General features: G+C 49.2%; 4 protein-coding genes, 1 long non-coding RNA gene and 1 pseudogene across 9 annotated transcripts in view; 5 read left to right on the top strand and 1 right to left on the bottom strand.

Annotated features, from left to right (window-relative positions):
* LOC149334869 (A disintegrin and metalloproteinase with thrombospondin motifs like) overlaps positions 1 to 6,116 on the top strand; it is a 248,035-nt gene extending 241,919 nt beyond the window's left edge. For all 3 annotated transcript variants that reach the window (XM_089551502.1, XM_089551504.1, XM_089551503.1), the window contains exon 9: positions 2,679 to 6,116. In XM_089551502.1, the coding sequence (XP_089407628.1) occupies positions 2,679 to 2,818 (140 nt within the window). In that variant the 3' untranslated portion in view covers positions 2,819 to 6,116. The remainder of the gene's footprint in view (positions 1 to 2,678) is intronic.
* On the top strand, positions 6,050 to 7,383 carry LOC149334868 (uncharacterized; annotated as a pseudogene).
* Positions 7,384 to 35,235: 27,852 nt separating this feature from the next.
* Positions 35,236 to 104,136, top strand: snu (ABC-type transporter snustorr). 3 transcript variants are annotated; one of them, XM_089553703.1, is made up of 9 exons: positions 35,236 to 35,294; positions 88,316 to 88,569; positions 90,497 to 91,408; positions 95,820 to 95,985; positions 98,823 to 99,000; positions 99,988 to 100,103; positions 100,774 to 100,933; positions 102,149 to 102,412; positions 103,859 to 104,136. In XM_089553703.1, the coding sequence occupies exons 1-9, from the start codon at positions 35,289 to 35,291 to the stop codon at positions 104,068 to 104,070; spliced, it is 2,268 nt and encodes a 755-aa protein (XP_089409829.1). In that variant the 5' UTR covers positions 35,236 to 35,288; the 3' UTR covers positions 104,071 to 104,136. The 3 variants fall into 3 exon arrangements, with proteins under 3 accessions (XP_089409829.1, XP_089409828.1, XP_089409827.1); XM_089553702.1 differs by lacking the exon at positions 35,236 to 35,294 and adding an exon at positions 79,041 to 79,181; XM_089553701.1 differs by lacking the exon at positions 35,236 to 35,294 and having other exon boundaries at positions 88,092 to 88,569.
* A 3,903-nt stretch (positions 104,137 to 108,039) lies between these two features.
* On the top strand, positions 108,040 to 125,861 carry LOC149334866 (ABC transporter G family member 23-like). Its single transcript, XM_089553683.1, has 9 exons — positions 108,040 to 108,936; positions 109,631 to 110,038; positions 111,312 to 111,489; positions 112,134 to 112,237; positions 113,303 to 113,373; positions 116,379 to 116,467; positions 117,539 to 117,715; positions 122,882 to 122,968; positions 125,656 to 125,861. Exons 1-9 carry the CDS (start codon positions 108,040 to 108,042, stop codon positions 125,859 to 125,861), a joined length of 2,217 nt encoding a protein of 738 aa, XP_089409809.1.
* A 3,003-nt stretch (positions 125,862 to 128,864) lies between these two features.
* On the top strand, positions 128,865 to 138,494 carry LOC149334865 (ABC transporter G family member 23-like). Its single transcript, XM_089553682.1, has 7 exons — positions 128,865 to 130,235; positions 130,517 to 130,694; positions 131,783 to 131,886; positions 132,376 to 132,446; positions 134,403 to 134,491; positions 138,203 to 138,362; positions 138,422 to 138,494. Exons 1-7 carry the CDS (start codon positions 128,865 to 128,867, stop codon positions 138,492 to 138,494), a joined length of 2,046 nt encoding a protein of 681 aa, XP_089409808.1.
* A 1,688-nt stretch (positions 138,495 to 140,182) lies between these two features.
* LOC149334864 (uncharacterized) lies at positions 140,183 to 142,794 on the bottom strand. Its single transcript, XR_016284460.1, has 2 exons — positions 141,966 to 142,794; positions 140,183 to 141,904 (listed from the first exon to the last, which is right to left on the bottom strand). It is a non-coding gene; the product is annotated as an uncharacterized LOC149334864 (long non-coding RNA).
* Between the last annotated feature and the right edge of the window lie 538 nt (positions 142,795 to 143,332).

Raw genomic sequence — 143,332 nt, 5'->3', positions numbered from 1 at the left:
ACAGATATGGTTTCATTTGTTGAAAATGACGTCTGCATCGATAAATCAAACGCGAGGTCATCGTTTTGCTGACGTACGGGATATGAAAGCGAGAACGATACGGTGATGAGTTAACTAGCTGTTATACTAATTATGGTGACGATTGAGGATGCACTGTTTCTGAAGCTCGTCAGCGGTCCAGGATTTCTCTAGCGCACATTCCACTACATTGGCTCCCACGGGGTTCACAATCGGGATGAGCTGTGTGTACAATTGCATGGACTGAAATCTGTCAAAAGCCTCCTGGCCCTTCTCAGTACCCTACAATGACGCAAAAGTGAATATTGATTTTTTTTTTCACTAGATCCCTTTTGTGTGCCCAATGGTTCTAATCCACCAGGAAGTCACCAAAATAAAGCTCTGCACTTACAACTTATACATTGATGTTCCGCCTTAAACGTTCTACACGATACTGAGGACAAATTGAATTTGGCCTGCATCGATGGGGTATCACATTCTAACCACAAAGGGGCTACTCTCGTCGAAAACGGAGCTTTTATTAGCTTGAAAATACAAAAAGAAACGAAATGCAGGTGTCGCCATCAGCGGTCAACTCTGAGTTTTCCGCTGAACGGGAGCCTTAAAGCTACCGCTTTAAAAAGCGATAACGGCCTATATCACTAGCCCATGACAGACCGATGATTGCCTGCGCTGGTCGCGCCAATCCGGGCCTACACGCGTTGTCGAAGCATGTCAGTTGTTCTGAAAGCGGAAAAGAAGCTTCAGAGAGGCAAAATAATGCAGGGAAAGGATGCTGCAGAGCCAGTTTAGGAACACATTTTTTACTTGAATAAAATCAATAACCGTGTTCTAAGGCTTAAAGCAAAACCTTCAGGGTCGTGAAATTACGCGAAAACTTGTTTTAAGGCGAGTGTGATCAAAGTACGCTGTTTAAGGACAGACAGCACAACGCGCAACACAACCGCTACTGTAGAATAGAGCGCTGAACGTAGCACTTCAGGTAAATGAGTACTAAGGACTGAACACCCCGAGCTATGCAGCTGAAATCGCTGTAACAATATTCAACCAAAATCTAGATCCTATGAAGGGCAACAAGGCAGTGCTATGCAGCACACGGTATCACCGTGCGATACCGCCTAGTTTTCGACTAAAACATGCCACGATGATCACGCTGTTTATCACAGACAGAGTTGCTATGGTTCTATCGTTTTAAATACATTTTGAATAGATGCTATAGTCCTATCTCGCTTTGTCAGCTCCTCAAAGGACCTTTCACACTTCACACAATTGTGGCTCTGTCTGTACTCACAAAATATATGTTTTAGCACATAAAAAAAAAGACGGGCAGCTGACAAGGCGCACGTAGCAAAGGCAAGTAGCTTACTAACAACAGCGTTGATGTGTTGCAGCTTCTCTTCTTGTCAGCTCCTTTACTTTGCTACCACAAGTCCTGTACGTCCTCCTAGCGGCGCTACCTTATCAACGGCATGAGAGCCCGTCTTAGACGCCGGGCGGGCCTTATACCCGTGCACACGGACAGATTCAATGCCATTAAGTGCTTACTGCCTTAAGTTTTAATAGCACTCGTGCGGTGCCACACGCATAAATTTAATGGCATTAGCCTTATTGCCATTCGCGACCTACTGAGTTCGCCACAACTCATTCGCCCGTGCAATGCGTACTCTCGTTCCCAGTCCACAGGCACAAAAGCATGCAGCTTTGTTAGTAACAACTTCCTTACCAGTAGGAAATGGTTAATTCTTAACATGAGGCATCTATACCGTATTTTAGATGCGAAGAGCGCCTTTTTAACCAGCCTTATTGACAGGTACTCTCGACTTGTGTGCTGACATGCGAGTTTATGGCTACTTTTTCTACTTGTAAAGTAGGAACAGCCGTATTTTCTGGAAAATCGTTTTACATTACATTTTAACAACATTCCCGATATATTGTGCTCATTAGCAATGTTTACATTCACATGAAACTTTTGACTACCTTGTAAGCGTTATCGTTTAGTTTGGTTTGGTTTATTGGGGTTTAACGTCCCAAAGCGACTGAGGCTATGAGAGACGCCGTAGTGAAGGGCTCCGGAAATTTCGACCACCTGGGGTTCTTTAACGTGCACTGACATCGCACAGCACACGGGCCTCTAGAATTTCGCCTTCATCGAAATTCAGCCGCTGCGGCCGGGATCGAACCCGCGTCTTTCGGGTCAGCAGCCGAGCGCCGTAACCACTGAGCCACCGCGGTGGGGCGTAAGCGTTATCGTCATCGTCACTTTCGATAATGGCATTAAATGTGGACTCCGAAAATAATGGCATTAACGAACTTGAGGCCTTAAGCATTTACTGGCATTTCTTGTGCGCGTGTGGCACGGTTTGTGGTTTTATGGGGTTTAACGTCCCAAAGCGACTCAGGCTATGAGAGACGCCGTAGTGGAGGGCTCCGGAAATTTTGACCACCTGGGGTTCCTTAGCGTGCACTGACATCGCACAGCACACGGGCATCTAGAATTTCTCCTCCAAAGAAATCCAACCGCCGCGGCCGGGATCGAACCCGCGTCTTTCGGGTCAGCACCCGAACGCCGTAACCACTGAGCCACCGCGGCGGCGTGCGTATTAGTCTATTCTTTCTCTCGGGTGCATACATGTGTTCCTGTTTTTACCGCACTGGCGCAGGCTGCGGCGGGGACAGCACGGAGCTGATCGCCGGTCGGATGACATGCGCCGAGTTCCTGCAGCAGTTCGGCAACCGCTACTGCAACCACGGCTACATCCAAAGGCACTGTTGCTACTCGCAGAGCCTGTACTGCTCCTAGACCTGTGATGCGACCGTACCTCAGCCACCAAAAAACACGAGAGGAAGAAAGCCCCGGGTGCGCACCGGTGTGTTCTAGTGCACGCAAGGCCCACCACAGTCACAGAAGCTGGTAGTGTTTTGGAGGCTCCGACGGAGTCCTCCTGCTTGTTGGTTTATGTTTACCTTTTAAGAACGTTGTTGAACTGCCCCAGCGGCCTCAGAGAAAGTGCAGACAGCACGTCGAAAAGACTGACTCGAGGACGTCCGATGAAGAGTGGCAGGTTTGAGCCAATGCTTGGTTGGCAAGCGCATACGGCGGTGGAAGGATGCGTTGGCAGACGAGCTGATGGACTGTGTTCTAACCGATGTCGGCTGGCGCTTAGAAATGTTCACAACTTACGGGGCAGGGAAGAACGTGCAGGAAGCACCCATTGGAGCCACGGATTCGTGTGCCAATTATTGCGTGCCAGCCGTCCTGTCAGATGCTGTGAACATTTCTGACGCCTGGACCGGCTTAGGCATCCAGCTTGGCAGGTGTGAATTGTGTCGGTGGGAGCGATCCAACCGTGAGAGAAGGTGGGTACGGCACACTCGGTGATTATCTTTGGCCGTTCTCGCACGTAAGTTACTTCCCTCGAGGTAAACGCTACCAGTGTTATTCACTGTTGCCTCCGAGGGAAAAAAAAAATAAGCGCAGTGAAGCTCACTTTTTCCACTAGCCAGAGAAGCCGTGCTTTACAATCATCTTAGGGAATTCCTTAAGGAGCAGGAGACACGTATAATATTGTTATTTTGTTATCCAGTTGCGCTGAAATGTAGTGTTCGCTTAAGCAACGCTCGAGCTTTTGAATCAAGAGCTCGGCGTTCTATAAGACGCTGCATTTACTAAGCCTCGGCCCTGGAGCGGAGAGACAGCTGCCGAGAGAAGGCACTCACGTAAAAAGAAAAAAAAAATAGGTCACCTCTTGCATCACTTCATCACCCATGGCTGACCTGTCGCTTCCTGTGCTTGTGCGTACCAAACAAGGTCCATTGTTGAAAGCATCAGTTCATCTCACTGCTATCTTTATTTTACTTAAGACGCGCTGTTGAGGAAACGTAGAAGTGTAATCATGTTTATAGCTACTGTCCATTCACTACGAGTCAACATTTTTCTTTCTTGGCGGACGAAGCCCAACATGGGAGGAGAGCATTTAAAATATGTTTTAATGCTGCGAATTCGAACTATTCATGACATGTTTCGTTTTAACGAAGATTACTTCAGGCGGAGGTGAAGAAGGAAGACGGGTCAATGCTTTCAACATTTAGACAAAGGAAAGCGTAGTTATCGACGCGCGTCTCTCAACACTCCGTATTCAGATCCACGCGTCGAGCGAGAAAATAGAAGAAAAAGAATGTTATGTCGATTGAGCTGTTCCTGCATGCTGCACACTTCAAAGCGCTTCAGTGGTGAAGTGGTGAGTGTTGAAGTGCGCCATCGACCATGCTAAGTTGTGCAGCTGTTCACGATCGTTCACGTCGCCTTGTTGTTGAAGGTGGCCTTACGACGCCCGTGTACAAAAACAAAAAAAAACGAAAAGACTTGAGCAGCAGCAGCAACAGGCTTAAAACGATTCTCTTGAAGCAGCTAAGGCATAGCCTGACGCAATCGTAGGGACTCACTAAAGAAGTAGGTTGCGCAGCCGCCATATTTGTGCGTGGTACTTTGCTTCCTTTGTAGACACTGTGTCGCCGTTAGATGGTAAGAACGAAGCAGAACTGTGTAGGCAAGAGCAGAACTGAAGCCCGTGCGTTCCGGAAACGAGACTCTGCGGAGAAAGTGACGTCATTTACGGCACCTGACTCGACCAGAGCGGCGAGACGACGTCTTCAAGAAGCACGAGTGGATACGTCACAACTGGCCAACAGTGGTGGCCTGCGAACTGCGTCAAAGCAACGGCACAGTCACAGTGTTGCGCTCAGTGATACATGCCTGATACAGTGATACACGCTTTCTGTACACCTCCGCATGGTTAGCGGAACGCCTGATGTGTCTCTTCCTGTGACGTCTTATCCGTTGTCCAACAGCTCGCACTTCTCTTCAGGGGCACAAATGCACACTCTCTCTTGTTTTCTGGGACAAGAGGGACCAATGGAGAGGAATAATGTGATGCAGAGAAGTGCGCCGGCTTCTTCTTTCTGTTATCCGAGTGGTGTTGCCCTGCAAGGATCCTCGGTAGACGTCCAAAGGACGTTTAAGGGTGGTGCCACTCTTGCCTCAGCAGTGAACTCATTTCTCGTCTGTCAGTCGGCGATGTAGTTTCAGAACCAGGCAGTCAACCTCATCCATTTAAATGACTTCTATGCTGTGGGATACTAAACATGAAAGGCAGTTACCACGACAACTGACCACGCCAAATGCCAGTGTTGTTTTTTTCTTCTATATTTCCAGCATTAAACGCTCACATGTCACTCTGGTGATATTCTCTTTCCGTTACACGTGTAATATGTGTTCTGGAGAATCAAGTGACCTTTATGTTCTGCGTACAGGCCGCTTATGCGAGAGAATCAGTACACGGAAAACAACGCTTCTATCTGTGTTCCTTTTGTAACTGTTCCTTCACTTAAAAAAAAAATGGTGCAGCAAGAACAAGTTGAATGCACAGCACCCCGGGTACGAACTGCGTGCGGTTTACGAAGCTGCTGCTGGGAGACTTCTTCCATGATTTTCAACAAAGACAAAGCGCCACGTAGGCGATCGCAATAAGGCATAAACAAGAGCTACTATATGTCTTCCGTAGCGTTCACCTATGTCTTCCGTCTTTCGACTGCCCTAGCAGCGGTGTTGTTTGCAGACACTTCGTTCCGTTTCTTTATATTAAAGGAGTACGCAATCGTAATCGAGAAGCCTGCGTTTCTGTATGTGCCTGACTTATCCAACTCAACAAATCGAGGGACGATAGCTCTGCTTCGCTAGTAGAGGGCGCCACCTTAAAGCGCATATGCAACACGTCTACCGAGGACCCTTGTCCTATACCTGTGTGGTGTTTGTCCCAAGAGCGCCATGGGGGCCCAGCAGCGCGCACAGGGTGGCGGGGTGCGTCCCGAGGCTTGTTGGGGACGAACCCCGCGGCCCGTGTTTTCGAGGCAGCCGCGTGGTCGCGTGGCGGAGTCCCGTGCATGACGACCACGCGGCCACTGCGTCCAGCTGTCCTCGGGGTGCATCCGAGTTTCAGTGCCCCACGGAAGAGTATTTATGAAACATTACCAAATGCGCTGCAAGAGAAAAAAAAAATCGAAACAGACGAATAAAAACGCCCTTGTTTTTTTCTGTTTTACCCGCCTGTCTCGATCGTCATTCTGCACCTCACTTAATGATGCCAAACGCATCTTCACACGCCTCAAACCGCTCACAAGCTGCAGCAAGCTCAATGGCTTGTCAGAGCTCCTACACCTACACGCAGGAGACGACACTATGCGCTACAAATGCCGGGCGGCACACACTCTTGCTCTTCTGGCGCGATGTCCAGTGTCCATTTTGCCCCGTAAGACGCCGCCGTGTGAAATAATGCCACTTACTGAGGGGAAGCCATTACTTCATATGAATGCTCATTCGCCGCTGAGCACTCATATGAAGCATGCTAAAGCTTCGAGCTCACTCCTCATAACCGAAAATGTAGTGTACACGGACGCTGTACTTCCTGCAGACGGCAGCAGTCACACTTGCTATGCCACTGCGTGGTACGAGCAGACAGCTGAAAATCAGGGCCGATGCCGCCATATGTCAGCAGAAGCGGCATACAGCACCCAAGCCACGCTAATGGCCATCTTCGACTACTTGGAATGGGCTCTCGCATGCTCGTCTGAAACTGACCCCATTCATCATCGTGTGTTACAGCATGCGCCAACGTTCTTTTTACAGACCCTGTATTGAAGAAGATAAGGCAAAACGCAGGCCTGCTACGCGAACGCGGTCGCCATGTTACCATCAATTGGGTCCCCGCGCACTGTGGTATCCCTAGAAACGAGAAAGCTCATAAACTCTCTCTACCGTGCTGGCCCAAGCTTCCGATACTCCTTTCTTCGCTACCACACCTGAGGTGACAGATCCGATCGCAGACAGGCATTTGACCACGCCCCGCTTACCTCACGGCAGCGGGCAACCCGCTATCTATGCCTCCGCTTCCCGCAAAGGTATTCACGCGACGCGAATCGGTCCCGGTGAGTAGAATTCAACCCTCCTTACCCCTTTCTTCTTGCACCATTTTCATCGAGGCGACACAACGCCACGTGTACCTGGTTCCTGGCCCAGGTGCAACTGACGCGCGGATCTCAACCGCCTGCAGTCGGAGCGTCCCCTCTCCATACCGCCTCGGCTTCGATCGTGCCCTGGCCACCATTAAGCGGGGACCACAGGCGTCTTCTCTCTGGACATGGATCTGGCACGATCCCACGCCTCCAGATCGTGTCATCGAGCTCTGTCCTCGTGTTCAGTTAGGACTCGAGATGCAGCTGGATGGATGGAAAACTTTATCGAGCCACCGAGTTTGGACCCTTCAAGGGCTCAGAGCCACCGCATTACGCGCATGTGTCCAGGCCACGTAGGGTCATGGCCCTGTCACCCCGGTACACAGAGCGAACTCCGGGTACTGCGACGTAAGAAGCGCCTTCCATTCCTCCCATGTTCCGAAGGCGGCCTGTCCCTGCGGTGTAGGATCGGCAGGGCAGCCAAAGCGGATCTGCTCTAAGGTGGCGCGCGATTCCCCCCAGAGAGTGCACTCTGGGGAAACAGGGCGGAAGTGGGATAGAAGCTGAGGGGTGGGAAGAGTGGGGTCTGTAGTCGCCTCCAGAGCATTTGTGTGAATTGGGATAGGCGGGGGTGCGGAGGGGAAGGGGGTAGAGTCGACGGGCAAGGCGTTCTTGCTGGGTGAGTTCAGATAACGTGTGTGCCTGCTCCCTCGAGAAATCCTGGCTGGGGCTGGGGTAGGTCCTCGGGCTATGTTATCGGTGGCCTCATTTCCGGGATTTCCCGAGTGAGCAACACGAGATCAGTACGCCTATCGGAATTTAGGGTGCACATTCTCAATAATAGCTACGCGGGGGGATGGGCATGTCCGCAGGCACAGTTAAGAATGGCTTTTTCGGAGTCGCTAATTATGTAATCTACATTGATCGGGCGATGGCTAATGCCATAGCTGCTTCCTTTGCTTCTTTCGAGGTACAGGGGTGTCTGCTGACGGCGATCGGCTCCGCAACGCGCACGAGATGCACGCAGCCCTCACATAGCTGCCTCCAGGAAGTCCGTTCATAAAACGGATGCAGCCTTACCACTTTTTATTTACGACACCCCCCCGCCGATTTCTATCGCAGCGCCTCCGGGAAATTCTAATGTGGAGTAAACGTGGTTTCAATACCAAGAACATGGACCCTGTTGACCGCCCACAACGACGTCCACGCCGCCTGTCGCATAGAAGCTGCCATCAACACCTCCGCAGCCACGGGAGGCTGTCTTCGTGGAGGAACTTGTCCTTAACACGTGCGGCCGGACTTAAGGAACCTAGATATTGTGCCGCCGACTCTTCTCCCAGCGCCACCTCTCAGACGGGCCGCGAACCCCTGTTTCGCAAGGTTCGAGGGGCTCGACATGGTCGCAGCCGCGGCAGCGGAACCGCCAGCCCTCCCATGTCATTCACGCTGGAACCACCCCATTCCCCTAGTCTTCAAGGAGGAGCGGGATGGGGTTTCACTGCGCGTTGTGGCCCTCGAGCGGCGGTGGCGGCATCGACCAATGATGTCCCCGACTAAGGACGACACCCAATTTAGTGGAGCCCACCTGCTTCACCCTCTCTCATTGTTCAATAAAAGTTTTCATCACCACCACCGCCACAGGTAGTGGTATAGATCAGCTTTTGGGGTTTCGAGAGTGGTGCAGTAGGATGGATGTATGGTGGTACGTATTCGGTGAGCCACTACGGGTCACATGTACGAACTCATCTGAAGCTGTCTCCAGATGGCGCTTTTCTTCGCGTATACGGGAGCTGTGGGACGGCGGGTAGCGGCGTCTAATTTCTCTGTGGTGTGTGGTGATGGCGTGGTAATCGTGAAATCTGCCATCGCTCGTTGGGATGGAAGAGGATTCCGTGGATTTTGCGCATTTCGCCCCCCGACTGAAGCACAGTCCGCGCAGCCGGATTCTAACGCGGAAGCGTTAAAGGCCCCGTTGTCTAGAAAATCCAGTGTCGGCGATGTCCGCGTTGGCGTCGTGAAAGAAAAATCATGAGCATGATTCCCACAGGTGATGCCCAGAAAACAAACTAGGAGGCACGTGGGCCATCCAGGTCACGTGACCTTGCAGCGTCATCACTAGCTGCCCACCGGATAGTGAGCAAACTGCCCTCCGTAGCAGGTGGCAGTTAAATTAATGATTGATCGCTTGGAAAGCGCAACCGCCGCAGCACAAGGCCCACCGCTGGGAGCACCTGCCATTGCAAGGCAGTGGCGCATCTCTTAACCGCTGCACATCTGCTCTAGGAGGGGTGTGAAGACTCAGGGATCTATATATGAATGCGAAGAATGGCGTTCTGCATAAATGGGAATTAACGCAATACGCTATTGGATCACACCCTTAAAGGGTCAGTCTACTCACCAAGATGAGTGTATAAATAATAGCATATTCTGGTAGCTGGCACCCTATAACATCAATAGCGAGGGATCTGCTCCCGGTTTAGGCAGGAATTTATATTTTATTTCGGCGTTAAAAGTCGCGTAAAAATGCATGGTGGCGACCCCAAACGTTCATTTTGTTCAATCAGGTGGTAGTCTTTTTTTGTAGAAGCATAAGTGAATATACTACGTACCGTTAGTATGCACCAATGTCACAGAAACGTATGTTTTGTTCTAGTAAACTGTAGAAGTCATACCGCTCGCTTTTTCTGTAAATCACATGAATATTTATAGTTTTACGTACGCTCAATGAGGGCACATTCCCACTTTTAGTTCAGCGTATGCTAGCAGAGACTCAAAAATAAAAAACCTATAGTGGCGCCATCTAGTTGTCAGGACGGGAACCATTGCTGTAAACAGACTCTCCACTTAAGCCTAGAAGCGGCAGAATCGTCACTCTAATTATTAAAATAAGGCAAATTTATCACTTAAACGTTTTCTTATAGGCGAGATGAGCCGAAGCGAAAGACCCGCGCCCCATTTATGGCCAGTGAACGCACTGATGGGCGCCGCCATGTTTGTCGTCGCGCGGCGGAAATCCAGATGGTTGCCAGATGAGACTACCACCTCATACAGATGTGTCCCCACATCAATAAACTCTATTTTAAAATGTTCTACCGCATTTCTTGGCACCACAGCTGGCTAAACTGTAATTTGAGTAATGAGCTATCGGTTGCCGCAAAGAAAATATGGCCGATAAAATTGAGTAGACTGACCCTTTAAATCGCAGCTTAAGGGTATGACTTAAGTGTCCCCTGCAGTTCTTTTATCCTATATCTTCGTGCTCAGCAGCTGAATTCCGTAGCACTCAGGCACCGCACTCCAATTAGCAGGTCAGTAATCACCGCCAAGCAACATGGGGCGCAGTCAAAGTGACCACCTTATTGCGGCGCAGAGGAGAAGCACGCAGCAGGACTGCACCGGAACACACATTTTCAGCGGCACGACGTGGTCGAAGGCTTCGCGCTGTAGATAGCGGCCGATGAATCGCAGCACAGGCGGTAGTAATAGCAGTAGCAATAGCAGCAGCGGCGTTAGTAGTATAGTAGTAATAGCATTAGTATCCGTAGTGGTGGTAGTCGCAGTATTTAGTTCGATGCGTTTAGGGAATCGCTCAAGGTGGAACAAATTTGATACATGAGGTAGATGGTAACGAGTAATTACCCCCTTATTACAGTAGTAGTAGTAGTAGTACTTGTAGGTTACAGACGCAGAAGCTGTAGAGGAGATAACTGAAAAAATACAAGGCAAATAAGGCGGTTACACTTAGTAAGCGCCAAAGTTTAAGATATCAGCTTAAAAGAAGGGCTAAGCTGTGGGCAGTTCTCTGAAGTGTAGCGAAGTAAAGTCGTCGAAGCGCGTCAATGTTTGTAGGAACATTGAAAGTTTTCCAGCCGAGCCCACATCCAAGTGTTTTATATAGAGACCAGAAGCGTAGTGCGTGCCGCTGTTGAGCCTGTGTGGTGATGGAGCACTTCGGGAGTATATTTACGCCCTCGAAGTGGGTAAAAATACTACCCCTACAATCTTCAATTTGGCCTAACTTTCGACAGAAGCTTCTGCATTTAGTGACTTTGTGCTCAGTAGGGGTATATGTTCACTGCCCCCCCCCCCCCTTCCCCCCTCTTTAGCATTATGATTGGGCAGAAGAAAACCAAAAGCACCGCACAGGTCCCGCGTACAGCACGCGCATCGTTTGTGTTACGGCGTTGCACTGTGTTTTGGCGCGGAACTTTCCTCTTGCCGGAGCGAACTTCTAGCAGGCATGTAGCGCACAGCGAACTTTGTTCTTATGGCAAGCAATTTCATCTGTTTCAGGGAAAGTATTTTTCTTTCACAGGTCCCTAGGTAGATCCACCAGGCGTAGTGGGGGGTGAGGAGAGCGACTTATTAGGCTTCCTTCTCCTCGTGACATAACCCCGAACCACCACCTCCTCTCTCGGGTGACACCGCCACTAAGGCAAGGTGTGCCGTGCGAAGCGCAAGCAGCTCGACGCTGCTCTCTTCTTATTTGTTTATTTCCTTCTTAGCACGCGGAAGTTTGAACGTCGCCCGCTGCCGCCGGCGCCCCTGTTTTGAAAAGGAGGCACCCTCGGCGACTGCCCCCCAAATTCGCGTGTCGCAGTCGAGTCACGTGCACTGCAGCAGCTACGCGAAATCGCTGGCACGCGAGCGACGACTTCGGAGGTCAGGGCGCCGCAGAGCGACGACGAAGAGAAGAGCGACCTCGATGTATGTGGTGCGTGGTCCGAAGCGCGCCGCTTGTCTCAGTGATCGGCTCGAATCTTAGAGGGCTGGGTGCTCCCCCCCCCCCCCCCCCCCCCCGCGAGGGAAAGGGGCGCAGGGGCGCCCACATACACGCGACGCCTTAGCGTATGCACTACGCTCAAAAGAGCATGTGAACGAACCACGGCTTCCGCACGGGCATGGTCCATGTAAATTTTAGACCGGCTCACACAGGACACACATTGGTTGTTCGTGCAACACTTCTGCCGTTGCTTTACTTAGCGGACACTGAAAGCTCAGTAACACCCTGCCCGAAGAAAGCTCGCAATTGGGCCAAGCAAGGAGATTTCTGTACTCCAATCAACCTGTCCATTTCTTCTCTGAAGAGTACATCATCGTCATCAACAGTCTGACTACGCCCACTGCAGGGCAAAGGTCTCTCCCATGTCTTTCCAATTAACCCTGCGGCCACCATATCCCCGCAAACTTCTTAATCTCATCCACTCAACTAACTTTCTGCCGGCCCCTGCTACGTTTGCCTTCTCTTGGAATCCACTCCGTTTCCCTTAAGGACCAGCGGTTATCTTGCTTTCGCATTACATGCCCTGTCCAAGCCCACTTCTTCCTCTTGATTTCGACTAGGATGTCATTAACCCGCGTTTGTTCTCTCACCCACTCCGCCCGCTTCCGAACTCTTAACGTTACACCTATCATTTTCCTTTCCATAGCTCGCTGCGTTGTCCTTAACGTTAAGCTGAACCCTTTTAGAAAATCTCCACGTTTCTGCCCCGCAGTTGAGTACCGGTAAGATAAAGCTGTTGTATACTTCTCTCTTGAAGGATACTAGTAAACTGCCATTCATGATCTGAGATAACCTGCCATAGGCGCACCACCCCATTCTTATTCTTCTAGTTACTTCACTGTCATTATCCGGATCAGCTGCCACTACCTGCCTTAAGTAGACGTATTCCCTCACCACCTCCAGCACCTCGCTACCAATTGTGAACTGCTGTTGCACTGCGCGACTGTTGAACATTACTGTGGTTTTCTGCATGTTAACTTTTAGACCCACCGTTCTGCTCTGCCGGTATAACCCATTGTCATGCTTTGCAGTTCATCTCCAGAGTAACTTAGCAAGTCAATGTCATCAGCGAATCGCAAATTACTTAGATATTCTCCATTAGCTCTGATCCCCAACTGCTCTCAATCCATGCCCCGGAACACCTCCTGTAAACAGGCGGTGAATAGCATTGGCGAGATCATGTCTCCCTGCCTGACACCAAGACTACACACCTTTCTTTGCTGCAAAATGCCAGTTCGGCTTCCCCGCCCCATGCTGTAAGCCTGCGGATGTTAATTAAAATACACTCCGAGCTTTGTTTGCACACATTCGATTTAAACTGCACTGTCACCATTCCATTCCACTGTTCGCCCTGCCGCTAGCTTTCATTTAGTAGGTGGGAACCATCATCATGATGATGATGATGATGAATCTCTGAGAAAGGAGTGCCGCAGTGTTGCTGGCAAACGAGGTGCGTACGATTGGTTAGATTGCGGAGCGCGCAGAGCTCGCCATTAGTTAGGTATTAAATATCATAACGATAAAGGTGCTATCATAACGATGAAGGTGGTCACGGGTAAAATTTGTGAGCCAGCTTGACCAGAGCCTGTGACCCCCTCTACAAAACCACAAATGTGCACTCATCAAAATAAGTTTCGTTTTTTTTTTTTTTTTGCAATAGGGAACACAAAAATGTTTGTTTAAAGCAGTACAAGAGAGTGAGAGATAAAATGAAGACAATGAATGGCGTGCCAAATGATACAGCTCATGAACCGAAATGCGAATTAAATCAACTCCACATTCATTAACGTCATTAAGCAGAAGAGGAAAGATATAAGGTAATTTTTTCGTGCAATAATCGACACAGGGAGTGACTACCTTCCAGTGATCAGCGTGACGTGCAGTATATATAGTGTATAGCCTTTGATTCCAGCTGAGGTAAATTACGGAAAAGTCGCGGTTTTCACTGTTTTGTTTCAATTCGCGCTTAAACGCGACAGTTGGTCTGAAGCGCAATAATTTCCACACAGGTATTATATCTCCTTAAGGCAACAGATCATCAGTGGGAGATTTATAAGGAAAGTCAAAGGAGAATCCACCTTATTTTGCGTACTTTCCTACAGCAAAAAGGAGAAAAAAAAAACAGAAACGATTTTTTTATTTCTTTTATTTACGCAAAAAAATTAGTGCGCTTTGTTGTTGAAAACTAAATGGCGGACGATACAGATGCTATACCATTTTCCATTCTTTGAATGTTAACGTTTATGCGAGCAATATTAATTTCAATACCGGGGGTAACAAGCCGACTGCTGAGATGTCCTGCCACGGCTGTCGCCGTGGTTACCGCGCCGGCGCCATGGCAAGACAACGGTGGGGGCACGGCAGGAACACGATACCTCGACAATCACTACGAATTGTACTCGTATAACTAACGACGTGCAGAACGTGGAATTGTGTGAAATGAGATAGCCGCTAACGCGGTGAACGTATACAAAGTAGGGGACTACTTGACGCATCACAGGCGAAATAGCTTTCCAGTTCTACGTCAAAAATTACATCTCGCCCTATGAGAGCCCAAAAACGGACGTTCCGGAAGACGTGGAAAGGCTTTTTGGAAGAGGGGGGGGGGGGGGGTGGGCAACCGCCCCCCCCCCCTTTTCCTAGGACCACCACTGGGTCGAATTTCGATGGAGGCGAAATTCAAGGAGCCCGTGTACTGTGCGATGTTAGTGCACGTTAAAGAACCCCAGGCGGTCGAAATTTCCGGAGCCCTTTTCGATACGGCGCCCCTCATAGCACGAGTGGCTTTGGGACGTTAAACCCCTATAAACCGAACCAAACCTAAACGCACGTCAAATGCCAACCAACATGAAACATGGAACCCGAAACGACCGGCGGTCGCATGAAGGGCCATGCTTCATGCTCGGCCGCTGCCGTTGGCCGCTGCTGAGACCAGCGATCCAATTTCCTGGTGCGACGGTTATTAGTTTTATTGCTGTTTACTCTTAAGTGGTTCCCCGCAGGCTATTCCCGAGCTTTCGTAAGAGCGGAATGTGCTATGTCTCTGAATAAAAAAGATTATATGCCAGCATCATCAGCGTATAATACATATTTGGCTTCAGTGTAGAAATGAATAAGATCATTGACATAGATATTGAAATAAAGGTCCTAGAATGCTGCCTTGAGAAACGCACCTTAAATCCGCCGCCGCGGTGGCTCAGTGGCTATGGTGCTCGGCTGCTGGCCCAAAAGACGCGGGTTCGATCCCGGCCGCGGCGGCTAGAATTTCTTTGGAGGAGAAATTCTAGAGGCCCGTGTGCTGTGCGATGTCAGTGCACGTTAAAGAACCCCAGGCGGTCGAAATTTCCGGAGCCCTTCACTACGGTGTCTCTCATAGCCTTAGTCGCTTTGGGACGTTAAACCCCACAAAACCAAACCAAACCAAGCACCTTAAATCCGTTTTTGAGGAAAGGAAATGGCGCAGTATCTGTCTCACATATCTCGGTGGACACCTCCGCGCCGTAAGGGAAGGGAGGAAGGTGGGAGTGAAAGAAGAAAGAGAAAACGAGTTGCCGTAGTGGAGACCTCCGGGATAATTTCGACCAACTGGGGATCTGCAGTTTTCGTCTCAGACAGTGGCGAGTTTTTGGTGCGCCGAGAGAGAGAGAGAGTACACATTAACTGACTTGGAACAATCACGCGAGTTGTGAATTCACCCAGGTCCGGGAAACCATTGTCGAAGAAGACGGCCCTCCAGGCCCGGCCGATCAGCTGGCGCTGAAGGCGTAGCTGTGTACGGTGAGCCAACCTCGTCTCTCACTGCTCAGGACCAGAACTCTTACGTTATCGCATTAAATGTACGCAAATAAAACGACAGGACCGAATGATCGATGGCGCTCCAAGCGTCTCGTACTACCTATTCATATAGAATACGCACACGTACGCTGTTTATAAACAGCTCAATGCATTAAACGCCCATGTATTTCAAACTGGGACCAAAGGGGAAAGGAAAAAATGCATGACAGATCCGAGGTCTCAACTGTTCTGCTTTCCATAACGCAAGACGCCCGGGATGTAGGGCGCAAGATTTGTTCCAAGGGCCCTCCCGCTTTCTCTGGAGTACAGAAGAAAGAGAGAAAGGAGCAACGGAGACGATCCCCTACGCTCGATCGGGTACACTTTCTTCTGCAGATCCGTGGTCCCATTCACTCATTAGCCGCTGCCCGCGGTTTCAGCAGTGAAGACCCGCCTGTCAGAAAAAACAAGCAGACAAGAAATATTTCCTGCACTTCTCTTCGGTGTCTGTACACTGTCCGCCTTTCACATCAACTGCCTGCCGTGCGCACCTGCCTCCTCCGAAAGAGAACTAGGTTCGTCTATGCGGAGGGTGTCCGCATTCAGCGTTTGTAGCGTAAGCTGCATTGGCCACGAACTTGCGATTTCGCTGTGGCGGTGCTCCGAGGAGCCACAGAGACCGACCTTGAGCCGTTGCCTAGCAACCGCCGCAGCTGGCGTTCGCCGCGCCATCTGGCGTTACGTCACACCGCGCGCCTCGCCGCGGAGCCGCCGCCACCGTTTGGTATGACGTCACACCGCTTGCCTCGACGTTGCGCTCGCCTTCGCTCGCTTCTCCAGCTGTGTCGCATGCTTTCGCTACGTATATCCTGGCATAGCCGAGCTAAGCCACTGGCAATTTTTTTTATTATTATTGCTTGCATTATTCCAAGCTGTAAGAAGAGCCAGTCACTCTTCAATGCTTTCTGCAAATTGAAATAGCTAAGGACCGTACGTATCACCGCCTGGAGTTCTTTAACGCGCACTGCATCTCGGTACACCGCTGCTTAAATGCGATAGCTTCAGAGTAGTTACACCAAAACATCGTCGATGTCAGGTATCATGAAATTCACCGTTTGGTCGAGAGAGGTCACGTGCCCCTGTGACGTCACCACAACCTTCCCTGATTTGTCTAGAGAGGGTACTTTACCTTGTGACGTCTCCGTAATCTGCCACCTTGTTGTTGTGAGCAGCCTAGTTTCTATCCACAACAACCTAGATAGAGAATATAAATAAAAATTAAGAAAAAGATGTGATACATGTGATGTCGGGCCGTCACAGCATAGCGGACACCTGCTTCTGTAGCTTGCAGTCCGAATATGCGGGCTGACTGGCCGACAATTGCAAAGGAATTGACGCAGCAAACATACACAGAAGCTGCAACAGAAACTGCGACACTCTTCTGCACCGAAATGCGACCATCGCAGCCTTATCCAAACCATGGCTATCGTTCAACCGAACGGCACACTTAAGAACCGAACTACCGCGTCATACATGTGACTGCAGCTCGAAAGTCATGCCAGCCACTGGTTCGGACTGGCGTCGGAAAGGAGCAGCAAACTCAGACGCGAACACGTTCCCTTCACCGGGCCGCGAAGGCTGCGCGCAGTGGAGGGTGACTGGATAAAAGCTGCGTCCTCGAGACAGCAGCAGCGCCTACGTGTCGGCCCCAGCGAAAGCTGCGGCCCTCGAAAATCAAAATGGAGCGCGAAAGCCCCTTTTTGTTTTCACTCGCCTCCGAAGCGCGCGCGAGATATAGTGCGTGCGATGGCCGCCTCGAAAGCTGCCGAGCGGTCGCGAACGAGCGCCTCACTTTTCCTGATCGACCGACCGCCGCGCTGGCCCCATCCGACCTCTCCTGGTCACCGCTGGCGTCTCCCGCCAAGCCACGAATTCGTCCCTAGTGGAGGAGGACAGCTCTCTCTGTGGGAATCCCGTTCGCTCGCTCGAGCCGTTGCGTTGCGGCCGCGCGGACTTATCGACTACCGCCGACGGCCCGAAGCCTTTATCCTCTTCGCGCGTCGAGACACCGACCTATCTCTCGCTGCTCTTACGAGGAACTCTGGAAGGCAGGGGTGCGCACGTGCGCGAGAACTCGCCGTCAGGCTTCCGAGAAGTACGTGTCGGGCGCGTCTCGCTCTTTTCGTGTAAGATAGGACGTAACCGACCTACGAGAGGCCATTGCCCTGCGCACTAGAGAACACAGCCAAGAGGTAGAAGAGGGAACTAGTAGTGATGTACAGTCCATGCGATTGCGTTGTGTGAAGTAAGTACCGCGCGCCCTTGCCACGCGACCCCGAATCGTGAAGCCAGGGCCGCATTTCTTGATTTGCCTCAGAAAGGGTGCGTCACCGTCTGTTCAAGCGAGAAGATCAGTTTCTTTCGCCCCTTCGCTGCCCGAGCAAGTGGTCGAGGAAAGCTACCCAGCGGCAGGGTGCTACTGTTGTTTCCCCATGTATTATTCTTGGCTTTGTGGTTAGCGCGCTCGGAAGGAAGGTGCGGTACACTCGCGGGGAGGAAAAATGCAAGACGTCCGGTTATCATGCGAAAGTTGGTTTTGCGGAGAAAATGGCGCAGTATCTATCCCACATCTCTGTGGACACCTGAACCGCGATGCCAGTGCACGTTTGAAGGGCAGTGAGGACAATATTAAGTTGGCCTGCATCAATAGTTAACGCGTTATAAAGTAACCGAGAATTGAGCTGCTAGAAATGATCAGAAAGTAAATATAGGTGTTGCCATCATCGGACGGTTTCGTAAGTAAACTGTGTTCGCCGGCACCGATTTTTCGGCGAGAATCCCACAGGCTAGGGCACTATGCAATTCACTCTAAAAGGGTGACAGTCAGTCGCTTTCCCTGTGGCTACACAAAAAATTTAATCAGGTGGCGGTAAAATTTTTCAAATACAATATTCTCAAACATTGCTTTTTACTTGACGAAACCAAAGAAATATTAGTTCATACAAAACAAAAAAAAAAACTCGCTGGACAGTTGCCACTGTGTAGCACAAAAATAGATGACTCATCGGCGCAAAACACTGCCGCCCGAAATATGGCGGCGTCACAAAAACTCGGGATTGGTCGAAACGGTGTGACGTCATCAAAGGCAGGAAAGTATGAAACTTTAACCAGTAATAGCCAGTATACTAGCACTTACAACTGCACTAATTCCACAGAGATGGAATCGATTTATAATGAAACTGGAATAGAATTGCAATTACTCGCACCTATGTTCCTTGCATGTTCCGCACGTTTGTGCACTGTGCAGTCGCTGCATGCTGACCAATCAGCATTATAGCCTCGTTTACATGAACCCGACAGTGGTGGGTCGAGTCAGGGGATCGAGTTGAGCAAGGTCACTCCAACTCGACGACTGCGTGTTTACATGAACTCGATTTTAGGTAGTCGAGACCGGTTCAACTGCAGCGCCACCAAGCGTCAAGCAACGCAGCGGGAGAGGGCTGTGGTGGCCTCCAAGAATACGGAACGGTAAAGCGAGAAACAGGTTCCCATTTATTTTTATGCAAAGCATATTAATAGAGGTACTCTACAGCCCTTCGCCGTGGTTACGCGCCGTGCACACCACGTGGTACAGTGACGTCACACCACGTGACATACCACGTGACACATGACGTCACGACAGGAGAAGACTGAGGTACACTACAGCCCTTCGCCGTGGTTATGCGCCGTGCACACCACGTGGTACAGTGACGTCACACCACGTGACATACCACGTGACACATGACGTCACGACAGAGGAAGACGGAGGTACACTACAGCACTTCGCCGTGGTTATGCGCCGTGCACACCACGTGACATACCACGTGACACATGACGTCACGACAGAGGAAGATGAGGGTCCACCTCGCGCCGTCCCTGTGGTTGCACGCCATGCAGACCACGTGGTACAGTGACGACACACCATGTGACATACCACGTGACACATGACGTCACGACAGATCGCCGTCACGCGCTGGGAGAGGGAGAACGATGCCATCGCACAGACACCGGAATGTCCTCGAGCGGCATTCCCGCGCATTTCGAACGCGCGTTCACACTCGGTGTAGGTGAAACGCTCGCTCCACCGGGCAGGCGGACGCGGCTTCCGTGGCAATCCAGGCGCCCACTCAACGCGCGTCTCGGGGTTAGTCGGCGTTCCGCTGTAGCCATGCCGTTGTCTTCCCCCACGACGAAGGCTTCTAGTGGTTGTATTAAAATGACCAAGTATTCAACCAAGGATAGACATATATTACCAAGCCTAGCCATCAATATGCTTCGCATCTGACCAGGGTTAACCAAGTTAAGCCTCAGCCATTTTTTATTTTATTTATAGAATACTGCAGACCCTAAGATGGGTCCAAGCAGGAGGGGCAAAAGTACATAAAAAGAAGTGCGGCAAATCACATAGCACAATGGAACATAGTTGAGAACAAGGAAAAACAACTCAACAATTATCAATAAGCAATTTTGTTAATTCCATCGATGCTGTTTACAACCTAAGGCGGGAGTTCATTCCATTGAGTTATTGTGTGAGGAAAAAATGAGTATTTGAAAGCATTGATTCTAGCGCTGTACGGTGTCAGTGATTCCGTGTGACGATGTCGTGTTAGTCGCGTTGTGATCGGTTTAAGAAATAAATGAGGGCTCATGGAGAGTTTGTTAATTTTGAGTAGGAAAAGAAATTTCAATCATTGAATTTTTCTTCGTGTTTGCAATGTCTGTATGTTGTTTTGTACCATAAGAGTGGATGGACAGTCAGTAGAACGATATTGATTAAAGATGAATCTAACAGACTTTCGCTGGATCATTTCCAGTGCCTTAATGTTATGTTTTGTGTAAGGCTCCCAGACGGTGCATGCGTACTCAAGTTCCGGTCTGATGATGGATGTGTAGGCTAGAAGCTTTGCACTAGAAGGGGCACCTTTCAATCTATGTCTAAGAAAGCAAAGTTTCCGAAATGATGACGTACATATGTTGTTCATGTGTTTATTCCAGCTAAGTTTATTGGTTATAGTAACACTTAAGTATTTGTATTCGTTAACTTCTTCAAGCGGATGATTTGGAAGGGCATACGGAAATGATAGGCTGCTTTGTTTATTGGTCACTTTCATAAAGACTGTTGTGTCATTGTTAAGCTCCATTTCCCATCGACTGCACCATGAGTGCATGTTGCGAAGGTTAGAATTAAGGATCCAGAATACGGGGCGTACAAGTTGCACGGGGAGGAGGCTATTCAAAATGACCTCCTGACATCGGGGGATAGGGGTCCGTGTGTAGTGCATCATGGCAGGTGAAGGGGTGTACTGCCCGCCCAAGGTCAGATAACGATGAGGCAGCTGGGGTAGGAAGGTAAACGTGGATGTACCGCCTGCCGCAGGAGCCGCGTCGTATGCAAGATATGGCTCCCTTAGTGGCCTGATCAGAGCAGTATGAGGTGACTGATGACCGTGCAGTCATTGAAGACTGATTACCTCGTTACGCCCTCCCGCTGCCATGCGCCTTCCTTACGCAATCAAGGACTTTCAACTCAACTGCGCCAATTTAAGGTGCTCTCTGCAGTGGCGGTGGTCCGAATTACAAACTTTTATTTCCTTTTTTTTTTGTTTTGCTGGATGATATTCCGACGGACTTGCTCAGAGACTTTCAGATAAGTTCGGCTTCATGTTCGCACCTCAGGTTCGGCCTCAAGTTCGGCGTCAGGTTCTTCCTCATGCTTGGCTTTACGTTCGGACCATGTTCGCCTTAGCTGACAACGGGAGCTAAAAGAATTTCATGCTAAAAATGAACCTCCCACCAAAGCTTGCCTATCACCTCTCACCCAGCAGCTGTTGACCTCGTATGCAACAGGTGCTGGGAGGTAGACGCGCGGCTCGCAGTGGCATACTGGCATACAATATTCTACACTACAATATACAATGGCATACAGTATTCTAACATATTGTTACGTAATGGCTATATGTAGCAGAGGTAATCTGCTAGGCAGAGGTTCGATGGCTTGGGACAGCAGAACAGAACACAAGCACGCACCACATCATCGTCGTCGTTCTAGACACTTAGTCGTCCTAGCGTCTGTAGCAATATCAGCAGTAATGTGCCTCTATATTTTCGCAATCACACGCCTGGTAACGCTGAATGATTCGGCTTACAAACTTGTGACCGTCCTGCGATTTTTTTTTCGCCCGCTCAAACGTAGGTTTGCCTGTGCTCCTCCGCGACCAGCTGCGGTACAGGTTATTATTGTAAGGTGATTCCTTTTGTTCACAGTCAGCTACACCTATCTCTTTCTCTCTCTGTAATTCTAGAAGCTAATCCGCAAGTTCTTTCGATCTAGAGACCGGGAAATTAACTTTCTTGTTCGACTCTCTTGAAACTATCAAAAACTGCCTACGCATCAAAAGAAGGACATCTGAAAATGAAGTTCATTTAACAGACACGACTGAGGGAACGTGACAAATGTTCACCACACTGTTGCCAGGTGGATGGGGCTGTTTCGAGAAAGCAACAAAGTCGTAGTTGTTTTTGTTCTAAAACTGCATAATAATAAATTGTTGAGAACGCTATAGTTCTAAGTGGGTCTACTGTAATCAGAATTGACCGTCACATTTTCAGCTTTTTTTTAATCTCTGAGCCTCGCGTCAATCAAAAGCACGCTTGGAACTCCACGTAACTTCAGACTCGTGTTAAGGCGCTTTCAAGACATTTCAAAACTATGCGCGCGATGCGACCGCCCAGCGGCAGTCGCAGGATGCTGTGCCAGTTTGCTTTAGCCGCCACCAGATGACACCACAACACCCAAAAGCAGCCTGAAAGGCCATTTTTGCTGCCGAGGTAAAGCGTTCTGTGGAGAAGTTGCATTCTTGGGCAGCGGGTGAGACCAAAGCCACCTAGACTACTCAAGGCCTCTCCGCTTGCTCCGTGACGTCACGCTAGTTGTCCGACCTCCGCTCGGGACTGCGGGGGTTCGCCGGCAGTTTTAAGCGCACTTTTTTACTATCCGAGGTACAATGGCTTTAGAAGTGAGTCAATAAATATGGATTAGCGACTAAACAACAGCTTTTTAACCGCGAGCATAATTTTGCTAAATATCTTCCTTATTAATTTATAATTTATGCTATCTTTCGTGGCCCTTACAATATACTTCGTATTGGAGCTAAGTGCTTCGTTTTTATAGCTGCATGATAATACTTGTGACAGAGCATTGCATAGCTATAGTTCCTGCTCTTCAGTTCATCGTATTTAGTTCATATTAACTTCAAAATATTTTTTTCCTAGACAGAAAAGCAGTAGAATGAAGCAGAATGCATGACATGCAGTACCTGCTACATCTCATGCATTCGGTTGCTTTTTAAATAAATGTACGTTTTTTTTGTTATGTTCGAAAGCGGATGGCGTGTTAGACATTAAAATAAACAAAATGAATGAAGTCATGCAAAACAGTAACATGAATACTTTATGGACATTTTATTGGTCAGAGTGCTCTGCATTAAAATATTTCAATTCTTTAATTTTTTTTAGTTTCCTGGCAACTGCCTTCTTCTGACTGCTGTTCTGAATGGCGTCATCCTTCAATTTACAAAAATTTACATTTTCCCGACGTGCCCTCATGAAGGTGTAGAAGGAAGATATGATGGGCAATTGGGGAACACAGAAGGCACTGCACCCTTTTGAAGTTGAACACGATCGCGGTTGAGCTCTATGGTTCTTCCGGTTTGTTTATCATCATGTGAGAGCTTGGTGATGAAGTCTTGCTTATGGAAATGGAGCTCGCATACCTGCATGAGAAAGCTTAATTATTTACATCCGGTTCTCCCGAAACTATTCTTCAACAACTTTTAAAGTTACAGAAGGTTTTTACTTTCTACCTTGGAATGTACGGTTGGCGGAAAATCCTTGCGAGGAACTGCTCTCATCCAAGCTTTTCTGTGAGCTTCATCTTAGGAAAAACCAAACACTCTAACTTTTGGGCCACCAACATAATTTCCGCGGCACCCCGGCACACAGCAACGGCCCATGTTGCAGCGATTACAAATGTGCTTTTCTTTAGCACCACATCATGATTTCAACGTGCACAAGCCAGGAGAATACGGTATGACGCACTGCAGCTCGAAAACCTAGAAGCCGGAAAAGAGAAATGTCAGCACGTTCGCTGCCTAACCTAACCACAGGCCTGCGTTTCTATGAGCCTGTGCTGTGTTTCACCGAACTCTAACCGTCGTTCGCGGTCGGACCGGTCGGGCGGGTCGGGCAACTAGTGTGACGTAGGCCCCTGTGGAGAGGAGGAGCGAACAGGCCTTGTCTAGTCTAGGTGGCTTTGGTGAGACACGTTGAGATCATTGGAGAAGAGTACAGTGCGCTGGCAACCAACTACACAGCAAACACAATTTCGTTAATGCATGTGGAATGCTTGCCATTAGTTTCGCCTATGTACTGGATTTTTTCTTCAGGTCAGAGTATTAAGTGGCAAGGAAAATATTCATTCAGTGCTCAGTGGACCGCATCAGTCGGAGATTGGCGCCTGTATTAAGCTGTTTGTTCTGACCAGGGCGATAGAGCAGCTGACGTGACGGCCTCGGTGCCCAAGATTAAAATATGTTCAGATTTACTGATGATACATGCCTAGCTTCCCATGATTTCAATTGTCACTGGAACAAGAAAGTGCAGCAATCGTTTTGCCCATAGAGTTAGGTTTTGCCCGCCCCGACGCGCCTCTGATTCGCTCCGCTTGGTCACGTGGTCCCATGGCGTAATAACCGTTCCAGCGCACAACAGGGCGGCGGAGCTCCAGCTGAAGAACGGTTTGCGCGGCGTGCTGCACAACTTATTCCGTGAAAGTCCTTTCAGTGCGATATAATTTGCTTGCCCTCTTGTAAAAACCACTGTGTTTCTCCGTAACGAAGTTCCATGATTTGTCGAGGGGATCGCGATTTCACCACCACCGCCAAATTTGGAAGTCTGTGGTCTAGAATGTATTTAGCATTCTGTAAATAAATAAATAAAACTTCCAAATGATATCGCATTTTCTTTAAGAATGGTTAAGAAGGCCCAATTTTTCGCAATCCCGAGAGGCAAGCCCGACGAAAAGCGGCATGCTATTTGTCTACAATGAATAAATCGGGACATTTTGCATACAAACGGCCGACGCTACATATTGCATTTCCGTGTTGATGATAACAAAAAGGGTTAAACTTAAATTGAGGACAATGCAGCGAGCTAAGGAAACGAAAATTATAGCTGTAACGTTAAGACTCAGGAAGAGGGCAGAGTGGGTCAGGGAACAAATACGTGCTAATGATATCCGAGCACGAAATCAAGGAGAAGAAATGCGCTTGGGCAGGACATGTAATGCAAAGGCAAGATAACCGGTGTTCCTTATGGGTAACGGAGTGGATTCCAAGAGAAGGCAAGCGAAGGCAAGCCTGACAAAGAGGTGACGGACCAGACCTGTATCGTCCTGTGCCGCTCCTATCCTGTCGCGCTAAGCAGATGAAGAATACGGCAAGTGGTCGTTAAACGTGGTGGATCGAGAAAAGTAAGGTATTTCCATTGTGCATGACTGGATTCCGGCCAGCATTGAGTGCCCAAAATAGCGTCTTGGAACTGGTAAGCCTCACTGAACATCAGAGGGCGTTTAGCCCTTCGACACTGGCCATTTTCATTGATTGACGTTACAAAAGATTATGACAACAAGCTTCAAGGCTCAATACTAAACAGTTAAACAGTTTGCAAGGCATATGGGTACAGGGCCACCTACTACGATTCTTTCACCCCTTTACCTGTGATGATTCGATTCGACCACTTCAAGCATGGAAAGACCTGTATCGCGAGGTGTGCCTAGAGTAATTGGTCTTTTCCCCGTGCACTTTAACGTTGCAACGGCTGGTGCACCCGAGGCCTTGGAGAAAAATCGCAGGCGGGTCCGTATATCTATTTATGCGTGCGACATTTGTATTCGGTTTACGGGCTACCAACACAAGCGATTAGCGTTGATAGCTCGACAGACCCTGCATTCGGTACAGGGTTACCTTCAAGGTGTGCGATTCTCTGTATCAGTGGAAAAGTCAGGCTTTGTCCTATTTCCAGGTGTTGGAAGACGTGATGACTGGTTGAAGGCAAACTTTGGCGGCTAGCGCATTCGCCAATTTAGTCACACACGCCTCCTTGGCGTCTTTCTTGACTCCCGTCTACAGTGGCGACGAGCTGGGGACTCGATGGTCTCATCTCTGTCTTCGCGCCTCAAGCCCTGGAGGTTAGGCTCATAATGTAACAACTACCTTTAATATCCCCATCTATTCCACAGTTTTAACGCCTAAAAATTTTGCAGCGGAAGAGCCCAAGAGAACGCTTTGAGTTCCGCTGGCGGCCGCCAACAATCAAGATCTTTGTGTCGCTGTCTAAACTTCTTAGCATTGTGGCGTTACCGAGGTTATTAAAGCGGCTTGGTCGCTTCGGAGAGAGATTGTAACGAGCGAACAGACCGGATCACCAGAAGAATGAGCGCATAGGAACTTTCCGCTGTCCCGTGTGCTCCTTTTTCCGGTCCGCTCGCCGATCTCAATGTGTTTGCTACGTAGGCGTCTAGGCCAGCGAGGTGGCAGACAACCTCGCCTACGAATCCATAAAAAAAAGGACCCTCAAGATGTGATTAGATGCATCAGAGAAACTGTCCTGGTTTGTGAACATGGTTTGTTGCCACTGCATAGGCTTTCTTCCATTCTCTAGTCCTGTTGCTGCTTACTTTTGTTGAAGAGCGCGGCTCGCGCACGAGCAGTAGCGGTGGCACTGCTCCACCGTTCACCCCACCACACAGCAACCTTTGCCATCTCCGCATAAAGGTCTCCCATGAAATGTGCTATGGTGGCTTTCTGGGATGGTGGTGGTCAGTGAGGTGCGTGCTCTTTTCCCAGAGCGAAAGTTGACCTGTTGTCCGCGTGTTTTTATTGCGTTAGCAATACTACTCCAGGTTTCGCCTTGTCGCGTAGCCCCGGTCGGTAGGGACGGATGACCTTGAACAGCCGCTGCGCCGACCAGGTGGCGCGCTCCGCCAGATGGCAGCGCCATCGGCGCGCCGCGCAGCAGCGGCGCCCCTCCCCTGCCGCGCCGCGCGTATAAATGCGCGCTTGCTTTAGCGTGAATGCTTTGCTATGAAGTCCTCTAAGGAGAAGTGGCAGCGACAGGAAGAAGCGAGAAAGCGACAACGTGCACAAGAGACGCCAAACAGCGTGAGGAACGTCTTGCAAAGCGTCATGCTGAGGATGCAGCTCGGCGACAACGTTCTACCACGCAGAGTGGTTCCACGTCATCGGTCACCGGTGAAGCTCTACATCTGACTGCTCAGGAACGCTGCTAACGCAATTTCCCCGGTTTAAACCGAGCTAAACCACTGCCAATTTTTTTTTCTTTCATCGCTCCTCGGCGGCCTCAGCCGACGGACACTTCTTTCCGACACGGACCCTCTAATGCTCAGGCATTAAAAAAGAAATTGGATGCCAGCCGTACAAACTTCCACATGTCCCCGGGGCACCTGATTGGAAGCCGGTGAAAAATAAAAGGACCGGAGGGATGATAACTTTCGTTTTCTCACTTTTCTTGGTGATCAAATAGTGCCCTCAAAAAACATGTACATTGGGAATCTCCTTGCAGACAGATGACCCATTCATTGCATTTAGGCACAGTATTTACATCGCACGGCTATAGGAAGCTCCGGGCGGACAAGATGCTGGACTTGTCATTGGTTTCCGCAGTATGTATAGCCACCTATAGGAGCAAGTGCCGCGTCTGGTTACATTCTGCTTTGTAATAAAGGGTTCCGCCTTTCGGCATCGTTGATGGCACACTTTGTTGAGTCTCTTGAGCCCAAAATGAAACACATCCTCACATGCGACTCATTTAGCTAAAATTCAAACTTTAATTAAGAATGGGCCACTGCGGTTGCTCAGTTTTTATGATGCTGAGCTGCTGAGACAAAAGATGCGGGTTCTATCCCGCCTTTGGCAGATGTTAGGGTGGGCTTGTCTAAAAGGAAAGTAAAATAATAGAGCCCGGCCCGCACCGCGTCGCATTTCAGTGGAGGCGAAATATTGTCGGTGCACGTTAAAGAACTCGAGGCGATCGAAATTATCCGGAGCCCTCCACTGCGGCGTCTCTCATAGCCTCAATCGCCGTGGGACGTTATACCCCCTTAAACCATAAACCTAAATTGATAATATCTACCTAATCGCAAAATGCCTGCTTAGTTGCAAAGGTCATTGGACTGGCCACCGCTCTGAGACCTGCGTTTCCTACCACAGCTCCCCTCAGCATCCACTAGAAGCCACAGCTGCGGGCATTCTGTGAGGCACCTGTGACGAAGTGAAACTTGCGCTGGAATCGGTTTATTAAAGGGACACTGCGAACAACTCCATTTAATTTTTGTGCTCAGTAAAAATCTGCAACATGCCTCTTTCTCCTTTTGGCAGAAAAAGACGCATTTACTGCTTTACTGACGGCGCATACAGGCCGTCAATATCATAGCTTATATCGCCAACATCTTGCTACGACCAGCATCGTAGCCTTGCAACTTAGACCTTCAACGAATTAATAAGCACGTGTCGTCACGTGACAAGTGCCAAGCACGTGACGGTGCCCCCCTCCCCTTGAGATCGTTCTGGTAGCCTATGTTGCCACGTAGTCTGTATGTCTTCGACTTACCAGAGGCTTCTGGCCTTGGGCGTGGTGAACACATTTCGGGAGCTTCGAGAAGCCCACTTAGTCAACCAATACACGCGTCTTGCACAGACCACGTCCGGTCGCCGCCTCTTGGACCGGCTACACATCAAACATAACTACCACATTGAGGAAAGGGAGAGAGTGCCAGAACCCTGGAGACGCGCCCTCCGGGTCCGACCCCTTCCCCGCAACATGTCCAGAGAAGGCCATAGCGGTCGTCGCCAGGCGCGCGCGGAAGCGTTGGCGCGATACTATGGTAACCAAGAACACGTGTATTACGTAGACGTTGCCGGCCCACACCACGGGGGGTGGTACACGGCCGCAGTCGTACACAACACAAACACAGTTAACGGGCTCACTTTCAAAGCCTACAACGCAACACACGCGGAGGAGATTGCCATTGCTCTGGCTCTCACGAATCCCAAGTCAAAACACATCATCACCGACTCGCGAGGGGCCTGCCGGAACTACGAGTTGGGCTGGGCTCCCCCGCTTGCCTGGCGCATACTGGAATATAGCTGTCGATGCGAAGATCCAACTCCACGCAACCTGATTTGGGCCCCCGGTCACCAGGGACTCCAGGGAAATGAACAGGCCGATCAGGCCGCCCGCGCACTCACTCCCCGGGCTATCTCCCTGTCCTTGGAATGGTACTCCCAGTCAGACAATCTGACCCTTACATTCAAACAAATCACCGATTACTACAAGGAGGAGCACCGGCGCTACCCGGCCCCTTGTAAGGGTCTGGATCGCGCTGACGAGCGCCTCCTCATCAAAATTCTTACTAATACTGTGCTGTGCCCGGCGGTGCTTAAACATTTCAATACATCCTTTGATGGCACGTGCCAGTTCTGTGGGGAGGTGTCTGACACCTTCCACATGGTTTGGGCGTGTCAATCTAACCCATCTATCCCCCCCAACCCCAACCCCACCAGAGAGGACTGGGAGGCGGCCCTGCTCGGCTGTCAAGACCTAAAGAGCCAAAAGGCCTTGGTTCAACGGACGCGGGCGGCGTTGCTTGCCAATGGGGCCCCGGAATAGGGGCTCCACTCAGTATTGTAAGGGGAAAGGGCCAATAGGGGCCGACCCCAATCACCTTTCTATAAAGAACTTAATTTCCCATAAATGTTTTTCACCACCACCACCGACTTTACTCAGGTACTGGGTCTGAGGTATCACCAAAAGACAGGCAGTAGCATATCGACACCTTTCGCTAAGTTCAGCACGTTGCGCAGCAGAGCGTAACCACTTGGCAGTCTGTGACGAGGAAAATCGATTTAAATATAAATCATGTCTTTCCTCGATCTTGGTGCGAACGTTTACCTCGGGACCAAACAATACTCCCTCTGCAATTGCATGGCGCTGGGCCCAGCCTGAGGGATCTGCGCCTCAAGCACTCTTCGATGCCCCCGCAGGTTGCCTGCGAAAACAGTCGATGGCGGTGGCACCTTTATTAAGGCGGAAGCTTTTAATGCCTCATCGTTGTAAGCAGGAGTTGTCGACAGAAATGTCACGCTTTTCAATTGGTCGAAACGGTCGTGACGTCACAGTGCGCGAATTTCAAACGGGGCCAATTGTACTTTGGCTAGTAACCATGCAACCAATTAAAGGGATTGTATAGTGATGCTCCAAGTAAGTGGGACTGAGTTTAGTTAATTGCTTAATTACCCAATTAGCCTAATTAACCCTTCTAGTCAGGCCAGATAAATAAATAAAATCGAGTAGGAAATTGGTCGAGTTCGGGCATCGAAACCCGATCTCCAGAGTGCGAGACGAGCGCGCTAAGCGCTCCGCCATGCCAGCTTGATGGTTCGGAATGAACAACGGCGCGTCTAGTGAATACGGTGTCTTCGTTCACTCCCATCTTCCTCCCTTCCCTTACGCGAGGTTCAGGTGTCCACCGAGATATGCGAGACAGATAATTTCCTTTCCTCAAAAACCAATTTACCGACGAGCAAGGCTAGAACCGAACGGGCGATGGCGTTCTATGGACACCCTGGCAGCGTTGCAAGACGCTGTCACGTTTCACTCTTAGAGGAGAAGCCTAACATCTTAACAACGCATCAGTGACACAAGCAGCAACACCGCGCTTTCGCCTCAACGCACGTTAGGTCAACAAAGTGCCTCCCTGAATTTTTTCATGTTTGGGCCTTTTGTCATTTATAAAAGCTCCGTTTTCGGTAAAGGTAGCCTCTTTGGGATTACAACACGGTTATATAGCAAAAAAACAAGGCAAGAAAGCACAGCTTTCCGACCTCTGCGCCGCTTTTCAGGACCCCCACGATAGCACGGAGGAGCAACGACCTCTTCCGAACTCGCAGCCCTTGGCGACGCGGCACGCGCTCACGCCTGGAAGGGCATCGCCGACGTGGTTCACCTCCGCTCTTTTCGTATGCCACGGCCAGATCGAACGCGTGCCGCGCGCGCGTTTATCGCGCACAGGAAAAGTGCTCCCTGCGAGCTCTTCTTTGACCTGTTCGCTCTTCTTGGCGGCCTACACTTGGGGCGCGTGCGTTTTCTTGGTGCAACTTTGCATCGGCTGTAAGCAGCTCTGGTTCGCTTGGTCAGACTTGTTGGAGGGTGGGTGGTGGTGAAAACATTTATTAAGAATGAACAGGAGGTATGTTTGGATCAGCCCGTAAGGGACCGATCCTTACAAACACTAGGTGGAGGTCCCTAGTATGGGACCCCAGTGGCGGTGGCCGCCCGGGCTCGCCCGACTAAGGCTTGTTGGGCCTGTAAGTCGTGGCAGCCGAGCAGGGTCGCCTCCCAGTCCTACCGGGTTGGGTTGGGGATGGGGGGAATAGCGGGGTTGGAGGGGCAGGCCCACACCATGTGATAGGTGTCAGAAGACACCGCACTACAGTGCGGGCAGCTGCCGCCAAAGGAGGGGTCAAAATGTTTTAGCGCTGCCGGGCACAGCAATGTATTGGTGAGAAGGCGGAGAAGGAGCCGCTCATCCGCCTTCTTCAGGCCTTTGCATGGGCTGGGGTAAAGGCGATGGAAATTTTGATATTGTCGGAGAGCGATGGAAGATGCGAGAGCGGCTGTTATACATATCGCCAGGCGTAAAGCAAGGTGCTGCACCTGAAGTAGCCCCGAATAGTGTCGGTTCAAAGCGTGAAGGAGGGAGAAATACACCGGAACATGGATGTGTGACGAGGAAAGCAACGGCTGATTTATTTGCAGAAGTGCCAGGGGACGATACGCTGCCTTGAGTCAGACAGACTACAGCGAGGCACCAGACCGAGGCGGGAGCCCAACTAGAATGCTCCTCGGTGTCGCCGTCGGCGGCCGTTGCTGCTAAGACAGCAGGCCTCCCGCTATAAAGGAGGTCGGTGAGGCTAGATGCCGGAACGAGACATGTGGCTCCTGAAAAGTGGCAAGGGGTAGATGGGCGGCCGACTGGTAGTGGTAGAGAAACCCCGCAGGTACTGGGGAGAGCGTCCTCTTAAAAGCTGGCTTCAGGCGGTCGTTAAAAATGGACTCAGTGCGTCCATTAAAGTCGGCGAAGAACTTAAAACTGCGTTTGATTACACGGAACGGGTCGTTCTAGGGGCGCTGGGGCGGTTTGCGGAGGCAGTTTTGCCGAACAAGGACGTGAGTGCAAGTCGCAAGTTCAAGCGGCGCGTGCGAAGGTGCAGGAGACTGGCGTCGGGGACAGGAGCTCGGAGGCGGCGGCAAAATGCGAGGTGCTGTGTCACATAACCGGTAGGGCCGGGGCTTTGAGAAGAAACAGTGACGTCGAAGAGTCCACCGCGAAGACGCAGGGGCGAGCCAAAGAAATTCTGCCTGAGTGTAGCGGAGACCTCGTCTCAGTAGGGACTTTTAAAATAGGGTGACGCTATCGGTTAGGGGCATAAGCGAACAGCGTAGCGCCAGGAACAGGACAATAATCGAGAGAGGGGCGTTATTGCCCTGCGCCTGCGTGTTACCCCCCCCCCCCCCCCCCTATCCGCTATTCCCCCAATGTCCCTAACCTATAACTGATAGGATCACCCTATTCTAAAAGTCTCCAATGTAGCGCGGAGGCTGAGCAGAGTAAGTGGTAACGATGCAGACCAGTGAGTGGTATAATCTCAACATGTGGCGCCTTCTGGTGGGTGAGCGAAAATTCATCTGCTAACCAGAAAACAGATTTACAACAAACCAGAATTGCACGAAACACGTTTCAAGTAATCGATTTCCTATAATCACTACATTTTATTCTCATTTTTGATTAACCGATTACTTTTTTCAAATGGTTACATTCCGGAAAATTCAGCTACTTTTTCTGTAACTGATTATTGTTAATCAGTTACGTTTTCCCAAGAACCATTGGTAAAACATGGTGCAGCTTTGAGATCCTTAACTTGGTATAAAACACTAGAGCTAGTGAGGATACTTCCATCGTAACAGAGCGACAACGAACCGTCTGCGGAGAAGAATCGCGCGCCATCGTGTCCGGATCACAACCGGGTCACCGCCCTGTTCTACGGCAGTTCTCGTCCGGAAAAATACCACTTGACCGCTCTGTAGGCACTCCCCGTCCTGTCAGATGAAGTCACTGGAACTCTTTACCACCCCTACACCAAACTTGGCGGCTTCCACACAAAGCACGGAGCAACCGTGAAGCTCGGCGCTTCGTACAGGACTGGGACGCTATAGCATCGAATCATTGCGCAGTTACGACTTGGAGCGCAACGTGTTCATACGTTGTAACACCGCCCTTCCCTGCAGCGCATATATTGAGAGAGTGTTCAGTTTAGCTGCTGATATCAGAAATATGGGAAAATTAGCCCCGACAACTTCGCAAAAACAATTCCTCTTGAAAACCAACAACGAGGAGCAAAATATCAAGCAAGAGCAGTAGGTCATTCCGGTCCGAGGAAATTTGTGTTATGACAATAAACACTGCAAGGAAAATAACGCAATAGTAATCGATTACTTTTCTGTAATTGTGCATTTGATTTCTGGGGCTGTAATTGACCACCGTAATCAGTTACATTTCAGACAGATTAACTGCAGTTTTATTTTCTGTAAAGTGTATAAGACTTAAAAAAAATTACCGACGATTACGTTACTTCCTAATGCGAAATTTGAGCGCAGCAAATAAGCTGTTTCACCTTTTCGATAGTGAGTCAACCCCAGCTGCGGAGTTGGTTTCAGGGACAACGCCGCCGATGCCGACACAAACACTATGATACCCTCGCTTCCGCAGCGCTAAGAACCAGGTCTAGCCGTGGGAAGGTGGTCACGTATTCGTCGACGTGCCGGGGCCTACGTGAAATAACCGGCGCGTCGGCAACTGAAGAGCACCCTATCCGCCACACAAGAACAGGGGGGGGGGGGGGGGGGGGGGGGGACCCTTTCCTCCTCTTTCTGCATGGCGGCGACGGTGTTCTATGCAGTCACGTTATCTTGACTCTCTAGCGGCGTCAGCGGCATCCAGCGGTATCAGTCGGTCGCTGCTAGCGCTGGGGGAATGAAAGGGGGGCGGAGCTGGTTACCAGGCCGACGACAACGCCGACGACGACGCGAAACCCAGGAACGGACGCCAAAGAGCTGCGCTCTAAAACACGCACGGGAGGTACAGGTGCGCGCCGACTTAAGGCCGGTTCACATGCAAGCGACTGAGCGATTGAGCGGCGCGTCGCAGCGAAAATTTCCAACTTGTTGAAACCTCGCCGCTCGTCGCAGCGACGACTCAAAACTGGTTTTTCCGTCGCGGCGGCAGGATTCGCTAGCATATTCGCTTGCATGTGAAACAGGCTTTAACCTGAGAAGAAGTTAGAAACTGCTGCCATCTGTCGCTTCCGTTTGTACCTAACTTGATGCGCATGCGCGGTAGAAGCTGGCGGATTGTTTTAACCAGTGAAGCTAAAGGAGGAAAGCAGCGCATACGCGAACCAGCGTGTGAAAAAGGCGAATTGAGTGACTGAAAATTCTTTACTTAGAGCGGAAGGCACGAGGCTACTCTGGGGTAAGTGAGGAAAGAACGTCAGTTACATTCGAGGTCCGAGACAGTGTAGTATCCATTTTGCTATGGCTGGACCCGATCAGAAGGGCTTTTAGTCGGCACCCCTACAGCACCCTGATCAGGCCACTTTGGCTCCCATACTTTGCAAATAGGAGCTCTTTGTCGGTATTCGTGAGCAGCGCGGTACGGTAATCTATGTGCTGAAGGGACTGTATGGCGCGTCTTGCAGGAAAAGAGGTCCGGCGGGGTAAGATCGCCGTCGCGGGGACGAGTTGAAGTGCGGAGAGACGCACGGGCGTAGTGCATGGTAGCTGCTGAGGAGGTTGCGAGTAGTGGGACGTACGGGTTTGGCCTTAAGGGGGAGGGGGGGGGGGGGTGAAAAATCGATCGTCCCACCTGCGGTAGCAGCATCAGCATGTGCCGTCATACTGCCCCAGGGCACACCCATATTCCCCGGTGTTCAAATGATTTCGATGTCCGCGGAGGATGCGTTGTATGGCCGTGGCATCGTCCGAGGCAGGGCGAAGAATTTCTGAATAACCCGCGTGTGTATCAGTGAAGACTCTGGCTAGTTTGATACCAGCTTGTGGGAGGGCGGCAATGGCTCTCCAGATTGCGAGAGACGCCTCGTTTGAGCGCGGAGCCATCGGACGCGTGGCGCATCGGCTCCGTGGATTTGCAGCTTAGCGTGGAGGGGAGTACTGGAAATCCCGAGCATGTGCAGAGCCAACTACATGCTACTACGTGTGGTTGGTTCCCCCGTCTGTGTTAAGGCACCGCCACTGCGTCACCGAAGCATCAACAAGTTTCCTTCTCCGAAAAAGCGGCGGAATCCGTACTTTCAAGTGTGCATAGGCGGCTGCTCAAGCCCGCTGACGTCAGTGTTTACCACCGACCAACACAAGGCGCTGCCGACCGCTTCGCGGCAGGAAAAGAACCGACAGCGCGCTGTCTGTACGGGAAGCGCGCACAACGCCTTCGTCGCAAGCCCGACACGGCAGCATGGAGGTAAGCCCCGGTCTCTTCTCTCAATACCGTTATCCATGCACAGGCTATGCCGTGTTGTCAAAGCAGGGTAGATTACCAGGTTAACGAGGCCGACAAGTGATCTTAACGGTGCGTTCCTGATAATGAAGTTGCATTCATCGATGTTTGTCTGAAACTAAGTTAGCAGATAAGAGGTGCTTAGAAACGAATTAACACGAGTGGCTCGTAGTATGTGGGGAAGCTAACGCTGATGGTGAATGAAACACAGTTGTTAGCTCATGTGTTACCTTCCGCAAATCGTAATTTAGTGTGAGTATCTTCTAAGTTACACAGCGCTTCGGGCATATTATAAACTCGTGAAACTGTTTATAACCCTTTGTGGGAGATTGACAAGTGGTTTGAGAATAGTCGTGTAGTTGCCGCGTGTAGGACACTAGCCATAACGATGGCTTTTTCTCATTAAAGGGCTCTAGATTACGGGAACGGAGTGGATCCCAAGAGAAGGCAAGCGTAGCTCGGGCGGCAGAAAGTTATGTGGGCGGATGAGATTAAGGCGTTTGGGGGAATACAGTGGCCGCAACTCGCAAAGGACTGGTTTAATTGGAGAGACATAGAAGAGGCCTTTGCCCTGCAGTGGGCGTAGTCAGGCTGGTGATGATAAGAGCGGGACACTTGATACGATGCGTCAGTTGCAAATATACTATGTTCTATACACAACCCCTGTATACAACCAAACCTGATCAATGAGAACGTAATTATTCCTGGCTTTATTTGAATTACATCCGGTTCCTTTGTCTTGACTTGATATCATTTCAGTTTTGGCTGGATTGAATCGGCTTCCTATTGTTTTAGTCTAGACGTTCCTGCAGGTTGCACAGCAAATGACAACTACAAAACACTTCATGCTTACCGTAAAAAGCGCCAAAATTTTCAGTCCTTTGCCGTATCCAGCTGGTTGAAAATTTTCTCGAAAGTAACAATCTCGATCTGTTTTTATTGCGTTAGCAATAAACCCCTGATTCCCATAGGCTAAGAGAGATGTGTCGTCCCCGCACCAGGGAGAGGAAAGCACGAGGAACTTCCGCTTACCGTTATGAACGTAACAGAAGGAAAAAATGGCGCTAGCGTCTGTAGTATAGAAAAAGATCTAACCCCAAGAAGTTTCTGAAAAGAGAAAGGATCTCCCTCTCTCTCTTTCTCTCTTATGAATTTCGTACCTGCGCGGCCATTTCCACCGCTGCGCATTTGCGTGTTTCTCGAACTCCGTCAGCCGCGTTCTCTCTGGCGCTGTCGCCTGCTTTGCGGCGCCGCTCGCAAGACACTTTGGCGTCGTGTCCCTTCACGCGTTAGTGACGTCGGTGCTGCGACAACTACGGCGGTGTTTGGCTTTTGTGCTCGTGACCGTAGAAATTGCGATGAGTGCAGGGAGACGCGTAGATACGACGGGAACCGCTACTCACTTTCTCATCGGTTTCGCTCGCTTTCTCATCGGTTTCTCAATGAGCCATCGCTCATTTCGGGCTCCGTGGATCATGATTCATAAACTAGTCACTGCTCTTGACGAAGCAGCCATCGTGTTTGGTTCAAAGAAGAGTCAATTTATTTGTTTATTTATTCATTTACAAGTACTGCGGTCTCAAGGAGACCAAGCAGGTGGGCATGTGTTCAACATTTTCATTTCATTAACATCAAGTGAAAGGTTATTCTCTTGTGTTTGACATGGGGAGGAGCAGCAAAAAGTGAACAAAAATGAACAAGTTCGCATTTCAATTTAGACAATAACGACCTTCGCGTAATCAGAACCAAATGCACTTGCATGCGCTACTGCGCAGAAAAAACACAGAAAAGCACAACTGAATGAAAAGACGGGAAAATTACACAGAATATTACGTTAAAAAATACATAAGTATTTATTTAATGTAATGTAATGTAATGTAATGTAATGTAATGCCAAGTGTCTTGCGAGCGGCGCCGCAAAGCAGGCGACAGCGCCAGAGAGAACGCGGCTGACGGAGTTCGAGAAACAAACGCATAACTTGGTTTCTAGAAAGCCGAAATGAGTTCCCCCAAGAAATGAACGGGTTCCGTCAAAACAGGTCCGCGACTGACAATATCATCTCCCTCGTCTCATCAATTGAGGAGTACCTTCATGCTGGGTACATCCCGACAGCCGTTTTCCTAGACATCAAGGCCGCCTTTGACTCTGTCTTTCACCATGCAATTCTCGCCGCCTTTGCCAGTCTTGGCCTTGGAGGAAAGCTATACAAATGGATTGGGCATTATTTGAAAGAACGGCAAATTTTTATGACCACTCCAAACGGTCCAACACGCTTTCACGCAGTAGAAAGGGGCGTACCACAGGGAGCGGTGCTCAGCCCTCTCCTGTTCAATATTGCCCTTATACACCTAAGAAGAAACCTTCCGCGAGGGGTCCGTATAACAATTTATGCTGATGATATCTGCATCTGGACCGCATCACGCTCGCGCTATATTACCCAGCAACGTCTACAGAAAGCGCTATTGCACATTTCGATGTACCTGGCTTCCAGAGGTCTTCGTCTCTCGCCAGAAAAGAGTGTTGCAATGGCGTTTACAAGAAAAACGATGACCCGATATCCGCTGCTCCTAGGCGGACGATCGCTACCATATGTACGATCTCAGCGATTCCTGGGTGTTGTAATTGACTATAATCTGTCATGGACACCTCAGATCAAAAAACTCCGCGAGAGGATCACTGCAGCATCGCAAGTGTTTAGGTTCATGGCGGGAACAAGGTGGGGTAGCAACTGCCGATCAATGCTTCTCCTTGAAAAAGCCTACGTTGAAGGAACCTTGCGCTACTGTCTACCAGTGTTTCAAAGATTATCTACATCAAGCAATAAGTCTCTCGTTGCCGCACGGAACAACTGCCTGCGAATATGCCTTGGCCTCCCAAAGGGTTCCTCTGCATCAGGAACAGTAGCGGAGGCAGGATGTCTCCCACTAGAGGTGATTGCCGCCCAGGAAACTATGCGTACACATCTCCGCCATGTCCTGCAAGGGAAGAAGCACTTCCTGCACCGTGTCCACCTAACTCACAGCAACTCTAGCTTTGGCCAGGCAGTGCAGCTCCTGCCCATCCCTACTATTAATCAGCCACAGAAACTACTACCTCCGGCCTTTCCTCCATGGACACTTTCTCCTCTAAAGGTGAAGAAGTTTGTTCCAGGTGTGAATGCAAAGAGCCGCATGCCACAGGCAGCGCTTCTGCAAACTACTCTCGCCTACTTAACGGAGGAATATAGGCAGCACACCCATATCTTCACCGATGGTTCAACTACTAAAGAAACCTCTTCATGTGGCCTTTATGTGCCCTCAACAGGCCATGCCCTTTCTTACCGGCTTCAGCGGAGGACATCCTCTACGACAGCTGAGCTTCACGGCATTAAGGAAGCTGTTTCTTACATCCTGCGCCGAACCACCGACCGTTGGGTTATCTTCACCGATTCGAAAGCATCTCTCCAGATCCTGGCCAACCTGCTGAAGAAAACGAATCGCCAGCCAGTTTCCCTGGACATCGGATATCTACATCATTTAGCTATTGCCGCAGGCCACTGCATAACATTTCAGTGGGTACCTGCTCACTGTGGCATTCAGGCTAATGAAAAAGCAGATGAAGCGGCCCGTAAGTGCCATCAACATCGGAGATACATTAGAACTTTTTTTTACGAAATCTGATGCGTCCCAGGTGGCCAAAAGTTTTGCTTCCGAAGAAATGTATCGGCTTTGGAGTTTGCCGCAATATCAGTACCAATTTCTTCACTCAATCGACCCACATCATAGATCAAGACTCTCACCCAGAATTCCTCGACATCTGGAAACACTTTATCATCGACTTCGTCTTAATGCTGCATATACAAACGGCTTACGATACCGTTTCAGACAAATGGACAGTCCGCACTGTGACAACTGTGCCGCGATAGAAACTGTGGAGCATATCTTGCTTGAGTGCCCTGCATATGCTAACGAGCGTGCGTACTATGAACATTGCATGTAGAAGCTCTGCTCAGTGCCCCTTACAATGGACAAAGTTTTAGGTCCCTTAGCCTGCCTTATGCAACAGAGACTTGCAATGACTTTTCTATTCACATATTTAAAAGACATTGGACATCTCGATAAGCTTTAAATTCACTTGCACGTCACCTTCATGCATTCTTCATGCAGTGAACTTCGTCAGCCCATTTGACGGACTATGCACTCCATCACTCCATAGGTTACATCAATACTCGCCATTGCATCCTTAGTACCCATTTCATGGCCGCATTTTATCTTCGTTTTTTTTTTACCTCTTCCACTCTGCTCTCCTGTCTTTATCTCCCAAATTCCCCTCCCTACGCAGAGTAGCATGTCAGCGATCTTTAAACGCCGGCTAAATTCTCTGCTCTTCATTAAAGAGTCTCTCTCTCTCTCTCTCCTATGTAATATCCAGCCGGGCCCTTAGGGTATTTAAATAAATAAAATAAGTAGCGCCTGGTCAAAATTGTCTGTGGAAGAAATTTCAGCCGGCAGATCGAACTACTGACTAACTGTACGAGGAAAATAAGAATTTTTAAACAAATTAGTGCGTGCGTGGAAAGGCAGTAAATTGTGAGCGTGACGGTGTCTTGATGCGCGTGGCAGGTATGGTTGAATTTACGGCCGTCCGTTGAATTTCAGTGACTTATGATACATCGTGAAAAGAAATTTAAGTCGTGCTATAGATCTCTAGGGTAGGTATGTGGTTGTCAGCCATGAGTTGTGACGGGGAATCTGTGGACCTGAACTTGTTGAAGATGAACTTGACTGTTCGTCTCTGAACCATTTCAAGTTTACGTTTATCTTTTAGGTGAAAGGGATCCCATACTATTGCTGCATATTGTAATTTTGGCAATATGTAAGTTCTGTAGGCTAGAAGTTTTAAATCAGGAGGTGCTGTTTTCATTTTGCGACGCAGAAAGCAGAGTTTTCGAGTGGCGGCTGCGCAAATGTTCTCAATGTGTTTTGACCATGAAAGAGTGTTTGTAAACGTTACACCTAGGTATTAGGTGTACACCTAGGTAGGCACATCGTGGGAATCTATCACGCTACTGTATGTTAAATTAGCATAGACAATGAAGGCCATTGCGTGATGGTGTTTTGCTTTCACGCGTCTACATTAGCTTACTAAACTAGTTAGTGTTGCAATTCTCTATGACTGTAAGGTAAATTGTGCATGCATTAAATTTCGCGCCCTCACTGTGCACAGAATGATCCTTCTATGTTGCGCCAGTAGTATGCGTGGAATGATCGCACACTTACCACGTGAATGGTGCACGGAATTATGTGCAGAAAATGACAGCTACGACGTTGGAGATAAACTTAACACCTTAGATGAATCGACACATATTATCTATCTTATACGGAATGCTGTAACATAGACATTAGAATATTTTCAGAAATATCTTTTTCATACTGAAAGTAACGGGAAGGATATATATGGCAATAAAACCATGGCAAATATGATCTCTGTTCTCCGTACATTGTCCCAGTGCTGCGGTTACCATTGTTGACCAGCAGCACAACCAATTTTAACATGCCACAGCAGCAAAGAAATGGTGCACGAAAGCCCAAGTGAAGCGCGGCGCGCGGAGAATGATTCATCCGCCCACCTCCCCTAGCAGGCCTGATTTTGGGCCAGTCCGCGCGTGAAGCAGACGCCATGCGAACACCCCCCACACCCGCGTGTTTCGGTCGTCCGTTGGCATGGCGATTCATACTCCGTAACTGCACCGCCAACCGCCAACTGATGGAGAAATTGGCAGTAGCGTCTGTAATTCGTTTCACCCACCTCACGTCACGCAACATGCGATCAGCCGAGATCGACTCAGCGCCTGGCGAAGCAGCAGTCAGCAGCTGCGCTCGGCCATGCTCAGACTTGTCACGCTTTCTGTTGGCACGGAGCCAAAAGCAGGGCCGTTGCGCGCTTTGGAAGGTCCCACATGCGGAGAGGGCACCCATTGGTGGGAACTGCATCTATGTATCGTGCGGTAAATTAGCAGAATAGTAACAGTCGATGGTAATGATAATTAGGAGTCCCCCTTTTATTACGGGCAGGTTTTATTGCGAAAGCAATACTACTTGCACTTTCACGCCTTTGCCGTGCAGCGGCGGTGACCACCATTGTGCCGCGGCGGTGGCCACCGAAGCAATACTACTTGCACTTTCACGCCTTTGCCGTTTTCCGCGGCGGTGACCACCATCGTGCCGCGGCGGTGACCACCATTGACCTTCATTTGACCTTGATTGCATTAGATTGGATTAGATTAGATTGGATTAGATTGGACTGGCTTAGACTGGATTGGACTGGATTGGTTTGGATTGGAGTGGACTGGACTAGATTGGATTTTTGACGTGTGCAGCTGCACGGCACACTGGTCTGTCAGTGAATCAAAAGTCCTCATTTGTGTGGGCTTTCGGCGTTTTCCGTGCCAACGTATTTTCTTCTCCTTTCCATTCTTTGTTTTCTTTCGAGCTTTATTCACTTGCCTTCCTTCTCTGCGGCGTCGCCACTTCCGCTGCGATGTCCCTGGCGTGCATTTCACCGACGTCCACACAGGCCGGCATTCAGCGATCGCTTTTTGACGCGCGCATTTGGCGAACTGTGCTGCGACAAAGCGCCGTGCCATTTTCAGGAAGCGGCGAAAGCGCGAGCACGCCGGAAATGCACGGAAGCGGATGCGTGAGGCCCACATCGATTCATGAAGCCTGTCTCAACACAAAAATCCCTGCAATGCGGTTGAAGGTAAAACTGTCACCCTCCCAGGCATGCGAGGCGAGAAAGCGATTTGAGTGCCTACACGTGAGCTTCTTTAAACGGTCACGTACCAAGGTTGACAGGAAACTGAAAAAGAAATTAAAGGATAGCGTTCATTTCGGAATTGCGGACGGTCGACCGCATACCTCTGTAGCAGTGCACGGGCCAGAGAATAGTCAGTAAAGTAAGCTGTGTTCACGTTGTAAACTTCGAGACTGTTAATAAACATAATCGTCTGGCTACAAAGATAGTTAAACAGATGCAGTAACGAAAATTCATAGATATAACAGTCTGAGAGATAAATTAAGAGGGAAAACACGCAAAAAACTTTTCATAAGACAATGGCGTTATAAGGCAACAGCTTTTAGTGGCCACTACTAGATGGCACCGCCATCTGTAAGCACCCAGGAAGTGGCTACTGGGACTAGCTCTGCATGCCCTTGCCACTATGTAGGCACAGTTAGCGCCTTGTAGAAGCTGATCACATCTGCTCGCATCGTTTTATCGCAGCGGTGCATAGAAAAATGTGGACACGAAATCTCTCGCTGTTATTCTTTTTAACTTCCTGCTCAGAGGCGAAACCAGTGTCTTCCAAGTAGAAACACTGTTTTCAGAGGCACCAGAACGGAATGCTACGACTGGGGTTAATTGTTTGTGCATCATTCTTACTGCACGCTAATAAAGCGCGACACTGGAACAGAAAGGACTAACGCAAAGGGAGCGCACGAATGTGCAAGTTCGCGCAGTCCCCTTGTGTTCGCCTTTACTGTCTCAAGTGTCAAGTTCCATTAGTGTGCAGTAAGAATGTTGCCAGCCACAGGATGAAGCTGATCCCACTACGTATGTGGCTTGGATTTCAATTTTGCCAGCACGAGGCTCGGCATCTGCGTCTCAGTCTTGAACGCTGTTGAGCAGGCTTACCTTCGTGACCGCAAAAAGTACAAAACCTGAACCACCTGAAAGTGTAGCATCAAAAGCGAATTCGAAGATAATACGAAGTCATGTGAAGAAACGTGTTTTTGAGCGCATACGGGACAAAGATGTGTGCCGACGCAACGACAAGCAGCGCCCACAAAGCTGGTTAGATTGACCCCCTTTGGTCTAGCAACGGCACACAAAATGAAAGATGGGACAGTACAAAAAACTATATATCGGGACGCTTAACGCATGTGCTACACTGTTATGTTCGAATGGCACTCCAGACTTGGGATGGCCTTAAGACTCGACGCAATCCCGCCATGCAACACTTCCGAAGCGCATTCGAAAACTACTGTTCGTTTTCGGCGTACAACGATGACGGCGGCAGTCACATCAGTCACACTAGCCCGGCAGCAGCACCATCACGATCAACAGTAGCATGTCCCTGTAGTTTTTTAGGCCAACGACACCGAGATCAGCGCCTTGGTATCCTCGGCAGGTCGGCGGCTGCGTGCGATGAGCCGACGGTGAGGATATGTCCGCGCTTGTTTCTACCTTTTCCGTATTGGAAACAGGCGAAACATTTCACATGTACTTCAGTGAAACTTCGGTTGGGCCTAGTTGGTACATGATGTTGTGAAGGTGTAGGTTGTGTGTGTCTCTGTGTCTTTTCTTCGTGGTTCGGCCCGTGGTTACGCAACCTACACCTTCACAACATTTCACATGTGCACACTCGCTAAGCGGTCTCCAAATTCTTAATTTTTAATCGACGACCAGCCCCTTCGTCGACGACGAGGCCTATAGCGAGTCCGGAAGGTTCGGTCTGCGATTTTGGCGGTCGTGGAGAGCGAATTCACAAGTTTTAGCGAATGCAAACGACCATCGAGTGTAGTTTTGACAACAGTGGCCTCAAACCGACTATTGCTTACATCGCAAGACACGCGCATACGACGAACGGGAAGCGCCGCTGTGAGCACACTGCTCAGCAATGCTTCAGGCGGCCAGCAGTAGTCGTCGACGTCGTTTGTAGCAAATCAGGCCGCTTTAATTAATGCGAATGGTCACCTAACATACTTTTCAATAAAGTGATTTAACATTCCAAAAACTTGAAGCGCGCAAACAACCACTTTGCTGATTTGACATCAACTATTGGCAACCTCGGAGAAAGCAGGTTCAATTAGCGAGAACCGCCGGTCCTATGCGATGTCATCAATTCGGCTGTCAAGTGTTTCCCTGGCGGGAGATCGTATCGGCTTCCCACAGATTGTCGCACTGCGTAAACATACACTGGTACAACCGGTACAAAAGAGAAGAAATTATTTAATAGAACCAAACCACTCATTGCGTTTTACGTCATGCAAACGAGCACTAGCTGTTCGTACGCAGCGATGTAAACAAAGAGTATCAGTTCAGTCGTCCTCATCGGCGCACTCGTGGGGAAATTCACGCTCTCACGGTAAATGTTCAGTAGCATACTACTATCTTCAAGCACTCAGCGAGTACACGAGCTATCTGCTAAACAAACGGCAGAAAAAAGCGAACAGCTGATGATCGAAATCAACAGCCACAGAGCCGAAGCAGTAGCGCAGCGCGGCTGCGGGCGGGCGAAGCAACGGCCATTGGTCGGTGCGGGCTGCGTTTCGAAGGCATTCCAAAATATCTGATGTCTCCGCGCAGCACCGTCGACTCGAATGTCATCTGAGCCGAATGCCTTTGAAAAACTTCGTGTAGAAGCGTAAATTCGGCAGTCGAGTCGAATGGCATTCGGTTGGAAGGCATTCGAAACGCCCGTGTAGCAGGGGTGTCACTCACATTAGGAGTGGAATGCGGTAACATTAGAGTTCACATTTGTCGCAGCTTCTGATGCAACATCTCACTGTGTGTGCATCAGCTTCTTTGCAAGTGTCGGTCCATCAACCAGCACATTCGGACTGCTAGCTGCAGTAGCAGGCATCCGCTATGCTGTGACGACGCCAGCGTTTGCGTACATCCCATTCTTTTCTGAGTTTTTATTTGTTTTCCATCTACGTTGCCGTCTAGACACTAGGTTGCTCACAACACGGTGGCCCGGCTGTGGTGACGTCACGTAACATACCTCAACTGCCCAGGGTTGCCCGACAAGGCAGGTTGTGATGACGTCACAAAGTCACATGATCTCTCTTAACCAATCGGCGAATTTCTTAACAGCGGACATCGGTGGGTTTTGGTCTGCCGACAACTCTAATTATATTGTGTTAAACAAGACAATAAGAGTTAAGAAATATGATGATAGATTTGTGTAGTTAGGCCGATGCGAATTAGGCGCTGTTTTCCCTTTGGTTCCGGTGTTCAGATCCAGTGTTCGCGGGTGGCAGTTGTTCGGATAGCGATAATAGATTAATGTCCATATATGCGGTATCAGAATACAGCCAAAACGTGCTAACTAACAGGCTGGTTAACTGACATTGAATAGTTTAACTAATGCTGTTAGCCTCCTTAATTATTGATAGGCGTGTAGTACACCGTAAGCAACGTCCTTATCATTTTTTAGAATTTCGAAAACGCGGTTACCTTCGGCGCTGTGGCCCAATAAATTTTGCTTATTTCGACGAGTTACGTGCACTGGAGAGGTCGCTTTGCCTGCAAGCTTATCTAAATTGCGCGTATTTTGGCTCGGTTTAGCCAAAAGTTGTTGGGCCACAGCGTCAAGGGTAACTGCGTTTTCGAAATTCTAAAAACTTATATGGGTGTTACTTAGTGACCTGCACGTCTCTAAGTAATTGGGGAACCTAAGAGTGGGAGATGGACGCGACACAAGGGCTGTCCGATTTGCGTTTGTATGCCTCAATCAAATAAGCAGAGGGCAAACAAGAAACAGCTTAAATAAAAAGCGGTAGGGGTTTAACGTAGTTAAATCGAGTAAACATGCCAAAGCCGGTGTTCATTATTCAGTTGGGACACTTAAGCTCCGTTCTAAGGGTATGAGGCGTAGATTTGATGGGTTAATGGCCATATGTGCAGAGACGGTAATCGTCTACTTAACATTCATAGGCCGCGGCGAGTCCTCATACCACTACCAGCGCGATGCGCCACTGCACTAGCTATATCTATCACAGCCACCGGTAGTGATTGTGCGACCGATGTTGTTCTTCCCGTAAAGTTTCTTACTATTACCTAGAGGGAAAGCTGGCGGCGCTGCACTTCAGCCAACATGGACGCCCAAGGCATCATGGGGCGGTGAGCTACTTGTTGCGGCAGAGTCGTAGTTTTTCGGGAACACGGAGTGTCATTACTAAGACGTTTCATTCCAAAAACGCTGTTCTCCGTGAGTGCGCGCATACGTGCTGCTTCTTCAGAGAATGGCCGTCAAACGGCGCGCCCCGCACGCAGGCGGCTTTGGCGCGAATGTAGTGCGCAAAAGCCATAGTTGCGAAGACGCAACAGCACACGACGCCAATAAAAGGTTTTTCTTTTCCGAAATGCCATTAAAAAACCTCTTAAATTGTTTAAGCACCAAGCTTTTTTTTCTAAACATACTTCTTTTTAGAAGTGCGCCTGTTAAGCGCGAAATATTAGTTTCTGTAGTGTGTAATACTATGCCGATAGGAGAGCAAGCCATCTCTTACTTTGGGTAAGTTTTGCATTTACATGCTTTTCCGCTCGTTTGTTTCAATTTATAGACAGGGCATTGAATGTTAGGGCATTCTTAATTATCAAACGACGTCTATTTTTTCCTTATTTTTTGCCAAAAGTTGTGGTTCTGCAGTCGGTAGCTCCCCGGCCCATGACGCTTAGAGCGCCCATGGTGGCTGAAGTGGTCTTGAGGAAGCTCCACGAAAACTCCTATAGACGGCGCCAGCTTTCCCTCTAGGTAACAGTAAGAAACTCTGTGGCTCTTCCCGAGCAACCTCATGCGTTGCTCCTCCGAACTTACACGAGCTTACCCGGGTAACTGAGTTCACCTCGGGTTAGCTGGGAGCAGAAGGCAAGATGACAAGATTCTTGCTCGGCGTTGTTAGGCCTTGGAATGGTGCTGCAGCACTAAAAACAGAACGGGTGTAAACATGGCTTCAAGACGGAACAAAGGCCCCTACACAGCCTTCATTTTGTAAGTTCCCATCGGCTGTTCGCTGCGAACGGCACGCTGCATTTGGCGTTGTCTGCGGACGAGCACGAGTTTTCTGCCGGGTTAGTTGTGAAGGAGGTTACCTGAACCCCGAAGCCGTATACGTATACTCGTTCCCTTGCTTTTGTGCGATCTTTTGCCGTCCCTCTTCTCATAGTATACTGAGGGATGAACCGTATACATGTCAGCCTCTGCTGACGTCCTGTCTCTGTGCTGTTCTCACAGCTTGATGTCGCTGGCCACATTAGTACGCGGACGAAGAAATCATTTCCCTGTTGGAAAGGACCACCTTTCGCTTTACATCTGAGGCGGCATAGCGCTCAGGTGCTTGTGCAAGTGCGAGTTGACTTATAAGGCTGTAGTGTAAGTATGAGACCGGTCCCTTTAAAGGAAGCTGTAATTTGAGCATCTCAACTAGCCACCAAAGCATTTTTAACACACTCTAAAACCTTTGGGAGGAACGTTTTCGCGTTTTAGCTGGAACCCAGCGCAGTCACTCCAGTTAGCTATCGAACCTGCTCACCCTCAGCAACGACGCTGTGGTGAGGAGCAATCTGTCAACGCCCAGCGCTAGCAATTCAACACCGCTGCAGAGTGAAAAAAGACGAAAGGAAGGAAGGCTTAGAGATGCATACTATTTGCTTGGTTCCCTTCTTCTTCAATGCAGCCTCCATTCTTCCTTTCATCGCACCAAACAGAGCGCCGCCGTATACGCCGGGCCTCAGTGCGTTGTGCTTCGCGTATCTGTCTTCGGCCTGAAAGGCGTACAAATGCCGTTTTCCTTCATCTCCTCGACCTTAGGTCATATAAAGACGTGAAAGAATGGACATCCCCCCCTCATTTCGCACTCATCCGCCCGCTTTTCCTCAGCCGTCGCGGACGGCATCGGCGTACACACACGCCCGCTTTTTCCTATATCAGGGAGAAGGCCTGCGAGAAAATCTCCGGCCGCGACAACAATAGGAGACGCCAGCGACCCGGCTGCCATCGCACATACCGCATCCATTCCGCTGTATGTGTCGGGCTGACGTCCCCGAAGCAGTCAGGAATATGCCAGAGCTGTGGGACCATGGATTTAGCCAAGAAAGCGATGCGGAGTGGAGAAGAGGTGGCCTTAACGCTCGACGCCTGCTTAACGATTCCTCCCCCGCCCTCCAAGCCCTGAGCACCGTACGACCCTGCCTGTGGTGTGACACCACCACAGGTGCCTCATAAGTAGGGCCCGGAAATTTAGGCGCTGAAGAACGCCGAAATAGGCAGGCATCTGGGCTATAAAAAGTATTGAAATAGGCGCTATAAAGCAAAAATAGGCGCTATAAAGCAAAAATAGGCATTTTGAATAATACTCTTTATTCATAAGTGCAATATTTTATAAGTCATGCACGGAGCGTACGCAGTCCTCAACTGAAGCAATAAAGCGCATTCTCAGGTGTTCGAACTTGTAGCGCCTTCGGTTTACGCTAAGCATAGCTTTGTAGTTTAAAAGTCTTCTTTGACATCGCATGAACTTAGTGGCGCGAACCTAAAACATGAGAGTTTATAAAGGCTTCGGCCTTCAGGTGGACCGTATCGTCTCCGCGTAGAAAGTCTCTGATTTGGGAAATTTTTTCTAGGCATCTATTTTTTTTCTACCAATTGTTGCATCTTCGTAGAAGCAGTAGCGCCCTTTTCTTCCAGTCGCCCAAGTGCTGCTGGTACTTCTGCCACTACCTTCAACGATTCATCTATTGAGAGTCCAGCTTTTTCCAACCTTGTCATCCTTCCCGTCAATGTTGAGAAGTTTGCACTAATGTATGTCAGGCTCTTTCCAAACTCGCCTCTTGCTACACTTCGAGATAAACACTTCGTCACACTGCGTTCAAGTTACAATTCGAGAAAAACGTCCGGCGAGACCCGCGCCTTTTATGCGTGCATCGGCGCGCGCCTTTCACCATACATAGACAGATGTCTCAAAATTGAAAAACGGCACCGGGGACCGAAGCGCCGGATTTAGGCATTTATGGGCAAAAAGTGCGGTTAAATAGGTAGTATTTCCTAAAAGATGACAAAAAGGCAGGCAAGTGCAAAAGTCCCCCCCCCCCCCCCCCCCCCGCGCTTTAGGCATTTATAGGCATGTTTAGGCAAATGCCTAAATTTCCGGGCCCTACTCATAAGACACGCGCCTCACTATCTTTGTCATGAAATAAGCGCTCCAAACGTACAAGCAGCCAGGAATTAGTTTACGTTTTATTTCATAGGGAGCACGTCCACCACCGCAAGCGCGAACGCGAGCGCTCCGCTTGATGTGTATTCTGCCGCGTCTACATTGACAGCTCCTTCGTCCGTTCGCCCTTCCCCGGGTGTCGCGATTGGACAGACGTCGCTTTGCGCTCCCAGCGGGTGCGCGGATTTCGAACGGTGCGAAACCCAGTCGGTTGAGTCACAGCGGCGAGGATAGTCACGTTTTCGAAATTATGAAAACTTATACGACTATTACTAATGGTTGGCTGCAGATCCCTACCCGCAATCAGGCGCCTATTGCTAATACTTAAAAAGTTGACTACTAGAATTTAGTTCGTCACTTTATTAGACAACATGATTCGGCTCTTCTTTGACACCCGGCAACACTAATATTACTATGCCGCAAAAAGCTTTTGTTTACCTCAAAAACTCTGTTTCAAAAATTAATGATGGCCTATCTCTACACCACCTGGTTTATCGTGCTGTGCACCTTTATCGCCGCGAAATTAAAAAATTTACCCTCCTCAACCGTTGGCTCGTTTGCGGTGAAACTGTCCACGGAGCTTGCATACTGCAGTCATTTCTCTCGAACAGCGGTATTTACCTGTTTTGGGCCTGCATGATGCAAGCTTTGAATTGTGTACGCCGAGATCGAGGGGCCGAAACCCGTCAACACCGGGTTTCCACCGTAGGGCGGCAGCAACGCCATGTGTCGTCTGCACAGCCGCTGGCGAATACGGGAAGGCCGGATAATCATCATCGTCGGCCGAGTTGATTCCAGTGCTGGACGAACTATCCGGTCTCACGCCGCACGGACACATTGTCCCAGCAATTGTTCTGAACCCTTCACTCGTTCCCATTTGCCCGAATTGCGTTTCCCTTTCCATGGCCTATAGTTTAAGCTATTTAATGAGATAGTGAATAATATAGACAGAAGCGCCGAAGCATAATGTGCTGCTCACAAATGCCGCGAAAGGTTACAAAAATAACAGCGAAAACGGTGTTTCTTGGGGAAACATAATGAATTAAAACAGCACAAAATCTTCCCACTAAAAATTTTCTTACTGCGCGATCAAAAAACACAATGTAAATGCATTATCTTCAAAACTTTTTCGAGTGCGTAAGCAAATTATTTGTTTTTCTATAAATTTTTTAGTGAGACCAACTTTTGCACTCCTCTGAGAAATTCAAAGCGCTGTAGTATGACGAGGGAATTTTTTCCTCCCAAGTTGCTGAGGGTAATTACTTCAGACTGTTCAATAAAAAGCCACAAATTTTATGGACAATCTCGGGCGGGGTCGAGCGCAAACTCTGGTACGTTTGGCCCGGAATGACCCTCCAGCCAACTTGAGCAACATTGGTAAATGCCATCCACTGTGTCTCACAAGCTTGTGAAAGGTAAAAAGGTAAAAAGTTCAGACGTGGTCGTTCCGACAGCACTGTGGCAGCTTTGATCGATCACTCCGAATTTTATAGTGTGAACAAGGCAGCACTATGGGAGAGAGAACATCAGCGATTTAAACTTGCTCTTCTCTTTCATTAAAGCATTTTACAGCAAAATCTATTACATAACATAGATTTAGGTTTATAACATCAAATTATGATTCTTGGTCGAGTGTTACTAACATCAAATCCTCCGTTGGTTTACCTTCTTTGGCATCCCGTCGTAAGATAGCAAGGCTCTGTCTATTTCATAAACTTTATTATAATTTTCCCCAACTGCGTGAGAGCCTAATTTTGCCCCCTTTAAGATCATCGCGACGTTTGTTTAATTGCCGTAGTATTCAACGCATTCATGGTTCAACCAATGCGTTCAATTCCTCGTTCTTGCCAGCTGCCATAGCCGAGTGCAATGTCCTTCCAGACAGTGTTGTGAATGAAGTTAATTCCCTAAAATTTAAACAGATGTTAATTGATTTATTCCCCAAATAATTCCTGTTGAAGGCCCGTTTTCTATCTCTTTCTTTCTTTTCTTTTTTTTCTTTTTCTTTCGTTTACCTACTTACTCGCTTGTTTTTCTTTTGAAGTGTTCACAGCTTTATCTACATGTGTCTAAGTTAATGTTCCAACTTTGTTCTTTGTGACTTGATTACTGTTCGCCCCCCCCCCCCCCCCCCTTATTTAACGCCCCCTGGGGCCCTTAAGGGTAAATAAATGATGATGATGATGATAGAACTGTTCCTGCCGGATTCAGAGCATGGTCTATCAACGTCTGGTCACATGACAGCGTTGACAGGCCGTATCCTGTGACGTGGCCAAGCATGTGACAGTTACAATCGCTGTGGAAGCCCAGGTTGCCACGAAGTCCTCGGGTGCTTGGCAGAAAGACAGGCGACAACTTTCGATCAGTTCAGCGAGTTACGCAACAGAGCCTTAACAACTGACAATTTTTATTGTCCTTCCTTTTGTAAGTTGCGATGCACCTCTTTTGTGTCGTAGATTATTAGGCGACAGTGTTGATATTCCGAGCGCTTCGCTCATTCGGGCCAACAAAGTAGACAGCGTCGTGCTTCCGCATGTCCAGCTCTTTTTTTTCCCTCTCGCTCGCGTTGCGGCTGCTCTCCGGACTCTGCTAACGATCATCGTAGATTCTGAAGCTCGCCTTCGGCCACCCCCCCAATGCTTCGTTTTGTCTCCTTCGGCACAGCACAAACGAAACCAGCGCACGGGGACGTCGCCTGTATATGCAGGAGGCCGCTGCTCTTGATAAACGAAGTCACGCGCCTTTCCGACTGCTCAATTATAAGTGGGCAGAGAGAAAAAAAAAGGTCGGTCCAACTACGATTTGATCAGTATAAACAGCGATAAGGACGCCATCTACGCACCGCCGCCGCAGACAGATGACTCAGAATGCCTACGCCTTATTCCCTTGCATTTTGATGTGTTGTGATATTAACGGTTGCAGTTAGTATATCACCTGCTTTCTTTTTTTTTCACTTACTCAGCTGCTGGGTTGTTGCTATCGTTCTGACCTCCTTCGCCCCTTTAATGTACAACTGTATCCATTTCACTGCCTCCAAAGCATCGTCGTGTGTTGTGTAGTGAAGGGCCCATGACTTGTGTACACGGTAGTAGGAAAGTTATGGGTAAAGCTTCTTACAAAAATGAGCTCACCAATCTTCACCCAACGTATCTGTCTTATATTGACGGGCCCAGGATCCGCATTTATGCTGGTCGGCAGATATTTCAGTGTACTCGGGATGATCATTGAGATCTCTAAATTTTTTTAATGTCGACGTGCACCATATTTCTATAGCTCGCGCGTCTTCCGCAGTGGTAATGCGGTACTCAACAGTCCTCCATCTGCACAAGATGAAGAAAACAGTACGAGAAACGCAAGGAAGAGCGTCGAGAAAAAAAAGTGGAGAAAGAGAAAAGAAGGCGCTGCTCGCATATTGTCCTGCGCCTAAGCGGCAAACCGCAGCGAGCCAGGGCGGCAAAGCGGGACGCACCCCGAATGGGGTCAGCGCTCGCCTCACTCGCCCCCCCCCCCCCCCCCCCCCCCCCCCCCCCCCGCCGCCATGCATCGCCAGCAGCGGCGGTCGCCACGGACGACGTACGCAGTCCGCCCTGCCATCACCACCACCTGCGCACCGGTGGTGACGCTCCAGATCTGGGCCTCCGAGGAGTCCACCGAGCGAGACACCGCAGGGTCTCGCAAGGCCCACGGACACCGAGTGCAGCGCTGGCGTTCTTCGAGGAAGACAAGAAGCGTCGGTGAGCGAAATTCACATCGGAGAAAAGAGTGATGTTCTATAGAGCTGAATAGGGTCGTTTTAGGCGCGGTGTGAGAAGGGGAGGTCTGCTTTGAGAGGTGCAAGCTGCCGCCACTGTCTAGACTCGCTGTTCCGATCAACACGTTCCACGGACTGCCTTAAAGCTCGCCGGCCTGCGCTACAGCACGACGCGCAGCGAGAGCAGGAGGTTGCAGAGGTTCCGGGCCGAGAACGATGGAGAGTGCACAGGACGCCTGAACACCGAGCTTCTGTGTCGACGACGTGAAGTGACCTTCAAGCTGGAACTTATCGGCGGGCGACTGCTGCCGCACGTGCGGACTGCCGAGTCGAGTGACGAGCGTCAGACTTACACTGCAGCAAGCAGTGCTATGCCTGCTGGACGTCGGTTCGAGGAAGGAGAAGGGAGGTGAGTTCAAGAGGAAGAAGAAAGAAGCTGTGCCAGAACCTTGACGGTGAAGGACTCTGCTCGGGAAGGCCCTGTGTATAATCGACGCGGTAGTCGCCATTCGTAAATATCACAGATATCAGCGCGAGATGTACCCCGACCGCAGGAAGAACAAGGTAGCCATTTTGCAGCATATAAAAAAAGCACTGTTCAAGGAGGAAGCAGGGGCGTCATGTAGCTGAGCAAGTCGTCCATCTCGACCTTAATTTTTTGTCAGCAGAGTTCTGCAATAGCAAGACTATTCAACCACAGCGGTTCTTCTTCAGAGATTATAAAAAAAATACTCACTTAAGTGGCTAAAGTTCATAAATGCCTCGTGATCAGTTTCATAATGCGTGCAGGAAAGCGTAACGCTTTGGGCTAGCAGCGCAACGCGGGAATCTGGCTTACAAGACGACTAAGGCAGCGAACATTGATGCATCGTTTACGAGATTCCGCATTGCTTCACCGGGTGGCCTTCGAGCACTTCTCCACGCCGCGTACTGGGGTCAAGAGACGTTCATTGGAAAAAGCAGTAAGCAGATGACACGTGCAACAGCGGAAAGAGATGCAGGCAGTAGAGCATTACCCCCACAGCAATTAGACATCAGGGCACATCTTTTCCTTGTGCAATATACAGTGCGCTCTAATAATAAAGGCATTGTGCTTGACGGGACAACCACGGCGGGAGGCAAAGTATCCAGCCTTCTCAAGACTCCGTGACAGCGGTGTAAGAAAAGAACAACTCTGGCGAGTCTCGCAATGCACGGCACCTAGTCCGCAATCATTCAACGCTCCTCAGCACGACAGAATTCGCGCAACAGTGACCGGTGCATCTGTGTATACCGCACGCGCGTTTTGTGAGAAGGCAGCGTTGTGACGACGATGACGTCGACTTTGTGTTGAGTGTGCGCGCTCAACTCGAGTGCTACAGAGAGAAAGGAATTTTACGTTCGACACATGGCGAGCGGAGTCCAGTTGTTGGTGTACCGGAAGACCACCGGGCCGTTCGGCGATGGACAGGTAAGTTTGGATACAGGCCGTCTCCGACATTGTTCTCTATAAATCATCTGACTTCTTTGCGTGCCTGATAAAAAGTGCCTGATAAAGCTGATAAAAAGTGTTGCTTGTATTCGAGAACAAAAAGAAAGAAGGAAACAACGTACTTGCCTCGCTGTAGCTGTTTGCGTTGAATTCGATTCGTTCTTGTCGGCGTGCAGCGCGACGGCGGAAACGCATTCACGCTTACCTTGAATACGGCTTCTCTAATCATGCCGTCCGCGCTTCGTTTCTTCACTCATTATAAATACCTCTCTACTCTTTACCATCCGGTACTTCAGGATAACTACAACAATAAATTATAAATATCCTAAAATAAAACAATTATGGTGCTTTGCGACTCTCTAGGGCATTTGCAGTTACATGTTCCTTAACTTTGTTGTGTTATTCTTTTTTTTTTTGTGGTGTGCTAGGTTTATTTCGTGAAACATCGCAGGGCGCTGGCGGCTGAAATGAGATTATCCACGGATTAACGCATTAACTGCTATGTATACAACAAACGGTTTACGCCGTGGGTTGGAGGGCCTCCTTTGAGGGCAGTTGCCGTTTCATCCTTGAGTTGTATCTGACTGTGCCTGGCAGTCAAAGGCAGCTACTTTAACGGGTTAAGATAAACAGCGTCTGTAGCCATGGATGCGTCGGCATGGCGCTGACGTTCGCTGCAGTGGCCAGAATTTGTAAACGGGCGTCCCGGAATAAGCGCAGGTACCGCATCGACTGAGATGCTTCCAGCACCTCGATCGTCGGGTGTCTTGCTCCAAATACGCCGCGTCGAAAAATTTTCGCCGGGGGTGTGACACCACCTTGCACATCTTCTGGCGAATATATGCGCGCACTGCTTTACGATATATAGGGTACCCGGTTTCCGTTAAAAACCAGACCATCGCGACCACTCCCGGCGTCAGTGGAGCGCGCCTGCCTCCTTCTTGGCGCGGGCTTTCGACCGTGACCGTCCCGCAGCCTTTTCCTCAGGGCGCTTCGTGTTTTACAGCCGCCAATATATGCATGCGCGGGATTCGCACATTTACCGCCAGCAAGCGCAAGAAGGGGGAGGGGGGGGGGGGGCAATGCGGATGTACCTAACGCCACTCTTAATCGGATGCCTTCCGACGAGGCTTCATTCAGTTGCGATAGTTCAATCCCATCAAGTTCAATGCACATGCGGGGGACACAAAAAAAAAAATTCAGGGGGGCGCTTTGTTGACCTAAAGTGCGGTGAATCGGAAGCCTTAAGCGCCGTGGTGCAGTTTGTGTCACTGATGTGTGGTTAAAGGGTCCCTGAAACGGTGTCCATGTAGGAAAAGAGAAGTCGAAGTATTGATAGACATTGAACGATCCATCATCCTACCGCAAAAATTTTTGATCTACCTTGTGTGGAACCAGAGATAATGGCTATTAAAAATGACCACCAGCCTTTTCCCTCTCAACTCGTACACCGGAGCGAACCATAAAAAAATTAAGATTACAGGCTGGGACCATGCTCCGCCCACAAATATGTAATCGACGAGATCGGTTTGTTTACTTCCGGTTGACGCGGTCTTTCGCTCGCTCGCTCGCTTTCCCGCTGTCTGCTGTGTTCACCTGTGTCTCGCAACCGTCGCTGCGGCTTCTCTCGTACTATGGACCCCGAGCTGAAGGAACGACTTTTGCGGATGAGGGCCGAAATGGGATTTCAGCCTTAAGGCGGGGACACATGTGCGAAAAGTGTGAGCGATTCGCTGCGGCGCGCCGTTGTGAACGACGTCGTAACGACCGATCGCAGCTCGTCGCCTGCGTCCAACCTGCTGGATGTCAACGACGAGCCGCGCGCGGTAAACGCAACGACGGGAAGCGGTAGTCAATACGACCGCGGAGAGCGGCAGCGTCATGATGCTGTACAGCGCGCTCCACATGGCGCTCGGGGCCGAGCCACGCCGGGCCGGCCTGCCAGCCTTGATGCCGGCTGCCGGCATCTGAAAAACGCGCTAGTATTGCTTGTTCTCGTCCATAGCAAGCCGTGGGATAGATGCATGTCAAAAATGCATCATTTCTGACGATCGCTGGCCAAAACCGAGTTGCTGGTAAAAATGATGACTGCGATACAAGCAGATTTCATCCCACAGCCGCTTTGGTGCTGCTGCTACTTGGTGCGGTCCGCCTGCCGTCTGCTAGCTCCGTCGCTGAAGGCGTCGTGGAAATCGAACATATCTTTTATTATGGGACGAGTTCGCAGCAAAGCGATGTGAATAGTAGGCCTTTTATTATAGCGCAGGCGACTTCCGAAGCGCCGTCAGCTGAGGCTTCGGTGCGAAACCAGATAGGCCTAGCGACGACTAGGGCAGCCTGGGACCAGCGCGCAGTTCGTTGCGCGGCGTTGCCGCAGGTGGTGTCGTTGCCGAAAGATCCACTTTTGCACAGGCATATTGTCGTTCCTCGAATCTAGGAAGCATCCTGTCTGGTATCATGGCTGTTTTGTATTTTCTTGTGCGAACGTGAGGTACGCCGAGCATGCCGGCCGGCCGGCCAGCCTGGCCGTCTGCCGGCGTCATAAAAACGAGCTAAAGTGTGTTCTTGACGTAAATAATGAACCCTGGGATAAGAAATGTGAAAAATGTGTCATGTTTGAGGATCGCTGACCAATACTGAGCTGCTGGTAAAGGTAACGACTGTGATACGAGCACATTTCTTGCAACAACCGTCTCGCTGCCGCTGGCCCGACGTGGGGTCCGGCTCGCCTGGCGCCCGCTCGCTTCGCTGCTGAAGGAGTCGCGGAAAGTGACCATACTATTATTTTATTGTGAGATGATGCTGTTGACTGCCAAGCGATGTGTAGAGTAAGCCTTTTATTATAGCTCAGGCGACTTCCGAAGCGCCGGCCGCTGCAGCTTCGATGCCAAACAGGCAATAGGACTAGCGACGACCACGGCAGCCAGGCAGCAGCAGAGCTCGTCGCCCGGAGCGCCCGCGAGCGGTGCCGTTGCCGAAAGCTCGCAACATAAGCAGGCATGCTTTGTTGCTGCTCGAGAAGTATTTCTGATAACAAGGCGATCTTGCCTTGTGATATTTGTACACCATCCCAAGCAGCGCTCAGGCATTGATGCACGGCGGCGAAGTGCGACACCGTTTGTGAGCGGAGCTTGGGTAGAGCGGCGCAGCGATGCTCACCGCTCCGTGTGTCCCTGCTTGTAGTGGGGCGGCAGTTCGCAAGCGACGATCGGTGCGGCACGTCGGCCAAGTTTTTAAGGACACGGCGTTCAGAAATCGGGCGCTGAATCCTGACGACGACGACAGCTCGCTCACTTCCATCTTTCGGCAGACAGTGCCGAAAGGCAACATCTTGCCGAACCCTGGCTTTGCAACCAACGACACAGCACGGCCGGTCCATTTTGATTGCGCATGCGACGGAGGTCGCTACAGAAATCAGTAGTGCGGCGACTCCAAATCGCACCTCGGTTCTCGATTCGGTTCGACGGCGGCGCCGGCGGAGTGACACAAGCGGCACGAGCAGACGAAAACATTGTAAACCGGAAGTGCAGTACTAATTTCTGACACCCAACACACAATAACCGCGTAAATATGCATATAAACGACAACTCTCCTTGGTGAAATGCGAAATGGTTCCGTAAAGAGTAAGAATGTGAAGTATCTAGAACTTTTAGTTTGTTAAATATGCGATTTCACGTTGGCACCGCGAACCAATGATAGCTCTGCGCTGGTGACGTAAAGAGTACTAAAATGACGTAATGAGTACAGATTCAGGCGGAAGTTCACCGCCGCTGGTCGCCGCAAGGCTCGGGAGCAGCAGTTTTTGAAAATGTATTATAAATTATCTACTCGCTTTTGATGTATTGTACGCGGCATGAACGTTCAGTAGCCTACGCTCTACATAATGCAAGTATTTTTTTGCCAACCTCAGACACCCCTTTCAGGGACCCTTTAAGATGTTATGCTTCGCCTCTAAGAGTGGAAAGCGGACAGCGTCTTGCAACGCTGTCAGGGAGTCCACAGAATGCCATCGCCCGTTCGGCTCTACGCCTTGCTCGTCCGTAAAGTGGTTTTTGAGGAAAGGAAATGTATCTGTCTTGCATACCTCGGTGGACACCTGAACCTCGCCGTAACGGGAAGACAGGAAGATGGGAGTGAACGAAGACACTGTATTTACTAGACGCGCCTTTGTTCATTCCAAACCATCGAGAAGCAATAAAGAAAAAAAAAGAGCTGGCATGGCGGAGTGGTAGCGTGCTCGTCTCGCACTGCGGAGGCCCTGGTTCGATTCCCCAACTCGACCAATGTCCTACTAGGTTTTATTTATCCACGTTTTATTGTGGATAAATATTATTTAAATATTATATATTAAATATTATCCGTTTTATTGTCCACGTTACGCGCTCGCGTAACGTGGACACACACTGGAAACATTCTACTAAGTGTTTTATATTATGAAATTTTTATGCAGATTATTTCGTCTTAGTTTTCGCTGCGTAAGCGCTCCCGGAATATTGTGGCGTCCACGTGAAATTGAACGTAGCGGCCAACATATACACGGTGTCATGTGACATGTTGCTGAATATTTACAGAAGCAGGAAAGGCAGTTGCCCTTTTAAAATGGCGGCCGATGCCTACGATTTCTCATTCTTATTCCTTTCTCTCACAGCTGGCGCGGCCATGCGAGCAAAAGCGGGAGCTTTTCGTTCGTGGTAGAAGATGCACCTGCAAAGCTGATATCAAAGCTCAGAGCAAGCACGCAGCTGTGCTGGGCTTTCATGTGAATGTTCACGAAAAAAAAGTTGGCTGTGGCTTAGCTAACGTTAAGCCTGGATATCTTGAAGCGTAAAGCTCTCGCTGTTTTTCAGCCAACTCCCAAGCCACCACTTCTGGATCGGTGTTTCTGCGCCGTAAGACTGTTGCTGCTGCTTCTCCGTCCATGGCGAGTGTCATCGCCTGTTTTATGGGCAAGCGCGATTTATGTACCCCTCCTTTCAAATGCGCACTGCGCACGGCTGCGGCGAAAGGTGAAACGGTGGCGAGGAGGAGAAGCGGCGGCGCACATGCGCAGTAGAGCGCGACGGCGGCGACGAAAGGTCAGGCGACGGAGTCAGCGGCGGCGGCGGCGACGGCGGCGGCCACCTGCGCCGTGCGTGACGTCGATTGGTTTCGCGCATGCGCAGAAGTGGCAAATCTGGCCTCCGGCTCACGCGAAACGCAGTGTTGACTAGCCTAGTGAAGCTTTTCGCTTCAAAACTCATGCACCAGCCAGCCTCAGAAACTGGTCAAGCCAAGTGGAAAGAGAAGGGGAGCCTGTAGTGCAGGATGTTTTCATACAGTGTCACAAGCGTATCGCGTCCCATGGTGTTGTCTTGTGGCAGCTCGCGACGCAGCCGGCTCCTGTCATTGCGGAAATGCCGCTTCTCTCAACACGCCTTTCGAGTGTGCGCACCAAATTAGCGGAGCGGCGTGCCCTCCTCTGCCCCGGCCGGACTGCAAAGAGCCTCAGACCGGCAGCGCTTATTCCCAGTCGGCTACAGCTCGTCGCCTGAGGAGAAATGCGACCAAGTTTATAACTTGAGTTCCCTATAGAACATAGCGCAGGCATGAATCAGAGCAGCCGGGCTCCGGCCTTCTGCGCGTGCGCAATGACATCTGCATGCTGCCCTTAGCCACTGCAAATGCTCAGCGGGCTCCAGGCTTATTCCTTATATACCGTCTACGCTATGATATCAGATTATCCCACAGAAGACAGATGTGTAATATCGAAAAGTACTGGCGCATACCAGTGGATAAATGAACGCCTATTCTGGCAAACTTTGCTGTCGGTATCCAAGGGAGGGGGAACCTCGGGGTGCTAGCCAACGTTACGACAAGGGGACTTCGTGACTCCGGTTGTTTGGGCGGTGGCTCAGTAGTTCTGGCATTCGACTGCTGACCCAAGGTCGCGGGTTCAATCCCGACTGCGGAGGCAGTATTTCGATGGAGGGGAAGCACATAAGGCAGCCGTGCGCTGTGCGAAGTCAGCGCACGTTAAAGAATCCGGAGCCCTCCACTACGGCGTCCTTCATAGTCCGGGTCTCGCTCCTATACATTGAACTCCACAATTCAACTTTTCTTCACGAGCTCTCTATACGGTGCACCTTAGACAGCACCGTGCGCTTGTTTTAATCGATTTCAACGCGCTAGCCCTGAAAGCCCAAATGTATGCAGAAAATCCGGTGTCAGCGTTGTGGGCGACGTGAGCGACAGATATACGGTGGCGTATAGGGTGGCTCAGACAGCCACCGGCACAGAAGCAAGCTGAGTGGGCAAGCTAGGTCATGTGGACTTGTGTGGTCTTCTGAACAGCTTACCCACCGGACTATGAGCAAACTATCCACCCTGGCAGGTGGCAGTTAAGTTAATAGTTGATAGCGAGAGGTTGCTAGGGAAGAGCAACTCGGGTTCGCACAAGACTTAGATGGTGGCCGCACCTGCTTCGCACGGCAGTACCGCTGCACTGTTGCGCAAGAAGTAGTGGTACGAGGACTCCCAGGGACATATGAATGTAAAGTTCACAATGTCTAAATCCGCATAAATGGACATTAAGTCATTCACGCTAGCGCGTCGCATCCTTGAGGCGGAGCTCAAGTGTGCCCTCCAATTTTTTTTTCGTCGATTGCCAAAAAAACACTTAACTACGTCATTGGATGGCCAGTGCGAGATGGTACGTCCTGCGCCGAGTGTTAGTACTCCCGAACTTAATTTTTATAGTTGCGGCTCAAAGAAACAGTGGCGATAGCCGGAACAAAGGCAACCACTCGACGAATAGGGGTTATTCACGTGACGTCTCGGTCGCCATTTTGTTGCCCAACGCTTCGCTTCCGCCGTGCAGGCTGGAGCAGGAGACCTTTAGACACGCCGGCTGCCCTTTTTGCAGTACTCCACAGAGAACAAAAAAATTCAGGGGGCACTTTGGCTCTCTAAAGTGCTGCAAGGCGAAAGCGTTTCCTGGCGCACTGTTTTCTTCTTATTTAATCTTTATTTTTCATAATTTTTTGCTCTTTTTCTTACTTTTATTGTTTTTTTATTTTTATTGACATATCCTATTTTCATTTTGTTTTTGTTTATTTTCTTATTTTATTTTTTTATTTTTTTCTTTCCTTCGCTTTATTCCTTTTATTTTATTTATGAAACCCACGCATTCACTAGATGCGACTTTATTCATGCTCGAACCTTGAGCCTTCGTGGCGGAGTGGTAGCGTCTCCGCTTCAAATGCCAAAGGCTCTGGTTCGATTCCCACCCTCGGCGCAGTTTCTGTTTAAGCAGTGACGCCAAAAGGCGGACAAAACTGTCGACGCGTCTGTCGACACGGCTGCCGACAGCGTCTGCTAACGACAGTATGAGGCATTAAAGGCTTTCGCCTTAATAGCGGCCGTTGTGACATCGGTGAAAGAGGAACTGTGACAACCTGGCACTGCGGCGACGCACGTATGCGGTGCTTTATTTTGTTGCTTGACTATACTGTGGTGTCGAGGACGTCACGCCAGGGTCCTCTTCGCTTTCCTTGTTCCCGATGGCTCCGTTCGCCCCACGCACCTGCTGGGCTGTACCGCGTTTGCGGAGCCGTACGCCTTTACTTTTCCTCGATGCACGAGGTCTCCGCCGGCAGTTTCTTAACCCGGCCGCCGTGTTTGGTTAAACATGGGAAGCGCGCCAACTCTTCTTAGGCTGACTCACTCACGGCCCTTGGCTTCTCCTGCATCTTCCCGGATGGAGGAAGCGGCAGCACTGTGCTAGAGCATTTCCGTGTACCAGAGCCTCCTAGCGGTGCGTATGTGTCGAAGTATTGTTGTTTTCCAAAAAGCTATACTACTGCTCCTCGTGCTACGATTCTTCATTTATGAAAACCGTCCCTGACGACGCAACGCCAGCCAAAGCCGACAAAGGAGGAACAGCACACCGAAGAAGGAGCTTATGGAGCTCGGGTTTGCACTGACGAACGCTGGTCTACTGAGTCACAGCGTTCTCGTAAAAAATGTGGCTGTTCACATTAACTGTGGGATTTGCCTCTATACGGTGTGTATGTATATATATATATATATATATATATATATATATATATATATATATATATATATATATATATATATATATATATATATATATATATATATATATATATATATATATATATATATATATATATATATATATATATATATATATATATATATATATATATATATATATATATAGTAATCAGGCATATTTAAGGGATAAAATTCAGCGCAAGGTGGGCAGAGGCGGCAGCCGCCCGCACCAGCGCACGGCGCGAGGTCGTTGCGTCGATGGTTGGAGTTCGGACCATCGAGCAACGGTCTCGCCCCGTGCGCTGCACACCTGCCTACAACATTGACCGCAAACAGAGGTACGCGAGTCTCTCAGCCAAGAGAGAAGAAATGCCTCAGAAACTCTGCACTCCAGCGTCGCAGCTTAATCGCGATAAGAACAGCAATTAGTATCGCAGCGACAGAGAAACTTTGGGACGCCACATCAGAAAAAAGAATGGGGACCCAGTGTTGTAAATAACTCCCACGGAAGGCTCGTTCTCTCTCCTAAGCAAATCGATACTGGGAAATCTGGTGAAAAGGCAATGGCGATACATTTTTTTATTCTGAACAAATAGAGCAACGGCTCTAAACAGCTTGCAAATGCGCTGTATATATATAAGTATATGCAGCATTTTGCGCTCCGTAGCACATAAACCTCCCATTTTATAAATGCGCGCTCTCGGAAGCACTGAAAAGGGTAAGTTGAACGCCTTCGTCGGGAGGAGACCGCCTTCTTGACGAGCTCGCGCTAAGCAAACAGCCAAATTTGAGTGCATTGAGTGCGCTCCGTTGCGTTGCAGGGACTTTACAGCCTTTTTCACAATGGCATCCTTACAGAAAACTCGAGTTTCTTCCAGTTAAGGAACTGTTTATTTTTTTGTGTTTCGTACATAGCGTACACGTAGCTCTCCTATGTCCTTTCTCTCTATCCTACATGCCCCTTTCATTCCCGCTAGCCGCAGTACAGACGGTGGTGCTGGTTCATGGTGGTGGTGCAAATGACAAAGGTATACATGCCCTGAGATATTCACTCTCAGCAACTTTTCCTCTTTTCTTGAGTAACGACGACCTCATCTCATGCATGGAGACGAAGCTTGACCAGCGAAAAGACCAACTGCGGGACGAGGTAGCCCTGTGCAAATTTCAAGGACATGTAACAAAGCGACGAAAGGACGGACGAACGACATCATTTTTAGTCCATGCTCTCTTGCGCTGCTCCGCTGTAAGTCACCAACTTTGATGGCATGATTGCTCCTTACGAAACTGTGTCCTTTTGCAACCGAAGTCGGCGACATTAGGCAAATAAAAAAAAATGCTGGCGATTTAGCATTGCTAACCGCGAAATATTGTGCAAAAGCAGGTTTCTGCACGTGGGCAGTCGCCACGTACCTGAGAGCGCAATAGGTAGCGCTTTTCCTTTCCTTTCGAGAGTTGCGCACAGATGGAAGTTGCTGAAAACGACGACATGCATGCAATGCACAGCGCGAGAGTGCGTTGCAGTTTTAACGCAAGGCTTGATCGGTTGTGTGATGTACAGGGTTGGTCAAAAGTTCCCAGGCCACATGATCCGCTTTTCATCGGTATATCCTGCACTTAAGATTCCGATAAAGCTATCACGGTTCTCAGATGGTAGAACGGTCCTTCTTCTATTCTCTACAGATATTTTGAGCTTCGAGGGCATCTCAACTGCCCGACTATGCTGGTCAAAAGCAAACCCTGTGGCCTTGGAACTTTTGACTGACCCTGTACATAAAACATCGCGTTGTTGTAATCAATGTCATTTTGAAGAAAAAAATGCGGCGATATAGCACAGTGCTCTCGCGCAGTGGCTAGTGAAGCTGATCTGTTCGCGCCGTCGCAGGTTCGAATCCCAGTCGGGGAATTATTGACTTTATTTCTCCAGGTTGACCAAGTTGACCCTCATTCAGTGCCTCGTTCATTTCCCGCCATTTCCCGCATCACGTGACTAACTTCAGAGGCTTCGCCACACACCGAGTTTTCCACGTTATGACACCAATCGCGCTTTCGCACTAAAACAACGAGGTAAGTTTCTTGATTCATACCGGCAGCGAAGAAGCGCAAACACGCAGAGAAGGAACACGCAAAAAATACGGACGAACGCTGCACTCACAACTGGTTTATTGCGAAAAGATTTCGAGCATAAACGGCATGTGAACTCCTAGAGGCCCTTCACATAAAGAAAACAGCAGATTGCTGTATTAGTGATGCTTCGGTTTTTATGTACACTTCGGAGTTCAACCTTTTCGCGGCAATACGATAAAATGTTTTCTTGTGTTCCTTGGCACGTGGTTGTTACGGTTTTTCCCTCTCTGTAGTGCGCAGACGCGTGAGCCTTTTTTATGCTCAAAAATCTTTTCGCAATAAACCAGTTGTGAGTGCAGCGTTCGTCCATGTTTTTTGCGCTTTCCTTCTCTGTGTGTTTGTGCTTCTTCGCTGCCGGTATGAATCAAGAATGTTACCAACTTGCTCAAAAACGTGTTTTACTCAACGAGGTAAGGTTGACCAGCAAGAAGAGCACAGTCGCTGTCCGTGCTCAGGACAAGACTGCTGCTTCAGAAAGGCAGCGGCGCGGTCGCCGCAGCTGAGAATGCGGCGGTAAGCATACAAGACGCATTTTGATCCGTTCTTCTTATTATTATCACTCCGAATAAGACAATATTCGGGGACCTCGAGGTAAGTTATGTTGCTCTTCAAGAATAGTGATACCCCGCCTCCACGTTTCCCGCTACGAAACAGAGATAAACTAGTATAATTTTCGAGGTGTGGCACCTCAAGCGCATGTGTAAACTAGGTAATAGTAAAAGCCAGAGCATCGAACTGAACGGAAAGTTCATCCAGATAAGGGGATATTACATAAAATTTGTTGCGGAGACTCTGAGCATTTAAATGAAAAACTGACAAAAACTGCTAATAGATTGCAGAGATTCTTTCACGCGTGTGTTAAAAGATCCCGATTCAAAGTGCATTGTCATGCGCTGGGACAAGCACTACCTGCGAACAGGCTACCGATTTTTGTCAAGATCCCTTTCACCGGTGACGACGCCAGCAGGATCGCCAGGCCTGTTTCGCGTGAATATATTTCCATTCTTCTGCTTAGCTGTCTTCGTGGGCGTGAGCCAAAGGAATCGCTTATTGGAAGGGTTGAAGTTAGCATCCATAGAAGCGAATATCGCTGTCGTTTTCTTTCACTTCTTTTCCTTTTGCATGCTATTTCACTTTTGTTCTGCGGTTGCTGAAACGAATGGGAATGGTCGGGCGATTGTCGCCCTTTGCAGGAAGCCGATGGATGCCTTCGACGTCAGCGTCGCAAAGTGGTTCTAAATCATAAGGCGCAGCCAGCTCGTTGACTAAAGTCATGAGATTTTCAGCCCCTTTCTTTTCAACACCGTCTCCAGGTTTTTCCGCCTTCCGTATTGTTCAAGACCATTCAGCTGCTGTTTTAATGTAGCTACCTCAAAGCTCTGATCGCACGATTCCAAATGGTCAAGGCGCTTCTTCATATTCTGAATTCCGGTGTCTTGTTCGCTATTGTTCAAGACCATTCAGCAGCTGTTTTAATGTAGCTACCTCAAAGCTCTGATCGCACGATTCCAAATGGTCAAGGCGCTTCTTCATATTCTGAATTCCGGTGTCTTGTTCGCTATTGTTCAAGACCATTCAGCAGCTGTTTTAATGTAGCTACCTCAAAGCTCTGATCGCACGATTCCAAATGGTCAAGGCGCTTCTTCATATTCTTAATTCCGGTGTCTTGTTCGCTTTGGTTGGCAAGGATGTCGTCATATTTAACAAACGTCATTTGGACTGATTCCTCAAGGCTATTCATGGCTTCTTTTAAGCTAGGCAAGCAATCTACTTGAGCTTTCATTTCCAAGAGTGGAGTTAATTTTGCACTGATGGCAGTCAGTTCGGCTATTTCTGCTCGCCAGTCTGCTTTCCAGATTTTGCCCCTCTTCTTCTCGCCGTCACACAGGTCGTGCACTTCCACGAATATCTTGATGAGCAGGCATCAAAGTGATATAGTCGAAGCTACATTCAGTACAAGTAGCAAACTGACTGCCATCAGAGAACCTCCGCTTGCATGACAAACAAACTGGTGTATCTGATACGACTGATCAACCTGAGCAGAGACACAACTGCACACAAAGCCAATGACAGCATATATGGCAGCAGCAGTGACAGTATCAAAGTGAACAGGCTCTAACCTAAGCGAAAAAGAAATAAAGAGCACACCAACCTGCACAGTAAAACCAGAAGCAAGAAGACGGTCCGTCACTGCTGCTGCCGAATGCCTGAATGAGCCGGTGGGCGTTGTTTTTGGAGCACAGGAAGTCAGTACTTTGGCGTGCCAACCAGACAGCGGGTTTCACCAACCAGCGCTCGATGAAAGTTCGGTATTCCAACGCACATCTGGAACCTGAGAAGAATTAGAGCTGCTTGAAGAATCAGGGCACTGCACAGTGAAATCAGAAGCTCTTGTCAGTGCGCAGCAGGAAGACGATCCGTCGCTGCTGCTGACGAATGCCTGAATGAGCCGGTGGGCGTTGTTTTTGGAGCACAGGAAGTCAGTATACTTTGGCGTGCCAACCAGACAGCGGATTTCACCAATCAGCGCTCGATGAAAGTTCGGTATTCCAGCGCACATCTGGGAGCTGAGAAGAATTAGAGCAGCTTGAAGAATCAGGGCACTGCACAGTGAAAACAGAAGCTCTTGTCAGGGCGCTGCAGGAAGACGATCCGTCGCTGCTGCTGCCGAATGCCTGAATGAAGAAAAACATTAAACTCTAAACCGAAAAATCTCGTCATAAGCATAAGCACTATGCTGGCCTAGTTTTGCCTGCGCGAACGTGGAGGCGTTCGTTTTTCCAAATGCGATCGGCGACTGGAACGCACTGCCGCAGGATTCTTGTGTGCACCGTCCCGATGCGTGAATTGGGCCTCTTTGTAAATGGAGCTGTCCATGATGCTGTTGTTGGCACTACGTGTTGTTGATTCTTTTTCTTCTATTGCTTCCTTAAGTACGACAATATTTGCTTCAGTTTTGCAATGTATGCGCTATCATTTTCAATTGTTGGTGATGACGATGATGTATTTTTATGGCGGAAGAGCATCTGAGGTCAAAGTGTGCCTTGGCACAAGGCGTTTTCGTCTGCTCAAGGTGATATCAGAGACCTATTTCCCAGGCGTTTCCCACCAGATAAGCCGAGCACAAGGCCAAGGGAAATATTGTGCCCATTGTATCATCAGTATGTATCAGCAGCGCTAAACAAAACAGGAAGAAGAAGGAGAAGATAGTACAGCGCTCTGTAATATCTTCTCCTTCTTCTTCCTGCTTTGTGTTCGCGCTCTTGTTACATATGGATCGCAACCAACTAGCCTGGCAGATGGTGCATCACCAGTGGGTGCCCGGCGGCACTGGGGATCAACCCCGCATCCACTGCATGCGAGGCGGCCAATGTCTTTTTGTCATTATGAATGCCCTTTTCAGAGCGCTGCTCTTAGGCGCCCGCTCCTGCACTCCGCGTCGGCGTCGCCGTTGTCGGCGTAACCGGTTGTCCAAGTAACAGAGTGAGACGCCACGTGACGATCCCGGACGTTTGTCAGTGGCGTCATACGCCACCTGCCAGCGGTGGCAGGTAGCGTGTAAAGGACTGCGCTCAAATATTGCATTACCGACTATCGTAATCGGCTGTCAATTTTTTTAATGCGTAAGCAATACTTGCCTCATGCGTGGCGTATATCGGGTAACCTCGGAAGAGCGCCGCACAAGCTGCAGCCACTGGGAAGAAGCTCGGATAAGCTCGATTAGTAACTAAAGTAGACTGCGCTGGAAGTTGCCCGGGAAGTGCATGGGTCGCACATTCCCTTTTGCTGGCTGTGACGGAAACAGCCAGCGAGGCGCCCAAATAACGTGGCAGTGGGAGTTGCCATTTACGTCAAGCACAATGTGGAAGAGACAGCACTTGAATTAGAGCTCTACGACTCTGGACAAATGTGTGCAATACGTCTCCTCACTGGCCTCATAGTGATATGCGTCTACTTGGTGCCAAACGTACTGGAAATGGATGCTAGAACATTTGTGATGCAGAACATACCACTGAATCGCAGAAACTGACCAATGATAGTAGTAGGCGACTTCAACCAGAACGCCAAGTGAAGCCCCACCTTGCTGGCAAAGTTGTAAGGAAGTATTTGACTTCAGATTGTGACGCCACCACACACCGCCGCGACCGTTAGGGGTACTTGCATCAACTTAGCGTTTTACAATGACAATGCCATCGACGACGTAAAGTATGTGGGAAGCTACTTCACAGACCACAAAGTGGCAGTCATGGCCATCGACCCAGAGCTACCACCGCCAGAGAAGGGATACCGTTCAGGAGGACAATGCCATTCATACGATGGGGAACTTTACCCTAACTGAAGAGGACTTCAACTTCTCGGAACTAACCCTAGACCCCGAGGAAGCCATCGCATAAACGCGGTAATGAAGTTTACTTAAGCTCAGTCACCTTGGGTGTCATGAGAGCCTCATACATGCAACTGCAGTAACGCCGCCGTAACGGATGATTCGCTGCTCATTAGCACGGAGCTCCGAACGGTGCGCAGGGGGGTAGCCAACACGAAATAAGTTACACAAACCCACAGAACACCACAAAAGTACTCAACCACAAACGCACCGACAGGGGACAGCAGTAGTACTTAACAGTGCACGTGGGCGAGTCGGTCGTACATACTTAAGCAAGGAAAATGCACAAAAAAAGAAGACACATACGAGTCCGTACTTGTGCTCTTCTCGTCCGTGTCTTTCTTGGCGCATGTCGTTTGCATAAGCAGTACTGCACAACGCTTTCGCTCATTCGCTTTCGCACGTGAGGAGACTTAAGTGCCTCCGGTATTTTTTTTCACGTTGCATCCTCTTGTAGCTTATTTTTCGTAACAACCCTCTCCTAATTGGGCCGTATTTGGTCCGCAGAATCTAATAAATAAAAATAAATAATCCGCAGAATCTAATAAATAAAAATAAATAAATATTAAATTAGGAACGGCGTGACTCATATACCGTAAACGCAGAATAATGAGCATCAAATCTTCAACATCTAAACAAATGAAGGAGCTTAAGCAAGGCAACATTTGCGTGCAAGAAATGTACATGTAGAACGCGCAGAGTAGAATTTCCAACGTTAAGAAATAGCGTGCCAACCTGACGACACAGAGTAGCCTGGAAAACAGAAAAGACATTAAAAAAAAAAAGACTACGTAAGTATAGCGCATGCCTACGTGTGGTACGAGCAGGAAAACTGCACTCGAGGCGGGTTCCAGGGGAGAAGCCAGTGCGTGAAAGGTTTTTGAGGTCACGTGATTATTGACGAGGCGCCCAAAGACCGCGTTATCTTCAGCAGGCCTCAACGTAACACTGCAACAGTGCACGTCGGTTGGCAAAGTGCCATCGACAACCTGCTGTGCCGGGGTTATCGCTTCAGCGCCGCCGTTTCCTTGTGAGGAAAGCTTCGACTGCTTTCGTTGCGACTCGCTTCGAGGCCGCTTTTTCTGCGGCCGATGCGTGTTCGGACCGAACGGGTATAGGGGTAGCGAGGCATGCTTCCTCTCGACCGCTGGGCAACGCTGTTCGACATTTTCGTTATCGACCTTGGAGTGCAGACGCAATCTTTCGGCGTGTGGAAGTGCGCGCAATTTTTGCATCGCGCTTTGAAATGGTTGTTGAACATTGGAATGTTGGTGTCATGCATACGGCCAAGTTGCGCCAGGCGCACTGGCGACTTCGGCGTATGCCGCAGGAGAAGACGACGCAGTCACTTCGCTCATAGACAGAAGGAATTGGGATACAGGGATCGTGCAACAGAGCCGGGTATTCGTATGCCTTATCGTTTCTCTTCTGGGGCACAGGGCTAAATTGCAGGCATCTCCTTAAAAGGACAGTGAGGACCAGACTAGCCAACTTTTGTTCTTAGTAAAAATCGATTCTGCCTCTTTCTAGCTATCTTCGTGTTTGTCTGGCACCAAAAGACAAAACTGTTGCCGAAAAATTCGGATTTCACAATTTCTTCCACACGTTTGACTGAAACTTTCAGCTCCATACAAGAAAAGACTCCCTGATCATCATTTTTGAGTGAAGGGTGGTGTAGCCTAACTTCGGTCGGAGGCGAGCGGGCGCACCAGCTGCGCGGCTGTGACGTCACTCGGCTCGTTGCGCATGCGCACAAGTGGCGCCGAAGGTCCACAGCGAAACGGTGAGGCTGCGGGTAATGTAGCTCTCGCTACATAAAAAGTTTTAACTCACCGCAGTTTGCTTGCGAAAACAGCCAGGGGTAGCGACACTGAGGTGGCGACACGTCCCTTTTTTGTAGCGAGAGCTACACTACGCCAGCCGTTTCGCGAGGTCAGCCTGGCTGTGCGCAGAGCCGTGGCACCGCGGGAAAGGCGTCGCGCCGAACGGGCGATGGCGTTCCTTCGTAAAATTGAAAATTGGTTTTTGAGGAAAGAGAATACGTAGTAACTGTCCCACATATCTCTATGGACACCCGAACCGCGTCGTAGAGGAAGGGATGAACAGTGGGACCAAAGAAATGGTTTATGGTTTAGGAGGGTTTAACGTCCCAAGGCGACTCAGGCTATGAGGGACGCCGTTGAGAAGGGCTCCCGAAAATTCGGCCACCTGAGGTTCTTTAACGTGCACTCACTTCGAACATTTCATGGGCCTCTAGAATTTAGCCTCCATTGAAATTCTAGCCGCCCGCCTCGTCAGTTTGCGCATGCGCGGAGTGACGTCAGAGATGCGACGGGTATATATATCACAATGATACAGAGCCTGTTGTAGGAACAGACAGCTCGGAGGAAGCTATGGCTCGTCGTAGGAACGAAGGCAAGAGGAGGCGGCGAGTCGAGGAGACCGAGGAAGAGCGCGCTAAGCGTCTCGACAAGCGACGTAAGGACGACGCGGCTAGACGGGCCCGCTTAGCCGACGACAGTGCATCCAGAGGAGGCGGCGAGCCGAGGAGACCGAGGAAGAGCGCGCTAAGCGTCTCGACAAGCGACGTAAGGACGACGCGGCTAGACGGGCCCGCTTAGCCGACGACAGTGCATCCAGAGGAGGCGGCGAGCCGAGGAGACCGAGGAAGAGCGCGCTAAGCGTCTCGACAAGCGACGTAAGGACGACGCGGCTAGACAGGCCCGCTTAGCCGACGACAGTGCATCCACGAGGACAGATGACGATGAATCGAGTTCTGCATCTCTGAAAGAAGCTAGACTCTCGCTACTCTACCAGGTTGAACCAGAGCTAAGCCACAGCCATTTTTTTTTTACTTTCTCTAGCTTACAAAACATCCGTTTTCATTCAAAGCAGCGTGTCTGTCGTCCGAATGCGGTAATCTATCCATATGGGGCAACTTCAGTTGGTCTTCAGCGTCCCTTTGACAGTAATGTACGCAGTATATGTATATTCGAAAGCAAATCTCGATACTTTAAGATACAGTGTGCGAACTTACGCTGCATTGTTCATTTGATGCGTTATATTAGTTTCCTCTGTGCTGGTAGTGTTTTCTTTTTTACTTATTTCTTGCTTACTTTAGTTGTATCTGTTGTATATTGCCTTTCTTATTGAGTTTCTGTGATTTTCCCGACTGTACTGAAACTAAAAAAAAAAAATAGCCATCATCACGAAGGCCAAAAACATCACTGCAAGCGCGACCAACGTTAACGTATGGGAGAGCTTTGATTAAAAAAGAAAATAAGGTTTAACATTTTTTTCAACCTCAGACATTTTATTTCTGTGATTATCATCGCACAGTCAGTGCACAGATTTTTAAACGACACTATCGCGGCCGTTGAATTTGGTCTAAAGTCCAACTTAGCAGATCTCAAATCGCTTGAGTGGTACGTCAGCGTTCAGCTGACTCATCTGTTATCTTCGTTTTCTTTTTTTACGTATAGGCAAGCATTTTTTTTTTTTTTTTTACGGCGTGGGTGTTTTCTCCGACCCTTGACCAAGGTCGAACTGAGCGCGCAGACTGATTAGTCGTATCGACATCGCCTCAGAGTGGAAGGTCGAAGAGGGGTAACGCAGATCCACTGTGGGACAAACGGAAGTCTATGAAGCGGTGCCAATAGCGCTGTACCCTCGCATGCGGGTACGGCTTGAATTAATTTAGAAGTAACATATTTTCTTGAAGTCTACAGGCCGACCACTACGGGATAGCGCTTGTTTTGTAAATTGGTTGCACAGTGACTTCAGAGAACTGAAGCCCCATGACCGATGGAAGTCTATATTGCAAAAAAAAAAAAATTCATAAAAGTCGCCGTCTCTGAGGGATACCAGCTCAATTTTAAACAGCGCAAAAGGGGAAAGGGGGAGTGGAGACGGGACACGAACAAAGCAGATGGGACAAATGCGCTGTCAGCAAGCGTGTGATGTATCTACGTGTAAACCCTTTCAGATGTGTGCAGTAGATACCAGCTCAGATAATTCAGGTGCAAGTTTTCAGCTAACTAGCCGCACCGTCGCATTCACATACCAGTCGGTCGTCCAGAGGCGACCAGGTTTGCGCCTGCGTCATGTGCTCGCTATCCGTAATCCTCTCTGCTCTATTCTTCTTCCCAACTTCCATCAGTGGTGCATCGGACGGCATTCGAAGCATGCTCACAACTGACGTTACGCTAAGCCGGTTCCTTTTCAACAGAGGGCTCAAGTTTGGAAAACACGCACGGTTGTCGGAAGTTCAGGCAACACACCTTACTCTAGCCTGCCCGCTACCACGTTGTCGAATTCCTTCGGGCAGACGGAATCCAGCCTCCTGAACGCAGATACCGGGCGTCGCATAGCATAATAGCCTGTGAGGACAGATGAATCTCATGCGAATCGCAGCATGTGAAATAGGCCTAACAGGCCGGGAAGTTGGTCACCACGGAGCGACGATATCAGTAAAAAATGGGATGTTCGAAAAAAACTCCCCGCTTTCAAACAGCGTGATGTCAAATGATAGTCTGCTGGAGTCCCTCGCAAGTCAGTCTGCATTTACTGTACCCATACGTGCTCCCAATTCCGCGCTAGAAGGTCAGTGCCTTACATCTTGCATTCCGCCATCTGAGCGGTATAGGCCCGGAAAGACTCCCTTACTCCCTGTCCCCACAAAAATGTCGCACCTGCCACAACACTCTCTCAGCCACTCATGTTCTACTATAGGGGCTTCTTCCCCTTTTTCACGGAATCCTCTGCGTAAAATTGGATCTGAAAGGAAAAGCATGATGGAAGCCAACAGCCACCCAAACCAAAGAGCGTAGGCGGTGTTTTTTGTTTTATCTGTGGCGTTCATCAGTGAAAGATTAAGAGGATAATTATTTTAAAGATAACTGATAAGAAAGAAGAAGAAAAATCAACAACATGCAGCCGTTGGGATCGAACTCACGACCTTCGAATTTCGCATCCGGTGCTCTACCACGGCACGTTCCTATGTGGCACTCGCGGTAATACAGGACGCACTACGTCCGCCGATATATGGACAAAGGTGGCGCTGATGAACACTCTCAGTCTTGGGTTACGCTACACATAAATATCCCCGAAAGCAGAAGATTGAACAGCCGCCGTCGTAGCTCAGTTGTTAGAGCACCATGGATTCGCATCGCACAGGCCGCATGCGGTTGTTCTTTCTTCTCCTTTCTAAACGATTATCTTTAAAACAATACACCTTATTGGTCTTCCTTTGGTGAGCGCTACAAATTTAAAAAAGAACATTGCCTCTGCTCTGCTCCATCAGTGGTGCATCGCACGGCATTCGAAGCATGCTCGCAACTGACGTTACGCTAAGCCGGTTCCTTTTCAACAGAGGGCTCAAGTTTGGAAAACACGCACGGTTGTCGGTTGTCTGTCCGCTTCCTTCATGTTTGTCATAAAAGAGCTCCTTTTTTTCCTTCCCTTGTCTGCTGAAGGGAAAAGGGAAGCATTAGCAGGAAAATAGGCGAAGCTTTATCGGCAAAGTACATTACAAACTAGGTCAGTATATTAATACCTTGTTTTTAATTTTTGAATATGTGGCTTTTGTACCGTTTGCCGTGATTAGTATGTAGTATATCCTCATTTTATGCGAATACGTAATATCATTACTTATAGTTTATTTTTCTCATTTATGTTAGCATTTCTGGCCTGTCCATTATATTATTTGCCCTGTGTATTATATGTGCTGTAGCTCTGTTTTGTTGCGCGTTATGCCGCCAATTGAAGTCTTTTTCTTCTGTTATGAGCAGAGTAGTAGCCGGCGCCATAATCAGGCACCAACATCTGCTTTTATGTCCATGTCAATAAAGAAAAATACGCTACATCGATTACACTGTGGACGTTGAGGTTATCTGTAGACCATTGATAGAACGAAACAAAAGGCTATCTCGTGTTTTCTCTTGCACTCTCCTACGACGCCTTTGCGCTCGTCTTGACGCATGCCTTCAGTGTCAGGTTTCTCACGGCGATACGCTGTGTTGGTCTCCCATATTGGCGACTCAGAGGCCGCGGTGGCTCAGTGGTTATGGTGCTCGACTGCTGACCCGAAAGACGCGGGTTCGATCCCGGCCGCGGCGGTCGAATTTCTTTGGAGGAGAAATTCTAGAAGCCCGTGTGCTGTGCGATGTCAGTGCACGTTAAAGAACCCCAGGTGGTCGAAATTTCCGGAGCCCTTCACTACGGCGTCCCTCATAGCCTGAGTTGCTTTGGGACGTTAAACCCCATAAACCAACCAACCAATCAGAGGCCGCCATTTTGTCGACCACAGATCAGGCTGAAAGGCTGCAGGCGTGTCTAATGGGAATATCGCCACCTGCCCCGACCTGCACAGCTGAAGCAACGCGCTGGACGGGCGTTATATCCACGAGATGGTTCTCTTCGCGCTTCAGCGCGCGCGATTGGCCGCTTCACCGTGTGACGTCAGCGGGCCTAAAGTCACGCAACCGCAGAGAAGCGAACCGGTTCCATAGCGAACGGTCTCGTGGATGTACGTACCCCCAAAGTATGGAAGACGTGACGTCATGTGATTGCCGACTGTTGCATTCCGACAACTTTGTTTTTCTCCTCTTTCCGAGATTATAGGGTGTTGACCGACCACATTAGGGAGTAAATAGACACGTTGAGCTGACACTAGCCTTAGTTGTAAAAGTCACCTACGAGATAATTTAGAGTCCGTGCTCGTCGTTTACACGACAGTTTTCGTTCCACCGCAATAAAGCTTGAAACTGGATGATGGATAGCAACTTTTATTTTAACGCCTATGTTCAGGTGGTGAATGTGGTCAAGTTTACTCACAGGTCGACACTGCTTGGCATACTTGGTGAAGGGCCTACAAGAGAACAAAGGTGCGCAGCGAATACTTCTCGACAAATTCCTGCACTTTGGCCCTCAACAATCCAGACGAACTTAAAGCACTAATGAAAAAATATAATACTACCGCAAGGTAAGAATGAAGCCAGATGCCAAACTGCTGCAGGGAGAAAGTGGCGAAAATAGAGATCCCGAAAGTTTCTCCCAGTCTCACCACGCGAAGGCCGCATTGCGACGGTGATGTCCAGCGCACACATGCAGGACTGGAAGAATAATTACTTTCAAATATCGCATTTAATTTCAAGTATTGCGACAATATCAGCGGCTAGAAAAAACGGCACTCATGCCATGAATTTCATTTTTTTTTTGCGCATAGTTTCCAAATGAAGAATTCTCTTATTAGTTCAGACGGCGTCGCGGTGAGTGAACGGAAGCGTGGTGCGTTACGTTGGAGAAATCTCAATTTCATCAGAAGTGAACAACACACTCTTTTGGTGCAGCGGAGCGATCGGACGCCGGCGACACGTGCTCAGTGGTCCCGCCTGGCTCTGCGCCGACCACTGCGCGTGCTCAGCCGGTGTACGTCTCGTCTACGCTAAAAGTATCCATTGTTCGGCTCCTCTTGTCTAGATCCCCTGGTGGTGAGAGCAGAATAGTGATGCAAAACTATCGGAAAATTGACTATCGACAGTATCGATAGTTTTTTTTTAAACTATCGATAGTGTAAAAAAACTATAGTGCTACTATCGACAGTGTTGCTATCGATAGTACTACTAGCGATAAAACCGCTATCGATAGCAAGACTATGGATAGTGAAACTGTCGACGGTAAGATTATTGATAGCAAAAATATTGATATTACGCATTTGCTGGCCAGCGATATAACCAAAACATTTGCGATGCCTGATTGGTTTGATGGTCTCAAGTGGCTTAATGTCCCAAGTAGCATCGATACGGCTATCGATTGTACTATCAATACAACTATCGATTGTACTATCGATGGTACTATCGATAGTACTATCGATAGTCTTTTTTACCATCGATAGTTCGATAGTGACTCAACTATCGATAGTATCGATACTACTATCGATAGTTTTGCATCACTAGAGCAGAAGCGTCACGGCCAACAGAGGTCAGTGAGCATAGGGGAAGAGAAAGTGATTTAATTCTGCACATTGAATGTACAGTCTTCTATGGGGCGTTAGGAAGTACTCCTCGGGCATGACTTGCGGGCATGAAGTGCGTAGAGAATCCGGCTTATTCGATCCCTTTGAGTTGTGGCGGTTCCTGTGTTGGACAAACTGGTCGTTGTTTGAACGATAGGCTGAGGGAGCACAAAAATGATGTCAAGAATGCTGCCCGCCACATCGGTGTTCACTGTCGTGATTGTTCGTGCCAGCCTCTGTATGACAAAAGCAGGATTGTTGATAGACACAAAGATCAGCTGACTAGAGAAGTTATCGAAGCGTCTGAGATCTTGAAGCTGGGTCAGAGGTGTGTAAGCACCCCTTCTGTCGCTATCTTGCAGAAAGAACATGAATTTTTGCACACGTGTTAACCTTGTGTTATCAAATACGTGCCTGGTCGGGGGGATATCTGTCACGGTTCTTTGTATTTTTCTGTTTTTCGCATGGCTTACTGAATAAACATTCTCTTGTTAGTCAGCGCTGTGTATCGTCCTTTCTTTTCCTCTGGCCTTGTGCCGTTGCGCTGCTTCACAAGAAATCATGACTTATCTAACAAGGCGATGACCGCCGATTCCGAAGTTTTTTCACGCGGTCAGCGATGCGGCATTTCAGGACAAGATAGCCAAGACAGCTGCGATATGTACGAAAACGCTTATAACAAATACATTAGCTCCATTCTCCAAGAGTGTTTCAAACATTCAAAGCTGTCGTACTCTTGATTTTGCCACAGCGTAAATTTATCGACGCAAGGGTGGAAAACAGCCGTCGTGGCTGGCGTTGTCATTTATTCTAACGCACGCTATTCTCTAACATTATTTTTTCTGCATTCGCTTTTAATCATGCCGTGCTGGAGTTTTCAGGCATTTGCATATTTTACATGTCAATCATTCTAGTTCAGTCCCTTTTGTGTTGCGCCGCTTTCAATAACGCCTCGCTGGGTAACTTATAGCCGCTTGAACAAATGAACATGACAATGAACGAGCGCGCAAGTTGCGGAGGCAGCGCCTGCTACACGGAATGCTTTTTTTTTTTCTTTTTAAGGACGCCATTCACCGCTCAAATTTTAGCAGACTCTATGCTTTTCAATACTGCTTCTTATATTTCTCGCTTTTTTTCTCAGTTGCGCAGACTGACGCCACACCTTCTAGAGTATATCATACAAAAAGAGCGTGACGATGGGGGGTAGGGCGAGAGTGGTACTTACTTTCACTGCCTTTACGACCACGTTCTGTGACGACATAGACGTAATGTGGTCCAACATTCACCGGCCTTTGCACACTTTATCATTTTCGCAAATGATGCATTCACTGCGAGTATAACTCTATTGCCAAAACAACTGACGCATGCGCACAGACACTGAACGGACCCCCCCCCCCCCCCCCCCAACGAGAATCGTTCCTAATTGTCATTGTTATCAACGGCTGCTCAGCAATCTTGTTTCCAACACTGATTCGGAGGAGCAAAGGCAGAAAAAAAAATAGAGCCAAGAGGCTGCTTATCACAACTTAAGGGCGTCAGTGCTACCAACTGATGACGAATGGTAAAAACGCCACCAGACGATTTTCAGTTAGGATGCGGGGGAAGGCAGAAGAAGATACAGGCGTGGCCTAACCCCCCCCCCCAAACTCTTTCAGTTCCCAGAGAAGGTCTCCCACTTCATTTCCCAGAATTCTCTCCCTCCCTGCACCCTTTGTAAATCCCACCAGAGATTGGAATTAGCCGTCTTCAGGGGATCAGTCTACCCTCTCTTAAGTGGGAGCAAAAGCATAAGGCAATGGTCGCCCCTGACCTTGTTCGTAATCTTCCACAAATCTTCCACTCGTCAGCGATACGGCATTGATACCACGTGACTTTCTTTTCGTGAGCTGGCCCGCGCGACGCTGACGAACACTGCGCAGGCGTGTTTCTTTTTTCCTGCGCTCTTCGTCGCCGCGTTCGCATCGTCCGGAGCCGCAGTCGCCGTCGAATGTCCCCGGAACTCAGCGCCGCTTGCTTCTTCTCCTAGTCCGACGATGGCCAGTTGGACCAACGTGGTGCGAGAGCCACTGCAGGTAATTTCAAGGGGCGTCCGGCTGTGCGTGCCACTTTGACTCGTAGTTTGCGCCCTTTCTAAGTGGAGTCCAGGGGTGCGGGATCTAATAGCAGTCGAAGCTTGGCGACGTTTTAAGCCTAACGCACAGTCGTCGGCACGGTTGTCTGGAGCGCTCAACGCTGCCCTGTTGCAGAAAGGAAGTTACATTTTTAAGCGGGCATTTCGTTCTGCAATGTTTGCGCTAAAGTGCAGAAGCACAGACAGTTTGCACTGCAAATTGGACTGTACCGTATACAGAGCGTCTGAGCGAATATTCCATTTCGTTTTCTGCGCAACATACCGCTCTAGACGAGCGTGCTGACGACGATACCACACCAATTTTCGGTTGTGGCTAGGCCCGCGTGTATCCTTTGCAAAATCTTAGGGATTGGAAAGGATTCCAAGTAACAAGCAGGACACAAAGTGCAGCAGTGAACGCCAGATGAACCTTGTTCCAAGTGGCAATGTTGGACATGTGAGTGATCATGTGTTTTTGTCCTCCTGACAGTGTCCGCGTCGTCAGCCTTCCCGTCGTTATTGCTGCCTGTTTTGTGTGTGATCCATGCGTACGCAGGCGGTGTTCGCGACATGCAAAGGGCGGCATCTTTAATGCCGAGTTGTGTTGTCTTGTTCGAGAAGATTCGCACGTGGAAAGTTGTGGTCGTCAAGGCGTGCATCTCGTGTGCAGCCTGACGATGGGTGTCGTACTAGTGTTTCGGTTCCTTTTGGCAAAGCACTCGTGTGGATAGGAATGGCAGACACCCCTTAAAGGAGGATATTCGGCCAATGGCTTCGGAAGACTGTCATGACATCGCCATCAATTCCATTCCACGGAGGCACTTGAGTCACGTGCAGCAGAGGCTAGGTACGGAAGCAGACGGTCCTTTGTCCCCACGACGTGGGCTCCTCAGAACCCTGCACCCTCTTCTCACCACCCCACGGCACGGGGACAAAGGACTGTCTGCTTCTCTGCCTAGCCTCTGCTGCATAGCAACCGCGACGCCATGAGAACCGATCGAATGCATTGGCTTGAGGGCCTTCTATTCGCCGCAGCCTAAGCGGAAGGACGGTAGAACATACGAACAGTATTAACGTCCAAGAGATTTTTTTCCTCATGTAGCATACTTACACGCCAGAACGTTTCTAAATCTTATCCTATGCGAACAGGATAAATTTCTTAAAAGCGCGAGCCTTTCATCACATACGAATAGGAATAGTGATAGCGCCTGTATTCATCTTCAAATATTTATCTTGTTACCCTATCTTTGCTTCTATCACATTTCTAACGAGACAACTTAACATTCCAGACTCGTCATGAAATAATGTGATCGACGAGTGATTCTCCAGAACTTCTTGGGCTCACTGGTGGTGCGCTTCAGTTTTTTTGTCCCATTCCTTGACATTTTCCACGCATATCTTAATGCTGCCGTGCTCAGCTGTTCATTGGTTCTATCAGCCGGGAAAGAACAGAGTAATTTGCTGTCATCAAGGCCTGGTTACTGGCAACGACTGCAAATTCCGTAAGCCGCGTTTTCCGACTTGTTTCGCATAGTTCCGGGGTAATCTCAGTCGCCACGAGGTCGTCGGTGGAACTTAGAATAAGCTTACCTGTACAGCAGGTGACGGTAGAGGCGAGACGTTTCATTTATTCCCAAGGATCACGCTTCGTACGCAATAGTGTGTAACAGCGACTTGTTTTTGTTTGTCATGGTTTTATGATGTTTATGTTCTGCTTTGTTAAAGCGCCTCTGACGTATCTGCATGAACGGTTCACGACAGTAAGTCGTGAGCGAACTGCTTAACTCGCAAGTTGCGCAGGGTGGTTGCAATTGGTTATGACGATAGACCCGTCCTGCCCAAGGCGTCATGTTGCTCTCCACAAATGTTTAATCACTGTCAACTGTTTATTATTGCGATGGCATTGTATGGCTCACGAGAAGCAAAATTTGTCACCGAAAGTTGTCGGCAGAACGTGTTCATCGAAAGTGGTACCATGTCACGTAGTCTCATATCAGTTTAATTGTGTCAATGAGGTGCTAGTTAATGACGATGTAGTATGTCGTAACGAGAATTAGAATTTAGGCCCGGCCGAACCCCGAATTTTGACCTTGGCCGATTTAGACCAAAATCTATGTTAAAAATGTGTGACGTCGTACCAGTCACGTGGCAAGGGTTAGTCATTTGATGTGCGGATGACATGCCAAAAATTTGTGACGTCAGGATGAAATGCAAAAAACAAGTGACAGGTTTTCGCAATCCTCCACGCAAGCAGACTTAAGTGCCCTCAAAATTTTTTTTGTGCTCTGATTCCGCACTGATTTTCTTCCGTAGCAAGCGGCAAAATTTCTCCGGAGCTGCCCGAGCGAAGCTTACTTAATTTTTTTTTTATTTTATGATGAACCAACTAATCCAACAGCAAGTACTTCTGCGAAGCTTACTTCTACTGCATGCTCTCAAAAATGAGAGGCTAAAAAGGACAAACTCAGTGCGAGGCAAGGCGGCCAAGTTGTCTATTTAGAGACGTTAACGACGAACTGCGCTTTCATTGAGTCATTTGCCCAGGAAAAGCTTGAACTATAAAAGCTCAGAAGCTTTAGAAACACTGACGCATCAGTTTGGCGCGCATGTCTCACCGGCACATCGCCACCATGCTCCGGTCAGCGCGCTCTTCTCCAGACGCTCCCGTGAGGTCACGTGAGATTCAATATCTATAGGTTCATTCAGATATTGATCGCCCGACTCCATTGGCTGGAAGGTGGTTTGTTTTATGGGGTTTAACGTCCCAAAGCGACTAAGGCTATGAGAGACGCCGTAGTGGAGGGCTCCGGAAATTTCGACCACCTGGGGTTCTTTAACGTGCACTGACATCGCACAGTACACGGGCCTCTAGAATTTCTCCTCCAAAGAAATTCGATCCCGGCCGCGGCGGTCGAATTTCTTTGGAGGAGAAATTCGAGGCCCGTGTACTGTGCGATGTCAGTGCACGTTAAAGAACCCCAGGTGGTCGAAATTTCCGGAGCCCTCCACTACGGCGTCTCTCATAGCCTTAGTCGCTTTGGGACGTTAAACCCCATAAAACAAACCAAATCACCTTCCAGCCAATGGAGTCGGGCGATTCTCATGAATGAAAGAGCAGGGAGTGGCAGATGAGAGGTTCGTCCCTTCCCTCTACGGTCCCCTCTCTTCATTGTGGCGCCGGTCCCAGTATTCTCAGACTGGAAGGTGGTCCTTCGACGGGGAAAAGCGTTCTACGGTGCCTTCAGTCAACATTCTGTTTCCAGGAACTAACATTCTTCCGGTTGGGGTACCGGGTAGCAGCAGCGAAAGCCAGGCTCAATCAACGAAAGCCAGGCTCAATCAACGCAGCCGTCGGTCAGAAAATAGAAATCCAAACGGGTAGAAATCGCGTGCGCCTAACAGGGAGAGCAGCCCGAGGCGAAGAAATCGGGCCGGAAGTGTGGCGAAAAGGCGGACCATTATATCGCCTCTGCTGACGTCAGCTCGGGGAAACCGGAGCGTTCGCCTGGGGTCACCATTCGTTCGGTGCGAGGGAGAGGCAGAGCGGAGACAGTCGTTTTCGGCGGGCCACCTGACCGGTTTTTCCCTCGGCTGCCCCTTCGCCGCCGCTTCCTCGATCGTGCAGTGCCGCCGACTCGGGCAGAAAAAATGGGACCGAATACCGCGATGAAACCTTTCACCCACTGTGGCCCAAACTGAAGGTCTGCCAGCATGTTTCTGAAGAGCGGTGGCGCCCCCTTCCCTCTCGCTGGAATGCTAAGACTGGAACAAGTGAAGGAAGGGCTCGGTTTCAGAGGGGGATCCCGACTTTCTCGTTCAGGAGTGCAATGAGTTGGCAGTGTTCGAGATGTGCCAAAGAAGACCCGTTGCATATTTGACGCTATGGCTGCCTAGTCTGTGCGAGCAAGATTACGTGCGAAATTAGCCCAGATATAAGCAGTGTTCAATAGCGCCGTTCAGGAATGCTTGGAAAAGTGAATGAATTCGGCACTGATGCGTCATTTCACTTTCCCACCAAGCGAAACTAACTGTTCCCGTCCAGCGAACGCTTTCTTGGCGAGTTTGTCTGGGTGATCGCTGCCGGTATTCTTTTTTTCTGCGCGTCCGTTCGTATGTGCTTGGTATCAATAGCCTGAGACCGAGTATGGTTATCGAAATGTCGTGACTTCGTCAGCTATCGCACAGAGCAAGGCACCTTGCTGAGTTAAAATTCAGGGCAGAATTTCGTCACTCGGATTCAGTAGACATAGCTAATGGTGAAAATTATCAGCAAAAAAAGTTTCAATGCTCTAAGCGTTTCCCTAATCCAATTCGCACGGTTTTATAGGCGTTCAAGAAGCTGGCACGGCTATGACACGGTCGGCGGATTAGTCCTTGTGAGTCATCGTTAGTCAGTCTATAGCAGGAACCATTGTGCTGGTATTGCTTCCGGTTAAAACCGACGGGAAGCGTAACTCATTTTGCTGGCCTTTTATGCCGCATGACTAAGAACCACTGCGCGGGCATATATGGTCATTTTTAGGTTACCGCGATTAGTTCATCCCTTCTATTTGCGCAAAGCGTGTAGTTAGTCACAGAAGCGTAATTAACTTGCATTTATTTGCAGAACTCATTGCAGCGCTGCATTGCGGTTTCTCCCTGCTTATCGCCAATACCGCCACGTCATATGCATGCGCTTGTAAAGGGCAGTCCATTCTTCGTGTGGCTCGCACTGTTTGGAGGGCCACAGCATCCCCCACGGCCGCGCGTCGAAGTGGCAGACGAGGCGAAGAGTCACGTCCATCTGCCCACTGTGTCGCGGCCAGGCGCTCGCACTAAGACTGGACGACCCTGTCTGCTGCGCTAGGCACGACTTGTGGCCGGCATGACTTCAATAGTAACATCCCTGACTGCTTCGATATGCTTGCTTTCTCCCTTTCAGTGCCCCGCTGCACCAAACGGTTAAGTGCAGCGGGTGCACTGGAGGGGTGAGTGAACCAGCAAGACAAAAACCTGCGCACAAAATCATAGCGGACAGAAAAAGAACGTGTCGATGCAGCCATTATCGACACATGCACCTTGGCATGGCGTCTGCTGCACGCGCGGACTGGCCCAAAATCGGGCCTGCTAGGGGAGGTGGGCGGATGAATCATTCTCCGCCTGCTCCGCGCTTCACTTGGTCTTTCGTGCACCATTTCTTTGCTGCCGTGGCATGTTAAAATTGGCTGCGATGCTGGTCAATAATGACAACCGCAGCGCTGGGACAATGTACGGAGAACAGAACACATGTTTTCCATGGGTTTATGGACGTATATATCCTTCCCGTTACTTTCAGTCTAAAAGAGAGATTTGTGAATATATTCTGTGTTACAAAATTCCGTGCAAGATAGAAATGTGCGTCAATGCATCAGAGGTGTTAAGTTTATCTCCAACGTGGTAGCTGGCATTTTCTGTACATCATTCCGTGCATCATTCACGCAGTACGTGTGCGATCATTCCACGCATGCTACTCTCGCAGTACAGAATAATCATTCTGTGCACATTGAGCGCACGCAATTTAATGCATGCACGATGTACCTTACAATTACAGATCACTGCAACAATAACTGTTTAGTGACCTTATGTAAAGGCGTGAAAGCAAAACACCATCACGCAGTGGCCTCCATTGTCTACGCTACTAGTATACGCGACATCAATACAATTCAGTTAACGTAGTTGCATGGTCGGTTCCCACGATGTGCCGATTCTTCTGGGAACCAAACACGATATCTGATTCGTCAAGAACAGTGACTCTTTCATGATCCACGGGGCCGAAATGAGCGATGGCTCATTGAGAAAGCGAGCGCAGGCAGCGGTTCCCGTCATATCCCCGTGGGTCTCCCTGCACTCGTCGCAATTTCTACGGTCACGAGCACAAAGCCAAACACCACCATAGTTGTCGCAGCACCGACATCGCTAACTCGTGAAGGAACACGACAGAAAGGTGTCTGTGTCCGGCGCCGCAAATCAGGCGACAGCGCCCGAGATAATGCGACCGACGAAGTTCGCGAAACACGCAACGGATGCGCGGCGGCCGAAACGTCCGCGCGGGTCAGATGTTCAAAATTGATAGGGAGAGTGATCTTTTATTCGTTTAGAACCTTCTTGCGGTTGGACCTTGCTCTTTACTGCAGACGCTAGCGCCAGGAACAGTTCCAGTTTCAGCCGAGGTTTCTCCATTTAGCCGGGACGGAAGTCGCTCGCTCTTCCCTCCCCCTGGTCAAACCGTCGGTTATAATAGCATTCATTAGAGGAGAAATGAGGCGCAATGATTCCCAGGAATTCGAAGTTCCGTGAACGGTAATAAATATAAATGTCATCGAGCTCCAGTACATTGCAAGCGTGCCCAACTTTTTTTTTTCAATGCCAAAAACGAGTACATCCCTTCAGTTGCAATTTTAAAGTGACAGCATTTGAAGGCCCCGTGTCGCAAAAAAAATCTGTGTCGGCGCTGACTGGCGAAATGGCCGAAAAAGGCCTAATCGGCCCTCGCGCGAGTAATTCAAACACCAGAGATATCGCTTGCTCTATGTGCGGCTTCGTCAACGCGGCCGGGAACCGGCACGGTGAAAAAATTCAGGAGGCACTTTGGCTGCCTAAAGTGCGCAGAGGCGAAAAGGTTTTCCACACCACTTTGACTGTCTCTGTGTGGCACTGGATGACGTCCCACATAATTAAGTACCAATTACTAAGTAATGACAGATTACTAGTTAACGCATCCGCACTGAATGAAAAATTTTCCTTTTGTCAAAATCGCACTGACCTCGCGCCTCCCCCCCGTCGCCCTCCCCTTTTTTTACTTTGAAAATTATAGGTGTTTAAAAACGTGCATTTCATAACTGCTCCACTGGAGTGCTTTAGAAAGAAGTGTTTTGTGTACAGCCTTGCTGTGCACAGGGTGACAGTCAAGATGCAGCATCCTTTACGACAAGCGACGGCGATCAAAAGTGAACTGAAGCAACCCGGCCCTTAGGGAAAACAGGTATCAACAGCGTTTTGTTCGGTTAGTACAGGTTGGAACGCATTTCGTGAACTACCGGCTTTAACGGTTGTTACACAAGGCGCCGGAAAAATAGAGGAAGAAGACACGAGACACACACGTAGACGCAGTTTTTTCTTGTCGTGTAGAAAAAATAACTTCGCCGAAGTGATAAGCACCGAGAAAATCAGTGCCATCATGCATAGCGCGCAAAAAAGAAAGAACAGTGCACACTCAGTTTTTCGTACCACACCCTTCCTGATAACAAGCGCGTCCAGTATTTGTCTGCTTAGCTGATCTTCAACCCTGTCCAGAGCGGGTGTAGATAGAAAAAAGTTTCCCCGGAAAAAAGGTCCCCTTGTGGAAGCGCCCTGTATAAAAAGTGTTCCGAAGTGAAAAATTACCCAAGTATTTCTTCCGGAACCCACCTGACAAAAAATTTACCTCTTTATTGGGCTCTCCCTTGAATTTGAGAATAGATGTAAGCATGATGTATTTTGCAGTAGCGGATCATACCAACGTCATGCAGTCTCAATTCTGAAAAAAAATTACCGCAGCATTTAAATCGACGCTGGGGCAAGTATCTAACTTTCAGCGTTCCACATACTCCTCAACCGCGTCTGCTACTGAAAATTTTCACGGACCTTGCAAGCGCTGGCGCAAGCGCGAAGCTGCTTTCTCCAGGTGTAATGCATAGGCGCTGAACTACGAACCCTAAATATTTCATCGGACTCATGTGATAGCCCGATTATAGTGCACAGGACTTGCGCAGTGCTTGTGACATGCTATAATTAACCTGTAAATATAATGCCCAGCAATAAACGTCTTTCTCATCGAGTGTTGCGTTGCAAATCTTCCGAGCCTTGAGCGATAAACCACTGCGTTGACCATACCATGGGGTTTAAGGGTCAGTGATTCGTTCACGTAAAATAACTTAATTCCGTTTCATGGGACAAACGCCCACTAGTACTACCTCCCGCATGTCAGGCAGTTTCTCGAATGTCTGGGGATAACGAGACGTTTGATAACACTCGTTTGGGGACTTTTTTTTTTTTCTGCAGACTTTTTTTCGCGGACTTATCTTCCGGGAACGTTTTTTTCCGGAACCCTTTCAGAACACGAGTCTGGTCGAGGTTTGGTGCACATTCATGAGCCCCCGCAGTGAGCACTTACGTGACCCAAAAGATCATTTTCGCTCTTGTAGCGAAGCTCATACAATCTGTCGCGTAAACATCTGTCCAGCGTACGTAGCGCCACACGACAGAGGAACTACTTTCTTTACGTAGCTCACATATGCTTCTGGCCGTGTTGCTCACAGAACGACTCACAGTGCGACCCGCAGAACGTTGCGTTTAGAGCGAGTCTCGGTACCCACGATACTTGGGAAGGTTGTGGTCAAGCACGAATGCACTTCTCCTTCTCGGAGTAGCCAGCGAGGCACTGCGTGTCGACAGTGAGCGGCCAACGGTCAAACACAAACCACAGACGACTGCCTCGCACCCTCCATTACCAGTCCTCACCTCTCGTCAACATCACACCGTCAGTCCGAGCATCCGCTGCTCTGGGAAGAATCTCAAACTCTGCCCCGACAGCACGCGAAACGTCGCTTTCCTGCAAAGCGCGCCGACACACAAAGACATGCACTTGACGCAGTGCGCCGCTCGCGGTCTCGGCCAAGTGCACGTTCGCGGCGTGCGGCCGGCCGTTAGCGCGGCCCGCTACGGAATGCAGCCCCCCTCGAGCAGCGGTGCATCTGCGAGGAGGCAGGTCCCAGAAGACCGCTCGGCGGCGGCGGAGAGGAGGGTCCGCTTCTTCTCGGTGCACGGCGGCGGCGCGCGCGGGGCTTCTGGGTCATTAGTTCAGTGGCGAGCCGGGCCTGGCCTAGCATGCACTCGGGCGGTCGGCTGCAACGCGGCTACCACCACCACCACAGCTCGGAGCGGCCCGGAGCGGCCAAGAAGGGACGCGCGTCGTCGTCGTGCGCTGCTGCCGGCCGCCGCCACGCTCTAGATGTGTCCTGCTCCAGGATCCCCGAGGCCCGGATACGGGGGGCCGGTCCCCACTGCAACGGCGCCGATGGCTCTGTTCTCGCTTCGCAGTTCTCCACGCCCGGCGGGGGACACATCAACGGCAAGGGACACCACAACGCTCCGGTGGCGGCGTCCCTCGGGCCCACCACGCCGCCCATGCCCGTGCTCGCGGCTCCTAACGGCAAGGCGGTGCCGTTCGCCAGGTCGTCTCCGGCGTCCAGGTTGGCCGTGGACGTCCGAGGACTGCGCATCTCTTACGGCCGTGGCAACAACGCCGTCGAGACGCTCAGGGGCATCGACCTCAGCCTGCCCGAGGGCAAGATGTGAGCACACCGTTTCGTTTCTAGTCGCGAGCATTTCCTCATTCGACTGTGGCGGAAAAGGAAACGTCCTTCTCTAGGCTCTTCTATTTGCATGCTCACGGAGAGGTCTGAAGAATTAGTTACTGGGTGCAGCAAACGTCGGCTCACCGAGTTAGGTACGGCCTCAGCGAGCCAATCGGAGACTGTTTTCCATTTCTTATGCCGGGGATGGTTGCAACGAAGACAGTTGTTGGAAGTGAGTCTTCAAGCTAAGTTCCTTCCGCGAAAGAACTGCCGGCCGTATTTGAGGTAATAGTTATCACTGCATGCATTGTAAAACGATCTCCTAAATGTTTGAAAGGGAGGAGGAAAATCAGTGTGGGCGTCGGACTAAGCCCCCATCATGTCGTCGGCCTGTCACACCAGGTTATGTAGTCCCTTATATTCCTTCACAGCGATCGATAAGCAGTCTACTTGTGGCGAGTTTTTTTTTTTTTTTTCAAACAACGCCCCTTTTGTGCGCTAGCTTACGAAGCATTTAAGTAAGGGACAAAGCCTCTCAGCATCGATCTTTTCTAGTTTCGTCGCAGTAGACAATAATTTCAACATCACAGGGGACCAGTATTCGCATGCTTGATAACACTAACGACACTTGCCAAACTTTCATTAGATTACAACATGCTCCTCAGTCTTTCCAGCATGAGCAAAAAAGCACTGCACAACCGCTAAGTTGTGCCGCCGTGCAGAGCGACTACTCTTCGAAACGTCTACTCACCGCAAGGGTTTGGCGTTCGCCTACTAATCCCAAGGTCTCTGGATAGAATTCCGGCCGCACAGCGATGGAGAACTGTAAACACGCCCAGGTGTTCTAACCTAATCTGGAGCCCTCCACTACGGCGTCCCTCATAGCTCATGTGTCTATTCGGAACGCTAAACTCTACACAACACTTCAAAGCCTATTACTGGAGATTTTCCGAAGAGTTTCGGCAATAGCTGTTAGATACCATATTCGCTACAGTTGCCGTTTGAAGGTCCGCCTTCACTAAATTCACTGTGACGTGCAAATAGGCACTGCTTTGAATTCACAGCCTTTACAGCGAATTTATTAATGGTGAAGACAACACCGCGAACACTTCTTCAGATGCTATTTCGCAAGGCTTTCACACGACGACATCCTGCACAGGCAGCTTCGGCAAGGAATCGCAATCTTGCGTCACCCGAATTCATTCGCGAGTCACGCCTTGAGACCTAATTTTGAAAGGGTTGCGGGATGTCTATTTCACATGCTTTAATTATAGTCGAACACTACAATTAGGTGCATTTGTTATATAGGTATTCGTGTGTGATTACGCGAAACCATGAATACCATTTTGACGTGATTTTGAAGTAACGGTACTGGAAACCGTAGACCCGTAGCAACTACGCCAGGCTTCGCACTACGCGGCGCGTTGCCCTTTGTAGCGCGAGATTCCAGCCTATCTATGACACCCAACCCTGCTCTTGACCTCACAACTTCCATCACTGACCTCACAAATGCAAGTTAGAGTTTCCACTAATAGTCTCAGCCCCCGTTGTGGTTAAGCGGTTATGGTGTTCGGCTGCCGACGCGAAAGACGCGGGTTCGATCCCCGCCGAAGCGGCAATAATTCGATGGAGGCGAGATGCTAGAGGCGTATGTACTACGTGATGTCAGTGCACCTTAAAAAGAACAGAGGTTATCGGGAGCCCTCCACTTTCGCTTTGGGACGTTAAACCGAAATAAAAACGAAGCATATAGCCTCGAAAATGAACACGCTTCTCCACCCAGCCTCGTTTCAGTTGGTGGCTGCAGATGAGCTGCTAGAAATAAGTGAGAAAGAGGGGGGAAGCTCCAGTGCGCCGGTCCGTGCAAAGTAGTCCGCGAAGCCTTCGTGCGCTGCTGTTGACCCAGACATAAACGCTTTTGCAGCTACGGCCTCCTCGGACCCAGCGGCTGCGGCAAGACCACCCTCCTGCGATGCATCGTCGGTCGGCTAAAGCCCCGCCACGGCAGCGTGCACGTGTTCGGCCACAAGCCGGGGCAACCTGGAAGCTACATCCCGGGTCCCGGCGTCGGCTACATGCCGCAGGAGTTGACGCTGTACCCCGAGTTCTCGATACTCGAGACGCTCACATACTTCGGCAGGCTGTTCAGGATCGAAAGCCGCGTGCTCCAGGAGCGCACAGCGTTCCTCATCCGCTTCCTGGGCCTACCCGAGAAGAGCCGTCTGGTGAAAAACCTCAGCGGCGGCCAGAAGCGACGGGTGAGCCTCGCGGCCGCGCTCATCCACCGGCCCCCGCTGCTCATCCTGGATGAGCCGACGGTCGGCGTGGACCCGCTGCTGCGACAGAGCATCTGGCACTACCTGGTGACCCTGACCCACCGCGAGGCCATCAGCGTCATCATCACGACACACTACATCGAGGAGGCCCGCCTGGCCAACCTGGTGGGTCTCATGCGGCAGGGCCGAATCCTGGCGCAGGCCGTGCCGGAGGACCTGATGCAGCAGCACGGTATGCTGACGCTCGAGGACGTCTTCCTCAAGCTCTGCATGGCGGACAACCACCACAACAGCGGCCAACCGCAGACAGCAGAGAACGGGATCCCAGCGCAGACCGTCGAGACGGCGGCGACCAACGGCAAGGCCCTGGCCGCCAGCAAAGAGACCCTGGCGGCCAACTCGATGACACACCTGGTGCGAAGCACCAGTCTGGACCAGATGCCGGCACTAGAGCTGAGCGAAAAGCACGCCGTTCGCAAGAAAGAGCCTTTCCTGGACGCCTGGTTCAGGACGTGGGCACTGGTGGCCAAGTCTCTCACCAGGCTGCACAGAAACCTGCCGTGAGTTTGCATTTGCTTTCTTACCGCGAGCAACCCTGGAGTGGTTGCAGAACATACGTTCCAGCTTTCCCCGCTGTCAGCATGTTTTGACCCGACTTTCATAACTCAGTCTGATTGCCTTGACGTCTGCCTGGCGGATACGTGTTCATGTCGAACAATGTGGCTTATTCCGCCCATGCTAAGCGTTCCTCTCCCGAGGCCACGAGGAGGGAGATTGGCTGGGTGTCTTGTGCACAGACTTTTTTTTACCCTATCCCCTGCTCTATATATAAGCTTGCTCCTGGCTTCGCGCTTGTCATTTTTCACCACTGCTCGCGTGGTTGAGATGCGATCATTGTGGTTTACATCAACGAAAAGGAAACTTTTGGTGTTCGCACAAGGCTCGGTTCACGCTGAAAATATTTTTAAATGTGTCGCTGCGAGCGTCTCGCAGTAATTTTTCCCCTTCCATGCACTACTTGTTGCATTTGTGCTTTTCTGGCGAAAGACTCTTTCTTAACCGTTAATCTTGTAGGCGAAATATTTTTTTTTCTTTAGCTACAGTCCTCGGCACTCCGCACGACAGCATCGCTGCTTGAAAAGAATTCGCGATGGTGCGTAGAGCGGGGCGCTGTTGAACAAACTGACGTTATTCAATGCCGCTTTTTCTTTGTTTCGAAGCGTCGTGTTTTCGCGCCGTCTTCCAGCGCACAATTCAGAAAGAGCTGCCGACTGCTTCTTCAACAGAACACGAACATGATTTATTTTTGCAGCGCGGTCTCCATTTCATTTTTTTTTTGTATTCGACTTACACCGAACTTTCTCGGTAGGCAAGCTTTCTTTTTTTTTTTTTACATAAAGCTCTTCCAAGTGCGTAGCATAGTCGCAACAACTGCCCCGCGTACCCTGAATGTTTTCTTTGTTGAGCCCATCGCTGGGGTGATTTTTATGGCTTACCTTTGTGTGTATGTCAATTCGCCTGTCCTTGTGATCGCTACTGTTCTTGTGCCTCACCGCTGCGGAAGCATGTTTTCTTCAGAGAAAAGAAAGCTGGCAGTACAATCAGCTCTGCGCCTGTCTGGAGGTTAGAAAATTATTGAGCTTGCAGGCTAAAGTGCAGTGAATGAAGAGTATAGTTCCGTGGCGCGCATTTCCGGGCACATCACCCGCATTGATGTCAACGCATTCTCGCTCACACTCTGATCCATCTTCGGGATTCGGCGAGCTGCATCTCTCGCAAAATGTCCGTGAGGAGTATCCTGCAGCAACCGTTCATCTCCCCGATTCGCATTAATTGCCGTTTGCACTGAATGTCTAACAAGCACGTGCCTGAATGCTATAGGTTTTTTTGTAAAGAGTCATCCGATGACACGTTTCATCCGTAGTCGGCCTGCAAATAGTACAATACAGACAGCTTGCCACTACTGGATTCACAAAAAATATCATTCTGGGGTCTCTCATGACGAGATGGCGTTTTGTACAACAATAGAGCAAGTAACGCAGCATTATTTAGTTGTAAACTCGCTCTTCCATCTCGGCAATTTTTTCGTGCATCTGACAGAAACCAGATGCTTTGTTGGCGGTTTTACAGGTTTGTTTTCTGTAGCGCTTTTCTGCTAGTTCAAGCAAGCAGGAGAGGAAAGATGACACATTGTCGTTCTCTAGGCTGCTATAAGAATTTGCCACAGTAGTGTCATGCTAGATTGATTCTCTACTAACCGTTTTTGTATTTGTTCAAAATGGTCTTGGAACAAATAACAGGGGGCTTTACCACATCCTTGCAGTACAGGTTATGTGCGCGGTGATTGAACGGGCAAGGTATAGCCGTAACATTTGTGGCACTAGCGACATTAGCGAGTAGAAGTCCTTCGACAGGGCGGCTTTGAGTGGCTCAATTGTGTTACCAGCACGAAATGAAAGCAGGCGCTGTCTTCCCGGGTTCTTCCGTAGTTCGCGAACTGACCAGCAGCATTGCTGACATAGTTACAGCGCTTACTTTATTAAATTTTTTCTATTAGTTTTTTTTTTATCCCCCATTCTTCACCGGCTCGAACAACGCCACACTCAATCACTGCAGTGGGACAGTGGACGCTTCAAGGCAGGCACGAATAGAATCGCAAGAACAGTCACTGCACCGTAAAGACCGTGTCATCGTCTCGCTTTGTTCTTATCGGTAGCGACAGGTAGCGACGACGACGAGCGGTAGCGAGTGCCAAACGCTCCGGCTGTCTCCGTCCGCGTGCGGGAACGTAGACGTAACCAGCAGTCGCGAGAAAAGTCTGTGACAAATAAGTATCGGTTTTTCCTCTGTGCAGCGACTTCTCATGGCACAATCCTATCGTTAAATTCTCACTTCTTTGTTTCCCGTCACGCTCACATTGTCTATACTGTTAGAGATGACAAAAAAAAGGAAGGGGGAGCGACTAAGGACACTCGACGCACACACAAGTTAGTGAGAATAAACAACAGATATATTGCAGTTAAAACCCAATTCTTGTTCGCGCTCTCCAATAGGGTTCGCACTGTCTTACGCACGTCCGCTCAGATCGCTCGCGCACCACACACTCTGCGCTGCGCCTCCTGATGACTCGAAGCGCCGCACTCGCGAAAAGACAAAAATCACAAACACAAACGGCGTCCTGCCGGGAAGAGAGGAAAGAGGATAGGCAGGCGATGCGGTATGCACTCCGTACCGACCAGCGCACTGAGCCATATTCACGTGGGCGCCACTTGATTCGAGGAGACGACTGCCGCCGTCTGGGCGGGAGTAGGCGCCGATGTGGAATTGCGTCGTACGATTTACAATACCTCAAAATACAGAAATAGGAGGGGGTATACTTTTGCTGAAGGCCGATCCACAGGACGCCCCGCGGTCTACGTGACGTCACCTTTCCGGTCCGCCTGGTTCACTCCTGACCAAAAATGTGCGTAAACACCGCTTATCGTCACGTGCAGAGGTTAACGTCGGAACAGAGGGGATAAACGGATTAGACACGCCCTTCCTTTGTACCTACGCAAACCAGGTGCAGACCTCACAAAGCGGAAGTGGAACGTCACGTGACACCTGGTCTCTCCTGCGAAGCATCCTTCACCCTTTGTATCATCATGGCGACATGCGTGACCAGATCAGATTACTCATCGTAGAACAGAAATGAAGATGCAAAATGACATTTAAATACTGCTCTCAATATTTTAATGCTACTTCGTAGCTTCACTTCTTTACTACGATCAGTAACCTGCGCATACTTGCTGGCCCCGTATGTGGACGTGGTTTATGGTTTATGGGGTTTAATGTCCCAAAGCGACTAAGGCTATGAGAGACGCCGTAGTGGAGGGCTCCGAAAATTTCGACCACCTGTGGTTCTTTAACGTGCACTGACATCGCACAGTACACGGGCCTCTAGAATTTCTCCTCCAAAGAAATTCTAGCCGCCGCGACCGGGATCGAACCCGTGTCTTTTGGGTCAGCAGCCGAGCACCATAACCACTGAGCCACCGCGGCTGCGTAAGTGGACGTGGGGATACGAAGGGTTTAGCGTATCATGGATCGGACGTCCAATTGCAGCGTGCTGACAGTGTGCCTGACTAGGGAGGCAAGACGCTGTGATGCCTGTTGACAGGTTATCGCTGTGTAAGAGAAAGAGGCAGCAAATTTTGGCGCTCTTAGACGCGCACTTTCGCTCGCATAGCTCTTCGCTCGTGCACTTCGTCTAGCCCAGACTCGCGGGGACAGCGCTAGAAAGCTCCATGACCGCGTGACGCGGCTAACGCATGTCGCCTCTATTCAAGTGAAAAACCAGCGAAAAAGACGCCACCAGGAGAAGACACACGCAGACTGCTCCCAAAACATACGCACCCAGCAAAACCTGTTCGCGGCTCCAGGTGAAATTTCAACAACGTAAGATATTTCTGCTGTACTGTGGCTTTGGCGGGCGAAGATACAGAATAAATGGACACTTTTTACGCAGCAAAACTCGTCGAATATTTCATTGATTAGAGACACGCATACTGCAGCCACATCTGTCGCGGGCACTTCTGCCGGCAGTACGGCGTTTTCGTAACACCACGCCACGTTGACCGATCGGAATGCATGCAATGGCCTCACGCATGACGTCACAGCAAGACACCTCACTACATGGGCCGAACAAAATGACGACACGGGGGCCCTACGATATAAGATAAATGTACAAATATTTCATCTTCCCCATCGCAAGCAGCTGAACCTCGCGCTGCAGCCAACTGCCCAGCGAGCTTTTACACCAGGCTCACGTGAGGACATCTTTCTCTGGTTTATGCAAGTGCCGCGACTTCTTTTTATGGGCAGACAAAAGGCAGCCTTTCACGTCTGCCTTTCCCTCTCCCCCCCCCCCCCCCCCCCCATTCAATCTATACGAGATCGATGTTGGTGATGAACCCTCACTCGTTCGTGCAGGGTGCTGCTGTTCACATTCCTGGTTCCCTCCATCCAAGTGGTGCTGTTCTGCCTGTGCATCGGCTCGGACCCGTTCGAACTGCAGGTGGCTGTCGTTAACCAGGAGACGCACCCGCTCCTGTCGGTCGCCTTCCTGCAGCGGATCGACAACACCACTCTTAGTCAGGTGTGTATTAACACGCACGCCGCGCCGTCAGCTGCAAGGAGACTAGGAAGTTTTAGAGTAGGAGGCCCCAAGCTTTAAGGGCCCCAAGAAGTTTGCGGCGTCGAAGTGCGCATGCGCATAACGCAAGGCCCGCCTTGCGTCTTGGGTTAACGTTGGCGGCGAACGCTAACAGAGTAACAGAGAGAGTATTCTAAAACGTCTTCTAGCGTGCGCAGCGCTAACCGGAAAGTCCGGTAACACGGTGAACGGTAACGTAAACACGGTAACGATATGCTACAACTCTCTTGTAACTCTATTTTGCCGAAATAGCGTGCGCCCCAACGCCGCTCTACGTTCAGGCAATATGGCGGCGCCCATCGAAGCAGGGCCCCTCGCTTCACCACCGATTCGTCGTTGTCGCTACGCTGTGCCCCTCACGGCAAACTAAAGGCGCACGAAAATTTCGCTTTGTCTGAAGTTGCCTCAACCACAAGATTTGAGCGATGAAACACCCCAAATTTTCAGATTACTTCTGTGTTTACAGTGCTGCTAGGCTTAGCGAGTATGCGTCGTTTGACGTCAGAAAGCGCGCGAGGTTCAAACGCGTGCGCTCAGGCAACATGGCGGCGCGCGTTGAAGCGGGGCCTCTCGCTTCACCGCTACTCTGTGTATTAAGTTCACGGCAAACTAAAGGCGCACGAAGCTTTCGCTTTGTCTGAAGATGCCCGCACCGCAAAATTTTAGCCATTAAATGCGCCATATTTTCAGATTTCTTCCGTGTTTACAAACCTGCTAAGCTTAGCGAGTACGCATTGTTTGGTCGCATAGATATGACTCGTGTGCGACGTTCGAATGGGGTTTCCCGCCTCAGTAAAAACAGTCATAATTTTTACTCCTAAATCGGGTGTCTGCAATAATAAGTTTCTGATGAAGAAATAAATGCATATTTTAAAATCTCTTTTAAGAGTACCTTATTGGTTTGCCGTAGTGGCGCTGCAATCGATAAACGCAAGCCTGGCTCCGCTGCGTAGGGGAGATCTCTATTCTAAAACTCATCGGCGCACTCTTATGTGGCGCTGGGGCCCGTATTTCCTTGGGGCCCCCAAGCCTTGAGGCCCCCTATTCTAAAACTGTCTCTTCACCTTCAGCTCCGAATGCGTGCTGCTGCACAGAACTGTCGATTTGCTAAGTTGAGATGTACATCACTGCAATCGTGCAGAAGAAACGTTTTTGTTGTTTGTTCGTGGATACTGAATCCCTCCGTTTGGGCTTCGCGGCATTTCACACAGCTCGAACACAGCGAGCATAGAATGGGGCAGCCAGTGCTAAGAGCCGGTGTTGCTGTGAACTGTATGTCTACTTGCACCGTCATTTGCTTTGTATTTTCGTTCGCTGCGAAGAGAAATGCTATGCACCATCAACTACCATCTTAAAGGAACAGAGCACTGAATTATAAACGCGATTTTTTTTTCAGCTCAACGGAAATTTGGAGTCGAATTTGAAATTTGCAAGTTTGCAGTCTAAGGTGCTCGATTCCTTTTGTTACAAACGCTGTAGACTATTTTTACCGGAAAATTTTACCCGCGAAAGCGATGTTTGCACTTTGGCAGAAGTGAAGTACCAATTATTTATTTATTTATTTATTTATTCAAAATACCCCCAAAGGCCCTCATTTGAGGGTATTACATGGGGGGGGGGGGGGGGGAGTAAGTACAAAGCATTGTTATAAGGTTAAAAATATTGCACTAAAATAAAATAGAAATCACAAAATATTAATCATAAATAGGCATTCACAGAAAGGGTCGCAACAATGCACATAACAGCAAAATTTGAGCATAAATAACAGCACCGCTAGAAAAAGAAAAAGACGACACTGGAAAAGGTGCGCTGAAGTACAAAACAAAAAATATAAAATAAAAAGAAGACAAGGCGGAAGAAAAGAACGCTAAAAAAATACCTTTTTAGTTGTTGAAACATGAGTGCATAAGATGTTGGAATTTATTTAGATCAGATTCTGTGGCAATTTCTGATGGTAAAGCGTTCCATTCGGTTATTGTGCGTGGTAAATCTCAACCCCAGACAACAGCTGGACATTTGATAAAGAATGGCACCCATTTCAATTTCCACACCCAAAGCTATTTACGGCACAGTGACGTACACTTCACTGCGGAAAGTTTTAGTGGACCGTGGCTGCCGCTTCACCCAAGAAATGCAAAATGCATTGGCGACATTCAGTGAAAAAACGCTGGAAGCACATCTTCGACGATGCGAAGGACGCGTTGGTTTTCATCGAAGGGCGCCCTGGAGGGAGCGTAAACTGTACTACAACATGAGTCACTCCTAAAAGTAAAACAGCGCATTTAAAACAAATCAGATACTTTACCGATATATGGTCACGTGGGGCATTACACTAATAACGACAGAGTTTACAGCAAGATGGCGCTTTTTACGTGTTTCGTCACCAAATTAAAACTGTAAAACCTCTTTTCTTCGTTATTTAGGTGCTCAATTCTCACAATGAGGCACTATCTTTACATTTCCACCATAAACTGGTGACACGTTTTAGTCAGTAGTCGGTCCCCTTACGCTGGTTAAAAAGTTTACCAAGTGCAAATGTGGCGCCCTCTGAGGAGAGCGCGACAATTCGTCTGCTTCCCAGAAAACGTTTTTAGAGCAGATGTACGTGGGGGACGCAGACGGCTGCCGCCATCTGTCGATTGCTGTTGTTGCTAACATGAACTGCGCAGGCGCAGTTTGTTTTCCACCAGTAGAGCTCGAGGAGGAGAGGCGGCGACGGTAGAACTGTTTCCACCACTTGGCAAAATCGAGATGCAAACACCGTGCCTTGGTCGCCGCAGATTCCGTTCACGGAGCTCGATGCCGCGCTGGACGCGGTGCGGGCGGGCAGCGCGTGGGGCGCCATCGCCATCGGGGCCAACTTCTCGGCGGCGCTGCACTACCGCTTCTTCCTGGGGGTGAACGCGGACAACCGCACCATCGAGGACAGCAGCATCAACGTCTACCTGGACATGACCAGTGAGCTTTCTACTGCGCATGCTCAGCGGTTGTATTGTCACCCGTAATGACGCATTTCTTACGCTGCACTGAAATCGTTTATGTCCAAGTACAACTGCGCTTCGAGGTACAGTTCCTTTGCGGACGTTAATTGCTGGCACTGAGCGGTGCACGGCACCTCTTTTCTAGAGGTTGGAGGTGTCGCCCAGCATCCTACGCCTGGCAAAAGCGGACCGAGGTAGAGCTTCAGATACAACTAAAGAGCGAAGGGGAAAATGCACCTCAAAAAATGCCCTCTAGCCAATAGCGTTGACCGATTGCCGTAATGTGGTAAAACCGTAATTAACTCCCTCGCCATGCCAGCCTCTTGGTAAGGGCACTAAACGCGGCGCCATTGAGGTGCATATGCCGCTTCGTTCCTGATTTCTACACCACTATATATAGTGGTGTCTATATATAGACTGCAAGCTACTGTTTTCCGTGAGAGAAAGGATACGAACATTCACTGCGGAGCAGAATATAACCCCGGAAAAGGACGACTACGTATCATTCTAACACTTGTTACCATGCGGCCGGAACACAACTCCTTGCATTTATTCCCACCCATTAACGGGACATCGTAAGAGGAAATATTTTTCTGACATTTTCATACCAGACCTAAATGCAGTAGAATCTCCATGGTACGAATTTCGTGGGGTCGCGAGCAATATTCCTGTATCCGAAAATCGTGTCATCCAAAGCGAACGAAATTCTGAGCAGGTGAAGCGCAATTGATTAAAAAATTACACAAAAGTCATTAACTACAAGTAATCACTTAGATACAACTCTGGCGCCGGCCTGGGAATGTGTATGAAATGTATCATATCATCGTGATTCTGCAGCTGTAATGTGAAATGATGCTCCAACCACAGCTCGCTTTTCGAATTCATACTTATGGCGAAATTGCGGAAAATATTCGTGTCAGAATCGATTCACATGTCCGACTGTGTTCTTCTCTCTCCAAAAAAGACCAGCAGATCGGGTACACGCTCCAGAAGACCATCTTCGAGGCGTTCAGCTCCTTTTCCGCGGACATCCTGAAGAGGATGAACAAGAACCCCGCCCTCGCCCAACTGCCCGTCGTGGTAAGAATAGCCCCTGCTTGTTAGATATGCATAAATGTGTGTTGCAAGGCATCGTGCCTACGAGATTCAAAGGTGTTGGCTCCGCCGCAGTGGCTCAGTGGTTACGGCGCTCGGCTGCTGACCCGAAAGACGCGGGTTCGATCCCGGCCGCCGCGGTTGAATTTCTTTGGAGGCGAAATTCTAGACGCCCGTGTGCTGTGCAGTGCACGTTAAACAACCCCAGGTGGTCGAAATTCCCGCAGCCCTTCACTACGGCGTCCCTCATAGCCTGAGTTCCTTCGGGACGTTAAGCCCAACAAACCAAACGAAACCAAAGGCGTTGAGACAAACAGGTTACGCCATGCTTGCAACTGCCTCTCGACGAGGAAAGTGTCTGTCTCACTTCTAGGTGGAAGCCTTAACCACGCAGAGGGAAGGGAGGAAGGAGGAAGCGAAAGAAGAGGAGGTGCCGCAGTGGAGGGCTCCGGAATAATTTAGACCACCTGGGGTTTTCCAACGCGCACTGGCATCGCACAACGCATGAGCTCCTTTTGCGTTTCGCCTCCATCGAAACGCGGCCGCCGCGGCCGGCTTTGATCCTCCGTTGCAGTGCTTTTGTGGGGAGAGGGGAAGTAATGAGAGGGAGAGCGGAAATAATAGCGGCCTGTGTGGCGCGCGTTTGTGCACGCAGATCAAGGCCCCCATCTACGGCGTGGACAAGCCCAGCTTTACAGAGTTCATGGCCCCGGGCATCATCATCAGCATCACGTACATCATGGCCGTGGGCCTCACAGCCATCTCCATCGTGTCCGAGCAGAAGGAAGGGCTCCTCGAGAGGAGCTGGGTGGCCGGTGAGCGTCCTTTTAAGGCGAAAGCCTTTAATGGCTCATACTGTCGTCTGTTAGCAGAGGGTGTCACACCTTTGGCAGCGTTTAACTCGTCTTAAGTTGGGAACTAAAAAAGATGGGAGAAAACGAACGGTTGCATCAGATAGAGGAGCAAAAAACGAACCTAGAAGCCACGTTTGATGGCCGTAGAGTCATTAGTTGATTAGTCAAAAATGTCAATTGCGTCGAAATAACGCATACGTCGATATAGTCACGGGAACGGTGTGACGTCATATCCACCGGAAGTCATCATGACGGAGGGAAAATTATCACACAATGGTCGGGAAAACTCCTGATTTCTGTCAAATTAGATGGAAAATGAGTAATTAAGCGTAATTAACACTTAAAATCCCCTAAAAATGTATAATTTGGGTATCGATATAGCCACGGGAACGGTGTGACGTCACATCCGCCGGAAGTCGTCACGGCATAGTGTCCTCGGCTTTCGCCTCTTAAAACTTTAGTGGCCAAAGTGTCCTCGCAGTTTTTTGCTCGTGCACATGTCCTAAGGTAGGCCAATGCACAAAAGATGCGGTGGATTTGAACGGTCTTCGAGTGAGTTTCAAATCTGATCGTTCCCAAGAGGACATCTTTTTCATGCAGTTTCGCATGACCAGTACGACCGCTTTGTACAGATCGAGTACGTGACCAGGAATAAGCAAATATGCTTGTTAAGACCCTTCCCTTACAAAAAAAGTTTTAGACAGTCTATAGAGTGTCTATAGACTTCTGCCTGTAAAGTCTATAGGCTGTCTATAGACAAATCCTAGACAACAGTATAGAGGCAATACAAATGCCATAGTCTATAGACAATCTAGATCTTTGGCCATACACTTTTAGTAGACTTTTGTGCATAGACAGTCTATAGATTCTGAGTAGACAAATAGCAATATCTATAGGAAGTCAACAGTCAATAAGAAGTCTACAGACTGTCTATAGACCATTTTTATAAGGGTGTTGCAATGAACACATTGCGTGTTGAAAACTGGCTACAAAATGGGCGTTGTTTGTCGTTCGATTTCAGTCAGCTTAATGCTGAGGAATTCTGATGAAAGAAAGTAGATGGCGAGCGAGCATGTGTTTATGATCATACCGTATTGAAAACATTTGTGCTACGTCATCGATCGTTTCGGATAAGCTGTGCGGTCATTGTGCATCATCGCGGCTGTTCTCCCCCAGGGGTGCGTCCGTTCGAGGTGATCCTGTCGCACGTGATCTGCCAGTTCCTGGTGATGTTCGTGCAAGTGGCCGGCCTGCTGGTCTTCACCTTCATCGTGTTCGAGATCCCCTCGCGGGGCCCCTTCGTGTGGGTGGTGCTGCTCACGCTGCTGCAGGGCTGCTGCGGCATGATCTACGGCCTCGTCATCTCCTCCATGTGCGTCGAGGAGAACTCGGCCATCATGCTGGCCCTGGGCTCCTTCTACCCGAACCTGCTACTCAGCGGTCAGTGCCTTTCTCCGCCCCTGCTGCAGCGCCTTGCGCAAAAAGACGGAACGCGGTTTGTGAAATACAGGCTAAAGCAGATGCTGGTTCGGGTTCTATTCTTGGAAGAATCAGGGCGAAAAGATGGCGCAAGGACAGAACAAACAGGAAGCGGAACTTCATTCAAATGAAGCTATAGTCGAAAGACATCGAAGCTGCACGGGTGTCTTCTCACTAGGTAACGGGTAGTTGGCACACTACCTCCCCTCAGATTATGTGAACAGTCTGGCCCGCAGCCGCGTTTTGCCGATGGCAATGCTCTGCTGCAAACAACCGGTACAGTACAGGGGGCAGAACACTTGCCTAGAACACGTTCTGGACGTTTTCAGGCTGAACACGGGGTATCTAGCGATAACATTCGGTTAGAAATGATATGGGTGGAAGCAGGTGCAGTTAAACTCATAGGATTTCATCGTGATCTTTTGCCTTCCTGGTCGCAGCGGCTTTGGGAGCTGTGGGACATACAGTTCGGTTGTTCTAGACATGTGTTTTGCCCTCTGTACGTCGGTTTCAAATGCTTGAATATCTAACAACTTCCGCTCTGAAAAACAGGTCGAGAAACAAAGGCCAAAACACGGAAAAACGTGCCCTACGCTGAGAGATTAGAGCACATCTTCAGCTGAACTGTTAGTAAACCACAGATTTCACTTACTTCCGCTTTGTGCGTACAACAGAATCAAATCAGAACGCTTGTTGTTATATCACAGTCATTGCAGAAACCTGAACATTATCAAGTCGAGCTTTATTGGACAAAAATTTTTAATATTGGAATATTGTAAGGTATGGTTATGGAAATATTGAAGGTAATGGTTCATTCTTCTGATATGTAGAGAAAGTGTTTCTATCTATCGCATCGCATAGTTAGGACTGCCATAGAAAACCAATGGGGAACGCTTTTCACGATAGCAAATCCGTTGTAGATATAGAATACAAGACCGCCGTCGGGTGATCTGCAGATATATTGATTGCTAAAGTGAAAGTTTGCATTATATGAAAAAACTGCGTCCATAAACGGTTTCACGTTGAAAAATGTTTTCGTTCAGAATTGCCAGGTATGACTGTTCAACGCACTGATCTTCCTTCAGGCCGGAAAACGACGTAGGGAAACGTCAGGAACACACAGAAGCTTGGGTTATGGCATAAGCTGGAGGTAGTACATTTCATCACAGCGGAATCATCAAAGAGGAAGAAACGAAATAGGCTGAAACATGTAACGCGGAGTACAGAGTACAATCGGTGTCATCCACTTTGTCATTTGAGCTGTTTTGTTTCCATAAATGGTAAGACGAGCTAACAAACCGCCAGCTTCTACTGCACACAGCACATGTGCTTGCCACTTTGCGGGCGTTTTCGACCAGTTTTGCGCTTCCCACGAGATGTTGTGCTGAGCTGTCCTTTGGCACGCAGGCGTGGTGTGGCCGACGCAGGCGATGCCGTACTACATGCGCTACCTGAGCTACGGCCTGCCGCAGACCATCCCGACCGAGTCACTGCGCTGCATCCTCTCCCGCGGCTGGGGCATCGCGCACACCGAGGTCTGGCTGGGCTTCGTCGTCTCAGGCGCCTGGTGCGCCGTCTTCCTCATCTTCGCCGCGGTTGCCTTCCGGCTGCGCAGCTAGCCAGCCCTCCGCCTCATGTACATACTCTGCTGACAAGATTAAAATGACGCTGCGCGATCACACGCACTCCACTGTGTCCATCTGTTCATTTATTCATTCGCCAGGCTGCAGTCAAATGGGATCTCTTGAATCTTAACTCTTTTTATTGCGTAAGCAATACTGTGCCAGGTTTCGAGCTGTCGCGTAGCTCCCGGCGGTGGCCGAGGTCAGACAGATGGAGCGCCGTTGACGTAGCAACCGCTTCAGCCGCTCTCCACCAGGCGGCAGGACCGTCGCTGCTCCGCCGCCGCTGCCGCGCGCCTAGTCGCGCGCTCTCGACGCATGTGTCGGAATGTGGAGAGAGGAAGCGGGAGGGAAACGGGGAATAAACACGCGCGTTCGCCTCGGGCAAAACAGTTGCTGCTTGCTTACGCAACTTGCCCGGTTTAACCGGAGCTAAACTCAGCTAATTTTTCCCCTTACACTGGAAGCGACGATTGGATTCAACTAAAGCAATTAAAAGCCTTAATTCCAACTCCGTACAATACGAGCAAATCCCGGCCTCTTTAGATTTATGATTAGTGTTTAAATAACGCGGAGATGAGCACACATTTGTAATTCTCAGCGGAAGCACTGGTCACAATGGTATGAACGGATACCGCAAATGAAATACGGGACAAACCAGTACACCATTTATTACGACGGTATATATCTGTAAAAATGCAAAGCTCTATACTGCGCCCCAACCCCCTCACACACGCCCCGAGTGAGGCTGCCCGCATGGGTCTGGCCTCCCGGACACTATGACAATATTACGCCACTGTTCACTCCCACGACTGCATACGCAGACAAAGACTCAGTGCAGACCCTGTGGCCCTGTACGCACAGCAAGAGCAAGCAATGGACGCGCCCCTCAGACGTGTTTCTCCAGGTGCATCCCCGAACGTGCTTTGGTCGAGCTCCGTGCAGGAAAAAGTGCCCGGTATGGCAACTCGATGGTCAGTGCCCGGACATGTCGACTGACCTCGCCACATTCACTGCAGTGAAGAGGAGTATTGATTACTTAATTGCTCATAATTCCTGTCAGCTCATTATAGTACGTGTATATTTCTGCTGCGCTACTGAAGCAAAACAATTACGGGATTTAACGTACCGAAACGAATCATGGCATAAGGTCCTTTCGTTTTTTCTTTACCAGTATCTTGCACCGTGAACAGATTTCTTACAATTTCTTATAAACCTAATTTTCACTCGAAAATAAGCCTTCTAGGGAACTTAGTTTTCGCGTGCACAAAAGCTGAAGACCCCGCAGGAAAAGCAGCACCTGTCTGCTGTCTGCGATAAACACCCCCGCTGATCATTTTAATAGTCTTTAACGCTTTCTATTTGTGACAGTGCTTAATCTAACATCATGTTCGAACAAAACGCTTTGGAAGCGAGAAGTCGGAACCTCCCCTGCCTCCCCTAAGTAGACATATTTGCGTCCAGTATTGTTCGTTCCCATGAGCAGCGCACTAATGAAGTTCATTGTAGACGTATATCCTTACCACTTCCAGCACCTGATTACCAACTGTGAACTGTTTTTCCCTTGCGAGACTGATGAACATTACTCTGGTTTTCTGCATGTTAATGCTGACCCTCGTCTTTCGGGTCAGCAGCCGAGCGCCATAACCGCGCGCGCTGAAGCGACAAAGACGGCTCCGTGAAAGAGGTGATATAGCGCACAATACTACCTGCATGATCAATGAGTTAGACAGGCAGAGCAGAACGGTGGGGCTAAGAATTAACATGCAGAAAACCAAAGTATTGTTCAACAGCCTAGCAAGGGAACAGCAGTTCACAATTGGTAGCCAGGTGCTGGAAGTAGTAAGAGAATATGTCTATTTAGGGCAGGTAGTGACCGCAGATCCCGATTATGAGAGGGAAATAACTAGAAGAATAAGAATGGGGTGGAGCGCATGTGGCACGTTCTCTCAGATCATGAATGGCAGTTTACCAATATCCCTCAAGAGAAAAGTATACAACAACTGTATCTTACCGGTACTCATCTATGGGGCAGAAACGTGGAGGCTAACAAAGAGGGTTAAGCTTAAGTTAAGGACAACGCAGCAAGCTATGGAAAGGAAAATGGTAGGTGTAACGTTAAGAGATCGGAAGCGTGCGGAGTGGGTGATACAACAAACGCGCCTTAATGATATCCTAGTTGAAATCAAGAGAAAGTGGGCTTGGGCACGGCACGTAATGCGAAGGCAAGATAACCGCTGGTCCTTGAGGGTAACGGGGTGGATTCCTAGAGAGGGCAAGCGTAGCAGGGAGCGGCAGAAAGTTAGGTGGGCGGAAGAGATTAAGAAATTTGCAGGGATGGGATGGCCGCGGCTCTGGCAAAGGAGATAGCCAATGGTACCACAGGTCTGCAAAGGGCAGACTTAGCTAAAAAAAAATCAGCCATCGCATTAGCATCAATGGCGCAATGTCCAGGTATCCAGTGAAAGCGCATTTCTTTATCCATGAGGTGGAATAAAAAATCTTATGGAACGGCCCAAAAGAGCGTCCCTCGAGCCTTCGTGTGCAGGCAGCACAGAAAGGCTGTCAGCAAGTACAATGACCTCACTAACGTTGCAAGGGACCTTTTGTAATCGCTAGAAATTCCGCAGCGAATATAGGCGTATATAACAGCGACCCGGAAGGAATAACTCCAATCAAGAGCATTGGAAATCAATGCCAATAGCTGCTTTTTACTTCTGCTGAGAGGTATCTGTAAAAACTGCAGTATGTGTTGGAAATTTGTCCACATACTCCTCTATAAGCCCTTTTAAGACAATTGCAGGTAAGTACTTTCCATTTCTTAGGAAGGTGTTTTCAAAGTGAATAGAAACATCGGTCTGTAGGTTGTGAACCTTCACTACAGAACTTATTATGAGTGATATTTTTGATAGCAGAGAATTTGTGGACGCAATCAGAGAGAGCTTATGCCTAGGCCAAATAATACCGCAGAATAGAGTTGGGGATGTCGCAAATATGGGACAAAGGCTTTAGGGGAAGTTCGCACAGTGAGAAGCTGAAACCGTGAGTTTAAATCGAGTATTCGCACCTCCAAAAGCAGCACAGCATTGGCCGCAGTTTTTGGTAGTCCGAGGCAAAGACAAAGAGCACGTCTCTCCAAAAGAATCAAAGGTTGAAGCTTGTACCTGGCACAACCAGACAAAAAAACGCAATCAAATTCAAGCAGTGGCCTTACAAAAGGTTTATAAAGAAAGAGCAAAGCGTCACGGAGCATGGCAAATTTTGTGTGGCTGATTCTCACCAACTTGCCAAGAGTGCGCTCATCTTTAAGCACATTTCTTTAGAAGTATTGCTCGACTCCCGATATCACTGCGATTATTGTCTTCTTCCACATTGTCTATCTAGTGTGGCTCTGCCCACGTTTTGCCCGAGAGAGGAACAAACACAAACCATTAATGACCGGATTCACCAAACAAAGGACAAATACGTTACAACGGACAGCCTATGGAGCTCTGGAACAGCAAGCAGGTCATGCGTACATCGTGGCACGGTTTATAAATGTATAAAGCTTTGTAAGTCATGTTACGCTGGCTTTGAGATCTGAAACTGCGCAAAGTCTGAACGAAATGGAGTCACGCAGTTGAATCCCGGCTAACTGGTAAAAAAAAAAACAAATCTCTGCGAAATGCCGAAATATATTTGCTATTTATATATAAACTGATATGCGCCTCGCACAGTGTTTGTTAACGCACGAACGAAAGTCATGGAAAGCAGAAGAAAGCGCCCGCACGCGCACTCCTCTCGCGATCGGAGAAGCACGCTCTGCACGAGAAGGACGCTCTGCTCGAACGAGACAACAACGCAGTGCGCCGCCCTCCGCCTGCTCTTCGGAGAAACGGGTCTCTTGCTCTGCCTGCGATCCCAAAGGCGGAACACAGGACGCAACCTTCGCTCACCTCTGAGTCAAGTGCCATCCGTCGAGGCGTCATGGACGATCAGCATCCCGCCGAGTCCGCGGCCCAACTCCCGCCAGCATCAACGGCAGAGGAAGCGACGCCAAACGCAGAGCATCAGGAGGGAAAAGCGGCGCCAGACGAGGTAGCCCCCGAAGCCGCCCCCGAAAGCGTCGGAGATGGGCAGCCCGAAGACGCCAAGCAGCAGCGCCCCAAGCGCGGGACGCCAGCCGTATCCATCACGGGCCTGGAACTGTGGTACGGCAGCGGTGCTGACCGGGTCGACATATTCCGGGGCGTCGACATGACGGTGCCCAGGGGCGCCATCTACGCGCTCCTCGGATCCTCGGGCTGCGGCAAGACCACCCTCCTGCGTTGCATCATGGGTCGCAAGCGGTTCCAGCAAGGAAACATCCGCGTCTTCGGCCACGAGCCCGGCGCGCCGGGCTCCAAGATACCCGGGGCCAACGTGGGCTACATGCCGCAGGAGGTGGCCCTCTTCAACGCCTTCACCATCGAGGAGACGATGGCCTTTTTCGCTAAGATCTACGACCTGTCGCCGGAAGTAGCCAAGGAGCGCACGGAGTTCCTGACCAGCTTCCTGGAACTGCCCGACAGCAAGCGGCCCGTGTCCTTTCTGAGCGGGGGTCAGAAGCGACGCGTCTCACTGGCGGTCTCGCTCATACACAACCCTCCGCTGCTCATCCTGGACGAGCCAACCGTGGGCATCGATCCCGTGCTGCGCATGTCCATCTGGGAGCACATGGTGGCCCTGGCTGAGAAGGAGCGCATGTCGATCATCATCACGACCCACTACATCGACGAGGCGCGCCTGGCGTCCGCCGTCGCCTTCCTGCGGCACGGAAAGATCCTGGCAGAGGAGTCTCCCGCGGAGCTGATGCGGCGCCACAATACGGACAACTTGGAAGAGGTGCGATGATTCATAGCTGCAGCTCCGTTTAAATGCGGTTGATGCTCACTGGCACGTACAGGGTCGCCCACTCCCAGCTTGAACACGCGAAAGGTGTGGCTGCGCTGGTCGGATGGCCACGCATCGAAGCAAAGTGGCGCAGCCGTAGAGGGACCCAGAGCTGATGCTTCTCGTTATCTGCCACTTCGCTTTGATGCCCACTCTGATAAGCGCCGTTAAGACGTTCCAGCTAGAAGTGTATGACTCTGTACATTGCGACCGAAAGGGAATAAATTTTTGCAAGGCGAGGCCCAGGTCTACTTTGCAGAGTCCCATCCACACTCTGTCCTCACAAGCGCCACACAGCCGCATGCTGTGCATTGCTTATAAGCAAAGTTTCTGGATGCTGCTTGGCCATACGTACGAGCCTTTTACTCTCCCTGACTGTACCAGCGGGCACCGGCTGTTTCCATTTCTGGACAGCAGCCCGTCATTTGAAGCATAGAACAGCCTTCAACGCCAGCAGCGTAAATCACAATAAAAGCTCCGAGGCACAGGTCAGCACCGGTAGCTCTCACTGGCCTTACGCAGCTTCACCTCTAACCGTCTCGCAAAGACTGGTGTCAAACCGCCTGTTTACGAATGCACATTGTATACCCCTGGGAGTAGCCGTTCGCAGTAAAGCAGCACCTGCCGCGCTGGTTTCTCGGCGCAGGTGTTCCTCAACCTGGCCACAGGAAGTGAGCCGCAGAAGGTCGAAGGGCCCGGCCAGGAGATCGCGTCGCCCGAGGAATTCGGGCACACTTCGCTCAGCTTCATGGCGTCCGTGGCTCGCGTCCGCAGTTCCCGCGGCCTCGAGCGCAGGGACTTCAACCGGTCGAAGGCGCGCGTCGGGGCCATCTTCTACAAGAACGTGGTGAAGCTGAGGCGAAGCGTGGGGCTGCTTCTCTACAGCTTCCTGCTGCCTTCGATCGAGGTGAGCATCTTCTGCACCATCGTGGGGAACACGCCCTTCGACCTGCGCCTCGCGGTGGTCAACGAGGAGCCGGCGCCGACCACGTCAGGCACCCGTACGTTCAGCGCGACCTTCCTGGGAAACATCGACAGCGGCATCATGCGTCAGGTATGCCCAACTTCACTGCCACTTCTCGTACCGGACTAGCGTAGCAACGACCAAGAAAGAGGATATATATAGCGATACACGGTGTCGTTCTGGGCTTTCAATCGCGTTGTTAATGCTACGCCAGCCGCTATCGCGGCTCGGTGGTTATGGCGTTTGGTTGATCGATGGTTTGAACATTACCACTTGGTAGGAATTGTCTTGAAGGGAGCGAAAATGCAGGAGCGCTCATTCTATAAGAAACATGGTGGCCGATATTTAGACGCCAGTGTACTATAGTCGGATACAACTTAAGAAGGCAGCGGCTTTTCCCCGTCACAGGATCCTCTTCCAGCCAATGGCGTTGGCCGATTCTCATTGTCCTGCTAGGGTGACATTGCAGGGAGTGGCAGATGAAAGGGGATAGTCCTCTCCGTCCATAGTCCGGGATAGACCCCTCTCTCCATTGTGGCACCACTTTCTGCATTGTCACGCTAGCGAGGTCATGAAAATCGGCCGACGCCATTGGCTGGAGGGTGGTTCTTTGACGGGGAAAAGCCGCTGCCTTCTTAAGTTGTATTCGACAATAGAAGTGACATTACCGTGTGTAGCGGTCCTTCGGAGAAAGTTGACTAAGACGCCTGCTTTCAGTTCTTGATAATGAAATACTGTCTTACATTTTGTTCCTGTCCATTTATCATTCAGTTTGGCAACCTGCCACAAAAATGAATATACTATAGTCAGATACAACTCAAGAACGAAAGGAATTTTCTCCATCAAAGGATCCCTTTCCAGCAAGTGGCGTCGGCCAATTCTGATGACCCTGCCATAGCCTGACAATGGATGGAGTGGCAGATGAAAGGGGATAATCCTCTCCATCATTAGTCGGGGATAGCAGGGTGCCTCGATGCCGGCACCATCGACGCGTTACACCGAGGCACCCTAGGGGACAGTACCCTCCCTGCATTGTCGGACCTGCTCCCTGCATTGTCATACTAGCAGGATCATGAGAATTGGCCAACGCCATTGGCTGGAAGGGGATCCTTCGACGGGGAAAAGCCGCTTCGTTCTGAGTTGTATCCGACGAAATTATGTTAATTTAGAATTATTTTTCAAACCCACATGATGACGCAAAAGTGGATTAATTTCCGACGGTATATCGTAAACCTACCCTTAACGTCCACTCTACAGAGTTACAATGCATAGCTACCCTTCTGTGCTAAAATCAGTAGAACACGACTGCCCGTGTTGCTGGCTGCAAATTTACTTTGGGATGAATGCACTTTGGCGGTTGCAGGTGTCATTTGACCACTTAGACGCCGCCTTGGACTCAGTGAGGAAAGGCGAAACCTATGGTGTCATCCACATGAGACACAACATCACCCAAAGCCTGACGGCTCGGTACAGGCCAACCACCCGGCTCACCAAGGAGCTCATAGACTACGCCTCTATCCACACCTACCTGGATATGTCCAGTAAGACGAGTCCTCTTCTCCGTGGTTCCCGACACACGTTCAGGCCTTCAGTGTCAGAATTTGTGTCTTCTGGGGCCTAGTATTGAGACAGGCAGCGCCACGCACAGCGCGAACTTCGCTACGACACAATATACGTCACGGGTACCTCTATTTCGGCGGTGCTCATTGAGTCGGTCGTTTTTGTAGTACGTTCACTACCGACACGTCAACCGCAGTCCAGTATGAGGTTATACGTCATATACCTACATTGGTTCTGCTGGTTGCAAAATTTTTGCTGCAGTCGAAGAGTGAGGGCTACTTCAAGAGCGTGATTATTGGCACCACAAGATGAAGCTTGCACACACAGCTGCTTATCATGCAGTGTGTGTGTGTGTGTGTGTGTGTGTGTGTGTGTGTGTGTGTGTGTGTGTGTGTGTGTGTGTGTGTGTGTGTGTGTGTGTGTGTGTGTGTGTGTGTGTGTGTGTGTGTGTGCGTGTGCGTGTGCGTGTGTGTGTGTGTGTGTGAGAGAGAGAGATTGATGACAGGCTGGACAGCTGACTGCTCTGTTTCAGAAATTAGTTGTTATATTTTCTAGCTTTTCCAGCTCAGCCAAAAGCATCTACTTTTTTCAGCTTTATCAGGCAGTATGGCACTTTCTTTTTTAGACCAGCAAGTTTTCATGACCATCGAGGCGTACCTCCAGCTTTCCCTGGACGCCACGCTGCCGGGCTTCCTCCCCAACAAATTCGCCGCCAGCAATGTCCTTGTGGTAAGCGCACACGTTTAGACTAAGCTAACGCAGGACTAGGTCGGCTAGCAGAGAGTCAAGCCTGTTTCACATGCAAGCGAGAACGCTAGCGAATCCTGCCGCCGCGGCGCGAAAACCTACTTCCGAGTCGTCGCGGCGGTGCGCAGCGAGGCCCCAAGAAGTTGGAATTCCATTTTCGCTGCGACGCGCTCGTTTTCTTGCATGTGAACCAGCCTTCGCGACCCGTGATCCGCTTCGGCTGGGCACCACTGCATACGTGCTGATTGGCGCCGACGCGGCAGGCGCGCACGCAGTTGACTATACTCCGTTTCATACATAGAAGGCAACGCTGCGGAGGTTGCTGAAGTCGTGCGTCCGCAAACCATATTACTCCGCCACGTATCACTCGCTCTTCTCGAAACTCCGATCATTGTTTGTACGAATACAAAGAGCGGTATAAAACGATTTAGTAGCATTGAAAATGATGGTCGAAGCTGTGAGGCGCTCAATGTTGGGCTCTCTGGCCATAATTTTCACGGAGTGCGAACTACATTTTGGGCGTGGATTTAGTAGGGGCGATTCGCCCTACCAACCGCGTATCATACCGCCACGTGTACTTTTTGCTTCTCGAAATCTCGTCGAATCGCAGGACGAAAATGTTGCAAGAGGTAAAAAGAAGTCCAGGAGGTGCCAGTCACGGCACTTAAGATTTGTCGCTACGAAATATGTTTGTGTTCGCTTTGGTTGTATGGTGCACTACTTTTTGCGTGCGGACGTAGCCTGCGCGAACAGGCGCGCGCTAGCTTTGGCAGCGTTGCCTGTTATGTATGAAACGCAGTTGACTAGGGTGCCTTGATGTCCCTGGCCGTTGATGCACCCTACAGTTGACTAGAGTTCCCTGTGGGAGCATATACAGGAACACTGCAGTTGACGGGCACGTCCCCCAGGGCGTTCTGCGCATGCGCAGTGGCGCCTCACGGAAGCGGATCACGGATCGCGCTATGCTATAACTGCATTGCAAGCTGAAGTTGCTCAGTATGTGGCGCCTTGATTTCGCTTCATGCTTGTCTTTCCCGACACTGGCAGTTCGAGGAACCGGTAATTGGCAGCAAGACCGCAACCTTCAGCGAATTCGTAGCCCCTGGCATGATCCTTACGTGAGTGCTTAGATTTGTTCATCACCTCTTGCTTAGACTGCACATAAAGCGCGTGGCAGGACCACGTGACCTTTAAAATACTATGGCATACCACCAAGCATTTGTGCGCACGCACTTAACGATGGACGACCAAGTCGCCCAAAAACGTGTTATGTTGACCATGCCATGTATAGGCGGCCCTCAGCACTTGTTCCCGCTAATATAGAACTCGTACCCATGTCAAGCACAGGACTAGAAGCGTACCCAAAGACGAAACGAAACTGTCGTCTAGGTACAACAGCAAGGTGGGCGGCAAAGTAGGAGCACAGGGAAAGCATTTTGGCGATTGCCGGACATTACTACACTCATAGAAAAAAAGTAGTAACTTTTGCGGTATGAACTGCTTGTTACATATGTTACTACCCTGTTAATAACTGCAGTTAATAACGGGAAGGTTGCTAACAGTTACTAACCCACTGAGTTAGTAACGGTTACTGCCTGCAGTTAGTAACGGGAAGCTAGTAGTATTTACTAAGAAAATGAATAGAAACCCGCATATGTTGCTAGATTCATCGTACGGTGTGCTGGCGTGGCTTGTCCAATTTATGCGTGCTCGAAAAATTACAAAACTTCGCAGTCCACTTGACTAATTCCGGAATCCAGACAGAGCTATCAGAGCGTTCTGGCCGTAAATCACACGCTTAGGTTTAAGCTTATCGCGCATTACATGTAGAAATTATGCCAGGTGATGGCATCAACAACCTTACCGTGCGCGCACAAAGGTTCAGAATGCAGGAAAAGCACAAATCGGAAAGAGTCACACTCGCCCACTGCGCGTGCACATGTAGGGAAATCTTTCTCAGTCTCATATACTCCGTAAGTCAGTCTCATTTACGGGCTAGTGGCTCTTACCGGTCGAGCTAAGTTACCAGCGTTAATTATGAAGTTGAGATTGTAGAAACAGCTTAGTCTGCCTAACCATATGCCCCTGCAGAAATGTTCAATTACAAAACCAATTTATTAGCACGACAATCTGTGTCATTTACGTTCTTTGACTTTATTTTAAGGTTAAACAAACAGTTACTAACTAGGTAGTAACTATAGCGACCATAGTTAGTAAAAAGGTAGCAAGGGCTACTTTTACTAACTATACCTTGCAGAGGGTAGTAAATAGCTCATAAAAAGTAACAAAACGAAGTCAGAGTTAGTAACTGCTGCACTTACTACCTTTTTACTCATTTTTTTTTAAGAGCGTAGGATATGTTACGTGGCTGCCAGCCGGAAGACTAAAGGCAGCGTAAAATGATGTGGACGAATATTTAATGACCGATGGGCCTAACGCCTGCGCACCACCTCGCATCATTGTCCCCGTCGTCTCGTCCTGCAGCAGTATACGGCAGTTAAACCGTCGCCTAACTCAAGCCAGGAAGGAGCCTTCCTAGCGCGAGCGACATTTCGCTATAACTGCTGACGAGGAATACACGATGAACCAAGCTCCCTCCCTCGAGTCAGGCGTACCCGACAGACAGAGGTTTACTGTGTTAAGGTTCAAAAGGTCGATTTTCTTCATCTTTAAGCGCAGGCAACAGAAGTTGCAGCGTAGCAAGCGCGAAACACAGCGGAGCGACAGAGCGATGCTTTTGGCCACCGCGAGTACCGTATTTTCCGGTATATAAGACGCGGCTTTTTTTCAAAAAACTTTCTGGTGCGTCCTATACAAGGGTGCGTCTTATATGCGACTTTTTCTGTTTTTTTTTTTTTGCGAGTTCAGATATTACTCAGGTCCATGTTCAAGGTTTTTCACCGAAAAAAACATCACTACCAATGACGCGGTTTTAACACGGTTAATACTTCAATACGGGGACCACCGTGAGCAACTTTATTATTAAAGGGTGGGGATTACGACTTCCGGAATCATAAACCCGCGACCGTTTCGCAGGCCCCAAGCAAAAGTAATGTGAAATGCCAAAAAATGGCGACAATCGCGTTTCTCGCCATTGTCAAGACAAGCCGGCGTTTCTTTCAGTCACCCTTTGCAACTTTGTTTGCTCCGTGTACGTAGTGCGAAGCAAATGTTTCAGCTGGGTCGCCTCCAGATGGGCGTGCTTTTTGATAGCACATCTTAAGATCAAGATCTTCGAAGGTTTTAAGTTAATATAAAATGTTCTTATGGACATAAGGAGAGTTCCTTCGTTCTTTTTTTCTTTTTCTGCTAAAACGTGGGCGGGTATGGCGTGAGTGTTGACTTTTTCGATCACTTAGGGGTGCTTAAGAACTTCTCACAGATAAGGTGCATTTTGCAATGGTCGCACAAGCATGTTTAATTAAGCCTCACTAGCCTAACTGGGTAAATTGGAATGCGTCTTATACACGGGTGCGTCTTATATACTAACTTTTTCAATGACAGCCTGCATATATGGGTGGTGCGTCTTATACAAGGGTGCGTCTTATACAGCGGAAAATACGGTATATTACATACGCGTAGGCTTTTTACGTCAGAGCGCAGTTTGCATTGCCCTTCTGCAGTCCCTCTGAGCTGTCCGCTCGGTGCGAAGGTCTTTAGACGTCCTATCCGCATGTCCTCGTTTCAAGAGCACATTTTGGCCGGCTAATTGGTGCATGATTTTAAGGGAGTTTAAAATTAAACAGTGACGAGGCATGACCATACACAGGCGCCTGTGTAGCCACATCTCGTCCTTGCTTTTTCTAAGCGCAGTTTCCCTTACTTAAATACCACAATCATCATCATCATCATCATCAACAGCCAGGTTAGCTCTTCTCCCACTGACCCGTCTAGACCTCATCCAACCGCGACTACCGCTGATCCCAGCAAATTTTCCAGCCTCACTGTACCGTGTTGGGGCTGCGTTCTCCCCGTCCCCTGGAATCCGCCCAGTTACCTCACCGGGCATCTCCACCTCATTACACGCTATCTCCCTCTTAACGTCAGCCTCCCAAGGAGAGGCACAATGCGCGCCCATCTTGATCCACTGCGCGCATTTCAGCCGCCTGTTCTCACCCCTCAGGATCACCTACTTCATGGCGGTGACTGCCTGCCTCAACACACTCCTGGAAGAGAAGACCGACGGCCTCCTGGAAAGGTGCATCGTCGCCGGTAAATGTCCTCTCTGTTACGCTGCCTTCCCTGCAGGCAGAGTGCAGATGTGACAGGGGCACATCTGTGGGATTCGTCCCAATGTAGTGAGACGCACGGCTGTGGCGGCAGGGGTGTATGGCTGCGCTGCGGAGCTCGATGCAAAGTCAGTCCAACTCTTCCACACTATAGCTACAGCTGCATGCGTCCTGACACGAACACAGGGAAAGCTCGGGCCTCTCCATCCGTCGAGAAGGGATTATGGTTGCTATACGCTGGTGCGATTTCGAGCAACTGGTGGAATGCGTGTAGAAGCCTAATTTTTTCCCAGATATCTCGTGAAACTGCAGAGTTAACCAGGGGGTAATTGCTAGCTAGTGAGGGTTAGATCTTTAGAACAGGGTAATATTAGTACTCATCTTATAGAAATTCCCCACATTTCAGCCTATTCCCCAAATCATATCGAACCAACATGGTTAGCACTTTGATTTTATCATTTATTCGGCCTCGTCTTGCCATCCGCTTCTGCTCTGGTTAGCCAACTTGGCCGAAAAACTTGTCCAGACAGGCGCTGGTCCCAGTATCCAATCCCGGAATATATTAACTGCGAGGAAGCGGTTGAAGCTTTGTAGCTTTTTTTCTGAAAGCCATATGATTGCGCTTAGGTCGATGCTAATGAGTAATTGCTTCCTTGACTGAAAATTCTAGCGCCCATGTGAGCATATATAGACAGTTGCAAAAAGCGTCGCATATGCAAAGGCTATTTGTGAAGCGGACGTCCCGCCACTGGCGCTGACAGCCCTTACAAAAAAAGTTTTAGATAGTCTATAGAGTGTCTATAGACTTCTGTTTGTAAAGTCTATAGACTTTCTATAGACAAAACTTTATAGGCAATATAAAAGCCATAGACAGTCTATAGACAATCTATAGATTTATGGCCACACACTTTAAGTAGACTTCTGTCTATAGACAGTCTATAGACTATGACTAGACAAAAAGCAATATCTATAGGAAGTCAATAGAGTCAATAAGAAGTATATAGACTGTCTACAGACCATTTTTATAAGGGAGTTGCGTCGTCGTCCCGTGCAGGCGTTCGCTCCTTCGAGGTGGTGCTGGCCCACGCCGCCTCACAGATCTTCATCATCGTGGCGCAGGACCTGCTGCTGCTCTTCGTGGGCTTCGTCATCTTCCAGCTGCCCACCAGGGGCCCCATCTACGTCGTCGTCGTGCTCACGCTGCTCCAGGGCACCTGCGGCATGATGCTCGGTGGGGAATGTATACGCGTGTGCCATTTCCACCACTGGGGGTTCCTTAACGTTCAATGAAAGATCGCTTTATCATTTTGCCCCATTGAAGTAGGGCCGTCGTGGCTACCGCAGATCAGCCATTGGCAGTATCGAAAATGCATGTGTCCTCGATCGGTATTAGTACCGCTTGCCAAAACTGGTTTGATTTAGTTTATTAGGGTTTAACGTCCCAAAGCGACTCAGGCTATGAGGGACTCCGTAGTGAAGGACTTCGGAAATTTCGACCACCTGGGGTACTTTAACGTGCACTGACATCGCACAGTACAAGGGCCTCTAGCATTTCGCCTCCATCGAAATTCAGCCGCCGTGGCCGAGAACCCGCGTCTTTCGGGCCAGCAGCCGAGTGCCATAACCACTGAGCCACCGCGGCGTGGTACTTGCCTAAACTGAAAGTATCGGTATCGAAAATACATTTTTTAGTGTACCCTGTTTTAGCGATACTGCTGTGAGTCAGACTTTGGGCTGGCGACGCTCGCTCGGGGTTAGTAGTCTATTACAACGAGACGATGCCAATTTCGTTGCCCCGGTTAGCGTATACTTCATTCCTATGCGTTCGTTGTTAGGCAGCAAGGCAACGTATATGTAGCGCTTCTGCAAATCAGCCGAGAGAAGGGACGAGGAGACAGGCTCATCGTTGTGGTAGAAAAAACAACAAACAGCTCGCCTGTGCACCTGATGGCTACACAGATGCAGAGAAACTGATGCAAACGCGCACATTATAAAATACACTAAGCTGCAAACGCTGCTCACCAAGACGGTGTTCACGAGGACACGTATGCGGGGCTAGCCAGTACCCTGCCTGAGCCGATTTGTAACACTTCCTGAGTACTATTTCAGACGGAGGTTCGACCATCTTTTGGAGATAGACTCTGATGCAAAGGAAGCAACGGTTGGGCTGTTCTTCGCTCTTATTTCAAGTTGCAGTGGCTGCCAACAAAAACGGAAGATTTCCGCCGTCATGCTCAGGGGTTCACAGAATGTTTTGTTGACTTTGTTAACGCGACAAAGGTCACGCGCCTCTTCCACACGCGAGTCAATGAGATCATCAATACCGGCATCCTCGAATGCATCTTTTTGTTTGGAGAAGAACGCGCTACAAGCAGTAGCTCTCAAGAGGCGGTGTTGAAACTTGATTAACTTGATTTGGATGTTCAAACAGTGAACAAGAAACTCACAGCTATCATTACGGAGTGCGCAGTAGAGTAGGCGGTAGGATGGTTCTACAGGATACCGGCAAGCTATCTCAGGAGACGAAAGATCTGATATAGAAATGCCAAAGCATCAAAGCGTCCAACCCTAAAGACAGAAAAGAACTGCTAGTGTTATCAAAGTTAGTAAATAAGCGCAAGGTATCCGACATAAGGAAGTGTAATATGGAGAGAATAGAGCATGCTCCAAAGAACGGACGTAGACTAAAAGCGGTGAAGATGAAACTAGACATATAGTAAAAACCAGATGTATGCGTAAGAGGCAAAGAACGCGATGTGATTAGCAGTATGGATAAGATAGTTAAAGTAGCCGAAGAGTTCTACACAAATTTATACAGTAGTCAATGTAATCAGAACGTTAATGAGAGAGGCAGTACTGCACAGCAATGGGACATGCCGCCAGTAACGAAAAAGGAAGAATTCTTTAGGAGCAATGCAAAGGGGAAAAGCAGCTGGTGAGGATCAGGTAACAGCAGATCTGTTGAAGGACTGAGGGGAGATGTGCGGAAAAACTACCCACCCTATATATGCAATGCCTAGTGGCCTCGAGCGTACCAGAAGTTTGAAAGAAAGCTAACATCATCTTAATCCAAAAAAAGGAGACTTCAACGATTTGAAAAATCAGACTAATCAGCTTACTGTCCATTGCCGATACTTTTACTAAGGAATCAACATAGAATCAGGCCAACCATAGACTTAAGCAACCAAATGATCAGGCGGGCTTTTGTAAAGGATACTCTAACAATAGCCATATTCACACTGTCAATCAGGTGATAGAGAAATGCGGAGAATATAACCAACCCCTATATATAGCCTTCATTGATTACGAAAAAGCATTTGACTCAGTGGGAAACTCAGCAGTCATGAGGAATTGCGGAATCGGAGTGTAGAAAAGTCTGATGCGAAAATACTGGAAGATGTCTTAGCAACTGCAAGCTACCATAGTCCCCCGTAAAGTTAGCAGTAAAATTCCAATAAGGACGGATGTCAGGCAGGGGGAGACGATCTCGCCAATGCTATTCATTGCCTGTTTACAGGAGGTATTCCGAGGCCTGGATTGGGAACAGCTGGAGATAAGAGTTAATGGAGAATATCAAAGCAGTCAGCGATTCGCTGATGACATTGTCTTACTAAGTAAAGCATGATCAATGTGTTAGACAGGCAGAGCAGAACGGTTTGTCTAAAAATTAACATGCAGAAAACCAGAGTAATGTTCAACAGTCTCGTAAGGGAAAAACAGTTCACAGTTGGTAATGAGGTGCTGGAAGTGGTAAGGAAATACGTCTACAATAAACTTCATTTGTGCGCTGCTCATGGGAACGAACAATACTGGACGCAAATATGTCTACTTAGGGGAGGCAGTGACCGCTGATCCATATGGTATAGAGGGAAATAACTAGAATAAGAATGGGGTGGAGCGCATATGGCAGGTTCCCTCAGATCATGAATGTCAGTTTACCATTATCCCTCAAGAGAAAAGCATACAACAGCTGTATTTTACAGGAACTCATCTATGGGGCAGAAACGTGGAGGCCAACCAAAAGGGTTCAGCTTAAGTTAAGGACAGTGCAGAGAGCTATGGAAAGAAAAATAATAGGTGTAACGTTAAGAGACCGTAAGCGGGCAGAATAGGTGAAGGAACAAACAAATGCGGGTTAATGACATCCTAGTAGTAATCAAGAGGAAGAAATGGGCTTGGTCAGGGCATGTAATGCGAAGGCAAGATAACCGCTGGCCTTTAAGGATAATGGCGTGGATTAAAAGAGAGAGAAAGCGTAGCAGGGGGCGGTGGAAAGTTAGGTGGGCTAAGGAGATCCAGAACTCCGCGGGGATACGGCGGCCGCTGCTGGCAAAGGACTGTGTTAATTGGGGAGATTTGGGAGAGGCCTTTGCATTGCAGCGGGCGTAGTGAGGTTGATGATAGGACCCTTGAGTCGATATGCCGACGCTTCGGTTATCCGATGATAAAAGGCACCATCAAATACAACACGCCAATTTCATTTCTGCCTCGAAGCTTTTTGCACTGCTTCGCTTACGGCACGGCCACATGGCGCTGCTCTTTCCTAGCGGTGGTATAAGCAAATGCTGTTAAGACCTTTAAGTGAAGGTAGCGTCTAATTAGGAGAAATTATATAGTTATATTAAACAAAACATATCTGGCTATAGCCAGATATGTTTTACCTTATACAACTTCCAGCCCTTTTATTTTTTGCTGTTTTCTTTCTAGTTTCTAACGCATACTGTTAAACTTCGAGCGCCTCCTTAACATAGTGTTGGGGAAATGACTATTCGGCTTTCCCAAATGCATGTAGCTTGCACCATTTAGCGCAGGGAAAAGGCAGAGGGAACCAGGTGCGGTAACAAACTAAATGTACGAGAAAAAAAAGTCAAGTTTCTTCGCATAGGTAATGAAGTGCTCACAGGCCGGTTCACATGAAGAACATGAACTTAAGAAGATATTGCTAGGCTGCTAACGGAAACGACCGTTTAAACATCATCATGACTTCGTGCCGCCGCGGTGGCTCAGTGGCTATGGGGCTCAGCTACTGACCCGAAGGACGCGGGTTTGATCCCGGCCGCGGCGGTCGAATTTCGATGGAGGCGAAATTCGAGGCCCGTGTTCTGTGCGATGGCAGTGCACGTTAAAGAACCCCAGGTGGTTGCAATTTTCGGTTCCCTTCACTATACGGCGTCCCTCATAGCCTGAGTAGCTTTGGGACGTTAAACCCCCACAAACCAAACCAAACTAGTCACCATGACTTCACTCCCATGCAAAAGTTCCGTGCTACAATCCGTGCGGTCACGTTTGTTTAAGCCCATTCACAATCAATGCGCTATATCAGATAGAATAAAAACTGCAGCAACCAACAATATTTTAAAACTAGGTGTACATCATATTATCACCTTCATTAACATTGGCGATTCAGTGACGTATCGAAGTACCGACGGTACAGTATCGAGTATCAGTATAGGAAATCAATTTTGGTTCTGCATCTTGTGTCGGTATCGGAAATAAAATTTTGGGGATATCGATATCGAAGACACTTTTCTGAAATGTCCTACCCAACCCTACCGTAGACTGCACTTCGAGCCCGCGAAATCATGGTCAGGAGCCGAACACCGTACAGATTATTTTTGAGTATCTTTTCCTTTTCTTCTGAACATTCCTTACTCTGCTGACAATGCATATTCTCCCCTGTTGTCGCATGCATCCGATTTTGCACCCCCTCTACTATAAAATGCTGCATTTTAGACCCTAATACACGGTTTTTTTATTTCGAATGTCTAAAGCACTCTTTGAGCCTTATTGTATAACGGATGAAATGATAAAAAACACTGGCTTTACCCGTATGCACAATCTTATAGCATACTCGTCATTACACTTGATTATACGGTTCATCTAAGGATCAAAACAGAACTGCGCGAAGACAACGGGACAAAAGAAGGCACGAATACACACACACACAGCGCAGACTCAGCGAACATGTCCCCAGGATGGGCCCAGGGCGATTTCGGGCGGCACAATCTTGCGCTTCAGGCAGCAGCCCAAGACTGTTGACTGGCACGTTGTCAGTGCGATGAGGTTAACATAGGTGGTTGCCGCTTGTCCCCTGAAGTTAAAGATGCCGCCCGAAATCCAGAGGCTCTTCGGAGCCCTGGGACATTCCTGTGGACATGTACGCCGAGTCTGCGCTTTAGTGTGTGTGTATTCGTGCCTTCTTTTGTCCCGCCGTCTTCGCGCAGTTCTGTTTTGCTCTAACCATGAACCTACTAGCCCAACATCATGACATACTTCATCTAAAGATAGCCTGATTTTGATATCCTGCCGATTTCGTATGATAAGTGAGCTATATATTCCTTGGGCGACGTTCAAACCGCTGTTGGCACGCTCGGTCTCGTGCCCCGCGCATGCGCAGGGCTCCTTATCTCGTCCTTGTTCGATGACCCTGACGCGGCCACCATGGTCTCCGTCGGAGCCAACTACCCGGCCATGATGATCAGCGGTGCGTATCATGCATTTCAAGGAAACACTGGGGTCAGCGTATTGCGAGCATCCGCCGCACACTGCGTGCCCGGAATGTTCTGCTGCACCCCACTGTCCGTATTGAGCTTGAGTTCACCACTTCATTCTACGCACTACTCTTTCACCAACCTGCAACAGCCTGCAGGAGGTGTATAAGGTGCTACACCTAAGACTTTACACAATTCTTTAAAATAGGCTCTTTCAGTTAGAACAGCACTTTTTTCGGCATAGCACCGTTAGTGGTGTAGTACGCAAGAATGCAGCTAAGACCTGCTATCTACCCTTCCAAAAATTTTTAGACAGTCTATAGATGTCTACAGACTTCTGTCTATAAAGTCTATAGACTGTTTATAGACAAATCCTAGAGAACAGTCTATAGGCAATACAAATGACATACAGCTAAGACCTGCTATCTATAGCCCTTACAAAAAAAACTTTAGACTGTCTATAGAGTGTCTACTGACTTCTGTCTATAAAGTCTATAGACTGTCTATAGACAAATCCTAGAGAACAGTCTGTGGCAATACAAATGCCATAGATAGTCTATAGACAATCTATAGATTTATGGCCATACACTTTTAGTAGACATTCGTCTATAGACAGTCTATAGACTATGAATAGACAAAAAGCAATATCTATAGGAAGTCCATAGAGTCAATTAGAAGTCTACAGACTGTCCATAGACCATTTTTATAGGCCATTTTTATGTCTATAGACCATAGCAGGGTCCTTAACTAATATTGAATAGTTAACTTTTAACTATTACTCTTAGGCTCCTTAATTACTGAGAGGCGTGTAGCCCACCGTACTGATTATCCATATCAGTTTCTAGAATTTCTAAAACGCTGTTATCCTCGGCGCTGTAGTCTAACAAAGTTTGGCTATTTCGACGAGTTACGGGGACTGGGAAGGTTGCTTTGCCTGCAAGCTTTTCGAAAGCGCGTGTATTTTGCTGTGGCCCAACAAATTTTGGTTGGGCCACAGCACCGAACGAAACCACGTTTTCGTTATTTACAAAAACTGATACGGATAATGCTTACGGTGTGCTGCACGCCTCTCAGTAATTAAGGAGCCTAACAGTAATAATTAAAAAGTTAACTATTGAGTATTAGCTAACCAGCCTGCTAGTTAGCACCTCTTAGCTATTCTGATGTACTACACCACTGGCAATGCTAAGCCGAAGAAAGCGCTCTTGTAACTAAAAAAGACTATTTCTAAAAACTATGTAAATCTTAGGTGCAACACCTAGTGTAGTCGCTCTTGCAACCATTCAAGAAAACCTTGCTTTGTGCGTGTCGGTATGCGAGTAATTTGGTTAGCCGTGTTTGTTACGCCACTTCCTCCATCTATCATCGTATGCGCACATCCCGTATAACAAGTCGCTCGCAAGTGCGACACTGAAGCGTATGTAAGGACAACATATACTAATTCATGTCAATGCATTGAGCGTCCTTACAGTGTTTCTAGAGCGTCTAGTCGCACTGTCGAACAATGTGCCGTTAACACATTAAGTGCCCTGTTTCGCTCATTCCTTTCAAGCATAGAAAAAGGAAATGACAAAAAAACACATGGTTTAACTCGGTTAATCACGGAATATTATGCAGTAGCAATATCGACTTCTCTGCACATACTGCCACTGTGCTACGCATTCATTGATTCCCGCTGCCGCTGTCGTCTTGCCCGTTGCTGTTCCCGTCGTCTCACACTTCGAGACTCTTTGTTAGACAACCCGGACGGCCCTGGTTTAGCTTCCATGCTAGCCTGAGAAGCAGTGCCACGGCAGAACGTATTTCAAACACGCCTAGCTGCGAATTCGAAGCGAGATTCCCCTCTAACCCCATCGGCAGCTGCGGTGGAGCAGCCTATGACGTCACCTGTCGGGCAAGCGCTCTCTTATTGGCTGCGACGCCTGTGACGTCACGCGTGGCGCGCGCCTCTGATTGGCTCCTTCGTGCCGCAGCTTTGTTCCTCCTCCGCTCCGTCGGCGCTCGCAGACGGCTTCAGACATCGGTGTTTTGGGAGAAGGCGGGTAGCAGAGCGACTAAAAAGTCTTAAATAGAAACGGCATAATTTTTAGAAATCAACGAGCTTAAGACGATCGAATGTGCGAGACTTGCAGGTAAAGCATACGAAGTATTTTTGGGCTAGCCGATTAAAAACCGCCGATTAAAAACCGGACGCCCTTCAAGTTTCTCCGCAGCGCACAACGCCAAGGGGGGGGGGGGGGTGAATGATGACGTCATAGAAGGTATCGTTACATTTACAACGCACAAACGCCTGCTTCGAAGGCAAAAAACCAACGCCACTGAAGGCAAACCCTGCCGAGAGTTTGGCAGCGTCTAACTAGTCAGGGCAGGGTGTGGCTGACGACAGCGGTAATTTTAAATCATACCTTCCGTGACGTCACGCTGAATTTCTCTGCACTCCTCCAGTGCATTGAGGAGAAGCGCAAAATTCAATCGTCGATTACGTAACTATTTTAAATACTAGTGCAAAAACACTTGGCATGTTTCACGTACAGCTTATATAGATTTGGATCCTTGAATAACGCGAAATTCTGAAAAAAATTGCTGCAGTGGCCCTTTAAGTGGCATAAGTAACGATATTTTTTGGCCTACAAAGCCGACCAACTAGCATGTCGCTGAGAGACACCTGCGGGTCACGCAGGCATTCTGTGGCCCCTGGAAGGGATCCCGAACGCGGTCCGCACCGTGAGCTACGTGCTTCCCCTGACGCTTCCGGCGGACGCCTTCCGAAGCGTCATGTCCAAGGGATGGGGCCTCACACACGTGCACGTCCTCTTGGGCGTCCTAGTCAGCGTCACCTGGGCCAGCGTGTTCCTCGCCGGCACCATCCTGGCCTTCCGACAGTGACCAACAAGGCACTGTCTATTTGTCCTTTTTTACCATTTATGATCCTTTTTTTTTGCCAAAATACAGAAAAAGGATACAGGTATATGGCCTTTCGTCACCACGGTGTGGCTATTCTTGTTCGTCATGATTACGGCGAGCATGAAAGAGACTCGTTTTCGTCCATCAAAGCCACCTTGCTAGTTTTTGCAGCATCCAGGAACGCGCCCTTCCTGGCCGTCCGTTTGAAAGGCGAAAACCGTATTTCGAGCAGAGTCCCCCGTGTGAACAGCAGCATGTATCCGCTGTCAGCACACTGCAGGTCGTACTGGCTTATGATGAAGTGATACTGAGACCAATGTCCAGGGTTCGAAGCGCTGCGGCGGCTGCATTTCGATGCTTGGCAATACTTCGTTGCTCGTTAAACAACTCTAGGCCGTTAAAATCCTTCCAGAGTCGACCCCGTGCCGCTCTTCCCTCGGCTCACGTTATAGTAATTCTTACGCCCCTGTGTAACCACTGCGCTTAAAACATTGGCAATGCTTTTACCACAGTGTGCAGGCCGTGACACGGAGCAGCGTTGCCGGCATCAGCCAGCGACCGCTGTGTGGAGGACGTCGCTACTCCGTGCAGACCGTGCGAACTCACGCGAACTGGACGCCGGCGACCGAAGATGCAGCCAAGACTCTCAGCTGCTGCCCTGTGGTTTTCAGGGCTGAACTATAGGCAGCTGCTCAGTGCAGGCTCTTACTGTAGTGCCCATCTTCTCGTCGTGCGCCTATTCTCTTGCTTTCTCTTTCGTGCAAATAATAGTTTAGAAGGAGGGCCAGTTAAAGGCTTGTGTACACGTTTACGCTCGGGGCTTCTGCAGAGGTGTGATTCTTATTTAGGAGGTCGTTCGAGGGGATGGGGAGACTGAAAGTACCGAGGGGAAGCGCCGCCCGGTAGATGCCTCGCCGCAACTGGGCTGTTCTCTATAGGTAAGTTGAATGAAGAACAGGGGAGATGGAGAACTACACTGTGCCTCCCCAGCAGATTGTTTTGATAAGCCAGCGGCGAACTATACGCACCGCTTGTTCAGCAGCCACGTGCCCTATAGCTATGGTGTTGGAATGCTCCAATGCCAACGCTGCTGGAGTGGTGGAATTAATGCAATGACCCCCCCCCCCCCCTCCCCCCTTCTGCTTTATCACCGCAATCAGTAATCGAGAGAAATGGTTGAAGCGTGATATCGCGGCAGGCCTGCCGTCATTGAGATTGTGTTAAATTGTATCGTGTGCGTCAGTGGGCCCTTTGTAAATTTATCTTAGCATAAATTTCTGGCTTAGTTGGCTGGTAGTTTCGTTATCGGTAAAGCAGTTTGCGCATCTAGGGTTCAGCGCACAAGCGGCAATGGTATAAGTCTGCTCACTCGCTGTGTATGATAGCACATTTTATAGCTTGGCCGCATGTACCTAATCTGCGCAAGAAATAAACTCCCAGTTCTTAATGCGCCACGCGTGTGTTGTGCGTATCAGTGTCTGCCACCGGTTGTTCGAACCGTCATGATGATCGTGCCGTTAAGGCGTAGCTTAAAGCGAAGCGAAGCTACGCCTTAAACGAAGCGGTACTCTTTTAGCGAAGCGGTAACTGCGCGCAAATTATTTACCCCTGGGTTCAAACCGCTGTCATATGCGTATAGATCATGCTCCGGCGAATGCATGCCTGTCGACGAGCAGTATCCCCATTCAGCTGCGCTGTCCATTCATACTGCTACGAATCGGTATCAGTGCCAAAACCTGCACTGTCCTGCAGCGGAAATTGGCGGATAAGTGCGAAACCGCCACTCTTAAAGTGCCTCGATGCAAGCGGCGCTGACATCGATGCACCCTAGCCGTTCTGGGTAAGGCGCGCCGCACAGTGGAGGACGCTGGATCAATTTCGAGGTTCGTTAGCGTGCGCCGATATCTGGGAACGCGGGCATGTGTGTCCTGCCTCCATAGAAGTTAATCCGCCGCACCTGGGATCGAGCCTGTGGCTTTGGGCTCCTGAGCCGAATGCCAAAGGCATGCCACTAGCTAAAGTCATGCCAGAGGGTATAAATGCAGATAAAATAACTCGCAAGTCTCTTCTTGTGTGACTGCAACGGCTGCTGGGCTGTGCGGTAGTGCTCAATCCTTCTGGGATGTTGGAAGTAGCCTTGGAGGGCACTCTGTTCGCTCGTGACTCCTTTAACGTTACAACGACAATTCTCTAGTACTTCTGGCACCAACGGAAGGGCGATATAAGGCCCCCGAAGGTAATTTTGATCCGTCCCCTGTATTCCGCTCCGGCATGTTGTAATGAGGCTCCACCCAAGATAAGTGTATGTAGAATCACGAAGTTAAGAATGAAGTCAGTGCACACCAGCGTCGAATTCGCGGTCAGCCAAGGGAAAGCACTCCTGCATTCACTTTGTGAAGATCATGCAGCAGAAGAGGATTCATTTCGAGGCACCATACAAGGTAAGACGAGACTACCTGCATCGCTGAATCACTCGCGACGAATGGTTAAGCCGCGTAAACTGTGGCCATGCAGTTGGTTTCTAAAGAAATGCTTGTCTTCTAAAGGAACTGATGGTTATGGCGACGTAGTGCCCCTCAAGGCCTAACCATGGTGCCATTTTCAGCCCTTTCTGGCTTGGAATGTGAGGGATAGCAGAGGAATGCTACTGCCTGTCTCGCTGATATATTCACGGCCTTTTAATTTCGTTCACGCTGAGTTGTAGCTGTTCATAAGCACGCGACACGTGCTCGTCAGGCCGAGGAAGAAATGCACGTGGCACGCTCATTCCTTCCCCCAAACGGCATAGTCGCAGGCACCCAGAGTGCTCTAATTTCTCTGGACGTCCTCTGTTCCACATCTGCCATGATACCTCGTCTTTAGCTGTAAAACATCTGCTTACCAGAAAAAGGAGCTCCCTTAAAGGCAAGTTCGAGGGGCGGCTGAGGTCGGTACACCCGAACAGCCGAGGGACACGACGACAGGTCATCGCAAGCGGCAGCTACCATGAGCTCAGAACCACCGCCAACGACCGCGACCGACTCAGCCCAGGAATCGAAAGCCAGTATTGCTCCCCTTCGACCCGATGGTTCCGAGGCTACCAACGCCCACGCCGCCGACGACCAGGAAACAAAGGCCCCTGGTGACACCCAGGTGCTGCAGACGGAGGACAAGGCCAAAACGGATACCGCCGCCGCACCGGAGCCTCAAGAAGCTGGAGACGCGCCAGAGGCCCTACAAGGCGGCGCCGGGGGGCTTGGCCACACGCCGGCAGTGCTAATCCAGGGTCTCGAACTGTGGTACGGCAGCGGCGCCAAACGGGTAGACATCTTCAAGGGCATCAACATGAGGGTGCCTCGCGGCGGCATCTACGCGCTCCTAGGATCCTCGGGCTGCGGCAAGACGACGCTCCTGCGCTGCGTCATGGGAAGGAAGCACTTCCAGAAAGGCACCGTCCGAGTCTTCGGTTTGCAGCCAGGCACCCCGGGTTCCAAGATCCCCGGCTCGAATGTAGGCTACATGCCGCAGGAGCTCGCTCTCTACAACGCCTTCAGCATTGAGGAGACGCTCCAGTTCTTCGCTCGACTCTACGCCCTGAGCCCGGAACAGTGCAGCGAAAGGGCGGAATTCCTCATTGGACTCCTGGACATTCCCGACAAGCACCGGCTGGTGTCCTTCCTGAGCGGAGGCCAAAAGAGGCGCCTCTCTCTGGCTGTCTCCCTGATCCATTCACCGCCGTTCCTCATCCTGGATGAGCCGACCGTCGGCATAGACCCGGTGCTTCGTAAGACCATCTGGAGTCACCTGCACACGCTCTCCGAACGCGACAAGATGACCATCATAATCACGACGCACTACATCGACGAGGCGCGGCTGGCCTCCACCGTGTCTTTCTTGCGAGAAGGCCAGATACTGGCCGAAGAGTCTCCCGCCAAGCTCATGGAGCTCTACAAGACGCGCAACCTGGAGGAGATATTCTTGAAACTCGCCAGGCAGGACAAGTCGAGCCTGCCCGTGCCGGAAGTGGTCATTGGTGGTGAAGTCCCACCGGACCACGACCGGACGCCGCTGTCCTTCATGGCTTCGACACTGGAGAGGCGACCGGCCCTGAACGAGAAGGACTTGCAACGGTCCCTGTCCAGGATAGGCGTCATGTTCAGCAAAAACGTCATCAAGTTCAGGCGCAGCTTTGGCCTCGTCCTGTACAGCATGCTCCTGCCTGCAATAGAGGTGACCATGTTCTGCTACGTCCTCGGCAAGGTTCCCACTGGCCTGAGAATTGCCATTGTCAACGAAGAGGTGGCACCGCCGGGCTCCACAACCCCGCTGCTCAGCACTGCCTTCATAGAAGCATTGGACCGCTCGATCTTGCCACAGGTAAACTACGCACCGCAGAATTCCTAGCGTCGAAATGCTGTTCATGTTGATTACCACCGTTATCGACAGCCATATCACGTCCATTGCTGGACTAAGGTCTTTAACTTTCTCAACTTGCCACTGCTCCTTGTCTGTCTGCGAAGTCGCCTGCGTGCGTGCATGTGAGTACGCCAAATGCTGTTGTTATGGAACAAGCTAATCGCACACCCTTTTCTCGATATGGCGGTTCATTATAAATGCCGCCCTTCCCAAATCGTACAGCGTCTCCGCGTCCGGTGCAGATAAGCTACGACACCATCGACAAGGGTATCGACTCGGTCAAGACGGGAGTGACGTACGCCGTCGTCCACGCCAAGGCCAACCTGACGCGAAGCCTGGTCTCCCGCTTCAGCCCCGCCGTGCCGGTCACGAAGGCGCTGCTGGACTACGCCTCGCTTCATGCCTACCTCGACATGTCGAGTGAGTCGTCCCTGTAGCTTGCGCACTGACTGCGCGTGGCACGGTTATATGCTCCATAGTCTTTGTCAAAATGAGCGCCAGCCATGACAACAGCGGCTGAAACTGTCACCAGCACTGCTGCTGTATTGCAGTCATAACGGCGCGCTTGGGCTCTAAAGGTTTACAGGGGGAGGGGGAAGGGTCTTCTCCTTCAAATGGTTCACCTCATAAGTAGTACAATTCCAAATTATTCACGCTGATTTCTCTCTTTCCTCTAAATTCTCTTCCCCAAGCTTTGCACAGAGGAGAGCCCCGTGCTCCTTTATTGAGCATAGGCGGTTTTCCTCGTGGCGTGACTGTGACTGCGTCCTTGACTGTGTGACTGTGACTGTGTCTTAACTGTGTGACTGTGTGTCCTTGACTTCGGTTTTGTCTTGTTTTGTCTTGATTATGTTTTTATTTTTCTGATTTTTATTTTGTGGCCGGCAATCAGTGCTTTCTTAGACTGTTACTGTGACCATGACTTTGCAGTGACTTGGGTTTTCTCTTTTTTATTATTAATATTTATTCCGCGGACTGCACGTTGTGCTTTGGCTCTCTGCCTGCCACTAACTTTTATTGTGATGAGCCTTGTGTTTTCTTTGCTTTTTTTTAATGCTCTGTTTTTCGCTTAAATTTTTTTTCTTCTTTGGAACATTTATTTTGAATTGTCGTTAAGCCTGGCAAAGCATTGCTGGTCCAGGCATCCTCTCTCTTTCTTTTATGTTTTTTTACCTTTTTTTGAGAGGACCAATAAAAGGGAAAAGGGGGAAGGATCTATAGTACTTGAGCCGCACTGCCCGCTGAACCAAATAGCGCGGCCTAACCGTTTGCAGAAGCAATACTGTTTCTAAAGGACGATCTTGGCAGTATAGCCGGCGCATGCATTGAACTTGGGGAGGGGGGAGTACTCTGTCCCTGAAACCCCTGTAAAGTAAATGGCAAGGCCCTTGAGCCGTGAATAAAGGCTCGAGTAGGCATATCCCAGGGGGCTTGTTTAGATCTTATAAATTTTTTTCAAAATGCGTGACCGTAAAACGCCTTCTTTGGTGCCTACACTTGCTCCGCAGACCAGCAGGTGTTCAGGACAATCCAGCACTACATGGGTAAAGCGCTGACTGAAGCGTTGCCCTCGACGTCGATAAACATGCTGCACTTCCAGAGCGTTCTAGTGGTGAGTGCGTACATCAGTTACAGCATTCGCACACTGCAGGGAGTAGCGGACAGCTGTTTTGTAAGAATCGCGAGCGCCCTCATCTCAAAGGAGCACAGGTACCAAATTTTAGTGCATGTTTGCCTCGTCGTAATGGTGTGTCAGACGTTAGCGTGCATGGATAACCGCGTGCTACTCACGTATACGGCCGCTAAATTATCTATACTCTATCCTGTGCTTTTACGCTTTGAATTTGAAGAACCGACGGATGCCTGAGGCTCAAAGTACACCACTGGTCACATACGGCATGCATGAAAAAACTGCAATATTATTACTGCTTATTCATTCGTTGTCATTCCGGCTCTTCAGACAGGCTGGTTTAAGCGATGTAGTGAATTAATTAGTAGTCGACGGTCGAGCCGTATACTAGTGCTGGGCCAGTTAAAGTTCGTACACTACACTAGGCCTCCAGTGACAACGTATTAACGTAACCTTCTCGTCAATCTGCAGAGAGAAGACCCTGTGATCGGCAGCAGGGAGCCGACCTTCACTGAATTCGTCGCTCCCGGAATGATACTAACGTAAGCGACGCTTGTTTAGGCGCACTTGTTACTGCGGGAGCTAGTAGCAGTGGCTTATTATTACAAAGAGGATGGAAAAGTTGTTGCCAGCCGTGGCAATTGCTGTCTAATACTTGCCATGTTGTTGTTTCACCGTAAAGCACTTAGATAGAGACATCGATAGACAATAGAGACAATAGAGACATTGATGAAGGGGTTCCGACAAGACTTAAAGTTGCCTTGACAACCTATTTTCGAGCATACCCTGCATTTTCCATTTAATTTCCCAACACTTTCACTGCAGAAAATAGTTTCTCGAGCCCAGAGTTGACGCGCTTTGACTTACTGTCATAGATGGCGCCACTGTGCTCACATCCCAACCATGCATCCAAACATTCAAAGAAGCGACTCTGCGTCACGGCTAACAGATGGTGTCGTAGTCGCACTTTTTACAGCGTTCGCAACGCAATAAGTGCTGCGTACGCAAGCTTACTTAGGCCTACGTATTAAAACTGTCTACTGGCCAGGGTAAGCAAGGTGTCTAGCATCACGTGATAGCATCACGTCACGCTCGTGATAAGGGTTGGCCTCCGGCCAAGCCGCCAAATTACTAAGAAGATACCCCTCAAGCAGAGAGGTCTCCCTCATATGGGTTCCTGCTCATGAGGGCATTCCGGGTAATGAGGCTGCTCACAGCCTCGCTCGAGAATTACACATCCGAGCAGCTCTGGAAGTGCCCCTGAGTGGGAATAAAGACACTCTAATAACGCATAATAAATGAAATAACGTCTGATAAATGAAATAAATAACTGATAAACCTAGACTGGATAGAAGACTTCCGGATAGGTCACTCACTCCAAATGAGCGTAGGGCCTGGAGGAGGCTTCAGGTCAACAGATTCTTTCCGTACTCTACACTACACCACGAAGACTCTGGGGAGTCTGAGCTCTGCAGTATCTGCCACAGAATGACTTCGCAAAATCACTTAATTTGGGAGTGTCAGGATTCTCCTGTGGCTAAATCACATGGCATCCTAGACCTTGCACCTGGGATGAGCTGATCCAGAGCCACGACCCGGATGACGGGAATAAAGTTCATTCAGTCATTCATCCAGAGAAAAATTTTACAGTACATGCAGCATCTCACTGCATAGAAATGTTTGAAATGCATTTGTATCTTTGTTTGCAATAAAAGCTGGGGCACCTGCCATCATCATCACTTGTTTTAGCCTTACGGTAACTCGTTACGGGAGAGACTGTACGCTAAAACGTCTCGCGTGCACAGCACTAACCGGAAAGTCCGGCGTTCGGTAACACGGTAAACGGCAACGTGAACACGGTAACGATATGCTATAACTCTCTATTGTTCTGCGCATGCATACTGGAGCTTGCCCTGACGGGTCGGAGATGCGTTCCGGCGTCAAACTGAAATCCCCTTTTGTGGTAAAACCCACTTGCCCATTTAAATACACGGCAACTGCGGCGCCAAAACAGCAACAAAAAAAATTGGTGGACGCTTAGCGCAAGCAAAAGCGCAGCGCCTCCAACTGAAGGAACGCAGTGCGCCGCATCTACAGGTCACGCGTGGCTACCGGCCGCCGCTGCGCGACGACTCAAAACGTCTTCGGTAATTTTTTTTTATATTTTGTTTTTGATATTGTTGCGACTGAGACAATGAAAACATAATCTGCAGCTGGTAAGACGTCACAGCGGCAGTAGCGCCACAGGTGCGCAGCGCGGCGTAACTGCAGCCGGGCTATCTGAAGGAGCGAGTTGGTCGCCCATATTCACTCCGCTAAAGGTCAAACGTAACTGCGGCCGGGTAACGCGAAGGCTTGAAAGTGCGAGTAGTATTGCTTCCGCAATAGAAAATGAAACGATCAACTCGAGTACACGTTGAGCTATTCCGCGCATTAACTGTACACGTATGTAACGTGGCAGGAGTACACATGGTGCCGACTGCTCTCCTCCTGTGCAGGTTCATCTACTTCATTTCGGCAGGGTTGTGCATAAACACACTTCTCGGCGAAAAGGGCGACGGCCTCCTGGAAAGGTGCATCGTCGCAGGTGGGTGCGGTACGACGCGCGTCAGCCTCCTTGAGAGTCTTTGCTGGCTGCAGTGCCTCAATCATCGCCATCATTTTATCTGATTACTTGAATACGATGATGATTATAGCCCCTTTTCATGAAGGTAATGGTGATGACAGTGCACGGCTTTTGCAGTAGCCCTTTGCAAAACCCTTTTCAATACCTCAGAAATCCTGGAAGATCTCAAGGCACCACCTTTCAGACTAAAACGACAGTTTAAATACGCGGAAGGTAAAAAATTGCCGACAATTACGTTACTTTCTAATGCGCAATTTGAGCGCTGCTCATCAACTGTTTCAGCTTTTCGATAGATTGAGGCAAATAATTCGAGCAAGACATGTATGTACAATTAGGGAGAACTTGTTATTTTTCGCACATATTCCTTCTTCAGGAAACACTCCATTAACAGTTCTTGATTGTCATGAAGGAAGCTTTGTGGGCGGAGAAATAGATGGATATATGCTTGACTTGCTACGCCAATGCCTGGTTCTCAAAGACGAGGTCTGCGCAAGTATTTCGCGAAGTTGTCACAGCTGTGGGAGCCGTTACGAGCGAGAGGAACGGGATATGTTCTCCCGCATAAGTGGTAAGAAATTCCCGCTTCTCTTTATATCTACATTAAAGTCCCCACCCACCCTGCTACCTTGGCAGGTGGCAGCGTTTCTGGCACATCGTTGTCAATGCCAAAGCATGCAGCGCACATCTGTCACTACCGCCACGTAGCTTAAAGCACGATTGAGGTGTCCACTGTTTTAAGAGGGCAGTTACGCACCTTCCCTCTGGTTCAGGTGTCCACCGAGATGTAGGAGACAGATACTGCTCATTTCCTTTCCTCAAAAAAATACCGAGGACACTGGAAATTCGAAAGTGTGCTTGGCGAAAGCCTTGTGGTCAACCCACTGCCGCTTCCCCGAACCGCTTGGCGCAGAATCACTGGGCCGCTTCGGAGCCTTGCGTCTCACTCACTCGTGAATACAAGGGGGGTACTGCGCACAAAAAGACAAGGACAAGAAGATAACACAACAAGCGCAGTACTCACTCGACTACAACGAGACGTCTGGCGAAGGAGCGGCAGTGTAGCTGCCATCACCGCTCCTTCGCCAGACGTCGCGGCGGTGCAGCTGCCACCGCCGACGCGCGCGCTCGTTCTACCGCTACTGGGGCCCCTGGAAATACTTGCTAGTCTGCCGTCCGCGCGGAGCTCCCTGGTGGTGGTGGTGGAGAAAACATTTATTCAGCACGGACAGGAGGTGTTTGGATCAGCCCGTAAGGGACCGATCCTTACAGACACTAGGTGGAGGTCCCTAGTTTGGGACCCTACGGAACCAGTTGGCTGCGCCTCGCATGAATGAGCAGGGGGCGCTGCACGCATTCGGAACGTAAAGCCCCTGTGCCTGCAGCCGCCGCCGTGCCGTGCCTGCCGTGTCTGCGGAAGTGTTGCGCGCTACTTCTTGGTGGGCTACTTCTTGGTGGGGAGCACGGAATACTGGTGTTTCTTTCTTTTTTTTAAACTTCAGCCAAGACAAGCTTGAAAGCCTATTTAGCATAGTTCGGTAGTCGTCGAGAACTATAATGATGAATGCCGCACCGTTTTTGGTTGCTGTTATTTGCAATCTTGCGAACCCACAACTATCGGTAATCTGCATCAGGAGTGGTCACTTCATTAGTTTCGATACCTAAGAAGCAGCCATGCAGTTGCTAGAATATGTTGGCTATTCTCGACAGCCTAATTGAAAAAGGAGCGATCAATGATGCAGAAACTGCATTGTTCTCTTATGCTCCACGTATACATCGGACCACAGCGCCTGTGTGACAGGAAAAAGCCATGAGATGTTAATTTATTATATCTCGGGCTACATAGCTAGAAAAGCACTGAAAAAAGCCCGTGTGTAGACTGTGTGTCAGCCTTGACAAAAAGCAGCGTCTACAGCGAATGATCCAGCTGCAGCTTTCACTGCAAACTTTCATAATGGTGGCTTGCCGTATCCCTCTGGCCCCTTGAAGAAAATTATCACCGTCCTTGAAGAAAGCTTCATCGCGCTTACTTTAGCCTTAATAACTTGCACGAGAAGAGCACTGTTGACTTCGCTGATTTTTTAACATATGTACGTTTTCCGTCTCTAGCCAGCGTGAAACATTGACATATGAAATTGCTAATGGCATAATCAAATTCTACATCTGCACTGTAAACAAAAATATACCCAAAAGGGAGTAAAAATGGTGGCGGCCATCCTTTTTACTCCATTTGTGAAAACATTTACTCTATGAGTGGGGAGTAAAAAGGTGGACTGTCCTCCATTTTACTCCCTCGAGGGAATAATGGAGTAAAAATGAGGATTTACCAGAATTTACTCCAGTCTAGAAAGGGTGCCAAATACTCCATTGTGCCAAATACTCCACCAGTGCCGAAATGGAGTAAAAAAAACACCATTTTGTGCAATCCGCCCCGCCACCTAGCGTCTCGTCTGCTTCCGGTCAGTCGTCTGATAATGGCGGTGAGTGAAGACCGCTTGGTTACCACCATCGCTGGATCTCCGTTCACTTCTGCTCCTTCACGGGCGCCTGCCGCGGTACAAGATATCGGCTTGTCGCCGTTTTCCGCTACAGTATGGTACATAATTGAATTGCTCCTGTGAAGCCTCCAGTGCTCTAACCATACCTAACTTTCCTTTGTTTGTGTCGCCACCCCGTTACAGCCCCCGCTTAGGCCTAGTTCCCACAGGCTTTTTTCAGTGTGGTCCTCGCAATGTATTGCAGTAGATTGTGTTTCATGAACATGGAACTGTGATAGAACATAGTGCCAACCCTGAGCTCTTGATTGAGCTCATGAGGCTACATTTTTCCTCAGTCATATTGAAAAGCCAAGCCTTATTGAAGTTAATATGGAAGCAAACACTGCCATTCCAAACTACCATCAGGGGTGTTTTCAGCTTTTCTGCTCTGATTTTTAGTTAAATATAGCGTGGTGCATGACCGTGAAAACTACTCAGCGACTCCTTCTCAGTTTTGAACTACTGATTATAAGGTTACATCCCTTTATCTACGAACACGGCCAACCAAACGAGCTCGTACAGCAAAGGGAGACGACAAGCAGACGACTTCTGCCACCTACGCCGCCGCTGGGCTTGCAGACAGCGAATAGAATGCGAGACGCGGTTACATTAGGGCAGCGCTGTTTCCCAAGTTGTGTTGCCGGCGGCCCGCAGAGCTACTGCCCGTTTCCGCCGCTGTCACTGTAAGAATGAGCCTGAATGAGGATAAATAAACTATAAACATCATGCCATTTTCGGGCTCCATTTCTATAAGGGAGTAAAAATTTACTCCCTTTTCACTCCAAAATAACTCCCTTGCATAAGGGAGTAAATAAAAAACACTGTACGTATGGAGTAAAAAAAAAACCTCCTTTTGGGTGTGCGTTAGAGGACAAGCCATTTACTCCCTTTTGGGTGTTTTTTTGCAAACAGTGGTTCACCTGCGCCTCTACACAAGTCAATCACTGTTGAGAGGGCTGCTAAGAAGGAGCAGCTGAAGCTTTTAAAGATGAGATGATGCCAGTAGGTAGTGGAAACAAAAATGTGAGCAGCCTGACAACGAGTGCAAAATTGACGGAAGCAAATGTGTTTAACAACGGTTTTCCTTTGATGTTATACATAACTAAGTCGCCGATATATCTTCGGGTTGATCGCGCAGGCGTGCGTCCCTACGAGGTGGTGCTGGCACACGTCTGCTCGCTGTCGTTCGTGGTGGTCGCCCAGGACCTGCTGCTGCTTTTCGTGGGCTTCGTCATCTTCGAACTGCCCACCAGGGGCCCCATCTACGCCGTCGTTCTCATCGCGGTCATGCAGGGCATGTGCGGCATGACGCTAGGTACAGCGCCTTTCCTTTTTAAACTAAAACTATATCTCTTAGGGATTGTGAGGGGACTCCAAGGAAAAGCATCAGCGAAGCCCCTGAAGCCCGCAAGAGCATGCGCGGCAGCTGACGTGATGTCACAGTGGTCTGACGTCACCGTCAGAAGCAACATTTGTGGAGTGGGCGCTGCGGATCTTTATGACGTCACAGCATGGAGAAGTGTAGGCACAGCAGGCGGCAGCGTCTGCGCGCGTGACGTGCGCCGTGACGTCATACCAATTGTACTATAAAAGCCAGCGCCAAGTGCTTGCGCCCGCACCGCCGCCATTTAGTGGGAATGAATTGCAGCAGCAGGAGAAAAACTGCACGAAATAGATAAACTAACCAACTACACCATAGTTCAAAATTAACTATAAGCTAAACAAAACCTTAGCTTACCTGACAATTGTTTCCTCCGCACATGCAACACAGATGGCCACGTTGGCCGTCATAGAGTTTCTTACTATTACCTAGAGGCAAAGCTGGCGCACCGTCTATCGAAGCTTGCATGGAACTCCCTCGAGACCACTTCAGCCACCATGGGCGCTCTAAGCATCATGGGCCAGTGCGCTACCGACTGCAGAACCACTCTTAGAAAAAAGGTAGTAGTACTTATGCTAACTTTTGGGGTAGTAACTGGTTGTCACATATGTTTACTACCCTGTTAGTAAATGCAGTTAGTAACGGGAAGGTAGTAACGGCTGCTGCCTGCAGTTAGTAACGGGAAGCTAGTAGTATATACTAAGAAAATGAGTAGAAACTCGCATATGCTGCTAGATTCATCGTACGGTGTGCTGGCGTGGCTTGTTAAATTCATGCATACTCGAAAAATAAAAAAAGCTTCCCAGTCAATTTGACTAATTCCGGAATCCAGACAGAGCTATGAGAGCGTGCTGGCCGTAAATCACGCACTTAGGTTCAAGCTTATCGCCCATTACATGTACAAACTATGCGAGTCGCGCACACAAAGGTTCAGAATGCAGGAAAAGCCCAAATCAGAAAGAGACACACTCGCGCACTGCGCGTGCACATCTAGGGAAATCTTTCTCAGTCTTAATATACTCCGTAAATTACTCTCATTTACGGGCTAGTGGCTCTTACCGGTCGAGCTAAGTTACCAGCGTTAATTATGAAGTTGAGATTGTAGAAACAGCTTAGTCTGCCTAACCATATACCCCTGAAGAAATGTTCAACTACAAAACCAATTTATTAGCACGACAATCTGTGTCAGCTTATATTCTTTGACTTTCTTTTAGGGTTAAAGGAACAGTTACTAACTAGGTAGTAACTAGCGACCATAGTAAGTAAAAAGATAGCAAGGGCTACTTTTACTAGCTATACCTTGAAGAGAGTAATAAATAGCTGATAAAAGGTAGTAAAACGAAGTCAGAGTTAGTAACTGCTGTACTTACTACCTTTTTATTAATTTTTTTAAGAGTGCACGACGGCTTTTGGCCAAAAAATAATGCAAAAATAAACGTTGTTAGATAATAAATAAGAATGCCCTGGCATTCAATATCCTGCCTTTAAATTGCAACAAACGAGCGGAAAAGAATGTAAATAAAAAACCTGCCCAAAATAAGAGATGGCTTGCTCTCCTATCGGCCTAGCCCTTTCAGGCACACATTATGTTCTGGCGTCGAGAAAAATTTGAATACTTTTGTGTGTATAGTTTTACATTGATATAACACAAAAATATCAATTGCTCAAAAAATTGCTAAACTAAAAAATTAGGTCGCGCGCACATTTGTGCACATTGTGACTCAACGACACCGAGGATCAGAAGCCAAACAAACATTTATTAAACAGAAAAGTGAGAATGAACGACGTAAAACACATTATTTTGATGTTCAAACAATCAGGTCAGAGGAAAGTGTCGATTTTGAGTGACATTCAAAATAGCAATCATTGGTGGCGGACAAACACAAAAAGACACCACACTTTCTGCAGCGCACACGAGACTTTGATGTGCAGCCTGCTCTCCTGCATCGTCGCGAGAAGTGCGTGGTTACGTGCTGAGGCCAGTGTTCTCTTCTGACAAGCCGTACGGAATTGGTCGGAAGAGGCTCGGCGTTGTGTTGTAGCCTTGCTGCATTTAGATTGCTCTCAGAGCTCTTTTTTTCCCCACTGTCTTGTTACAGTGAACAAGGCGGAGTGCAACGTCAGTTTGAAATTCCAGCATGTCCTTCGTGCTTTTCCTTGGGAGGCCTTCGGCTGCAGCATCTCTCAAATATTCCAGCCACGAGTTTGCAAGTGCAAAAGAAAGCATATGCGAAATCATCCTTACTGGCCATTTCTTTGTTTTAGTGCGGATGGGATAAAGCGACATAACAAAGTCCAACTTATCGACTGCACCCATATGCCGGTTGTACTCAACAATCGCTTGAGGGCACTCGACCTGAATACTTTCCTTCTTTGCCGCGCTCCATCTTTTAACAAGCTTCTTGACACCCAACCCAACTTGTGTTGAAGCAACCGTCACAAGGTTATTGTCTTTCCACCTGATGAGCACGACATCGCCGTCCCCTGTCACTTTCCGGTTTGTTGCTCCACGTGCACAGTTTTTCATTTCCTTTTCTCCTTTCATTTGGCATCCCAGAAGCCTGTTGGAACGTATTGTGCCTGTGGCAAGGATTCCCAGCATTTTTAGTTCTCGAAGAAGCAGAACAGACGTAAAGTATTTATCAAAAAATAACTTCAGGTTGAGGTGGTGTGGAAGGGTCTCAACAAGTCTCATTACAACGCAACCGCCCAGACCGAGATACGAGCACTCACAGTCGATGCCTGTGCCTTTTCCTTGATAAATTTCGAAGTCATGGGCCAATCCATCGCTGCTGCACCGCACAAAAATCTTTACTCCAACAGGGTTTGGTCTGCTTTTGATTACTTATTTCGCTGGTACCCTCCCTGAGAATGATGCCATCTGCTCGTCAATGCTGTTCTCTTCAAGTACCCCAAGTTCAAGGCAGCGCTTACTAATGTTATCAAGCAGTGGCCTAACTTTCCAAAATTTGTCCACTGATGATGAATCTTGGGGCTCGTTCTGGTCAGTTATGTGCAAAGCAGCCCTGATCTTAAAAAAATCTGTTCACAGACATCGAGTCTGCAATTACAGGGATGCGAGTGCCATAGCTCCAGTACATTCGAATTCTTGGAAACTGAAGCACTCCCATGTAGGCTAGCATTCCCAAAAAAAGTCTTGATTTCTTCAAGAGTGCAAGAAAGTTCGGTACCCGTCTTTTGCACGTAATAGACATTAGTGTACTTCGTCAATTCCTCAAAAACAGAGTTTGTAAAATAGCGCTCGAAGTACTTGAGTGGATCCATAGGAGTGGCAGCACCACGTGGCTGGTAGATGCAGTCGATGTTGTCTGGCTCGAATTTTTTTCGGCACCACTTGACCATTCTGCTTTTCTTTGAGAGTGGTTGGCATTCATCATCGGTTTCCTCGATTTCAGCTTCATCGCTACAAGGCACCGGTACCTCCTCATCATCGTTCACCTGAAAAATTATTTAAAGAACATTGCAATGCAGAAAGCGTCAAAGCGAATTTTCTACTCACCACTGCTGGTTGCTCAACTTCAGTCTCTTCATCGTCAGATAGATCAGCATCAGAGACATCTCCATTCGGTATTAACGTAAAAATCCGGTCAGCAACTGAATTTGGAGTCTTGCGTTGAGTCCTGCCATGGTTCTGGATATCTACAAAAACAAATGTACGCTTACATATCAAAAAGACTAGACTATGACACTCGGGAAGCGCTGCGAACGATTTCGCGACTGAGTCTAGTTGAAGCACGACGTGGACAAATGTACACGCACGTGGGCACGGGACCTAATTCGCCGATAAGAATATACCGCTGAACAGATTTTTAATTTCCTAGTTATCTACATGTCTTTCTCTACACAGTCACATCAAGAATTATTATTCACGACTGCAATGCACAGCGTAAGACAATGAAAACGTGACAGCACTTACTTGCAGCACCGTTAAAGTTTAGCACCGTTGAACGTAGCGGCGTCCATCTTGTTTGGGCGAACAATTCTCGTTTTGAACAAGAGATGACGCTAGCTGTATTTTAAGCGGGAATTTCAAAAGTACTGATGACGAAACCGCGCTAGACGCCGCGCTAAAAATCGGGAGAAGTTGCGTGCACAATCGTAGACGCCATGCCGCAAGGGGCTAGTATTACACAGCTAATATTTCGCGCTTAACAGCCGCACTTTAAAAATAAATGTTTCAAGAAAAATGTTGCTTAAACACTTTAAGAGGTTTTTTAATGGAATTTCGGAAAATAAAAACCTTTCATTGGCGTCGTGTTCTGTTGCGTTTTCGCTACTATGGCTTTTGCGCACTACCTTCGTGCCAAAGTCGTCTGCGCGCGGGGCGCGCCATTTGACGGCCCTTCTCTGAAGCAGCATATGAGCGCACACACGGAGCACAGCGTTTTCGGAATGGGACATGTCAGTAACGCCACTCCGTGTTCCCGAAAAAATCCGACTGTCCCGTACCAGGTAGCTCACCGGTCCATGATGCTTTGAGCGTCCATGGTGGCTGAAGTGCAGCGTCGCCAGCTTTCCCTCTAGGTAATATACTGCGTAAAATATTGCGCTTCAGTGCTTTTCAGGAGTTGGAATAGGCCATCGTTGCTTGCCGTTGCTTTGAATGGCAGTTTACCAGTATCCCTCAAGAGAAAAGTATACAACAGCTGTATCTTACCGGTAGAAACGTGGATGCTAACAAAGAGGGCTCAGCTTAAGTTAAGGACAACGCAGCGAGCTATGCAAAGAAAAATGATAGGTGTAACGTTAAGTGATCGGAAGCTGGAAGAGTGGGTGAGGCAACAAACGCGGGTTAATAACATCCTAGTCGAAATCAAGAGGAAGAAGTGGGCTTGGGCAGAGCATGTAATTCGATGGCAAGATAAC

The sequence above is a fragment of the Amblyomma mixtum genome, chromosome 7 (genome assembly GCF_055824585.1).
Source record: "Amblyomma mixtum isolate Tamu chromosome 7, ASM5582458v1, whole genome shotgun sequence".
NCBI lineage: Eukaryota > Metazoa > Arthropoda > Arachnida > Ixodida > Ixodidae > Amblyomma > Amblyomma mixtum.
This window is presented reverse-complemented; position numbering and strand designations above follow the sequence as displayed.

Bases quoted from the DNA above. Each gene is read 5' to 3' on its own strand.
- LOC149334865 (XM_089553682.1), top strand. From the start codon at position 128,865: ATGAGCTCAGAACCACCGCCAACGACCGCGACCGACTCAGCCCAGGAA. The intron at 130,695-131,782 runs GTGAGTCGTCCC...CTTGCTCCGCAG, and splicing joins TGCCTACCTCGACATGTCGA to ACCAGCAGGTGTTCAGGACA. The intron at 132,447-134,402 runs GTAAGCGACGCT...CCTCCTGTGCAG, and splicing joins GCTCCCGGAATGATACTAAC to GTTCATCTACTTCATTTCGG.
- snu (XM_089553701.1), top strand. From the start codon at position 88,103: ATGCACTCGGGCGGTCGGCTGCAACGCGGCTACCACCACCACCACAGC. The intron at 91,409-95,819 runs GTGAGTTTGCAT...TCGTTCGTGCAG, and splicing joins AGGCTGCACAGAAACCTGCC to GGTGCTGCTGTTCACATTCC. The intron at 102,413-103,858 runs GTCAGTGCCTTT...TTTGGCACGCAG, and splicing joins CCCGAACCTGCTACTCAGCG to GCGTGGTGTGGCCGACGCAG.
- LOC149334866 (XM_089553683.1), top strand. From the start codon at position 108,040: ATGGACGATCAGCATCCCGCCGAGTCCGCGGCCCAACTCCCGCCAGCA. The intron at 112,238-113,302 runs GTAAGCGCACAC...CGACACTGGCAG, and splicing joins CCGCCAGCAATGTCCTTGTG to TTCGAGGAACCGGTAATTGG. The intron at 117,716-122,881 runs GTGGGGAATGTA...GCGCATGCGCAG, and splicing joins CACCTGCGGCATGATGCTCG to GGCTCCTTATCTCGTCCTTG.